General features: G+C 38.0%; 2 protein-coding genes and 1 non-coding gene across 4 annotated transcripts; all 3 read left to right on the top strand.

Moving 5' to 3' along the window:
- Window positions 1-15,315: 15,315 nt before the first annotated feature.
- On the top strand, window positions 15,316-52,302 carry IPO7 (importin 7). The gene is made up of 25 exons (XM_059825854.1): window positions 15,316-15,433; window positions 24,553-24,634; window positions 26,213-26,366; window positions 26,712-26,870; window positions 29,540-29,696; window positions 30,339-30,428; window positions 30,854-30,948; window positions 31,044-31,128; window positions 34,349-34,483; window positions 35,011-35,110; window positions 36,193-36,269; window positions 36,635-36,751; window positions 37,534-37,623; window positions 38,153-38,318; window positions 39,011-39,171; window positions 40,015-40,143; window positions 41,757-41,823; window positions 41,902-42,027; window positions 42,342-42,439; window positions 43,806-43,901; window positions 44,901-45,121; window positions 45,224-45,429; window positions 46,627-46,833; window positions 47,197-47,313; window positions 49,343-52,302. Exons 1-25 carry the CDS (start codon window positions 15,350-15,352, stop codon window positions 49,438-49,440), a joined length of 3,117 nt encoding a protein of 1,038 aa, XP_059681837.1. The 5' UTR covers window positions 15,316-15,349; the 3' UTR covers window positions 49,441-52,302.
- On the top strand, window positions 37,823-38,004 carry LOC132318566 (small nucleolar RNA SNORA23). Its single transcript, XR_009484341.1, has one exon. It is a non-coding gene; the product is annotated as a small nucleolar RNA SNORA23 (small nucleolar RNA).
- Window positions 52,303-60,304: 8,002 nt separating the features above from the next.
- On the top strand, window positions 60,305-96,447 carry ZNF143 (zinc finger protein 143). Of its 2 annotated transcripts, none has more exons than XM_009809820.2 (16): window positions 60,305-60,322; window positions 68,856-68,974; window positions 69,783-69,875; window positions 70,326-70,409; window positions 70,626-70,706; window positions 71,828-72,024; window positions 75,984-76,058; window positions 80,500-80,619; window positions 81,653-81,728; window positions 83,648-83,773; window positions 86,767-86,946; window positions 88,067-88,294; window positions 89,544-89,692; window positions 91,409-91,570; window positions 92,399-92,545; window positions 95,685-96,447. In XM_009809820.2, exons 2-16 carry the CDS (start codon window positions 68,863-68,865, stop codon window positions 95,766-95,768), a joined length of 1,914 nt encoding a protein of 637 aa, XP_009808122.1. In that variant the 5' UTR covers window positions 60,305-60,322; window positions 68,856-68,862; the 3' UTR covers window positions 95,769-96,447. The 2 variants fall into 2 exon arrangements, with proteins under 2 accessions (XP_009808122.1, XP_009808120.1); XM_009809818.2 differs by having other exon boundaries at window positions 68,856-68,986.
- The last annotated feature ends 8,324 nt before the right edge of the window (window positions 96,448-104,771 follow it).

Raw genomic sequence — 104,771 nt, 5'->3', positions numbered from 1 at the left:
CTTGTTCCTAATTAATAGTTCGTAGATCACCTTAAATAGCCAGGTACCTTTTTTTTTGTTCTATTGCATGTGCCAATGGTGTGCATGAAATGGGGAAAGAAACTTTTCTGGTTAGTCTGCTCATATCCTATATTTGAATTCAAGAAGACAGGAATTAAAGGTTATTTTGTCTTGCTGCAAATTAAGAGTGAAACATACCCTGTAATAAGCTCATGCCATCTCTACTAAGGGTCATGAAAGCTCCGTCAGGTTCCTTAAATGTAGTAACAACCTTCAGAGGCCTTACTTCTGATTCTTTTTTTTTTCCCCAGACTTGGAAAGCACTTTCTCTAAAAAGTCAAAGCTCTTACTAAAAATACCAGGAAAAGAGGGAGTTCTCATCACAGCACAGGGAATCTCAAGTGTCTTCCTGACAGAAATAACTAACTTACTGTTTGTAACAGGAAGAGGGCTGAACAACTCCACCTCACTCTTGTCGATTACCTCATCCCAACTCTTACTCTAGCCTACGGCATCTGAATTCTGGGAATGGGCTCAGGCAGAAAATATGTTAAAGAGTTCAGCCAATGTCAGCTCTTTAAGATAGGTAGCAAGGGAAGTAAAAATATTTCCAAAGCAAGAAAATCTTCCTGGCACCTTATTCTTGTTCAGTGCCTCCTTCTTCAAAGCTCTCTCTCTGCAGGCACATGTGAAGCACAGCACAACCCACACATCATGGAGTGTAGTGCTGTAGGGGGAGGCCAATATGAGCAGCAGTCCAAACTGCGGACAGATAAAAGGCAAGCAGCGCAAGAGGAGAGTCCTTGCTTGACTCAAAAGCAGCTGCACAAGACTTCAGCTATGCAGCACTTGTCCGTAGGTGAGGTGTTTATAATCTGGCGTTTCTTACTTGTGATAACTATTGCATTTGTAAATTTATGTGTAGAGACTGTGTATGCCCTTATTCTGGGATACACCCATTGGTCATGATTCATATTTAATACGAGGTTAGGATTAAATGTAATCATCAAATTTATATCCTGTCTGCAGCTGAGTTTATACTAACATAGCTGAAAATTCAAATATTTCTTCTAAGGAGGAATATGTTCCTTCAAGGATTCCTTCTGATTTATAGCAATAAGGTAGCTGGACATACCTGTCTGCAGAGCAACAGTTCCCAAACGTAAGTTATTCCATGCTGATAAAAAGACGGTCTTTAATCTGATCAGAGACCCATTTTAATTTCTCTTTAGATGCCGTTACAGACTTTTCTGACTGTTTTTACAGATTCTGCCTCTACAAATGTAGAACTGGAGTTTCAGCTCAGTTAAACTGAGCCTTAGGATATATACTGGGGTGTTGGCAGAAGTTTCTGTCTTTTGATTCTTGTTCCTGGGCACACAAATTCAAGAGGGAGGGGGTGAATAGTGAACCTGAGCAGGGAACTTTGATCTCACTGGATAATACTCTGCGTTTCTTTTTGCTGGTTTATTCTTTGTTGGACTAGCTCCTGAACTGCCTCACTGTATGGCCACAGAGATGTTCAAAAGTAATACCGGGAATGGTATACTGACAGAACAAAACAGTCAGAAGTGGAGATTTCCAGTGCCCACTTAAACAGCCTGTGTCTGAGGCTTGTTCTATCCAGTCTTAACCCCATCACTTACTGTCCCCTTTTTGTGGGGCAGGTCACTGTTCCTGATGTAACCACACTGCACTGTCCAGCCATATGGGCCTGTAACATGCCTTATCTGGAAAGCCTGGGGTTCATGTGAAGGTAACTCACAAAGATCATTGGTCTGGACCCCCAGCTTCAGGCCACCTCCCAGTATTGAACACATACTGGGGTGTGCAGCTTGGGCAGTGTCTAGTCTGCTGGAGTAATGACAGAAATTAATGCTGCAGAGTGCAATCTGGTGTTTTTACGCTGCTTTTTCCACTATCCTCACAAAGGCCCAAGTGGAACCACCCACTGGAACTCACCAAAACCCAAGTGATCTCCTTTTGCTGCCAGGTTCTTAAAAAGTAGACAAGGAGTCAGATCATTTTAACTGTCTATTGACATTTGCTTTCTGCATTTTGCTTTCTTACTGTAAGCAGGCTAAGTAGGTTACGCTATCATAAAGCAAGTTCCTTTTATTCTAATTTGCCCTGAATTGAGGTACTAGCTCTGTCCCCTAATGCTAAGAAAGAAGCTAGAGGAAAAAATGTGTTTATAAAAAATAATTGAAACTAGTCAGATACAAAGTAGAGTAAACACCATGAAAGATAAAAAATGAGAACTTGCTGAGATCTGAACAGAAACCAGTTCAGCTTCCTCATTTATTCTACAGCTCTCTTGGAATGTGCTCTTTACACAACACGTCACTTGGTTACCTGAACTGGGTTACCAGCAGAAAGGGTATGTCAACAGCCAATTGCCTAATGGTATTGCAGAGTCAAATGGTTAAATTATCAGCGATCATCTTAGATGTCGCGCTCTGAGTGCTGTTTTAATCATCCTTTGGTGTTAAGCAGTAAATGCATTTGGCTTGGAAAAGGAGGAGCAAATCAGCAGTACTGGCACATAGTTCTGAAAAACAGACCAACAAAGCATAAAATTAATGCTTTCTTTAGTGTTAGGAAGGATTTGCATGTCTTGTCATTAATTACCTAAATAACAGAATGACCTTAAGCAATGTGACCCAGATTATGGTGCATGCCTGGCAAAGGAAAAATTATAAAGATGGAGCTTTTCAGAAATGCTGAGTATCTGACTTCTGACCTCAGCTTCTCTGAAATTCAGGCTCAGAATGTCTCAATGTAGCACTGTGTCATATCACACTGTGTTCCTAGGATTTTATGTTCTGGGAATACATTTCTCCTTTACCTACATAACTTGGTAAACAACGTTATGTCACATAGGGGGAACATGGTTCTGGTCTGATGGTGGAAGCAGCTTGTTTTATGTGACACAAGGCCTTACATGCCATACTGGGTAGTGCTATGAGTGACAGGGGCACTAGTTTACTCATCCTTTTTTGCAACCCTCATGAAACTATCACCTGGAAGTTCTGCTGCTTTTAGTGTTGCTTCTGAATCTATTCTCATCACCAATGTACCCACAAATCGTAGCAGGTTGGATGATCAAAACTATTCACAGCTCATGCTCTGAGAGACAGTTGTTTTCATTGCAGAGACATTAACCTGGAAAGTAAGTGTATACACATGTGGGATAAGACAGGAAGAATATGTAGTTCATCACACAGTCATACAAATGCAGAGGCTCTTTCTCCAGCTCACAACGGGCCATTTCTCACAGCATTGATGCACAACACACAGAGTGATCAAAAATGGCTGAAACTAGAGGCAGTGCCCCTGCTCAGGAGAGGAAGCAGGTGATCTCAGAGTCTGTAAGAAAACACCTGCTGTAGAGAAGTACTGCAGGAGAATGGTATGGTCAGGTAGCTGAAGGGTTATTTCTGCAGTTTTTCCCACCTTGCACTGGAAACCTCAATGAAGATTTTCAAAATTAAATCCACCTTACTTTTCAGAATTAATAATTCTCAGATTTAAATAGCCTGACCAGCAGTTATTTACAGTCGTCAATGAACCGCTGGCTGGTGGCCAGCAGGCAAAAGACTGCAGGTCAGTTGATCCTTTGCTTTATTTCCAGGTGTTGCTAAAGGGTCTCAGAAGATCTGAAGAGAGAGGTCAGTTTCTATTTTGATTGAAAATCTCTTCTATCTTAGAGGAGGAAGAGAGGAAAAATCGGGGATCTTTGGAAGTGGAGACCAGACAGACAAAGATTTGGAAAAAAATGACAGTGGTTAGACACATGTTTCAGGAAGAAAATGTGGAACAACAATTCTGATGGGGAAAGGAAGATGGAGAAGTGTGTTCAGGTAATATGGGAGCATAAAACAGATTGTAGAAGAAAGAAGGATAAGAAAAAAAGGAAAAGTAGGAAAACCTGGTATTACTTTTTCTAAAAACAGGAAAACTCGTGATGAAAAAGTTTAGCACTTCTAAGTATTTCCCATATTGTAAGTACTCCCTGCAACCTTCAGATAAATTGCATGAATTGCATTTGAGATTAGGAGGAGAAAAGTTAATAGGAAGATTTTTTTTTTCCTGTTACGATATGTTTCACAATTTAAGAATGCATGGCCTAATCAGAATATGTGCAAATGTCATGCCATGTTTTCTTCTGTTTTGCTTTTTCTGTGAGATACAAAATGTCTGCAGTGAGAGTGCCCAGTATTTCTCCTGATCTGGCCTCTAAGGTCTAAGTTCTTCCAGAAACTAACCATTCATAATGAGTGGGCTGATAACCAATCCACAAGGAACAAACCTTTCACCCTTGCTGCATGCAACCACACACATAGTTAGTTTTTAAGAAATATATCCAGGTCATCATTAAACCAGTCTTCTGCAATGGAAAATAATTAAAATTCAAAGCAACATCAAAGGGGTCAGAATGTGTTTAATTGAAACATTTTAGAAAAGCTGCCAACATTCTGAGAAAGTAATTGCTGTACATGTACTCCTATGGGAAATTATTAAATTAATTGAAAAAGCTATAATATGACTGATAGCACTGACTATCATAATAAATGAGCATCACAAAGTCAGTTGTTAATCAGGATTAGAGATTAAATGGGGACGGTCTGATAAGTATAGACTGTTTCCACCTAAGGCAGTTCTGTGAAGGAAACCTCTTCTTTTCAATCTTGAACATTACGCACCCAGTCCTAGACAAGTTTCCTATCGAATAGCTTGGCTGAATGCAGAAATCCACATCTACGAATATCTGTGATAAGGAAATTCACACACTTTTTCTACTGCACACAATACTAGTTCCTTTTTGCCTGTGCACAGACTATGGGATCAGCTTTTTGGCCCTGCTTCCCGCAACAAAATAGGCTAAAGCCAATGACTGCAGAAAGAAATGTCAGATGCTTGTATAAGACATCATTAATTAATATGATGTAATAATTTCTGAGTAAGCAAGGCTAGTACAGAGAAAATAAAAGGAATCCACGGGAAGAGTGATAAGTGGTTTTACAAGAACCAAAAAAAGCTGGTATGCCATTATTCTGTAGAAATCCTTATTGTAGCAGAACCAGCATGTCTGATTTTTTATGTGGAATTACTTGCTGTACTGGTGACACAATTTCATGCAAATACTTTAATAAACTTTCAGCTTGATTTAGCTGTAGCAATTCATTATTTTATCTTGTCAACCCAGCAGAAACATGAATGAAAATTCATTTCACATTCTGAAGCGAGGAATCCTGCCCAGGAAAGGCCATGAGTGGAACAGCAGAATGCTGGCAAGCAGGAACCAAGGTGTATGAGGAGCGCCCAGGGAGGAAGCTGACACAGCTCTTTGTTATCCTGGGAACACGATGTTGCCCTGCCTGCATCATTCACGTGCCTTCGAAAGGTGAAATGAGGGGCAAATGTTTTCCACTTTGTTACTTCACAAAACACAGGGAAAAGACATGAAGTCTTCTTCAGCCAAAGACATGGGCATTGGCAATATGGTTCTCATGTTTCCACACGCTTTCCCTGCCTTGCTGTTGCAGCTACTGGAATTAGCATGCAGCAATCATGAGGTGTGTTTGTCCCACAGGCCAGGCTAACTGAGCTAATTTTAATCTAGCTGTTGGCTACCAAGAGCCTGGAAGCCACGGGAATGTGAATTTCTGAGCCAGCTCTGTACTAACTCAGCTAGCCTCAGTCGAAGATAATGCTAATACATCTGGGCTGCTGCTCATGCAGAAGCTAAGATAAAGCTATGTGTGCTATGTGTTTGTATGTCGCAGGCAGATACCCAGCTGTAGCACATACACAGCCCAGCTCACCCACCTGTTATTCCACATAAACAGTTAGTGGTGCACCAGCAGGCATCAAGAAACATGTACATGTGCCCACAGGCAGAGTATGAAGTTGAATAATATAAATGTCATGGCTTGTTTGTGTATCTGTATTTCTTTAGCAATTTACATACAGGTCAGAATGGGTCCTATGTTTACCCTTACTCAGCACGATAACTACTTTTGTTAAATAAGAAAATACTAGTATTTAAAACAACATAACCCAATAGAAAAAATATTCATCCCATTTGGACAGCAATACTGAATTGTAAAGACTTGCAAAGAATAAATACTATGAGTCACCTAATAAAAGTGCTAATCAGATAACATCTAAAATGGAAGCAAAAGAAGGAAATTAAAATAATTTGGTCTTATAAGAAAAAAATTATTTTTAATAGACTCAAATTCTGATATTTATCTTTGCTCTGTCTAGGAAATACACATCACACTTTTCGACCCTAATTTCGTTATTTTTGACTCTTTTAATGTAAGCAGCTATCTAAGGCTTATGATCTATAGAGCTTTTTCTAACAGAAAAGTAATTTGGTGAAGGAGTAAGGTACTTTTATGAAATCCTATTTATTTAAAAAATATGTATCAAAAGTTGTTCTTCACTTAGTATAGCAGGAATCAAACAGAAAAAGGTAATAGGTTTTTTTTAGTACTTGTAAGTAAACTTTCCAGCTGATCTGCTGCTCACAAACTCTGTACCTAATCTTAGTTTTTCTCCCAGTCTGCTGTAAGCACTTCCCTGCCTGCCTCTGGGTATTTCTTTGATGACTTTATTATGCTTCCTCTCAAACAGACGGAGAATTCACCAAGCAACAGTCAGTCTCTACTCGTAGTCAGACCCAAAGAAATGCACTTGGCCGTGTAGCTCCGATATGTCACCTGCCCTGCGTGGGGCCTCTGCTTTTAACACAGTTCTGATTATTTCAGGTATATATTCCATAAAGGACCAGAACGAGTTTAACATTTTTCCTCTATAAAAGGCTTCTTTTCTATCTACCTGCTTCCCCTGTATTATGCAGAAATCTGGTAACTGTACTCTCCATTTACTTTACTTTTCTAAAAGAAAAAATGTGAACATATCAAATGGGGGAGTAGAGAATATACCTAATTGCCTGGCCTAAATTTTAATTTTAAAATTTTGACGTAGAATGGATTTTAAGGGTATCTCTTTGGCATTGGACAACTGTCATCTTGAACTTGCTATTTATGAAAATTAAGCAGGAAAGTTTTAAAAGGTTCAGTTTAGTCTTTTATTTAAAGGTAAAATATTATTTATTATATTGACTTAGTAGAATAGATAACTGTCTCCACAAGTTTAGAAAGGACAGAGGGAAAGGTAGATCTGAAAAGCTGGAAAAGTAAGAAAAAGGAATATTGTACCATGCCAGCAAAACCAAAATATGTTTTCTTTTTTACAATAAATATATAATAAATCCCAAATGTGCAATTAAGACTGTGGTCATGACTAGAGGTCAATCATATTTACTGATTTCTCATCCTCGGATGAATGTTACCACAGCCATTTGATGTCATTCATATTGCATAATAGTTATAATAGACTTCTTGATCATCTTCATTCCTTTTACCTCTACCTCTTTTCTTATACCTTCTTTCCCTATATCACTTCCTTCTTTTCCACCTCTGATATTCTTTCCCTCTCTTTTTGCATTTTGCTGCCTCCACATTCTTCTTCTCTCCTCTCTCATATACATCCTCACTGCTAATGATGACATCCATGCTGCTCACCATCTGTGGAAAACTCTGTCGTCTAAATACCTACTGGCAATTCAAGTTGCTTGAAGGAAACTGAGCTTCCCAATGCACCTGCTTGTGGTGTCACCTCACAGTAGCATCAGGAACAGATGGCCAAGGTGTGGACAGCCCTGAGCACACCAGAGGCTCCTCACCATGGCCTTGACCACCCCTGGCTGCCTCAGCCTTCCTGGCTGCCAGGACTCTAGAAATAGGCAATTACGTCTGCCACCAAGGAGCCATGCTGGCACGCTTCCTAAACACCGATGTGTTATGGAGGGAACTGCCTAGAATTGTACAGACTGGAATGAGTTAATAAACTGAATGCTATGTTACTGGATTACTAGATTTCTGAATGCGTGTATGTAGTTCCTTGCAAACGAGAAGTTTTTCCTACGTGCTGAGAATTTATTCTGAGTGCATTTTTAATATAATAAAATACTAGTCCTGTTCTACTGTACTCATTGTTATTTAATCAATTTAAATGGAAACAGGATATGATTGTAAAGACTAAAATTATTCTAAACAGGACTAACTTGAACTCTCTGTCTTACTAAATAGGAAGAAATACTATACTTTGATAAATATACATATAGCTTGCATAAGCCTCATTTGAACACGTATTTAATAATATGGCTAAAGTTATAGCTTAAATGTACTTTTTTACTCTTAGGAAGTTTCAGAAATTTTTGCTTGAACATTTTCACAGCTATTTCTGAATAATTTCAGTTTATTGCTGTGTCTTGGCTATAAAAACTGCATTAGAAAGCTTGTGTTTTAAAAATCAGCATCCGCTTGAACACTGATAAATCATGGATGCACATTCCTTATACTTAGATTTTCTATAAATTTGCTTCCTCAAAATTTCAAGTCTGCATTACATTTGATCCACTGGTGTCCATTTTAGGAACAATCATAAAAAATAAGATGAGCTTGGGGTCCTACTTAAGGAATGGTAAGGAAAGGACATACTTGTTTACTTGCTAAAATAAAACAAAACTATGCCCATAATGCACATAAAAACATTCTTGGAGAACACAGTGATTGCAGTCATTATTCTGAGGACACGTTGTATTCACTTGCAGCAATTCTGTGATCTTCAGCATGAGTTTTCACCTCACAATAATGCAACACATCCCATTCAATGCATTTGTTAACTTCTGTGGTTGTGCAACTGAATTAAAAACATGAAAAGAGCAGAAACTCTTAGTGCCATCTTAGTGCCTCAAGTACCAGTTACTATCTCCTGCTTATCCCTCCAGGGTGTCATGGATCCACCATTCTGCAGCTTTGCAAGTTTGGTATTTTCCCTAAGGGCTGTGAAAGTCAATGTTTGTGCGCACAGAATTCACCATTTTCTAGTGTCTGACATTCACTGTCTGTGTCTGTGTGCCACTGAAGCTTATTTTAAACCGCCTCTTTCTGTTTCATTTTCCCTGCACGACGGGAAGTACATTTTTTGCACAGTTTGCAGGGGTAGAGTTACAGAGCTGGAGAGGGCTCCATATCTTGATAAGGGAAAGCTAAAAGCATAGATGCATATACAAATACAAATATACAGGGTGGAAAAACAGTGCATGAGGTAGGAAGAGAGAAAACTGCTATAGCTACAGACACTCTTGCCCCACTACCTGTCACCCAGAGCCTGAAGCAGCTTCTGGGCTGGGTTAGCTGGACTTCCACATTGTGGAAACTGACCCTTCAGGAACAGATAGTTCTAACTTGAAAGCGAACAGCAAACCCCAAACCATTGTGCAGTTTATGATCACATCATCTAGTCCAACATCCTATATAGTAACAGCAATTCAAGTTTTATGCACATATTTTTTATTAAAGCTCTGATTTTGTTGGTTTGACTGAAGCACAGCTTGTGTTTTTATGAAAACGTATCTTCCAGAACGGCATCCAGCCTCAGTCAGAAGACATTGAGAGACGGAGTCTGATCACTGTCACTGGGAATTTGTTTCAGTGATTCTCTAGTTTTATCTGTTAGATATTTGATCCTGTTACATCACTCTTCACTAAAGAGCTGTTCAGTACCCAGTATTTTCTTCTTGGGGAGATACTGTCGCTCTTTTTTCCTAGCTTGCTGCCCAAAGTTAACTGTTAAAAGTAACAATTGCTGAGGGGGTCCTGTACCTTTGAAGGGATGTTTATTAAAAAAAAAAGTTGGAAGTCCAGTTTTTCTGGGCTGAAGTGTCATACATCAGAGCTTTTTCTTTATTTTCATACTACTCAAGCTTTTTTTTTTTTTTTTTTTTTTAGGGGTCATTGGTCTAAAAGCTCTATAAAAGCTCTATCTCCCTGGTATTTACTCAGGACCTTAATATCACTGGCTCTATTACAGTGACTGTTTCTTTGCTGCTTCATCTCAGCATTTCTACTCCTGCTGTTCCACTTGCATACACTTCCACCAGCTAATGACCGGATCTTGTTTTCAGCCTCTGTCCCCTGGGAAACCTGTTTGAATATGGGGTTTAGCATCTGCTCAAGCCTTGCCATCTGGCTGGAGGGGGTGGGGGTGACTTGTGCTTTTTTTTGGCAGGGTGGAGCAACTGTTGAGCTCATGGCTACGTAAAGGAGCTTAGTGGCTTCTTTACATCCATACTGAACAAAATTTCAGCAGAGTTTACCTTGGGGGTGAAGCCAACTCCCAGTTGACCAGGCGGGATTAAAGGGAGCTGTGCAACCACAGGATGGGCACACTATGGCCTCCTGCTCTCTCAGCTACAGCCGACCTCAGAGTAGGGACTCCGTAATGAACCTCCCTCAGGCTGCCCACTAAATCTCTGCTTTATCTCATCATTATAGTAGTGACATACTGTAATCAAGACTCCTCACAGCTTTTGTCTTAAACCTAACTTGGACATTTCAAATAGGTCTTACACATACAAAGAGAATACACTCTTCATCTCAAATAATTTTTGTGGCTATTTTATACAATCCAGTTTGTAAATACTTGAAAAACGTAAATGCCAGAGCTGTTTTCTGGCAATGTAGCATCTGTCTCTCCAGCACCAGAGGAAGGGACAAATCCCTTCCCTACTCCCCCTTTTCAGACCTCGGATTGTACTAAGTCTTTCGCCACACTGTCCTGCTGTGAGCTCATGTCAACCTACATGCCCACGGTATCCCTGACAATCCTTTCAGTCTACAGAAACCTGCCTGTATTTTCTGTTCTTGAACGTGTAACTTCACATTTGGCTGCATTAAAGTGCATTTCTGTTTGCTGCTCAGGTTACTAGCTTGTCCCATCCCAATCCCATAGGATTGTTTTGCTAATCTTATGTCATCCTCACAATGATCTGCAGCGATTTTTATATTTATTGCAAAACTGCTTAAAGTATCAAATAGCAAAGAGTCAGACAGTGGTATCAGCAGAAATCCAATAGAAACTGGTCCCTTAAATACTCACTCCTTACTTACCACCTTTTTACCAAGAATTGTAATTTAGCCAGTTCTCAATCCCTTCATCGTGTGCTCAAGGTTATAGCCTACTATGATTTTAAAGTGAAGTCTATTTATTCTGCACCATTTTCCCAGCCAAACTAGAGAACTCCTCAAATCATTAATCACCTTTGTTTGACGATTTTACACCAAATCCTGTTGACTATAATCAGTTTCATTTTATAGCTTCATATCTGAATCCCATTTGAGCTTCTTTTAAGACTAATATAAACAGTTGTTTGAAAACTTTGTGTATTGGCACAATATTTCTGTGCATACTTTTTCCTTCCTATTGCCATCTTTGATTTAGCAGAAGTAGCTCCAGGATAGCTTTGGGTGCTGGTGATTCATTCACTCACTCCACATCCAAACTCCCTTTGGATTTGTAGGATTGGTAGGTACCTTCACATGCAAGTATTTTTTTCCAAATTATGAGTTGGTATTTTTAATGCTGTTGATGCAGGAATACACTGTCTTTGCATAGCTGGAGTCAATCTGGCTGCTTTCAAATCTCTTCTGGCACAGAAGAGCTGATAGCAGCATTATCAGTTACTACCTTTTTTTGAACATGTAGATGGCATAAAAATGTCTGCAAAATTTTTTAGAAAGATCTGGTGAAAGGACCCAAACTTGATGAGGCTCAGGAAAGATCTTCAATAGCTGTGCTCCCTTTATACACAATTTCTGGCTTCTGGCTTTTCATCTACCATAAAGAGAATGGTACCCCAGAAAGACATACATGCTAAGCAGTGCTCTGCAGTCAGCTCCGAGGGAGTATACTACTTTATTAAAGCTGACAAATGTTGTCTTTGTTATTGTTCCAACTTTCCAGGGAAAATACATATGGCTGCTAAACCCAAGACAGTCTATCAGAGTATGTTTATCTTCAGGAGTAATTGCAACTGATTTGAATCCAATGTTTGAGGCCTGCACAATACCACATCTGCCTTTTATGAGATAATTTGAGCAGCTCAGTCCTCCCACAGCAGCCTGAGGTTGTCTACAAGTGTTCATACACGACAGAGAACATTATCGGGCAGCTAATCTCTGCAGCATGTATACATTTTTTTCTGTTCTGAGACCAAGAATTTGATGAGGCTTGTCTGGCTAAAGGACACATTTCTCTCCAATGTTAACTCTTGTGACTTGAAATTTGACTTAAAAATTAAATTCTTATATCAACTCATATGTTGCATCTTGCAAGATATTTATTTATGCTTTTGGTAGGATATTTTTCACCTCCTTTGTTTGCTAAATAGTTTTGGCCGAAGTCCTCGCCAATGGTTGTGCTGTGATGGCTAGACTTAGTCTCTTTTGTCCTGCTAACACTGTTCAAAGAAAATATCTGACAAAAGCTGGTATATTTATTTAATCCCAACAAAATTTCAGTGTTCAAGATGCCACAGCTCACCAGTCCTTTGTACTTTCATGTCAGTTGTCATCTGTTAGGTTGCTCCACTGAAACTGCTAGTGTGTCTGTTTTCTTTGATCTTTACTAGTTCATCTCCCTCTTTAACACTAAACTACCCATGACAAATGTAATCCTTCAATAAATTGTTCAGATTTTGATAAATTCTTTTTTGACCTCATGGATGTTTCTTCTTAAAGCTGGTGTCCAGTCTACATGAAATGTCCATCTTGACTGAATCTTGCATTTATTATTTTCTGTGAATCATTTATGCAATTAATCCTGCTGTGAGGTTAGCTATTGTTATTACTTCTGGGCAAGCAAAGATGCAAATGCAAACATCCTTGTGAACGCAAACATTCCTTGACATACAATGTTTTCTTTTTCAGAGTACTCAGACTCTGTACAATTGCTTACACATTCTTCTGCATAACTTTTTTTTGCCCTCCTCGCTTTTGTATACGAACGGTAACAGCTCTGGTGATAAGCTTCTCTAGCCACAGCACCTCTGCTGACAACATTTCACATCCCGTTGTGCTTTTCTTTGCAGCATTTCACAACTGTATATCTGACAAAGAGTATTATGTGTAACCAGCACATCATGAGCCCTTTGTCCTTTGAAGTACTTATTTTTCTTTTTAGAGAAGATATATTCTGTTTCATAAGTTGTTGGATCAGCTTAGCATCTACGTTCTCTCTGGTCAAAGGCATTATTACTTTGCTCCTTTGATACAAAAAGCATTGAGATTTGATCATTATCTGCACTGTGACACAAAAGCGTGGAAAAGACTTTGTTGTAGCATTTTTTAATGGTATTGAATTCACAGTATTTCACCTTTTTTTACATTTTTGGGCGACATCTAGAATTGGAGTGTGACTGCAGATCTGGACACCTTACAGATGAACGTCCTACGACATTATGTCCTGAAATCATGCTACATTGCCACTTGGGTCTTCTGGGTCCATATGTCTGCTGGGCTTACTTAGAAAGCCAGTCATTCATTGCTGCCTCACCATTTAGTTTTATAAATGAGGCACTCATTTTTATACTTGCAATAAAAAAAACCCCCTATGTAGTGTAAATCACAGGTTTTAGCATTATGCCAAAGAAAAAACGCCAACAAACCAGTAGCAAGAGAAACTGAGAAATCCATTTTTTAGTCCAGCAACAATCATGGAAAAGTTACTCATTTGGAAAATTTATATACAAAAGCAAGTCTGCTAAGCTGTGTCATACATGAAAAACCACTCTAGATAAACCTGAATAGTGCGGATTTTGCCAGCTGGGATGGTACTGGTTAGCCTGCCTTAGGCCATTCTCTGGGACGGTGGCCAACTGAAAAGAGGATGGCCTTCAAAACCAAGCTGGCTCCATCCAGGTTACACGTTGGGAATGGCCTGTGGCCCACGCTAACTCCGTGTATGGGAAACGTTTGCAAGACTACTAGCACGGTAGGGTGGTAAAAGGAATCAAGTTTTAATGTGGCATTTCCTGAAGCTGTTTAACTTAACTAGCAAAGAGATAGTGTCCTTTATAAATTTTCTAAATTGTATCACTTTTAATTTATGTTATTTTCTGTACATATTTGCATTTCTGCTTTTCTATTTGATATGCAGTTTGTTAATGTGCCTTCATTTCAGAGTTGTTCCAGGATGGGCTGTTTGTGAAACTTTTTTCTTTACTGTATTATCTGACTGTTCCATAAACTCCTCTCACAAAAACAACTCGCAAAATTTTAAGTACATCACTGCATGTCATCCCCCAAATGAAGACACGACAGTGAATGACTCTGTATACTACCAATTAAAATCACTATGCACCTAACATATAAATAGCGTTGCTTATTTTATTGTGACTTCTCACGTAAGTGCAATTACCTCAGTGCCTAAATGCTTGCAGGATAAAGCCTACAGAAGTGACTTACAGAGCACCAACTGAAGCAGTCCAATTGTGACTGAATCAACACCACCAGAAATGACAGCTGTTCATATTGATTTTCTGACAAATTTCTAACACATCTTCGGGACTTTTTTTTTTTTTTTTGGCTAAAACTAGCAGAAAAAAACGCTGGACTTTCCCAAATGTTTAAGAACTGTTTGCACCGTGCCCATTATAAAGAAAGCGCCTTTTAAGGGAACCCATGCCTCCACGCATCCCTCCTTCCTCGCCAGCCACCCGAGTCGCTCCGAAAAGGGGAAGCGTACGTGGTAAAAGGAGGGACTTTCGGTAAAACAACGTATTCCACTTAAGCTTAACGTGGCCGAAGAGTTTGGGGCACAGCGTGTGCCGGCCCTCCCCGCCCGCAGAGGCGGGCAGCCAGCCCTGCCTGCCGCAGCCAGCGGTGCCGACCGCAAGGCCGCGGTCGCCTTCAGGCCCTCTCCGCAGGCCGGCGCCGCTCCCTGGGCCGCCCCCAACACAACACGCCCCCCGAGGTGCCGGGCCGGGCCCCGGGCCCCGAGCCCTCACGCGGAGGGTGAACCAAGCGGCGGGCCCCGCCGCGGCCCTCCCCTCCCCTCAGCGTGCGGGGGCGGCGGCGCGGCCCCCCTACAAGTGCGCCCGCCGCCCGCCGCCTCGGTTTGGCGGGGCGGGCGGCCGTTGGGCGCGGGGCGGGCGGCCGTTGGGCGCGCGGCGGCGGCCGTTGGGGCGGCCGTTAGACTACAGGTCCCGTGGCGCCCCGCGGCGCGGAGGCGGGGCGCGGGCGGCGGAAGGGGCGCCGCTCCCTGGCGGCGGCGGGGGGCAGCTCTATCCGGGCCTTTGGCGCGTTCCCTTCCTTTCGCGCCGGCGGCCGCTGCGAGGCGGCGGGTCCATGTGCGCACGGCGCGGTGCGGCCCCGGCCCCGGCCCCTGCCCCTGCCCTCCGCCTCCTCCTCTTCCCCCCGCCGCCGCCACCATGGACCCCAACACCATCATCGAGGCCCTGCGGGGTACCATGGATCCGGCGTTGCGGGAAGCCGCCGAGAGGCAGCTTAACGAGGTGAGGGCGCCGACGGGGCCTGGGCCGGGGCCGGGGCCGCGGCCGCCGCGGTACTGGAAGGCGGGGGGGACGGCGGCGCGGGCGGCAGGGTCGGGGCAGGCCTGTGTGAGGGGGAAGCGGGGCAGGCCCGGTGGGGGCGGCGGGAAGGGGCCGAGGGCGCGGGGAGACGGGGCTGAGGGAGCGGGGGGAGAGTGTGTGTGTGTGTGGAGCACCGCCAGCACCACCCCGCTCCCTCAGCACCGTCTCCCCGCGCCCTCGGCCCCTTCCCGCCGCTGGGCCCCGCCTGGTGTCACGGCGGCTGCAGGCCGGGCCCGGCCGCCCGACTCGCATTGTCCCCGGCACATGGCAGTGGGGCCTCCGGCCGGGGCCAGGCCAGGCCATGCCGTACCGGGCGGGGCTGCTCAGGGGGGTAGGGTTTAGCGGCAGAAAGCGGTCGGCGTTGGGGAGGAGACCCCCGTTGCCTTTCCTGTCGGTAACAAATTATTTCCATTGTCTTTCTGCTCAGCCGGCGAAAGGGTGATCTGTAGAGCGGTGTTTAAAATCGCTGGTGGCACAGGGCCCCGGTGGCTCAGAGGCTGGACCCAGTCCTGTCTGCGACTATCTAAGGGCAGTTTTCAGATGTGGAAGGCAGTCATTTGTCAACGGGAAAGGAGGTAGCAAGACCCCCATCGCTTTTTAAGTAGTGCAGCCTATTAGCATAAGGGTGGCCTGGGCTGAGTTCGGAAATGAACCTGATAGCCTAGCGTTACTTGGTGTTCGTACAAATCCTTTGGACTCCGGATTCGGCAGTGCTGTCGAGGTAGGTGTGCTTTCTGGGTGTAGTATCGACACGTGCCCAAGAGATGGGGGAAGACAGGGTTCCCAGCCCAGATATGTCATCTGCTTAGACTACAGTCGTGTGTCATATTGGGATGTAACAAAACTAGCAGGTCCTAGTTCCACAGGTTTCAATTTTGGAAGAAGGTTATATTTTTGTTCCACTTAACTCCACCCGGTAGGTGAAAACGTTTCTTCATTGATAAGACACAGCAACAGGGCTTTTAGACATTTTGAAAAAAAGGTGTTCTCGTGTTTGACTTGGAGAAAAGGTGATAGCTTGATGAAGGAGGGAAGGATAAGCCTGTGTGGCAGCTCTTGTGGTGCCTTTAGTTTGCTTTTTCCACAAACGTTTTTCTTTGTTGCTCTTAAGCAGACTTCAGGCCTGACAAGATACGTTTAATGCAACAGATGTTCAGCAGAGCTTAGTAAAGGTGGGCCAAATGTCCTGCTGGCGGTAGAGAAACTTTCAAAAACTAAAGGTGTAGCTTCTCATTTTATAAAAAAGTGTAATTAAGCTGAATTCCTGCATGTCATTTAAAAGTGAATGGCAAATAAATATTAAGTACATTTGAAATAGCTGTAAAACTACCCAATGTTTAATTGAGGTTTGTATAAAGTATTTGGCTATCTTTTCCATATACTTTGGTAAAGGTATTTTAGTGTTTCTTTTTTAAAACGGAAGTGAAAATAATGTAATTGCCTATAAAGACAGTAATATATATGAAATCTTAAGCTGGCTCCAAAATGCAATTTTTTGTGTTTTATGCATGTCAGTATCTGTATATAGTAACTTGCTTGAAATCTGTTTAGCTATTTTCTGCAGGTATTGAGCTGCTGAACATGCAGGAAATTACGTTCTCTGCCAGTCGGGGTCTTCAGCAAATGGCTAACTCTGTTGCATGAAGGATCATGCTCACCGGCAACTGGCTTTTGTTCACACTTTTGAATCAAAACATTATGGTCTATCATGTACTACACAAGTATTAAATTAGTAAAAAAATCCAAATATCCGTGCCCCTTTGAAAACAACAGACATTACTGAACCAGCGCATAAGAATTCTTTATTACTGGAAATGTAGCCTCACTGATCTTTCGCAAACCTTTTGTGATAAAGATATTTGTTAAAGCCTAAATCTGCAAGCACTTGTACATATATGTAATTTTAGTCACATGCACGGTCTTGGTTTTGCATAGGTTTATTGAAGTCAGTTATGCATTTGCTTGCAGGATACTGGTCTAAATTTGTTAACTGTTAGGGCGATTGTGTTACCAGTTCATGTTTTATTGGAGGTATGGGGGTCTCTTTCTCTGTAAAGGTGAAATCGTATGGCAGCAAACACTATTCTTGCACATGGCCAGGCACACACAAGTGTTGTTATAATTTTTTTAATAGTTGTCCTTGGTTGACCTTTTAGTTTACCTTTCATTTGTCTGATGTGCCTCTGTTGAGCTGATGAGACTGGTTTTCAGCAGTATGGTCATTTTACCTTACCAGAAAAGGACATGCTTCAGTCAGTAATTGATATTCCTAATTAATGGAAGAGTTAAGTATCTTGATCTGTCTTCATCATAATCCACAAAGTTTCCACTGACGGGAGAAGGGAACCGGGGTGTATGATTCTTGGTTTGTCCAGGCTTTGTTATTTTTCCTTTGACTTTGGCCTGGTGATGAATTGTTCTATACTTTATTTCTTCTTTCACTAAGTTTTATCAGGTTATATTGCTTGCAAAGAAAATGCTGCGAGAACTTTTAGAGTTGAGATATGCTAAAAAAAAACAGCAGGTATCTCAGTCTCTCTGGCTTTACTTTCCTCACTGTGAAAGTAATTTACAGGGAATGATACCACTAGTTCTTGTGTCTGACAGCTTTTCATGTAATTTCCAGCTGATGATGTACCCTGAGGTGTTTGCCCATCTCTGTCCCTGTCTTACAGGGGAAAGCTGTGTTTTACAAGGACCAGACTCTTCAAGTAAGCTACTGGAAAGCAGCAAGCAGACGTTGCCTTTTCAAACAGTCTTTGTACTGCGTCTATAAAGAGTTTCCCAGAAATGGTGATGAAAATAGATATTTTTAACTATGCAGCTATGGAATGACACTCTGAAAATAATACAGTGTTGTTTCATCTTTTAATATCAACATATTTATAAAGGCACAGTTGCTAGATAATACTTACCTTGCAGGTTTCTTTGTAGTTCTAGGGAATTTATAACTTAACTGTTATGTATGTCTTGTAAGTATCTGAGATCAACCCCAGTACATATGAGCTATGAAGACATCTTTTTAGACTAACAACCCAATTTTTGTGTCTGAGAATGTTTTTTAAAAAAAAGAGAGCAATCCCCAATAACTTGTAATTTTTTTAGTCAAAGCTTAACAGTTTGTTTAGGAAAATAGTTATCATGTTGCTCTACTGAAAAAGCACCTTTCAGAAGTTATGTTTAAGCTTTTTCATGTTCTAATATAAGGGGGAAGGAAAAATGCTTTAGCTTGTTGACTAGTCGCCATAGCATGCCATCAGTTTAACAGAATACAGTAGGGCCTAGTTCACTGTCTTTCACTGCCTGCTTAATAGATACAAATGTCAGAACAATAGAATGATTAAATGAAATTATTGGACTCTCAACTACTGGGAGCTTTGGAGTGAAAGGTTGTCAAAGGGGAAAAAGCAAGCCGCTTATTATGTGGCGCCTTTCACCCAGGAATTTCCAAATGCTGAATTGCTGTGTTTTCGGTACTTTGGGGTAGGTATTTATAGTGTTACCCCCATCTTTAATTTTTTGTGACCTTTTCTAACGTGGTCTTCATGTATAACACCTACGGCTATATATTGTAGTGTGAGTAAGAACAAGAAGAGAGCATGAGTTTCCTGGCTCTGATTATCAGATCATGGGTTCTTTTTTAAAGTTGTTAGTATGACATTTTACTGAAACTACTTGGATTATTTTCACTTCCCTTATCTTCCATCTATATATTTTGGTGTGTGCTAGATGAGAGATGCTTTGGGAAAGGATGGTTTAAAATTTTATGTATCAAGACTGGTCCAACACCAGAAATCCCCTTGGGGGCAGTAAGGAACTAAGGGAGCTTTGCCTTCATTAGGAAGAAGTTACATTCTTGATGCATGTTAACCAGTACAAGGTAAAATCCTAGAAGAGAGAGCGACTTGCCACTTTCTCATGACTTAGCAAACAGTTAACTGTGTGTGCTTAGCTAGCCTTTTCGAAGAGCACACTTCCTTTTTCCTCTGTGAACCCAGGAGCAAATAGGCTTCAGAACTTGCAGACAGTATTCTGTTGAAATTAGCACTGAGGATGCTTGCAAGATCTGATAAGTGTGTATGTCTTTTTTTGCAGACTTTAAACTGGATTTACATATACATTGTAACTGCGTAAGAGGTGGCAGAACTAACTTGCAAAAACCTGAGGTCAGAATGACTTCCACACCTGCTGAGTTCTTAAAAAAGAATTGAAAGAGTGTTACAGGGCAGTTTGCTGATTCAGCATGGCCTTACAGTTTCTGACCTTACCTTTCTATAAAAAACCCAAACTGTTTCATCTCAGTGTAACAGTTGTGGTCACCTAATCCTGTTGTGGTCTAGATCAAAAATTGCATGTAGATTTTTTTTCAAAATTGGAATGGGGAGATGCATTGAATTTGTATTTTTTCAGCTCCTTTAAAAATAAATTGTAGCCTTTATTTAAATGTGTGCTACTTTGAATAACTATATAAATAACCTGGGGTTCTAGTTCAGCAGTATATAGTAAGTATTACCCTTCTATTTTGCTTTTCTGGTTAACAGTAAAGGAGGTGCCTATAGTAGTGTGTCTGTTATGGTATGTTAAATTCTTAATGTCTAAGAAGAATGCATGAAGGCTTTTTTACCTGAGATGAAGCTTCTTGTTTTTAACATTTAGTGGCATACAGGCTTTGTGTGAGATATGAATAACTCTAATACTAAGGATGAATGTAACTTACTTAAGTGAGTTTCATTAGTGGGGAAAAAGTGCTTTTCTGTGTCATAATTAACTGTTGGTAGTTCATATGCCATGAACTAGTCTCTTTAATGTTAACTTCAAACTTCATTTATATTTCAGGTTATGTACCTGGCATGACACTTTTCTCAAAAGTGTGTTTTAGCACATAGCAAACAAACTAACTCCGCTAGGAAAAACTGCAATGAAATACGCAAAAAGATTGCATGTTCTGGAACAGTGGTTGATATTAACAGACAGTGGTGCGATGTTTGTGGTCTGATAGAACACATTCCTCAGCTAGTGAGGCTGCATAGCAAAGATTGCTCTTGGGAAAAGTCCCTGAATTCTTTGGCTCTTAGACAACAAAGTCATACCAGTGACACAGCATGTTGGGGGATTTGTAAGGAGGAAGGACTTGAGATCAGTTTTGGTTTTGCTTTTTTAAAATGTTGAGTTACACTTTGGGAAACAGACTTTGACTGTGACAGAACCAGTTTTTTTCAGTTATCATTGTAGTTCTCTAAATTTAATGTTTGTTTTAAAAGGGTATTTGTAAACAAGGAGCAAGAGAATAAAAGACAAAGTTTTACGGATGTCAAAACTTTAAAGTCATAGAAATTGTTTCTTTTCTCCATGGAATTTAGAGTATGTAATAGCAACCATTGTGAAATCCTGATTTTAATTCTTGCATATTGGAGCCATGGGGTTTCTGTGTAGAATGACACTACTTGCCAGTGGCTTTCACTGAAGTGGCATCAGTGCACCTGATTCTTCTGGAGACTGAGGCACGCATGGGCCAGCAGAATCCTCTACGTTCAGATAGTTCCCTGATAGACCTTTAATGAATCTTCATTTGCAGCTCACCTTTTGTATAGCAAAGTATTTTGGCTAATCACATGCACTAAAACCAAAAGCTAGTGTTTGTATAGAATATGTACCTAAAATAGGTGTGGGGTTTTTGTTTGGTTGGGTTTTTTAGCAGTGCTGTCAGTGAAGGGGAACATGATGTCCTGAGAGGCAGCCATCTTTGGAGAGTAAAAATACTAAAGATTAAAATAGCTGAAATGGGTGCATGTTCAGTATTTTTTAATGCCATAGATACAAAATCAGCACCTATGTGGTGTCTTATTTTAAGTTCAGTTGTTTTTCTTGGGTGCCAATAAAACATTGGATGTTCTTTTTAATAGTAAAGCAAAAAACAAGGGAGCAAGTGACAGGTTATTGTAGTACCTGGGGTTTTATTTGACCATTCAGTACACACATACCTTCATGTAGCTGTCCTTATTCTTTCCCCCATTTCAGTGTCTCTGGAATCACCTTCCTTTCAGGGGCATGGGAAGGGGGTCATTGTAAAGAATTTGGAAGTACTTTATATTCTGTATAGAATGCATAGAAGTGTTAATGTAGCTCTGTGAATTTAGTTATGAACGGAATGGATTAACAGGAGGCTTTGTTTGCAAAGTGCAAGGTATTTTACTTACGCTACCTTGTATTAAAAGCACAAATTATTTCTAGTCTGAATCTCTGCTTTGAACCACTAGAGGTGATAAAGTAGCTCATCCTCATGGTTGGTTGGTGTCTGAAGCTTGAGATGTTAATAAAGATGATTCTTGTAAGATTTTAGAGAACCAAGATAATGATATAGATGTTTTGGTCCTATGCTTTAAAACTTGTTATAGTTCAAGGAATCCAGTGAAAATATATTAATACCGCATACTAATATAATTGACATTTCTAGGGAGCTTCTGTAGCTTGCTACAGGAATAGGCGCAGTCCTGTTTTTTTAATGAAGAAAAGATTATTCTTTGGTGTTTTATTAAATTTCAGTGTGTGGCAGTTTTGTACACTGTCTATTTTTTGCTGCTTTTTGCTTTTAAGACACAACGTTTTGTATTCAATTTGTTTTGTTATTGCCATTAGTTCCTTGCTGGTTCTTAAGGAATTTCCATATTTTTTTATTGAAATTGATAGTTTTTATTAAAAGGATAGTTGTCATTTATCATGAAAAAAGGGAAAATAATCCTTCATTTTTAAAATTCTAGTATTAAATGCTTTTCAATTTCCAAACATGAAATACATTGCAAATTTTCATTATTGAAGAGGTAGCTGTTAAGTTCATCATAGTCATTGTGGAAAGACATCAGTTTGCATTTTTAAGTCCATTTTATGCAGACTGTAATATGACCTTATTTCTAGGTGAGTTAAAGGTTATTGAAACGGAAAGCTTTCCTCAGCAAGTTCATAATAACATGCTTATGTACAGGAGTACTTCCACTGACATTAATGTTAGGCATATAATTGAATACTGTGCTGAATTAGGGTCTAATGTCACTTGGTATGTGTTGCAGGAGAAGTGTGACTACTAATGTTACTTAAGAAAAGAAGGAACTTAACGGACCTGGAGCTGTAGTAGAAATTAATACCAACAAGTAATTTTTTTTGAAGTGTATTTATTCAACCTTTACTTGACAGTTGAAAACAAATACTTTTTTTCACTTGAAAGTGTATTTGCTTCTTCAGGACTTTGAGGATATCAGAGGGACATGGGTCAGAAAGATGCGTGCTCATATTGCAGTGTCAGTTACTCCCAATTCGTCAAAACATACACTACAAATAAGCATTTCAGTTGGACCAGATGCGAGTGTTGCTTCTGTGGGTTTTCTGTAGCCTGTAGATTTGTAGTGCACAGGATGAAAATGTACAACGTAGTACAAATGCACGAACAAATGTCATGTCCCAGGCTGTCAGTTTTACACTTGTTTATACTAGAACATAGAGGAGATATTTGCTAGGGAAGTTAAAGTTGGAGAGAAGAACCTGGTGCTGTAGGAGTGAGCTGGGCAGTGTTACACAGTTAGGAGGAATGTTGACATAATTTCATACTGTCAAAAGAGATTTGGTCCTACTAAAAGAATAGATAATTTCTGATTGTTTCTCTTTATTATATTAATTTGTTTTGCTGCAGTAACTGAGACAATAATTTGGTTTTGATAAATGGTGTAATTTCAGTGGTTTTCAAAGTATTAATTTATTTGCTTTATGGTAGGGAGTAATAAACTGAGTAACGAGTAGGTAAGAGGTGTTTTCCTAAGAGTTTACCAGGTTAAGTTATGTAGATCTATGCAGTTGTCTTTGATATAAGTGCTGCAAAGAGCATTTGAAACAATATTGACATGACAGTGAAGATAAAGCAGAAATCAATCTTGGCAATTTGAATCATGGAGGAATTAGCTTAGAAGGGATCTGGATGGATCATCTGGCCCAGCCCCCTTAAGCAAAGTTGTTTCAAAGTTAGATGAGGTAGATCAAGACTTATCCAATTGAGTTTGAATATCTCAAAGGATGAGGTACCACAGCCTCTGTGGACAGACTGTTCCAGACCTTGGCCGCCCTTGTGATTTTTTTTTTTCTTTTGTAAAATAGGAATTTCCCTCACTGTAGCTCATGTCCATTGACTCTTGACCTTGAAGAAAATTATGTTGTTTTCCAGTTATAAAAAGTAGAGTTAGTTTTTAAAGACTACAGTTCACTTTTCCCGGGGTAGTTCATTTAATGTCTCAAGTTTTTGATGCTTAGGAAAGGTGGGTAAAGGATGCTATAATAACGTTAAGGTTAGTTTCCTCGTATTGAAAATACAATATAGCATTGAGTGTACCAATGACATTTTTCATTACTGTAAGAAAAAACACGTTTTGTTTTCTTTGTAAGTGAACTCTTGAAAATCCTTGCAAAGCTGTTCCTCTGCAGATGTCACTTTATTTAGATCTCCGTACTGTTGGTTTGCTGTTGCATAGGTATGCTGACAGTTGCTGCAGTAATACCTAAATGGTCACTTGAAGCTGTTTTTTTAGAAAGATGAACTATGAGTTGGACAGGCTTGCTTAAGGCTGGGCTTAGTTTTAAAACATAGTTGCCATCTGTTTCTTAGATTATTATATAATGAATTCACACCTTGTTAAAGGTCACTGTAAAGTTGCTGCGCTTGGGTTTTTCTGGCTATTTAGATATTCTTCTTTCAAGTAAGTGTTTGTTCTGAATGAGGAAGATGTTTGGTGACTGTAAAAGGCTGATTCCTGAAGGCTGTTTAATGATTTCTTCCTCTGTTACCTCAGTAGAGTTTTTCTTCCCCCATGCTGTCTTCGGAATACAGCGAGCATGAAATTCTGGAATGCTTTGGTTGATTAGCTGACTACTGTGAAACTGTCTGAATTGCTGGTATTCTATTGATTGCATTACATCATTATAATGATATTGTAAAACCTAACAGGAGTATTCTAAAACTTAACAATGACTAAATCATATTCTTTTTTTTTTTTCCTCTACAGGCTCATAAGTCAGTGAACTTTGTTTCGACTCTGCTTCAGATCACAATGTCCGAGCAACTGGATTTACCAGTGAGACAGGCAGGCAAGTTTTCAAATCTTTTTTCATTGTATCTACTTTAGTGGTGCATACACACAAGTACATATGCATATACTGTTAAAGGGCAACGCGGGAATTACAGTCATCATGAACTGACACCATACACTGAACACGGAAGATAAAAAGAAAAGGTGGCTGGCTCTTCAGTGGTTGCTCCCATTTATCTCTAGCGAATAATGGGCTTTGGGGAAACAGAATGGTTTATGATGCTAGTACACTTCGTCCAAGGAGGTAATTTAACCTTGTACTAGCAATGCTAATGTTTCTAAACATTTTAAGTGGAAAAAAACAAGTTATATCTTATGGAACCCTGCTGATTTGCACATGACTCATCAGTAAAATTGGATATTGAATATTAGCAACTCTGGACATCACCTAAAGCTGCTATGATTACTTGATAGAGGTTTCTAACATGGTACTTCAGTGGTTTTTCTGACAGTTCAGGAAGTGTGATCTTGATCACTTGTTTGGATCTTCCGTGTAGTAGACTATTCCAAGTTGTAGCATAAACCTAACTTGCATTTTTATCTTGCTGTTTGGAGGTACCATTCAGATGATGGCTCAAAAAAGTTACTGCTTACATGTATAACATGCGAAAAAAGGGGGAGGTTTGAAAACAACCTCTGAAAATTCACCCTTAGTGTAAGCCAGTTAAAAAACAAAGCAGTCTATAGAGAGTGGAGACAACTCATACGATGCATAGCTTACAAACAATGCATGTTTTGCAAAGCAATGGCATGATAAATCCCACTGAGGGCAGATTGAAGTCTGCATCACTTCAGTCTTGTAATAGCAGATATCTGCTGAGTGTTTCTTATCTTTGCAGACCCTTTCAGAAACCCTTTGGTATCTGAATGTTCAGAAGGTACATATGGAATTTGGGAAGAGAAGTTGCTTTATGGATTTGTACATATAATTAGATTAATAGTAACTTTGTTACCGGTTTGTCATTTGAGATTTCCTGTTGCAAGTCCTTTTCTTTCCAAGTGCTGTAATCTACATTCTGCCGCATAAGCAGTTTGGATTTGGTTGTCAAATGGTAAATGTGCCAGCAGCACGATGGCTACAAAGTGCTGTGGCCCATAACCTTGGTATAAAGGAGCTGTGTTTCTCTTTAGCATTCACTCTTGTATCACAAACTTAATTAGGGTTTTTTTTGCTTACAAGGGATGTTTTATATAGTCGTTAGTATTGATTAGCTTTGTTTTAATGAAAATACTGAGAAGATAATTATAAAGGATTTTTCAGAAATGTGTTGCTAAAATGTTCTGCAACTATTTATCTGTAGCACAGATAAAAGCAATATATTTAGTGTTTTCATACAAAACCACATTTTTTACAGAACTAAAATTACAGACATCAGAAAAAGGAGTAAAAGAGTATCAAACTAGTAAATTATTAGGTTAATTTGCATGGTTTATATATTTTGATTTTCTTACTCAGAAATGGTCAGTGAATTAGTCATTTCAATCAGTTTTGTTCTAAAATAGGTTTGTTGGCAAAATGCATGTTTGTTTTGTACTTTAAATGGCTGTCAGCTGATTTGCCACTTTTTTCTCACAGGGGTTATCTACTTGAAAAATATGATAACCCAGTATTGGCCAGATCGTGAAACTGCACCAGGAGAGATTCCACCGTACTCCATCCCAGAAGAAGATAGACACTGTATTCGTGAAAATATTGTAGAAGCCATTATTCACTCTCCTGAGCTGATTAGGTATGCAGTTTTAACCTGTTTATGAATTGGCTGTGGTTTCTGACTGTTGGGTTTCTTTTTTTTTGCACAACTAAGATCACCTGCATCCTAAGCATCATTGTCATACATTGTGTATCCTAAGCGTAGCATTAATGTAGATGGAAAAATATTTTTCAGCTTGTGCAGCATGTAGACATTTAAAGTTCCTCAAATGGAGAATATTAAGCAAAAAGTACAGAACCTAAACCTTCTAAACAAAACTTGAAATAAGTCTAAGTTTGGGCAATGTTAGCTGTTTCAACGCCACAAGAATATTATTAAAATAATAGTAGTAACTTATTTAATCATTGTGCATTTAATTTCTAGAGTACAGCTTACTACTTGCATTCACCATATTATCAAGCATGATTATCCTAGTCGCTGGACTGCAGTTGTGGAGAAAATTGGATTTTATCTTCAGTCTGACAACAGTGCTTGTTGGCTTGGAATTCTTCTTTGTCTTTATCAACTTGTGAAAAACTATGAGTAAGTGTTTTCTACCATATAAAACAGCAGAATTAATATATTTGTGTGTATTTGTTCTGTATGTATATTGTAACCATGTAGAATTGCGTGTGAGATTGTGCAAAGGTGATAGAAATCTAATTTTAGAGAATATTCTTCAATGCTCGCTATGCAGATGTTGGCTCATATATCTTCTCCATTAAGAAATTACAGGAAAACTGCCTTCATTAAAGGTTTGAGATCAGAAAAAAGAGGGTATTTTAAAGCCGTAATTTGGTAGTTGTTTTTTATGGATTGATAGCAGTAAGAAAGTCTGCTCAAAATCATGACTTTTGCAGAAAATGATTATTTATTTAAATCAGGTTTAGACTTTTAAACAATTTGTACTGGGGGTATCAGTGACAGTAAACATACAAAGGTTTCAGAGTGTGAAATCTTGAATGTTAGGAAGTTCAGAATTAGTTTGCTGACTTTGGTATGGTCCTTTTGATAGCCTCATCCAACCCATCATGGGAAATCTTTATCGAAGCCCACTGTTTTTCTATATGCGAGGCATTGGACTAGGATACAGGTGAATGTTCTTTGCTCTCTATCTGGTATTACGCTCAGAGCGTTGATGTTGAGGTTGCACTTTGAGAAGTTATGTGGAGCTTAGCTGCTGCTGCTGGCATGTAGGAAGCTTATTTGAGCTGGGTCAGAGAAAAGTAATCCTGAAGTCAGGGAGTTGTGGTAGTGGAACTGATGGAATCCACAACTTAGTCTTTCAAAGCACTGTCATGCATAATATTTTAGTTTCAGGTACTTGATTTAAAGTGGTGCACTGAAAAATTTCACTGTCTGATTCCATGAATTTTTCGTAAATTAGTGTAAAACAGGTGAATATCAGTTTCTCAAAAATCCTTTTCTACAGGAATGCTATAAAGACCTTTGTAATCCAATGTTGGAGGTTTTTTTGGTGGCTGAAAATTGCAAGTCCTGCTAGGAAAGGAAAATAAACAGTTTTCTCACTTGATTTTCAATTTAAACATCTTTAACCAAATATACAGCAGAGATCTGTGAGATAGAAAACATGAAGTGTTCACTGGTAGTGTATTATGATTATAGCAATCCTTGTTTAGGGAAGAATTTTGATATCACTACAGTTATTGCGTGATTAACTGAGTTAACAGGTGTGTTTGTAATATTAGTTGATCAAACACTCTAGCTGAGGCCAGCAACTGCTTGTACTTGATTAGCTTTCTGGTGAAGTCAACAAGGGTCGGTTTCACAAATCACGTAGGAATATGCATGTTTCATTGTGTAACAATACAGGTGCAAGCAGGTCTCTGTAAAATTTGTTAAATTACTTATGTCTTTTGGGGGGGAAATCTGCATTATATTATGACTTTGATCAAGTTTTTACTGCTTGAGTTGTAGGAATATTTAGCTATTGAATTTTTTTTTCTTAATGTGGAAGGTAAATATCTTAGGGCTTTTCAACATTTTTTTTCTCTCCAAATCCAACCAGCAAGATCAAATGGTTGCTTTTTGCATAGTCATTTTTTCTGGTGTTTTTCAATTGTGTCTTTTGTGGAAATTAGAGACTGAGTTTTCCTGAGCAACATTTAATCCTTATATTTAGGTTTCTACTTCAGAAAATACATGGAAACTACATTATTGAACAGGATTTTGGAGCTCAGTGTTCTATAGTAGCTTTTACGGAACATGCCATCTGGCAGCAGATTGAGTAGACTTTATCATATATTTCTGCAAATTGGCACTGTTTAAAGAGGCTGAGCATTGACTTTTAATATTAGTGAAAAGTCTACCAAAAATGTATTTAAAAAAAAAAACAAAACAAAACAACAAACCAAAAAGCAACCAAAAAACAACCAAAACCCGAACAAAACCAAAACTCTTGAGTCAATAAGGGTTTTCTTCTTTGTAGTTTAAAAGTTGGGGGGAAGATTTCAAAATGCAGCTTCATTTCCTTTCAGGAATTTTGAAACATTTTGAGAAAGGAAATGGAGCCTTGTTTTCAGCATAGGCAAACTGGTGGACTGTCACCAGCATGGGAAAGTCTGAGGCACTATTTCAAGGGGGGTTGCAATCGAAGCCTGCTCAGATTCCGCCACATAGCCTTGAAGCCTACATTCTCTATCAAATTGTTAGATTTGGGCAAATTAAATGGTAAGATGTGAGAGACTTCACAGTTTCCTTGCTTCAGTGTAGGTGAAATAGTCTAGCTTTTGGAAATATTTTGATAAATTGTGAACTCTAATAAATGTCTTTCTGAAATTTTACTGACTAGCCCAGCATCTGCCATTCTTGGCAATAAAAGTGTACCTTTTGTTTGCAGTTTTTATAGTACTCTGATTGCTTTTCACTATATAATGGTGTGGCTGAACACGATGTAGTATTCAAAGTGAGTAAGTTGGGAGGAGTGCATTACCAGCAGAAAACGAATGTGGGTATATAGTGGGGTAGTGGATGCTTAGAGGTTTTCTAACTTTCCTTTTAACTGTAATGTTGTCTGGCTATAGCTTTATTTCAAATTCTGTAACAAGAAATGGCTACATTTTTTGTTTTTAAAATCAATGTTGTTATGAACTGTAATATAACCTACTTGTGTCTACACTGGGGAAAGGTGGACATTTAAAATTCAAAAGCTACCTGAAAGATCTACAAAACTAGTTTCTTCTTATCTAAAGGTACAAGAAACCAGAGGAGCGGAGTCCCTTGATAGCTGCAATGCAACATTTTCTACCAGTTCTGAAAGATAGTTTCATTCAGCTCTTGAGTGATCCATCTGATCAGTCTGTCCTCATCCAGAAACAGATCTTCAAAATATTCTATGCCCTTGTCCAGGTAAAAAATAAACTTTTTATATACTTGATCAGTAATTTAAGTTAAAGCATTATGCTTTTCCTTAAAATAATAAATGACAGAAATATTAACAATATTAGATTACACCTGAATCATTTCCCCTACTACTCAACTGCGGTATAAATCACAGGTTTTTGGTATCCTTGATTGTGCTGTACTTTTACTTTTGTACAGTGCTATTCCTGGTTGGCATTAGATAGAACTTAAGCATGCCATTCTCTAAGGTAGTGTTTGCTAGAAAACTGGTTAGAAAATCAGTTTTCTAATGACAGATTGCAGAGGCCAGCCTACATAGAATTACCAGTGTAAATGCAGCAGTTTGGAATGAAACTGTTGATATGCTGTTAATTGCTTCAGAAATTAGTGTAACATGAATTTAAGTAGTGTCTTAGCATTGCATGAGCAGAATGAATTGGAGTAAAGACCTCTAGCACCTTTGAGGGTATTGAGGATATAGACTAGGTTGTGTTAAGTTCTTTAGCCTGGTTTTGTGAGTCATTTGCTGATCTTTCATGGTAGCTAAGTGTAGACAAAGATTTGAAAGCTAAAATTCAAACTGTGAAAGTAACATTATTTTCAAATTGCTTTATAATAAATTTATTTTGCCCTTTTTGTTTAAATAAGTACACATTACCTTTGGAGTTGATAAATCAGCAAAACCTGACTGAATGGATAGAAATCCTGAAGACTGTTGTCGATAGGGATGTACCAGCTGTAAGTGGCTTTTGGCTATTTATGTCTTTAAGCTTAAATATTTTTCATTCATTAGAATGTTAAAAAGTTTTAACTTTTTATTTCTGCATTTTTTTTCCTCAATAGATGCCAAGAAAATAAATTTTTAAGCTAAATAGGGTGTTTTAAACAGACTAGACAAATCTTGAAAATATATAGCTTGTATGGGAGTTCTGTTGTTTTCAAATTATATCACAACTTATTCTGGCTTCTTTTTCCAAGAATTTATTGACCATTTATGCAGCATACATAATGGGATTTATTTTTAGATATGCTATACTTTATACTTCTATTAAGCTAGAAGTGCAAATGGCAGATTTAAAGCAAAATATGCTATATAGTTGTTCAAAATACATATAATTTGAACTCTTTGTGAATAGTTGGTAAATAATCTTTTTTTTCTAAAGGAAACCCTTCAAGTTGATGAAGATGATAGACCTGAGTTGCCATGGTGGAAATGCAAGAAGTGGGCTTTACATATCTTAGCTAGACTTTTTGAGAGGTATTTTCTCTTCCATTTTTGTTTTCTTAAAAACAAACATTCAAGTCAATAACATTGCTGCACCCTTGATTTTGCATACTTGCTTCTAATTCTAGGTATGGAAGCCCTGGTAATGTTTCCAAGGAGTACAATGAGTTTGCTGAAGTGTTCCTGAAAGCATTCGCCGTTGGTGTTCAGCAAGTAAGAAACACTGAATGTGGGGAGTATTAGGATAAATTTAGAGTTAGTAGTGATTTCTTATTTCATTATTTTCTGAAAAGGCTTCTTGCTCTTCTTCACAACCGGGTTTTTTTTAAGCACATTGGTATGGAAAAGTACTGACGTCTGTGGGTTAAAAGAATGATTAAAAAGGCTATTAATTTACTGTATAGGACAATCCACTGAAAACAGCCTATGCAACATTGATAATCTGTAAATAGAGTAAATGCTGTCATATAACAAGCCCTCAGGTGAGCTTCAGATAAATGCTATCAATTTTTCTCTTTCTGGAAGAGAGAGGTATAATATTTATGTGGTGTAGTTGACCTTCTTACCTACCCTTTTAACTCTGATGATATAGTTCATCTTTGAGTCAAAGTCAGTAAATAATAAGCTTTCTAAGCCTTCTGCAAAAGCCTGATCAAGCAGAGGCTCACTTACAAACAGGTAAGTCTGATGGTCACTTTCCACTTATCTCCCTGTCTGGGGGTTGCCACTTCTACGGGGTCTGTTAAACGCAAAGCATCTTCTGGACTATAGCAGTTTCTAACCTGATGTATTAATATTATGCCAAACTACCCTTGATTTACCTTTATTGGAGTAACTTCATGATTCAGATAGTCCTTCCACATGGCAGCAACCATTTTCCTGAAGGGACAGAATGGATAGACAATAAATATATGGTATGGGATTACAGGTTGTTCAAATATAAACTTGAAACGTACTGTTTTTAGTATTCTCGTAATTACTTCTCATTGATTATTTTTTTAATCTACTCTGTATCTTTTTGTCCTGTGCATGTCACCAATCCCCCCTCCAAAAAAAAAAAAAAAAAATCTGTCATATTCAGCATTAGTTCTAGCTAAACTTTCTTAAGCTTGGCTAAAACAGGCTGAGCTGCCTAGCTGGAATACCTTGATTCCTATCATTTGTGTTAGCAGTTGTTTTGCTCAAGACATTTCTCATTTTGAAAGACCTGATGAGCCAGAACTAAGCACTGGTTGAACACTACTGCCTGGTATTTCCTTGGCACAGTTGCAGAATTTTCTTTATTTGCCCTGGAGCCTCCGTCCCGCATCCTGCTTTTTTTCACTGCAATTCTTAAACCTTTTCTTAATCTTTTTAATTTCTTTACTTATTGCATCTGAATTATGAAACTGCTTAGATTTGTGAAAAGAGAGAACCAAAACACTTGCCCTAAGTAGTGTGGCTGCAAAGACCATTTGTTAGGCCTCAGCTTTGTCCTCATTTCCAAAGACTACTCACCATCCCTTCATTGACTGTTGGCAAATTTAGGCTTCTCTGTGTGGTTTCCTGTTACATTGGAGAGTCTATCTTTCTCAAAAAAAAAAGAAACTTCAGATCCTTCTAAAAATCAAATACACCAGCAAACTGGACCTTCTTGTACAAGCTTTTCCACAGAGAAGATTGTATTACTGTATGTTAAATTCTAGTTTGCTGAAGAACCAGGATTACTACTTTTGCCTAGAACCCCTAATTTCTATTTTTTAAATCTTTCCTGAGCTGCCACCCCAGTGTGACTTAGGACATGGAGCCTGTCTCAGATCCATGAATTATAAAAGTTCAGTATATGATGTTAATACAGTGAAGGTAATTTCTTTGTTGCTTGTGTTGAAATTTATAAAGGAAGCCAATCTCTAGACTGTCATATACTCTGTGTAAAACCGCAAGAAATCCCAGTCTTCATTAGTTTCACAATTACTCTTCTGGAAAGACTGTATTTAAGGCATACCATCAAGGAAGTAAAATATGCTGCAGAGTTGTTTATGTATTTAATCAATTTTGTTACCAGTTTGTTAGACGCTTTAATGATTAACATTCTTCTTAATTGTTCTAACTTCAAGAAGCATGTTAGTCTTACCACGTACTCATTTTTTACTGATTTTAGAAGTTACAAACATCTGTCACTTAAGGTATTGTTTTTGCAGAGAATCATGTTCTCTTGTAGTTAGTTCATAAGAGACTAAAAAGGAATTTTGATATATGTATTCTTTGATAGTCCTTGAAACAGCTGCAAGTCTGAACATTTGCTCTCTTTTCCTTTCCTATCCTAAGTCAGTATCTAATGCCATGAAAGCCTTGTGCTCAGGTGAGGGTAACAACCAGTAATTTCTTTCTTAAGTCCAGGAGGCTTTTAAACATGAGCAGTTAAACTTTGAGGACTGATAATGCATCTAGAGCATAAAGCTTGTAAAGCTATGAATTTCATGGTGATTGAATGCATCCTCTTTAAACTCAAGTGCAAGGCATCTCCTTTGGGAGGAATGCTTCAGTGCTTGTGTAATAAATGTTATCAATGTAATTACTTTTCAAAATAGTGAATCTCATTTTCCCAAAATGTTTTCTTGGTGATATTACAGATTGATAGATATCTTTTCAGTTCCTTCAGTTCTGGATTTTTTTAAACATCATTGTTTTATGTGAAGAATTAAATGAAACCCTGGAAATAGGATTTATCATTTCTCTCCAGTTGGTGCTGCTGCTCTTGAAGGTGCAGTGTTGCCACTGACCTGGATTGGGCTACAAGGAAACCACCTTGCATTACCAATACCAAACTTACCAGTGAGCTGGAGTTTAGTTACTAGTAACAGTCCCATGTCCATTTCATGTCCTTATTCGTGGAGAGCCATGAACTTTTAACAAATATAAATCCATGTGAATAGTTGTAAAATGCCACCTCAGGAGAAGAATTGAGGCCAGAAAGCCAAGGGGAGAGGCTGGTTCATCATTCTTCATACACCTACATTTTTCATACAGTGTCATTGCTGTAAGGCTGCACATAGGCAAGAATCAGTAGACTGTGTGAGTGTGGAGTGTTTTACCAATCCAGTGTTTGGGCATGAATTTCTGCCCCCGAAGTGTTGTGAGATGAAATAATAAACCTCAGAGGGAAAAGTCCCCTGGGCTATGTTGGTGATGAATGAGCATGTATGTTTTGTCTTATTAAAGAATTGTATTTTTAAAAGATGTGCAGCACCTGATATGAGCTGCAAATTTCCTTGTAAAATTAACAGTGACATTGAGTAGAAGGACTAGTACCCATTTTAGTCTAATGAATAAATGGGGTTTTTTTGTCGGATTTAGAGGGGTTCTTATGTAGGATTGTGCAGGATGGTAGAATTCTTCTGGTTAAAATGCTCTGTGCTCAGTATAAGCTATTGATGAGATCTGATTTTTCTAGGTGTTGCTGAAGGTATTGTATCAATACAAGGAAAAGCAGTACATGGCTCCTAGAGTTCTGCAGCAAACACTGAATTACATCAATCAAGGAGTGTCACATGCAGTCACCTGGAAGAATCTGAAACCTCATATTCAAGTAAACCTTTTTCAGGGTTTAATACTTAGATGAATCAGTAGTACCTTTGTCAGTCTGTTGTACAGTGTTGCTAGAATTCAAGCTTTAGGGACCTCTGTTATAACTTGCTGGTGGAAAGAGTTTAAGCCTCTGTGGTGAAGGTTACCTTGATATATGAGAAAAGCTAACCAATTGCTTTTTTTCCTGTCAGTCCTTTGTGCTTTAATATATTAAGGATTGCAGTGTAACACAGCGACACAACAAATTTGGAGATGGTGTTAACTACTGAATTTATGGCATTGAATCATCTCCACATACCATTATCCAAAGCAAATCTAATAGCTCGCACTGTATTGTAACTCTACCTTAAGTTAAAAGATCTCTTTTTCTGTAAGGTAGCACATAAAATCCACGATGTCCAGATACTTTTAGAATGTTACCATTTTATGAGAAGTGACAGGATGGACATAAATCTGTGAAATACAGGACAGAATATAGAGATTGATTTAGTACTGCTAGCCTGTTTTCAACTTTTCTTTTTATTGCAGGGAATTATCCAAGATGTTATTTTTCCATTGATGTGCTATACAGATGCTGATGAAGAGCTTTGGCAAGAAGATCCATATGAATATATTCGCATGAAGTTTGGTGAGAATTTGAAATCTACTCATGTTAAAATACGACTTCACACAAAGACGGGATTTTTATAGTTCTTTGTGAAAATAGAGATGCCTTTAATCTTTAAAAGAAAAAAAAATAGAGAAAAACAGTTTGTATTATCCAAATAATATAACTTCATAGAATTAACTTTTGGATATACTGGTGGAAATGACAGATGACATATGACAGTCAACAATGACACAGGTGTTTCTACACTTGAAAACGTAGCTAATTCTGACAGTTAGAAAGTTTTTGTTATAACAGGTCTTGCTAACAATGATTACAGAAGTTTAATGTTATTAAAAGTTTATGCTTTACAACAGCTAATATTTCAGGCCCCAGGAGTTTTTATGATCTTAAGGAATTTCACATACAGCACAGTTCAGAACACATTTACCGTAATGGTAAATGACACATGATGAAGTAAGCCTAGCATTCCGGACTTGTCTAATTTCACCTCCTGTGGCTTGCTACTTTGTTGTTAGGGTTTACTGTAAGTCTATGCAGTCCTTTCAGGCTGGGGAAGAAAAGATACTTCAGACTTCCTGAAGAAATTCTTCCCTCCAGTAGGACTTTTATGTGGCTAGAACAGGGAATCTTGATAGGTTTGGGAGTTATCCCTCAGGTCCGAGGCAGACCTGTGAACATACAGGTGTATTATACAAGGCTCTGATAATCCTCTTCAGAGAAATAAGAAACTGAGCATTTTTAACGCAATCAGGTATGTGTGCTTGTCTGTACAGCAAATAACATATATGTCAAAAATTGACTGCTGTGTCTGCTTCTACTGTTACAAAAGATTTATCTTAAAAATAAGGAAGACATACAATTTCAAATTAGACATGTAGAGCCAATGATCATGAAAAAGGTGAAACGTGTATCAGGAATCTCCAGCCATGTGTTACTGTTGTTTGGTCTTGGAATATCTGCAGTAAGAAAGCATGATTAACCACCTGAAAAAAAAGGAAAATTGTTGCTCTTTTGTTTCATATTAAATCAGTAGATTACATTAGGATCATGAACTGTAGTAAAGGACTAAAATTTATAGCTATTATATGTTTATTTAATAGACGTATTTGAAGACTTCATTTCTCCAACAACTGCTGCTCAGACATTATTGTTTACATCGTGTAGTAAAAGGAAAGAGGTAAGCTATTCAAGGATTTTGCTTAAATACAGTGTTAGCGAGATTTAGTTTATAGTCTCCATTTACTGAAAGAACTACTAATAAAAGTTTTACTTTTCTACTCCCTGTCATATCATAGTACACTAAAATTTATCATTTCTGTCAAATTTATTTTGCACTGGTCTATTTGTGATTTTTTTTTTTATTTGCCAATTCCCCTAGGACCTATCTATCAAGAATGTTGGGTGTTTGTAACAAAGACCTAAAACATTATCCGAATTCCAGACTTGGAGCAGATTATTAGAAATTTTAGCATTTTGGAGCACTGAGAATGGTACCTGAGATGAGTGATTGAAATACTTTGACTAACCTTACATGTCGTCTAGGTCTTGCAGAAGACAATGGGCTTTTGTTATCAGATCCTTACGGAGCCAAATGCTGACCCTCGTAAGAAAGATGGTGCTTTACATATGATCGGTTCTTTGGCCGAAATTCTCCTAAAAGTAAGCATAACAAATCTGGTGGTTCTTTTGGTTCTTTTTTTTTTTTTCCTCCTTTCCTTTCTCTCACTCATTTTTTTCTCTTAGGAGAAATGAGAATAGCCCTTTGAGTTTACAAGTTTTTGAATCACTGACAGTTTTTTTTGAAAGCTGTTGAACTTAATTGTTTTGGTTTTGTTGTCAGCTTAAATACATAAGTTTTATTAGGTCATGTTCAAGTTCAGATTATGAGTTTAGGTTCCTTTAAGTTCTCTGCTTCTAGTAAGAATTGCTACACCATTTCCTGCACTGCACTTAACTACATTCCCTTTTTTTGTGGAAGGAAGGACAAAAAAAAAATCCATCCAGTGAGAGGCTGTTGATTTAATGAGATCTTTTCTCTGTATAGAAGAGAGGAAATAAAGTGAAATGAGCAACCTTGCTCAATTAGAATGATAGCAAAAAAGATGCAGGGCATGGACTTGTATTTTGACTACAGCTCTGAGAAGTTTCCCTGACCACTTTTGCTTCTGATACCAGACTAATGTACTGCCAAGTAAAAGGTGTCTAGGAGTCAAAAAAAGTGTCACTATTTTGACTGAAAAATATAAAAGTCCATGTAGGATCCAAGTTTAATTACTAATACGGGATTTCACTGTTGCTTAATGGACTTTAATAAAGGGGGAAGTTACAAGTCTGAGGGTTTTGTTATGCTCTTCACATTTTTGTGACATGTTTTTACTGGATTAGAAATGCATTGTTATATAAAGTTTTAAACTGATGTGTTTCTATTCATATTCTGACAGAAGAAGATATATAAAGATCAGATGGAATATATGTTGCAGAATCATGTGTTCCCTCTCTTCAGCAGTGAGCTGGGTTACATGAGAGCACGGGTAAGAAAGTGTAAGATTTACTGTTAAGATACACTAGCTGTTCCAACTGAAGAGTTGAGGAATATTCTTTAAATTTTTCCCTCTAACAAATGCACTCCTTTCTGCACCTTTTCTGTAATAAATTGTGTGCTTATTTCAGAGATTAGTATTTGTCTTTATGTGTGATTATAGATAGCTATTGTGTAGTTTTAAAATGGCTGCAGAATTGTGTGCATAGTTTTCCATCTGTGTCTGGTGGTATGGTCTATTTGTGTTTTGCATTTAGACTGTACTGCTCACACAAAACCTGTGGCCAAAGATGAACTTGAGATCATAGTACTGGTCTAGTGACGTCCAAAAGACAAGCCTCCCACTGGCCAGCCTCCACACTCTCAAACATCTTCATCTGTTAAAAAGTTTTAAAGTGTCTTTATTCAACAGTAGTTGTACTTCATATTTAATAGTTTGTGTAGGTTATGGTTATATGAGTAGTCAATAATCCTGTTCGTAGGTTTTGTAACTCTGAATTTGTTCAATGTCTTTTTTTCAGGCTTGTTGGGTTCTTCATTATTTTTGTGAAGTCAAATTTAAGAGTGACCAGAATCTCCAGACAGCCTTAGAACTCACAAGACGGTGTCTGATAGATGATAGGGAAATGCCTGTGAAAGTAGAAGCTGCAATAGCACTTCAAGTTCTGATCAGTAATCAAGAGAAAGGTAGCCCTCTTTTCTTAAAGCTACAGCAAGCTTTGATGGGATACACATTAATACTGTGATGTGCAGGGAGACTTGTTCTCTTCTTTCCTGATTTTAATTTACTTCTTGCAATTGTAATTTGTAATCACTTATTGTAATTTTCAAGCTGGAAAAATTTATATTTTTATAAATAACATTATTATAATTTCATGGTACAATAAACTCAGTTTTGCAGCACCTAATCATTGAATCAGAAATACAGTGGCAATATAAGCATATCTGTCTCAGCATACATTCATTCATGTTAAAATTTATTTTTTAAAAAAGTTGTCTTTATCCTGGCATTGCTCAGTATTCCTGAAGCTGGCATAAGAGCCACAAAGCAAACATAGATTCTATATCAAATACCTTGGGTAATTTGACAAAAATGCATATGTACCCATTCCTGTTCAATTAAAATTTGCATTGATAAGTAATCTTGCATTCCATAAAGACTGTAGAGCTCTGGTTTTCATACTTGAGTTATGACCCTCTTGGTATACATTCTTATTAAAAAATAGTTCCGAATGTTAGTATTGTTACAATGTTTTATACTACCCATGGTTTTGGCTTATTAATGCTGAAGCACTGAATTAGTAATAAAGTATATATTGACTTTCTTATACTGTAGTTCTGTCAGAATGTAAATTCAAATACTTGCACATGTTTTACAGCTAAAGAATATATTACTCCGTTCATTAGACCTGTAATGCAAGCTTTACTTCATATTATAAGAGAGACTGAAAATGATGATCTTACTAATGTGATTCAGAAGATGATCTGTGAATATAGTGAAGAAGTTACCCCAATTGCAGTAGAAATGACACAGCATTTGGTAAGGCTTTCTGGTGACTTAGGAAGATGTTTAATATGTGAAAGATTAATATTTAAAATTAAGATGGTTGTCCGTCAATCAATAGCTGTTGTTACTCCAATCTGCTTAAGTGCATCGATACACGTAATTTTCTTCCACATTTAGACTGGTTTTTTTCCTCAAAAGTGGCTTCATAACTTGAACTAAATGGAAATTTTAAAGAATGATTGTAGAAATGTTTGCGAAATCTTTGTACATATTTTTTCCTGATAGTGTTAATGAATTTTGATAGCACATTTTAGGTAGTCTCTACAATGTGACTTAGGTTTTCTGTTTTAAAATGGGAAATTAAAGAGCAGATTTTTAATTAAAAAAATGGTTTGAAAATAATGTTATTTTGTATGTAATGTGAAAATAAAATTGAATCTGCAGGAGAAATTCAGAGCTTGAATGGTCATATCTAGCAAGTTGTACTAATGGTTTCAAAAGCAGATGTCAGCTGAGTGCTTCCCTATTAAAGGCCCTGGCCTTGGAGTTAAAACTAAATTGTTTGCATGCCCTCTCTGGGAATGCCTGCAAAGTGGTCCAGTCTAGTTCAGCTACCAATTAAACCTTGTGTCAGAAAAACTTACTCATAGAAAATGTATTCTTTTGCATGGAAAGTAATGTCATTTATATCTTTTTATTCATGAATGGATAAAGGATGACAGCTCAAATAGCTTGACACTCAAATTTTATCAATCATATTTTCTTAGCAGAAATCCTCTTTAAATTGTGTAGAATACTAGACTTGCACAGTTGTTCATCTCCAAGCATGTTCTCATTAAATGACATACTTATGGGTTGTTTTGCTATTACATGCAGGCAATGACATTTAACCAGGTGATCCAGACTGGACCAGATGAAGAGGGCAGTGATGACAAAGCAGTGACAGCAATGGGAATCTTGAATACTATTGATACACTTCTCAGTGTAGTTGAAGATCACAAGGAAGTAAGTAAAAATTATTTTAAAGCCAGTATGTATTGTCTAATACACTGAAAGTCTTTTGTAGTTCCAGTGTTCCTGAGATTGTTATCTGAAAAACTGTCCTTTCAGCCTAAAAGATCTTAAAATAGGAAACAGTGAAGTACTTCTCATGCAACAAAGTTGTAACAGAGTGGGTCACATTTCTAACACAATACATGTAGAAATAGAACAGAAATGTTGCCACAGTATTTCCCGTAAGAATCCAGGTTCTTGTTCAATAGGTGGAAGCAACTTGTCTCTAACAGATGGAACTCTGTCAGCTCATCCGGAAAACCCCATCTGATTTAATGAGGTCTGCCCTTCAAAGAAAATATATAAAACTTCAGTTAGCTTTCAGCATTGCTCTCTGCAACAGAATCAATGTCTGTAAATACAGCTGTTGTGGCTATGCTAAATGATAGGGTTTTTGCCTGCCTAATCTGTACTGTAGAGTTCTACAGTGTGATGAAAACTTTCGTTATTTAGTTTTCTTGTACTGAATGGACTAACTTCTGTCCAGAGTACAGCTTGTTCAAAAGATGCTATTGCTGATTAAAATCCTTCTTGACAAAGTCAGCTACCTTTTTTTGATAAATACATTATAGTTTTTTAGTGACTAAACAGTTCAGTAATAAATAGTACTCTCAGAGCTCTGAAGACTTTACTAAGGAAGCAGCATAATACAAATTCTGAGTGCCCAAGGGCAGAATCCAGTGCTGCCATGCAGTAAGCCAGGGACCAGTTCGGCTCATTTACTTGTTGCTAAAGCTGCTCAGCAAGCTTTCCATGTACTTGTTTTTGTCAGCAAATTCTTGCTATCTAAATGAAAAGTTTGTGTAACAATATGCTAGTCCTGAGGAACTCAATTGTAAAACGTTGATCAGTAAACATGTATATTTAGAGACATCTCACACAGGATGACCAGTGTTGCAAGAAATAAGGTATTTAGCTGGCTAGTTTCAAATCCTGTTCTGCATAGCTAGGACCAGAAACTCAACCCTTATTTGTCCCTGTGCAAGGTAAGTTCCCTAAACAGGTTAATGACTGTTTTGTTAGCTGTTCCATGGACTAACAAATACTAATTGGGAAGATTGTCTGCATCTGTAGACCAGCATTTATACTGATTGTCCACATATGAACATCCTAAGCTAGGTTTGGGAGGTGGTTTGGTATTTGTTTGGTTTTGGTTTTGTTTTTTGAAATTTCACTTCTCTGGAACAGCAAATGCTTCCTGCAACTTCCATTGCTTACCCCTTCGATATATACATTTACTTACTGTGTTTTAATGGGGCTGAATTGTTGCATAGGGTTACTATCAGGCTTTTCTTGTTAAAGGATACCCTGTAATGAGATTCTTCCAATATTCAAAGAATATTCCAAAACCACCTCGTGTTAAAAGCTATCTTACAAATCCTTAGCTAAGAGTGCTGCTCTTATACATTTAGTGCTCTAAAATGGGAGAAATTTTGAATTGTTTTTAGAAGATTATATTGTATAAATAGAAACTGCTTTGAGTAATTTTATTTTAAAATAATGTGTTTAATTTCAGCTCCAAAGTATTGAAAACAGTCAGAAATCTTTTTGGTTTTTTTTTTTAGATTACCCAGCAGCTGGAAGGGATCTGTTTGCAAGTGATTGGAACAGTTTTGCAGCAGCATGTATTAGGTATCTGTACTTCTGTTGGCTTATTTTTTTAAGTGTATGGGATTGGCATTAAATTTACCTAGATTCTGTTTGTTTTAGAGTTCTATGAGGAGATCTTTTCCTTGGCTCATAGTCTGACCTGTCAACAAGTTTCTGCACAAATGTGGCAGCTTCTTCCTCTTGTTTTTGAAGTCTTTCAGCAGGATGGCTTTGATTATTTTACTGGTAAGTAATACAAATAAATCAGAAAGCCAAATGGTTTCATATATGTGATTTCAATCGTAAAGTGAATTGCACCTTGATTGAAAAGTTGGGAGAAAGAACACTGAAGCGATGTTATGCTTGAAGTATTTTATTCTGCTGTTTCTGCAACCAAACTTGTTTTGCTAAGGCATCTATGACTAGATGCACGCTTATCTTGACAAACATTAAGAAACAACTGTAATTAACTTATTAATACATAGATTTCAACCTGATTTTAACAGCTCATCTAATAAAACATGCAAACAATATCTGTGATCATTCTTCTTTTAATACAGACATGATGCCTCTGTTGCATAATTATGTTACTGTTGATACAGATACACTTCTGTCAGACACAAAATATCTTGAAATGATCTACAGTATGTGCAAGAAGGTAAGTAGATTCCTTTGTGATAACAAAACCTGTGATCTCTGAAGTAATACACTGTTAAACTGGGTACTTTTTTCCACAACAGCAGACTGTGAAACTGAAGAGTTTTGACATTTGCTCTTAAAGCATTATGCTATTTAACATCCTCTGTGATTCCACAAATTATTAAGTTATTGCAGAGAAATTTAAAGAGGTTTCATCAAATTTCAGATATATGCTTTTGCTAAAAGGGAAAAATAAATCATACACAACAAAAGCAGATTAAACAACCCAGGTTTTTGTACACACTTTTTGTGTAATAACACTTTGTGCATACGGGCACACAAAACATGCGTATGCATATTGCAAAAGGTAGATGGTTTCTTTTATTTGAGGTTTGTAGCCTCACTATGTCTAGGATACCACATACCATATGTATGCTAAAGGTCTTAAATCTATTAGCTAAAACAAGTGGAGTAGGGATGGAAGGTAAAGGGATAGGAATAGGAAGTTATTTTTCCCAAGTTCGTGCCAAGTCAGTGATGAAACCTGGGAGCAGAATGCAGTTGTTCTGACTCAGTCCAGTCACTTTTCGGCAGTATTTCTGTATTTAACTTAGCTTCTCAGCTCCTGTGTATTATAGGTAGCTGCCAACTGGGCTTTCTTTATCCAATCAATATGTAGAATACAAAGCTTTCCAACATGTTAACCCTATGTGAGGAAATGAATACTTCTTTATAAGATGGTGTTACTATTTTATAATCTCTAATAGTAGTCTGTGGGGATTTCAGTTTTCCATTTTGAAGATGTTTTAAATATTATACTGAATGACTCTTGCCAGCCTTTATTTGAAAACAAGTTGCAACCAGGCTGATTAGGCTGATTGTAAATACTTGAACATTTTGTATATATAAAAAAGAAAATTAGTCTGTTATAACCTCTTAGTGATTAGTGTTTTATTAGCTGAGCACAGTGAATCTTTAACACAGAAGTTTTAGGTATTGCATGGTCTCCCACTGGATATCCCAAATTTGTAAATAGAATTTTTACAAAATTTAGTACATGAATGCATAAGAAAAATGTTTGGTTTGTGTATGGAAATAAACCTTTGCAAAATGGCAGCTGATGCTTATACAGTTACTGTTGTAAGCTGTACCTCCATAGAGTTACTGATCATGTGTACATGTAGATGAGTTTTACCTGCATTCAGCAATGTTTCAGTCTCTAGTTGTGATACTGAGCCATTGCTGTAGATCTGGCTGCTTCGCTGATGGATGTATGGTAGCGTTTGTAATAGAGTGGGTAAATTTATATCAGCTTTTCAAAGCAAGGCAGTATATAGAAAATACTTCTTGAAGGGGTATCATCAACAGTAATTGTTATTTCTCAGGTTCTTACAGGAGTTGCTGGAGAAGATGCAGAATGTCATGCAGCAAAGCTGTTAGAAGTAATTATTCTTCAGTGTAAAGGGCGTGGCATTGATCAGGTTGGTAACAACTTTGGTTGCTATAACTAATATTTTAAAAATATTTTATTCTCAAATATGAATTAATTATGTATTAACATGAGTTCTGTTCCAAGAAGTTTGTGTAGTGCGACTAATAATCCTGTCCTCTACTTCAATGTTACTTAGTTAACAGCACTGCAGAGATAGTTATTGCACTTTGTCTCCAGAATTTAGGACACTGCAAAACTCAAGTTTTTTCATGAATCTGGAAAAGTACTGGTTTAGGAGCATCTTAGTTCTAAAAGTCGATTAATTATATTCTAAGTTAATTCTAGTTCATATTTTATGAAAATTATTCGATCTGTCAAATGAATAGCCTCGAAATAAAATAAGAATGAAAATGAAGTTCCTAGAATCCCAATTAATATCATAGAGGAATCAGGGACTTCCATTATGCACATCTGGAAGTTGGAATTTGAGAGATGAATTTGTGTGCTTCCACTGCACAAGCACTATATAATAGCTGTTTAAACATTTTTTGCATGCTTTTTAATACTTGCAGATATGGTCCCTGGAAACTTTCATTTTCAATTTCTTTGAAAGAAAATCTTCTGTAGTGAATTTTTTTTTTTCAGTGTGGCGTATCTGAAGAGACTACTCCTTTGAATATTCTTGGAATATTAGTAGTATCTCTTGACTTTGTGGATATTAAAAAAGACTAAGCTGATTTTTCTGGACTTCCTAGTGTACACATTTCCTCTATTTTTCATTTTTAAAACACAAGATTCTAGGACCAGGAATTGTATCTGTTGTGCATGATGTCACAAACCCCATGTGCTTGGAGTAGATTAAATCTTTTCACCTTTTCATTTCATCTTTGTATACGACTTCTGTTGGCAATTAAAAATTACTCCCATTTTATGCCCTCTGTATTTATGCGCCAGACTAGTTTTATGCCGTTTCTCAACTTTAGTGTGAAAGACACAACTACAAAATTTATTTTTGATCCCTAAATTTGTAACGGTTCTCACTCTTCAGTGCATACCCTTATTTGTGGAAGCTGCATTAGAGAGATTGACCAGAGAAGTGAAAACAAGTGAACTGCGAACAATGTGCCTCCAGGTTGCCATAGCTGCTTTGTATTACAATCCTCATTTACTATTGAATACATTGGAAAATCTTCGTTTTCCGAATAATGTGGAGCCTGTCACTAATCACTTCATAACACAGTGGCTTAATGACGTGGACTGTTTCTTGGGGTAAGTGTTTCTAATTTTGAAGATTGTCTGTGATACACCTCTACATTACCTGCTTGTAAAGCATAACAAAACTTGCAACTTTTTTACTCTTTTGTTTTGTAGACTTCATGATAGAAAGATGTGTGTGCTTGGCTTGTGTGCTCTTATTGACCTGGAGCAAATACCACAGGTTTTAAATCAAGTTGCTGGCCAGATCCTGCCAGCTTTTATCCTTTTATTTAATGGATTGAAAAGAGCATATGCCTGTCATGCAGAGCATGAAAATGACAGCGATGATGATGATGAAGCTGAAGAAGATGAGGAAACAGGTATGGAAACTGAAACATCACTGTTACTTTGTATTTTTCATTTTTTCTCATGGAGATGCCGAGTTCCCCAATTCCAAAAATCCGAAGCTGCAGTAGAACACTGGACATCTTTTAACCACTTTCAAGTATATCTGACTTAACTTTCCAGTCCCTTTTAAAAACTAACTTCCTAGGCTGAGGCTCTTCAAAGTCACATCAAGCTAGCATTTGTGTGTGGATGCTGTCATTGCTGAAAGGAATTATTACTGGGGCAATTTTCCTGTTTGAGTGAGGGGTCAGAGTCAGTAGAAGGAGTTTCCAGGAATCCTTCTAATCCATTATACAGTTTGGACTATATATTAGAAACTGTCCTGTGAGCTGCTGGTGTTTTAGCTGTGTATTGAAAATGACAGTTCTTGTGACTTTTTTCTTTTTTTTTTTTTTTTTTTTTCTGGACTAATGTAATCTCAACTTGATCAGCCTTTATAGACTTTTTTCTTCATACAGTCATTTCACAAACTTTAACATCTTTTGCTGTTTTCTTAATACGAAGTTCAAAATTACCTACAACTTCCCCGTACTTCTTTCTTCCACCTTCCCTTATACTCTGCTTAAGGTTTTAGTTCCTGTTCTCTATTTTTATCTTTCCATCATCAGCCTGGTGTCTTTGTGAGTGATTGTTTGGAAAGTTCCACACTCAGATGAAAACCAAGAGATATTCCTTTATCTACTTAAAACCCAGTTTCTTTTTGATCTCTGCTATTGAATTCTGGACTCTCCAGACTATTGTCATTATACATCATTCATACTATTACATTTTGTATTTCTCAAGTGTTCTTTTCAACAGCCCTTTTGAATGTGCCTTTAAAAGTGTTTTCATCAGATTATTTCAAAATTTCTTTTGAGCACAAATACTGCTTTGCTTAAAGTTTTATCAAGTGCTTTTCCAAACTCTCTGTATACACATTTTTCTATATACATTTTTGTGACAATAGAATTTTCCTTTCCCACTTACACAGTTGGTGTAAGTGAGGGAATAGTGTCTGGGGGGGGAAGACCATGGCACTAGGAGAGGAGTTAAATGAGCTTCCCCCTTTCTAGGCTGCGCTATACAGTTATCAGTTCCCATTGCCTGTTTTGCATAATCAGCCATCTACCTAAAGAGTTGTTCTTACTGTTCTTGAGATAAACTTTCTGTGTGTGTGATATTTAACTCAGAGGAATTGGGGAGCGATGAAGATGACATTGATGAAGATGGTCAAGAATATCTAGAAATTTTAGCAAAACAGGCAGGTGAAGATGGAGATGATGAAGACTGGGAGGAAGATGATGCTGAAGAGACTGCTTTGGAAGGCTATTCCACAATTATTGATGATGAAGACAACCCTATTGATGAATATCAGATATTTAAAACAATTTTTCAGAGTAAGTAACTTTATTTCTTTTCCTGGCCAACAAGTTGTATTTTAACTTAATTTTAGTGTATAGCATTGTAAACTAGAACCTGTTGAAAGCTTCCAAACAGGCTTTCCAATATGTGCTTTGAACAAGTTCTTTTTTTGGGAAGGGGAAGCCAACATTAAACTTGCAGAGCAGGGGGAGATGCTTGAATGAATGTATGGTGGGAGGGAAGAGGTCAGAGGTTGTATTAGTGTTTTTAACTGTCTTGAATTATGTAACCCTAACAGAGTATTATTCTGATTAAAACGGTAGTGAGTTAGTAAGCTTTGAGTTACAGAATGCTTTAATGAACACTTTCCTTTTGCTTATGTTTTCTTTGTCTTGTAGCAATTCAGAATCGTAACCCTGTGTGGTATCAAGCTTTGACACAGGGTCTTAATGAAGAACAAAGAAAACAATTGCAGGACATAGCAACTCTGGCAGATCAGAGGCGGGCAGCACATGGTATTTTTCCCCCTTTATACCATTAATTGCTACTTTCACTGTTTGAATGCTGTTTATGTGTTCAACAAGCATAATACAGAAAATGTCTATAATTCAAGCCTGATGATGTCTTCATCAAAGCAGGGTTGTTTTACACTCCAGAGATGTTTGAAGTCTCTTTAAGATTGTCAGGTCACAAAGTCTCAATGCACAAATTGTATGGCATTTCACAGGTGTAAGGAATGATAGAAATGTCTTAATGAAGTGGCCAAGTAAATAAAAAGCATATTTGTCATAATTGCTTGGACTTGAAAACAATTGATTTGATTACCTGAAGGTGGATGAACTCTAGGTATGGTAACAAACACATTATTTCCAGATGTGACCTAGTCCAGCTGGGATAGACAAGGATTCTATGGGTGGGAAAATACCAAATTAGGGAAGTAGTATCGATCTATAAAGCTACATTATTAAGCCTATTTAAATATTTCAGATTGTTATTCTTCAATACAGGTAATACAGATTTAAAAATATAGGAAGTGGGCAGATCTTCAGTTTTCTTTTTTCTTTTGCAAGTTTTCCCAGGTGTTTGAGAGTAAGCCAACATATATCACTCTCTAAAGTCAAGGCTGAATTTTGAGTGATCAGTCCAGTCTCATATCCTACATCTTATTGAGCAATTACTACAAGATGTTTCAAAACAGAAGTTCAGAAATCTTTCAATAAAAAGATTGGTAGTAAGAATGCACATTTTATAAGTAGTTTTTGTCAGAAAATAGTCTAAATGACCTCAGAAAGCTTGTAAGTGGGCAGAATGGTCCACTTTTAATGGTTATAAAACACAGTTTCACCGTGACCCCTGTCAAGCACTAGACATGATACTGATTCTTCCGTACTATCAGAGCATACAGATACTCCATTTAGGCTACCTACCACACATGGGGACATCCTGTTAGAAGGATTTGGAATACAATTCTCTCTCATTAATGTAGCTAAGAAGAATTTCCATAAGCTAAGAGATTTGTCTTCTGTGCACTATGGAGCCTGGAGGGAACAAAGTGATGCTCCCCAGGTCATGTTCTCCTTCAGCAGCCATGGCAACATTTTTCTGGCCTGTTTCCAAAGAAACAGAGACAAAATGCAGATCCTCTACATAGTAGAGCTGCCCTGTATTCACAGAAAGAGAGAGATTGCAACTATTTTGAGGTAGGAGAAAGCTCTTAGACTGGAAATAAGACATTAATAAGTGTTGTTATCTTGAGCTGGGAGTAATATAAACCTTCTGCATTATCTAGGATGTAGTAAAGGTAGATAGAAATACAGATTTCTGTCTGCTCTTTACCAACCTAATTTTCAGTTGACAATGTATTAGAGCTTGTAAAAACCAGTCTTACAGTAATCTTCAAAGGACGGAATATGCAGCTAGTAAAATGAGACAACTTGGTAGTTTTCTCTCAGAATTGTATTATATGGTCTAGTAACCTAAACTCCAAATTGCCTGCTTGGGTATGGGGGGAAATGCAAGTATACTAAAAAGTCTGTTTCTGGTGCTTCAGTGGCTGTTTCTGCTTATATTGAATTGAGATAGGAACACTGAAAATTTAGGTAACATCTGTGTACGGCTTTATTTTTACATGTGCTCTGTTACTGATTTGACTGAAAAGTCTACTAATGTTAATCAGAAAGAATTGGGTGCCTGTTTGCAAGTTCAAAAGTCCAGCATTCATTCAGGTCCTATTTCTGAAATGTGAAAATTACATACTCATGTCCAAAAGCAAAAGTGTGGGCTTTTTTAAATATAAATTCATTTAAGCATAGCTATAACAATATTGAGAAATTAAAATAAATAAATAATCAGTCCACCTGTTGTTTGGGGCCTGGCATGTTTCCACTTTGTGGGTGCTGATTACTTTCTTGGGTAACTCCAGGTTAAACCTGTATCTCTGGGAGACTCAAAACGGTCAGTTGTAAAATCTTAATCTGTCTTCCCCCCTACACATGCACTAAAATATCTTCCTTCTGTTTTTTTTTTTGTTTTGTTTTGTTTTAGAATCCAAAATGATTGAAAAGCATGGAGGATACAAATTCAATGCTCCAGTTGTGCCAACTTCATTTAATTTTGGAGGCCCTGCCCCAGGAATGAATTGAATTATCACTTTTCCTGCTACTGTGTGATTGTAGTGAAGAGCTTGTGTTCCTCCCAATAGTGGTTCCAGAACTGGTTCATGTTATCTACAACTCACTCTAAACTAATTGATAAATAGATTGGACAGAAGCCCCAGAAGTGGGACCTGATCATGCAACCTAATACTGGAAAGCAAACCAGAGGTTTTTTTGAAGATAGGAAGAATCTGAATTTAAAGCTTCAAATGACACACTTTGGAAATCGGAAATCAAGAGGGGATGTCATGAAGGCAGCTTTTCTTTTTCTGAGGAAAAAAATAGGCATGGGCTGCAGGACTATTTAAAATGTCTCATTTACAGGACAAGCTAGAAGGCAGACTTAATTTTTACACCTGTGGCGGTATGAGTATTTGCCCACTTTATTTCCCTTTTCTCCCTTGCTATTGGGTGTCTATTCTTTTAATGTAAATAAGATAAGGTAATCAGATAGCCTTACTTAATCTTCATCATTTCCATTTATCAAGATTGTTCATATGTAGAATATTGGACACTTAATGTAGCACTACATAACTGATAAATCTGTAAATGAATTAGCACTTTCATATTGAAACAAGCCTGCTAGCCTATGTACAAAAATAGCAAAATGTTTGCTGTTTATAAAAAAATAAAAATAAAAAATAAGGGATGTATTGGGGAAAATAATTTCAAGTTATTAATTTAAAATGAACTAGGAGTTTTGTACCTGGTGACTTTGTGGTGCAGTCACCTCTGGTTGTGACTTGAATTCGGTTATGTAAAAAGGGGTTAGTGATATTTCATTGCTGCTAAAAAAAAAAAACAAACCACCCTCCGTGTCCTTTGTTTTTCTTAAAGATCTCACTGTACAAGGTGAAATTTGGATACAAATGTGTACTGTAAGCACTGAGGAAAAAGTTATCTTCTCTAAAGCAGGTAAATAAGATGTGAAGTTCTGCTCTTAAGAGTCGATTGAAGTGTGTGGATGAAACATCTATATATGCAATCTATTAAAAACACAACAATTTAATTTGGCTAATCTGAGCTATGATCTATGAATGCAATTTTCCCCCTAATTTTGCAAAATATTCTTTTTCCAGCACATGGTAGTGCAGGTGCACTACTCTTGCTTTTCATTCCCCCTCTTTCTTGCACTCCCAGCATTAGTATGTGCTGTTGTCTGCCTCATCCAGACAGTGTATTTGAAGTTTTGCCAATCTTTCATTTTTGAAGCCACAATTTTCTTCCTTCAAAGTTGCTATAGTAACTAGTATTTTAGCTAGAGAGGCAAAATACAGTTCCCTCTGGGACCACTATCAAAACCACTGTATGAAGAAGCCAGCAGGGAGATGCTGTGAATGGGTTGGCTTAAATGCCCCCTTATTCTTTTCTAAAAGCAAAAATCCCTAGGTTTTTGATCTTGCCTTGAGATCATTGGTGTCAGGTCTTTTAAATCAAATGTTTGGGTTTTTTTTCTTTTGGCTGTTTTTATATAAAATGTCACCTGCTGTTACAATTGATATTAAACAAGCTACTTTAATTTAATGTAAGCCTCCAAAATTTAAATACAGGTTAAAAATAAACTGAGTTTATATCTGTAAAAATGAAATGCACATATATATATATTATGATACTCAAAATGCAGTCTTCAGAAAATTGGTTTGTGTGGTGTGGTTTTTTGCATCAGCAGAGTAGCAGGAATTCGTGGTTTGGGGTTTCCTTGACGAGCTGACCAGCACCATGCTCTGCCTTCCATTTGTTGCACAACTGCTAGCGTTTCTCTGGGCAGGTGTAATGGGTTTTTCCAGACACTCCTCTCTGGTCTGCCTTTCTTCGGCAAATACAATTCCCTGCGCACAGAGTGCTAATGTGAGAGACTGAGCCAGGACTATAATGCCACGTTGCCCTAGCCGAATACCAAAGGGATACTTTAAAAGAAAATTGTGGACTTAAAAGGATGGATATTGCACCTGTTGTGAAAAAGCCTAAAAAATTAAGCCTTGAATTAGAGTATCCATTATAGTAGTGGTATGAGAACCACGGTAGTACTTTTGAATCTTTAGCTGACTGGCCAAGTACATATAACAGAACTGGTTTTTTTGTAAATGTGTAACTCATAAGCACGTACAGGTGTACTCCGGCCTCAAGATAATCTCTAGACAAGGTTTTATTTTTGTAGAAAAAGGTGACAAACATAATTACAGCATGCCTTTTCCTGTGCATTCCTTGACCTTGAAAAATGCCCAGTTTGACATAAATCATTTCTGAACATCTGCTTGTTGGGTATCTGCTTATCTTGTTACGCATCCCAAAAAATGTAAGAGAACCATTTAGGACAGATGAGATGCTTTTGCCTCATGGCAAAGGATATGACAGAGCAGCAGTGAGAAGGGTTTATATACAAAGCAGATAAAAAAGGGAACATCACCAATTTAGTGCCATTGTCATATCTGGAACAGTTGTATTTTTCAAGTCACAAGTCAAGGGAAGAATTTTATCTTGGTGTGAGGAATACAGTCTTACTTCAAGGGTGCTTTTATGTGTTGTTAGACTGGTTAGCAAGGAGCATCTTTTTTAAGAATGGATCTAGAACTTTGCTTTCCTTTGCTCCAAGAAATGTATTTATATAAATTGCAAAACAATTTTGCATTGTTGTTGGTGGTGATAGTGCATTTTGTGATGCAATATATCAATTTCAGTGATACACTTATGTCAAATTTAAAATTGATCTTCCTCGTAGAACTTGCACTTAATCCATTCCATTTTCAAGGATAATGCAACTCTAAAGGAAGAGCTGGGAAATTTAAAGCCTCTGTTTTTTCTATTATGGAAGATCTCCTTGGATTAATAAACATCTAAAGCAAATCCTTATCTTCACTTATTTCAGTGTGGTGTTTTGAATGTAGCTGTATTCTTATGGGAGTCCTGTTCTAGTTACATAGCTCTAAGGTTTGTATTTTCCTCTCCAATTTATATTTCTTCAAGCAGAAATGTTAGGCATTACCACAGTTCTTTTAACTGTGTTAAATACAAAAGGCTTATGTCATACACTATTTTTTAAAATGTTGACATACTGGGTAAATTTAATACCCTTTTTTCCTAAATCACTGTCTTAAAAGAATTATTAATAGGTGTCAGCATAGTACAGCAAAGCTCTGTTCAAATCTCTTGTAGCCCAGAATTACTACTGCAAGATTGAAGAAGTCTGCAGTGGCTTAATTACAGAATACCTGACAATAAACATGCAGATGGTTTTAATTGTGCCTAGTAATTGATACCTGGTAAATTTTATGGGTTAAGTTGTATTTTTCTAAAGGAATTTTCCTCCTCTTGTGACTATCAGTTCTTGAGAAGTAGAAGCATCGTGAAGCTTCTCAGCACATTTTATCTTTGCACGTTTCTGTCAAGTTCCCTTTCAGTCCTTCCTCGGATGTACTTTCTCTTGCTAATCATTTTTACTTCCTGGGCCTGAATTTGTCCCCCAGTACCTTGAGATGCTGCTCAGAAACTTAAGCAGTTCATACTGGAGGCAGTCATACCCCCACTGATGCTGTGTGCGCGCGCGTCTGTGTGTGCGTTTTCAACACCAAAATGCACGGCTGCGTCCTTTGGAGTTTCAGCCACAAGACTGATGCTCGCTGATCACTCCAAGCAGTGCAGCCGAGGGGACAGCTCCTCAGCGGGTGCTGCAGGCTCCCAGGGGGAAGGACGTAGTTGCAAGGTCTCTATTAGTGGTGGATGTCTACATAGAGGTTTTGATTTAACAGATGTGGCCAAGTTCAGGTAATGCTGGTCCAAACTTTGTATGTTGGTTAAGACTTTACCATTTTCCATGACTTCGGCTACTAATTAATTTTTTTATCTCTGATATATAATTAGCAGGACATGAACACTGCTTCTGAAAATCTATGCAGAAGTGGGCATTTGGTTTAATTTAAAAAATGTAGTTGGGAAGACCACTGCAGTTCTGCAATTCTGCTCAATCCACTATTCTAGTTTTAACCTGAATGCAGTAGTAAAAAAAAAAAAAAAAAGGTTTATCAAAATTTGGGAAAAGCTTGGAAGGTCCAAGGCTCTCTGTATTATGCTCTTATGGACTATAAAAGCCAGAGTTGAGTCCCTTGAGCTGGGTTTTTCTCTTCCCTGTGCTCTGTGGGACCTTCGACATACCCAGAACCAGGAATGTGGAAAAGCTTAATCTGTCTGGTGTTATGGCACCAATTATAAATTACTTTGCAATCAGTATGTGCCTTATTTAACTTAAATGGTGTGTGTCACTGGCTTGCCTGATTCTGCCTTTTATAACTAGACATTCTCAGATGTTGATGCTAGGAAGCACTTCAGAATGGAAAATACTGAGTTGTAGGATTTGACCAAGATATTAACTTCAAGTAATCTATTAACATAAAGGAGCTGGTAAACCCAAACCAGAATTTTATCTGGAGTATTTCACTGTTACTGTACCTCAAATCAAACTGATGGCTGTAATTTGTATTTTGGGTGAAAGTTTCCCATTAGGAAACAGGAAGGAAAACCTGAAATCAAGAGAGGAAAATTGTTCTGTATTAGGCCTATTCAGGAATAAGCTATTTTTGGCTGTCTGTATGACTGCAAGAATTTAGAACTATTATTCTGGAATTACAGGCAAAAATTGTAAATGCTTTTATATGTCATGTTCAGAAAGGTCAAATAAGCCCTACAGAGCTGGGCATTTTGTCCTGTTAATGGTGATAGCTCATGTTAATTCCACAGTTGGGTTTTCTTGAAAAATCCTCTATCAAAATAATTGCAATACCCTTTAATTGCCTGTGGAGCTGTTGTTAAAGACCGTTCTATGTTTCCGTACCAAAGAAATCACGAAAGGATAAATATTCTCAAGCATAGCTTTAAGAACAGAGCCCTTATCAACAAGAGCTGAACTGAAACGGCAGCAGCAAATGACAAGGCTGGGGAAGGGCAGGGTGCTCGCTCCCCCCTCCGCCCTGCCCGCATGCCCTGCCCCGAGCAGCCCCTCCGCAAGGGCACCGCGGCCCTGCACCGCTCCAGCGGCCGGCCTCCCTCTCTCCGGCTCCAGCACCGACAAGGGACGGAGCCGCACGCACCGCCTGCCGCGGGCCCTCTCGCCTCCGCGGGTACGGCGGCGCCCCGGGCTCAGCAGGACGCGCCGCGACGGCGGGGCCGGGGGCCGCGGGCGGGCCGCGGCCGAGCCAGCAGTACCTCCCGGCTGGGGCCCGGCGCCCCAGCTCCAAGCGCCCGCCTCCTCGGGCCGCGCCACTCCATCCCCACCGCGGGCGGCCGCACTGCCAGGGGCAGCCGCCTCAGGGCGCGCCCGACCCCCCGCGCTCCTCTCCCTCGCTTCCTCCCTCCCCGCGGCCCCCGCCGAGGGATCCGCAGCCTCCCCGAGCGCCGCTGCCGCCCTCCCCGGGAAGGAAATGGCGCCGGGCTCCCTCGCTCCCCCGCTGACGCACAAGCGTCTCGATCCCCGCGGTACAAAATGGCGGCGGCGGCAGCCCCGAACCCAGCATAACCGAGACGCCATGAAGCTGCGGGGCGGGGCCCCGGGCGCCTAGCCAATGGGCATTGGCGCGGGGCCTGGAGGCGGCCAATGGTGAGCGCAGGCAGTGGCGCACGGCGCGGCGCGCCCAATGGGAGCGGCGGTAGCGCGGGGCGCGAGGCCCGCCCGCGCGGCTTGGGGCGGTGCTGAGACGGGCGGGCGCTGAGGCGGCTGTTTCCTGTCCTGGTGCATGGTGGTCGGACGGAGGAATTGTTGGAAAATTTCTCGGCGAGGTTAGTATATAAATGTGTTTTTACCCAGTGTGCCTTATTCTAACCACCGCCATCTCCGGCTGGGGCCGTCGCGCCGGGCCGCTGGGCCGGGCCTCGCCCTCCGCGCCGCGCGCAGGGAGGCGGCGAGGGGCAGCGAGCGGGGGCAGCCGGGCAGCGCCGGCACCAACCGACACGAATAAAGCCGCGGCTCCGCCGCCCGCCCGCTCCGCGCGGCCCGGCCCCTCCCCCTCCCGCCGGGCCTGCCCGCGCCTGCCCGCCGGCATCCCGCACCGCGGGGCGCGCCGGGCCGGCCACCGGCTGCGGCCGCCGCCGTCCGCTCGCCGTCCCGGGCGGCGCCCCCGCCCTCGGGGGGCCCTGGGCGCCCCGGCCGCCCGCCCCATCGCGGGCCCGGGCCCGGGGGCGCCCGTTAGCCGCTGCGTCACGGGCGGGGGCTGCCGGCGTGGGCGCGCTTTCCGCGCGGGGGGCGGCGGGCAGGGAGGGGGGCGCGGGGGCGGCGGCGGGCAGAGCTGCGGGCGGCCGGGGGGGCGGTTCTGGCGCGCTCCGTGCCCTGCTCCCGCCCCGGGGCGCTCGGCGCTCGCTGCTGGCGCTCGCCGTGCATAAATTTGGGGGTTAATTTATTTTTACGTTTTCTTTCTTTTCCTCCCCGCCCCCCCCACCGTGATACTTCCATTTTGACGGAGGGCAAACTTGCGAAACGGGATTAGAACGATTGCCTTCAGAGCTCTCGGCCTAACGTGCGGCTTGATATGCACACGTTTGGGAAGGAGTAATCCGCTGTTCTTGCACGAAGTTGCTTTTTTAAGGTTGCTGTATTGTAGTGCCGTGAGCGCGGCTGTTGCCGTGCTAACACAGGAGAAGGTCCTTGCACGGAGCTTGTGAAATCATCTATTTATTTTATCTCTTTCAACTCACCAAAATACCATGCAAAATAATTTTAAGCGGTTTACAGCCTGTTCTCTCTCGTTGTTTCTTTCAGCCTTTCTTGTCTAGAACTTTTAATAGAACAGGATAACGAGAAGCTACTCCTCTAGAAAAACTACCTGCAATAACGCAAAGATCATTTTCTGATAAGGTCTTACTTGTGGTGCTTGTTCGTTAAGAAAAAGTGACTTCCATGCAAGTTAAATTTTCTGTTAAAACAAGCCTATGGTTGAGCAGCTCAAGTTATGTATAAAATCTCTTAAGGGTTTGTTTTGAATTACCAAAGAATTACGTTTGACCTCATATGCAGAGTGGTAACAGTACTTTTAAGGAGCATTATTCCTGTTTCCAGTGATACAGAAACTTCAACCTTACAGTCCTTCAAAGAAAATGTTTTCTCTTGTCATACAGTTTTCTCAAGATTCTGCTTCAGGTGTTGTAAATCTGTTATGCTGTAGAAGACCATATACCAGATATTTCTGTTGTAGCTTCAAGGTGGTCGTACCTAAGACATTAAATTTGTTTGTCCTTAACTAGTAGCTTTTTCAGAGAAGTAGTATGTGTGTAGTGTATTTCAGCTTCTTTGCGTAAGTGTACTTGCCATACAGCTTTAGAATGGCAGAGCACAACATAACCGTGTTTTCATGGCTTGTTTGTATTTTCATGCATTAAAGTCTTGAGCTTTCAAGCTGTATATATGTGAGAAGCTATTCATCTGAATCATTCCAGAAAATGAAACTTGGCAATACGTAGTCATACATGGTGGTTTTGGCAATAGATTACAGCTTAAATGAGATGTAAAAATAAACATTGTAAACAGTTTTGAGAAATGTCTTTCAAATGGATTGCATAATTTACATAAACTATTCTCATTATTGTAATGAAATAATGTTTTCTTTCTGGTATCCTATCTGAGGAAGAGTTATTTTGCCTTGTATTAAAGGCTCAAATAAAGCCAATGCTTAAGTGTAAAAGTTTCTTTAGCTAGAAAGTCACACGGGCTTCACTCTGTCTTCATGCCTGTGTAGCATTTGGTGCTTAAAACATCAAAATATTTGTGTCATGAGCTGGCAGTCCCTTTTCTGGGAGGAGATGGGTGCAGTGATAATAAAGCAATGAATATTCCCTGGTAAGGGTTGACACAATTGGGCTGTAAATTTGGGTTTGTTTCTAGAGTATCTCAAATGATGTACTGCTCCAGCTCAGCATGCTGCTGCTGGCCCACGCTTTGCTGTCCTGTGCTGTCCAGGAGAAGGGAATTGGTAGGAGTTTGAGCAGTGGACGGGTTTAAGCAGCAGGCTGCTGCTGCTGGGCCCGCTCACGGCTGTGCTTCTGGTGGGCAGGCTGCCTGCGGGCTGCTGCCTTGCCTACAATTCTGTTGGATGTGCGGAGAGATTAGGCTGAGGTTTTCTCAGCTTAAGTTTGGTGGTGGTCATGGTCTCTCCCTGGACTCCATCTTTTCTGGGCATTCCTTAAAACATCATGCGTGTATGTGTGTATTCTTATGTAGACTTATGTATTGGCCTTAATAAAATGTATGGTTTTTTTTTTAAATAAAGCTAAAAAGACTACAGTTTTGAACTGGGTCGATTCTTTTACAGTGTAGTTTGGCTTCATTTAGAGTGCAGGATGTTGATCATTCCTTGCTGATGCATGCAAGTCTTGGCCTTAAGAGTTTTGGGTTAAAACATGTTCAGCATAGGTGGAGTCTTTGAGAAACACTGTTATTAAACTCAGGAGTCTTCAATTGGCACATGTGAAACTAGTTGTTTTCTGAAGTGTAGGGCTCAGCTGAATTTGGATGAGTTTCCACACACAAAGCAAACAGCACATTCCTGATAATCAGGGCAATCCCTCCACTTTTAAGCATTGCAATGGACAGAATGCAAATACTCATGAGGAAGATCTAACTTGTCTCAATGCTCTTGTAGTCAGATTCCTTCATTACTCTTTTCCTGTCTGCATTTTGACTTTCACCCTCTTCCTTGGTCATCCACGTGATTTCTGTTTCCCATGCTATCTTTTGTAACTCCTGCTGCCTCTGATGCGTATGTACATACCATAGCATCCCAGGCCAACTTTTGTTTGCCTTTCTTTGCCACTGGCTTTTTTCCTGTATTGTCACATCTCTTGCACGTTTTTACAGCTCATCAGCATGCTTTCGGCTCTTTCTGCATTAATAGGTGGGCAGTTTGTTTTTTTCATCTCTTCTATGCTGCGAGGAAATTGGTGCACCTGGTAAAGAGAGCATGAATTGGGTAGCCTACTCCTGTGCCTTGTGCCACAAGATCCCAAAAGATTGAAGGAAGGTTTCTGCTTAGCTTATGGATCCCGAAGATGGATCGTGATCCTAAGAGATGGATCCTCTTCTGGAATCTGAGAATTCAGCTCTGAAATGCAAGTTCCTGTAAATAAAGGTGTGCATAGGTATTGTTCTGAGGATGGAGTTGAGGAATCTGAGGGAGGTGCCTGTCCATGGACACCACATTTCTGGGCAAGGAGGGGAAGGAAGCCCTATGGGTTTGGTCCTCTGGCTCTGTGCGCTGCGCATTAGCAATTGTTGATCAGTTACTCAAAAATTGAATTGGACTAAATTAGTGAATGCTTCCAGAGACTTAGTCTGCTAAAATTTTCTGGGTTACGCTGCTTTTTTAATTGTATAGTGGGATTGTACTTTGCTCCACCAAGATAACACTTGTTAAATAAATGAAGTTCTCAGTTTTGAAGGGAATTTACGGTTCCAGCAAGTTCTGCGATACTCAAAGTTGACATCACGAGTTACACTTAAAACTACTTAGTGCTTCCCTCAGTCTGTATTTTATTGTCTGCTGAATGTTTTCGTCTGTATATGCTTCTTGAGGGGAAAATTGTGTTACCTGCTTAACGCTCTTGGGCTTCATTTCTGATGACAGACTTCTCTAGAATTGGAAGATGGGTCTGTATTTGCAAGTTAGTTGGTGTTGCCTGTATCTTAAGTATATTCATACTGAGCTAACATGGTATTACGCAGAGCTTCTTAGAATATACTTAGATGTACTGTTTTTCAATTTACATTTGTAATCTGTTTTTTTTGTAATTCAGGGTAAAGGTTGGCAATTCAGTAGGCTGTCCATTTAGTTCCTGAAATACAAGCATAGACTAAAATACTGCTGTTAAGTGTCATGGCTAATACTGATACATCTGTAGTGTAGTTATCAGATTACTAATTAACTCATAACCACACAAAACAACCCACTCAAAATTCCCTGTTTTGTTGGCAGTCTCAGCGGATTTGCAGGATTTGAAGGGGCACAGCCAAGATTAATTGTTTTGGTGATGCAAATTGACACTTTTGTGATTTCTTGACAATTAAGAGAGAAGTCTGTTTGACACAGAAGTAAAACATGGAGAGAAATAGTTGGTCTCAATTTCTTTCAGATTTTCAGGCCTTAAGTATTCACCTATTCACCAAATGTTCCTTGTTTTATTTAAAACACTCACCAATATAAACGGGGGTTTTATGATACAAGGATTAAGTAGTCTCCTGAAGTGCTTCAGAAGTCAACTGTATCTTTTTTTTTTCCTTTTTACTGCAGATAGGCATTACTGCTCATTTCTAGGAGTAATTTGAATACAATTGTGACGTGCATCATCTGGATGCCTTCTTTATATAGCAAATATTTTGTGTATATGTACTTGATGGTAAAAAACAAACCCCAAAAGCCAGTAATTTTGAAAACACATAGGTTCATTGGTTAAGTGCTTTAAGTCTGTTTCTCACTTTGTGACTTCCAGGGGGAAAATCCACTTGGAATCAAATCTAGTGCTTTATCTCACTAATGTGTGCTGAAAAATTATTTAAAGGTTGGGTTTTTTCAGCTTGGTTCATCGTGTTCTAAGTTTTTCAAGTATAAAACAGAAAATCAGATCACCTGCCATAGGTTCAGCTTTTTTCTGATCTCAGCCCCAACATTCAGTTTGTGAGCGTGTGCATTATAATTATTCATCCTTACTTTTTTAAATATTAAGCCAAAAATAATGTATTACTAGTCAGTCTGCACTAAAGAAATGGGTTTTTTTTTTTAGAAAAGAAGGTATGCCTCAGCATTGATAATACAAGTTTGGCTGGGAGAGAAGAAATGTGTCTTAACTTTGAGCAAGGAATACCATGAGTTGAGAGAAACTTGCTGGCTCGTTTTGGCAGGTGAGTTACATTGTTCCTGTCGCAGTACGCCTGCAAGCCATTCTATGCACACACACTAGTATTCCGAATGATGCATAGGTGTTTTCAGTCATATTTGAATTTGATGTTTTGGTACAGATTATATGGCCCTTTCTCATGCTAAACCTATGCAGCAGTGTACTAAGAATAACTGTCTCATTAGTGCATTGATCACTGACCAGGTGCATTGGTATACTTTTTTGTCCTTTAAGAAGGCTTTCCAAATCCTGGTCTCTGTACCTCTGCCAACAGTGCTGTATGGATCTCAATTTCTTGTTACCTCCTGTGCAGGATTTTTGGAATCGGATCTCTTGGAAGACTCCCAGATCTGTTTCAGATCTCTGGCTCAGGAAGCCGTGCTGGTCATGGGGGTAGTTACTTGGAAGCAGTGCTGTTGTAATAGTGCCACCCAAGGCAAACGTGGTCATTGAACTAAGCATTTGCTGGTGAGGTGCTTGTCCCAGAGCTGCAGCGTGAGTTTAATTAACTTTCTGTCAGCACTGCTGACAGTTAATAAACTGATGGAATGACTCTGACCTCCATTGATTAACCAGTAATTTCTTCTCTAATATGTTCAAGAAACATGTGAAGTTAGTAGTCATATTTGGGATCAACCTGAGTCTTCCGCACACATGTAGGACTTCTTGGTGGGTGGCTTTCTGATCTGCCTGCGTTTTTTTAAGTGCCATACATTTGAAAATCATAGCATCCTTAGTATTCCCACCGTGTGAAATTGTACACATATGCATAATCTCGTAGTCGTAGTTAGAGTAAGGATTTGTAAACATTCTTTATTTGCATTGGTTAATCCAGTTTTTTTTTTTATAAAATGCAAGCATTGATTTGGGCAATATTTTTAACATTCATGATTTGTAGATGGAATTCATGATGTAAACTGAATGTATGGTGATGACTTTGGGGAGAAACAGGGCTGGAACATAAAGTAAATATGTGATCTCACTGCTCACGCTGAAGTCAAAAGAATTGTGCTTGGTTATGGCAGTGATAAATTTGGTCTTGTGTTTATATGTTATTTCTGAAGAGATGCCAAAGTCTATGGCAGTGAATTAGTCTTGAACTGCATTATAATCAGGATGTATCTCTGGTGGGACAGAAAGGTTGAAATACTGCAAAAAGAGTAAAAAGAAGCTTTGAGTTTGACTGCAAACCTTTGCTTTGGGCAACATGAGTCTCTGCAAGTTAGCTGTGCTGCCACTTGGAGTGTATACATCATGCTTATGCAGTTGACAGTGCTGTCAGTCTTGATTAGGTTCTTCTCCAGGGCCAGGGTTAGAGCCCGTGGTTCATAGTTCGCAAAACTTCTTTGCTATCTAGAAAATAATTGTGTAATTTGCTATTAAATTGCTTATCTTACCCCTCTATCTGAATCCAGCTATTGTTACAAGATTCTTTAGTAGAGGTTTTTGTTCTGGATTTCAGCCTTGTTTCCATTTTATACAATGGATGGTTAACGTGTTTGAAATTGCTGTTTAATCATGTTTTGCTTGCCTTTACAAAAGCCCGGAAAAATACAGTAAGAAAAGTTAAGATTATAGGAGAGAGCACATAGAAATTTGGAAATGCCTAACATTAAGTAGTTAAGTTTATTCACTAAAAGTCAGTCTGACTGATTTTAGCATGAAATCAATGTTTCAGTGCAATAGTAAAATATTGAAAAAGGTAAGGGCTGTTGATGAAGAAAGAAAGCCATTTCTCATCTGTTGAAGCATTTGATTAAAGCATCCACAGGATCTAGATTTAATTTCTGATCCTGCTACAAATTTCTAGTGTAATACTGGAAAAGATTATTACACAGGTACATATAGGAACAGAAATAAGATTTTTAGAGAGCCTTAGTTCTGCTATGTTTTTATTTCTGAGCTTACAGCTGACAAATGACTTTATGTAATTAGTAAGGTATATGCTTGCATCCTCTAAAAAAAACTTTGTCTGGACTAGTCAGTTTTTCAGTCTGTGTCTTATCATTTTTTGCACTGAGACCCAGAAGGCTGTAATGCATATTAATTATCAGTTGAAGTGTATTTAACCAGAATGTTAATTGTAGGAACTAATTTTGATTTTTCACAAATGTTTGTTAATCAGACTAGTTTGGGGAAATTAATGATACTTGCAATCATATCAGTTATTAAGGACCCTAATGCAGCCAGTATTTAATTCAGAAAAACCTTAATTATATTACTGTGCTGACATACTTGAACTGATTTTGGGATCCAGCTTTGTCAAACATGGGAATGTAGTTCCCTAAAATTCCTTAATGAAAGTTTCAGTATTGTGGGCTTATGTGTCATTTGCCATTTTACTTCTCTGGATTGTTTTTTATTTGTTGGTTTTATAAGTTTTATAAAATTACAAGTTTTGTACATTATTTAGAAGTGTATTAAAAATAAAAGTGATGTTTCTTTTCAAATGAAATAAATGGATATTATTTCAAACTTCTCAGTGCTGTCTGCGCAAGGAGGGTGAACAATCACAAGGTTGCTGAATGTCTGGAGTAGCTTTTTTCCTATTTTTCCAGTTCTTTCTTCCTGCACATTCTAGATTGCATTTCATAACTGTAAGTTTTCTTCCATTACTGCTATTACAAACTTTATTCTATTTCCTGTTAATCATCCGCTAAGTGTCATCTTTTTTTTCTCTAAGGAGTTTTTGCTACTATCACTGCAGGTTGTTTTTTCCTTTGTCCAGCAATACAGTGGCAAATGGCAAATTCCTGCTATTTTCCAGCTGTTATTTGCCACATTCTCCACTACATGGGGTCTCCTCATGCTGTCCTCTTAGCTGCCAGAGTTCCCAAGTGCCCCAAACCCACTTTCTGCTCCATGGCAGCATGCCCTCTAACAGCTCTTGCTTTGCTTTTCAGCTGCCTAAATCCCACCTGCTGTTTCTTAGTTGTCCGATTCCTAGTTTTCAGCGGAGACTCCTGTTTCCTGTTGCTAGGTTGAGTTTACATAAAAACTTCTTTTTTAACGTTGCATTTTTTTCTCCGAAACAAGTGACAACACCCAAAAGATTGTATTTGAGTATTAGTAGAGGGAAAAATACAGGAGGTGCTCTCTAGATAAGCAACTTGATGAAGCCTTAATGAAAAATAATTTGTTTTTAACCAACCTCTCTCCGCTCCCTCCACAGCCCTCTGGTTTCTGAGTGTTGAGAATTTAAAGCATACCTGAGTTCAGTTTTTTCTGTTCAAAGAATTTGGCGGGGTGGTTTGGTTTGGTTTTTTTTAATAAAAAATTGCACCTATGTACCCTGCTGGATGTCATATTTTATCTATCAATGTTATACTAGGGTTTTACATTGCTGGTGCAGCTTTTGTCAAAAAGCGTAATAAAGTCAGCAATGTGCATCACTAACTCACTGATTTTGCTTTGTCACTAACAGTGGGAGACTTCTTTCAGCATCACTTCTTGCAACTGGCTTTTGCTTCCTTCTATCAGACGCTGTTTTCACTTCAGAGATTTTCTGTCTCGGGCTCATTTTTTTGTGGGGAGTATTTTAACCATCTTAAAGAATGGTAAGATTTTCTCTGCATGAATACCATGGGAGTATTTCAGTGACTAATCATTTCAGGAATGCAATATGCATTACTGTCCTTGTGAAAGTCTTCCCAAACACCATCGTTAACGTGCCTTTGAAAATTGCAACTTGCGTGTGATCTGTGAAGATTTGCAAGAGTTCACAAAGTCAAGTCTCAAGTTTTCACTTCAGTGAGTACCTCATGACTAAGCCTGTACTTACGTCTTTTCTGTAGGACAGCTCTTGAGATTAAGCAGAATACACGTGCATCAATCTTGCTGAGCAGCTATGCAGGCCCCACCCCAGGGTTCATGTATTTTCCTAAAAATGGATGCTTTCAGCTGCTTTTTAACTAATGAGGTACAATATTTGAAGTGGGTAAAGGAAATCTTTCCCAGGTTCTTGCTGACAAAATTCTTGGCAGACAGGAGGGGTAAAGAAAAAGCTTAGTGATGCAAATACACAGAAATAGAAGCAATGAGGTGAATTAGGGAAAGAAGCTGGTGAGATTCAGATTGGAAGAAGGATGAAGACAAATTTGCTGGAAGCTGAGGAGAAAGTGGCATATAAGCCAGTTAGCAGAAAAGGAGGGGAAGAGAGTGACTAAAGCTGAAGAGACTTGAGTTTGATGAAAACAGACTGGTTTCAAAAAAACAAGGCAAATTAATAAAAATATGATACGACACTAGATTTGCAGGGTGGATGCTGTACCAACAGCATGGTGATACTGTTACAAATGTGTGCAATATCAAAATGATGAGATACCATAGAACAGTTTAAGTTGGAAGAGATCTCAAGAGGTTATCTAGTCCAGCCCTGATCAAGGCCGGTCTGATTAGACCAGGTTGCCTAGGGCTGTGTCAAGTTGAGTTTTGAATGCCTACAAGGATGGAGAGTCCATAACCTTTCTCAGCAATCTGTTCCTGTATTTGACCACTGTTGTAGGAAAAAAAAAAAAGAGGTAACATTGTAGCAGCAATATCTTTGTGACAGCCTGACCCATTTCTCTACAACACAGGCCAACTTTGTCATCTTTAGTTCTTTCCCCATCCTCTTCCTCAGAGGTTGTAGCCCTGTCTGGTTAGTCTGTCTTCTCCACTGGGGAGGAAGAAGAGAGGCTGAAAGTGAGCAGCATATCCACTTTTGGCTGGGGGTACTCCTCCCTGCACAGCAGAGTAACAGAGCAAAACTGCTGCATCACCAAAGAGCGAGTGAAAGCTGGGGTTTTGCTGTTTGGGAGTGCTACAGTGCTACAATCTCCATTTCAGGTGATGCACTTCTAAGATGGGTCTGACCGTGAACTGTCTTGAGACAAAGAGGCAGGAGGGTGACAGACAATGGCGTGATGGATGCGTAGAGCAGAGCAGACCAGCAGTAAGAGAAGACTTGGGGACTAGTTGCAGAAGGAGTTGGTGTGGACATGGGAGTATTTTAGATTATTTTAACAAAAAGGATGGGATTATATTTGGGAAGAGGGTCGTGCTGGAAATTTGGTACCACAATAGGACTAGCTGAAGAAGGAAACTGGTACTTCAAGGAGAAGGGATGGAGCTGGGGATAAGAAGCTAGTGGAATGATAAAAGGATTGGGAAGAGGATATATTGGAAGGGATAGTTTTAAAGGAGTTGGAATTGGGAGAAAACAGCAACATGGTCTGTGTAAGCTACAGCACACAATTGTCCAGATCATCTGGAATAGAGGAATGTAGGGAACGTTGTTCTGCTGCGTGCAGCAGTTCACTCTGATTTTTTTTCCTTGTGTGATAACTATTAATCAGCCACACTACAATAACAAACACTGGAAAATAATTTAAACAAATAGTTTTGCTCATTTGGCCCTTGAATTTATCTTGCATTAGATTTCTTTTTCTTCCAAAATAGCCATTGACCCTTTAAGCAATTGGTTCTGCTTTGACTCTTTCAGGACTTTGCTGTTGTATGTGTTGACTAGCTTCCTCTCTACTTCCCCAAAGTTGAGATAAGAGGCATAAGCTCTGGAGGAAGGACATTATTCTACGCTAAAGGCAGACAGTGTATTAAAGATGCTGGGGGCTTCTTAAAAGCTACTTTGTTTAAGAGAGGGAATGCTCTAAAGTAGAGATGAGCTGAAAGGCCTTTGAGATGCAGTTCCTGCTGGAATTGTTTCAGAATATAGTTATAGTCAAAACAAGTGGTTGTGTAGCCTTTCTTCCAATGTGTGAAATGGTCTAGCTGCTTTGCAGCCTACTTCCATGAGTTGTCCTGAAAATTGAGTGAATGGAAAACACTGACAATACAGAACACTGTTAGCAGTTAAGAAGACTGACCACCTCTGTGCTACAATAGCATCTAATACCATAATTGCTTAATTTAACTTGCTACAAGCTGGCAGCACCTCCAGAGAAGCAGTCCTTGCAAACTGGTCTGGAATAAAACATTTTTTGGTGCTAGTTTATTTTTTTTAACTGCATCAGTTTTCTGATCTTATTTGCTGCACCGTACATGAACACTGAGGGTAGGGCCACTTCAGTGCTTGTTTAAGATGATCCTGTAGCTACAGCACGTTATCCCATTTTTGGTTTACGAGCAAAGTGCTTTTAAGTAAGTGTTTTGTCCCTGTTTTGAGATGGGGGGGCTAAATGAGTAATAGGGAAAGGAGTTACTAGTCCAAAGTCACTAACTTGGAGATGGCAGAGGACAGAGTTGAACTCAGGATCTCTTATGTCCTCGTACAATTCCTTGTCCCTTAGATTATAGCATCCAAAAAAACTTAGCTATTTCATTTTCTTCAGAAACATCTAATATAAATACAATTAAGTCTGGATGGTTTCTCTGCACTGTCTCTTTTTCTGTTGTATTACATCTCTTCTAGAGACCTCATTTTCTATAAAAGCTTCTTTTCTTGGAAAGGATGCTGGGAATGAGAATTTCCCATCTTCCCTTGGATGTTAAAAAATCTCTCTACACCTCTTTTGAATTATATTCTGGTTTCTATCTTAACTGTATCTTCTTTTTGATGCTCAGAGTTGTTCAAGGTTCAAATTCTCTCTTACAAGCCTATATTTTAATCTCCTTAATGTTCCACGTAGATATTATGTAGGATTTTAATCTTGGAAGGCATATTTCTTACTGATCATTAGTAGTGGTTTCTTCTTACATGATTTTCAAGTCAGCGCATGAAAAAACTTGCTTTTTATGCAGGAGGCTTAAAACCTTCCTAAAGCTACCCCTTCCATTTTCTTTATTAAACTGTATCTATTCCGTTAACGGGGCTCTTAACAGTTAACCAAACTGTCAATAATATTCTCATACACGCCAAGGTGATTTAGATTTCAGGTCCAATTTCAGGAGGTAATGTGGGTACTTGGTACAACATCATATTAAAAGTTAGCGGGATTTGGACTGTAGTGACACGTTTGCTTTGTGCACAGTGCTCGGGTTAATGCACATCAGACGGCAAAAGCAGCAGAGCTGCAGCAGCTGGGTGTGGGTTGGCTTTTTCTTTGCTGAGACTAAGAAATTTATGTAGCTGCCTGTCTCTCTAGGAAATAGAGTCTGGTTCAAAGTCTTGGATGTATTTGGAAAATATTACTTAGGTATAATTTTCAACTACTAAATTAATGTACCAAACCTTTCAAATACTGCAGGCATGCTGGAGTACCTAAACGGTCTAATTTTGCTTTCATTATTCTTTAGTTTTCATGTAAGCACAAGTTTCTCAGTGGTCTTTGAGACCGTTGATGAGTTGCTCATTCAAGAGCAGCTTTCTGGATTGTAGAAGTAAAAATAGTTTAGTTATTTAGAAATGTAATCATAAGTAAATTTAAAAACTTACATTATTCTTCTCAGCCTTGAATTATAAAGCAGCAGGTCATAGAACCATACTAAGATTAAAAGCTTTGACTGTTAATCTGTCGCCTTTTTGTGATATTATCTAACTGCTTCTTATTGTAAGAAAAACTCTTGACTATCAAGAGATTGGGGTGGGGGGAAAGTTACTTTAATGCTGTGTGGCCTAGATTGCAATTCTGAGTGATTTCCCCCCCCCTTTCATCAACATCGACGTGTATGTTACATTAACTAAAGGGCTTGCAGAAGTCAGTGACTCTTTTTTTTGTTTTTTTGGGGGGGGGTTTGTTTTTCCTGTGGTGAAAGCCAACATCTGAGTTGGTAGAATGCAATGTTATATATTTCCTTTATAGCTTCTTAACCTAGTAATACTGAAAATTAGTAATAGCCTTTCAGATTCAGTAGATTTCTTAAATCTCCCATATTGAAACATGCCTGGGTAAAAAATTGTATCCAAAGGGATATCTGGTTCTATGAGATAGATGCAGAGTTGTGATTGTCGCTTACTAGTCACTATCCTGTTGTCTTTATTAATACATTTTATCAAGAGATACTTTATTATTTTCAAGGAGGGTTTTTTTAAAATAAAATTTTTTACATAGAAACCTTCTTGGAAAGTTTAGGGAAATAGTTGGATCATTCAGTCAGACTTACTAATGAAGTGTGTATTTCCCAGTGTGTGATAGATTCTAAGCCTCTTACTGGCACTGGAGAGATGTTTAATTTATATAGTTAAAAGTCCTGCTGTTGTCATGGGTGACCATGAGTCAATTGTCAGCTTTATTTTAATTCTGGGGACAAAAAGATATCATTACTTATACTGTCATTACCACCATTATTCTTTATACATTGGTTGAATAATTCATATTTAACTGAAATTTAAATATGGTTGATGCACTTCAATTTAGTAACTGCTACCTGAAGTTCTTAACAGTTTAGTTAATTGAGGTAATAATATTTACCTATTTCAAATAACATTTTTTCTTCTGAAGTACTTTCCAGGTAAGTCAGTCATTCATTGCATCTTCTTTATGCGAGAGGAATATTTGTAGCAGCGGTATAAAAATCTAATTAAACTTGGATTGTCTTAAACTAGTTCTGGTTCTGTATTTAAATTTTCTGTCTATGTTTTGTGAATACTTTCTTTCCAGGTAGACAATGTTACTAGCTCAGATAAATCGAGACTCTCAGGGAATGACTGAATTTTCTGGAGGAGGAATGGAGGCCCAGCATGTGACTCTCTGTCTGACAGAAGCTGTAGCTGTGCAAGGTGAACCTTCAGGTTAAAATTTCTCTACATTATTGTGTCTTTTCTGTTTGAAATTCAGATAAAACTCTAAAACTCACACAGTGTCTTGTAAATGAAAAATCTAACAGAAATTATTCTTGGTTAACTGCGATTGATTAAGTTCACTAATTTAATTCTGAAAGGAAATGATCTCTTAATTAAGTTAATAGAAGTGTAAATGTGCCAAAATAGGAAATATAAAATCTGACTTTATTCTCACTATAGTTTTACTGTTTTATACTTTGTGATTTCAGTTTATATCTAAGTATGTATTAAACAAGTTGAGTTTTAAAATAGATTGGTGATCTAGGATTGGTTTAAACTTGATGTTTTCTGACAGCTTCATTATGATTTTACATGATTAAAAACTTTTTCATAAATCTGTGTTTTTCTCTAAATAGATTTGTGTATATTCATGACAGGTAGTAGTGTACAAAACAAAATTATCAATACAAGTATATATATTGTTATTTCACTGTTGACACTCAGGACCTAATTAATATTTCTCCTAAAACCTCAGCTTTGTAGTTATTTATTCAGTGACATTGTAACTTTTTTAGTTAAGGAAAGTAACATTCTAGCTGTCATGTTTACAGAGCAAAATCTTGACGATATGACACTAGTATACATTCAAGGTTCAAAAACCAGAAAGCAAGTAAGAACTATTTCCTATTATTATTCCTGAAATCCTTATGCTTTAAGAGGATGTAATCATTTATGGAGGTGGTTAAGTTGTGATTTCTAGGGTTTGGTACTGGTAATAGTGAATATGAACTTTTTTCCTTGCTAGATGGTGACAACTTAGAAAACATGGAAGGTGTAAGTTTGCAAGCAGTTACCCTTGCTGATGGCTCCACTGCTTACATACAGCACAATTCTAAAGGTACGTAAATGACTAGATGTTGATTGGTATTGAAATCGTATTCCCCTGTATTTGGATTGTGAAGTCAGGCAAAATCTGTACAATGTTTATGAAGTTCCAATTCCAGCTGGGAATTACAGGTATTACAGTGATACTATAAAATAAATATTTATTTCTTCTACTAAAAAGATGCAGGTATCAATTGCAGAACGTAAGTCAAACAAAAGTGAGATGACCTTTACACTTCAAACCCAAATATCAACATTCTGCCTACTGGATAGGACATGAGGCCTTTTACATTTTTTTTAACCCAGAATTTTAAAACCTCTGTATAGTCATACTGTGCTTACTCTTTACCAAACATTATTTCTTGGTGATATTTTATTGTTATTCTAATCCAGAAAGTATCAACTGTGTGTTTAAGCTGTGTCATACAGAGTATTTTTTAAGAACTTTAATTGTGTATTTCAGATGGTAAATTAATGGATGGCCAAGTGATTCAATTAGAAGATGGTTCTGCTGCTTATGTTCAACATGTACCTATGCCTAAAAGCAGTAAGTGTAGTAATACAAGTAATATAATGTATTACTGATTAATATTGATATTAAATAATTAATGGTCATTATAATAGCTTGATTTCTTATTTTAATGGAAACAATTGCGAAGAGATCCTAGGTATTTTGTAATCCTAGGTTTTTAGTATTTAATCTTTCCAACTAATGGATTTTTCAAACTGTTGTTGAAGCATTGTAATTTTTTCTTCCGAACAGGGGACAGCTTGCGTCTGGAAGATGGACAAGCAGTTCAGCTGGAAGATGGAACTACGGCGTTTATTCATCACACCTCGAAAGGTAATTTTTTTAAAAGTGTGATTTATTACATTAGAGTTCAACAGAACTTCAGCAGTATAAAATATGGTACTCTTTTTAGACTATGACGTCATTTAGTGTGATTCCCAGTGTAGATTACTTGTTGCTTTTACTTTGTGACATCTGGAAATTGTTGAAATGAGACTGGTTCAGTTCCTTATTTGGGCCTCATATAACAGTAATAAACAGAATCAAAACCAGCGTATTTCACTTATTTTTAGCCCAGGATCACATTAAAGTAAGTATATGTCATGTCAGTAGAGAATGTCAGGCCTTATACAGACTTCAGCAATAACTGCATGTGAAAATGAGAAGAGAAAGCAGGTAAGAATCAATCAGTCAATCCCTCTTGCTAAAGAATGTAGAGATTGACTTAAATTTTAAAGATCATGCTATTGATGATTTTGCCATTAGGTAGTAGGGCAGAAAATGTGACAGCTGACAGTCAAGAATGCAAATGTATGTATTTTAAATGATAACTTAGATTTCTGCAGAAGAGGATTACACTAGTCTTGGAAATAATACTACTTCTCTAGAAAAATGCATGAGTACATATTTTAAATCTGTTTAAACTAGTGTGACAAGAATTACATTCTACAATGAGCAATACTAAGAGGAGAGAATGTAACAAAGAATTTCTTCCTTAAAAGTCATCCTATATTTTATGTGTTTCTTTTGCATATTTGCATGATTCTGTTCTTAAAATGATCAGATTTATGAATTCTAAAATCTGAAGTATTGACATCAGTACATGTGTTACATTATTTTCATTTTATTGAGTGGATATGAAATGGAAAGCATATTTGTGTTCCTTGTTTCCTTTGTAAATAAAGCTAGATCAATATAAAATTTGGTTTGCATTTTTTAAGTGTGCAGAAATAAAGCTATGTGAGGTGTTGTCTTGAAAAAAATTTCATCAGTGCTATTCATAGTAAAAATTTTAAGTGTTTATATTTCGCATATACTAGTGGTTATATTTCTCATATATTTCATACATATCTATGACTTCAGGAGACATTTCCTAAACAGCAGTAGTTTCTTGTGTAACATGCAGACGTTGCTATTCCTTTTCTTTCTTAACACTTTGTAATATTACTTCTCAGACAGTTACGACCAGAGTGCATTACAAGCAGTCCAGCTGGAGGATGGAACTACTGCCTACATTCACCACACGGTGCAAATGCCACAGTCAGATACCATTTTAGCCATTCAGGCTGATGGCACAGTGGCAGGTCTTCATACAGGAGATGCTGCCATTGACCCAGATACCATCAGTGCTTTGGAGCAATATGCAGCCAAGGTATACTGAAAGACATTTTGTCCATCCATAATGTTTTAATATATCATCACAAGATATTTGGCAGCAAAAGCCAATTGTGATCTAAGAATTAAAATAATAATTAAGAGAGTTTTCAGGCTCTTAGAAGAGAGAACCCCAAATTGTCACAACAGTGCTTCACTATCACGAGCAGTTCCAGTGTGTAGCGTTGCATAAAAAGAACAAAAGATTGAACACTGAAATGATGTGGAGTCAGACTGATTTGGAAAGTGATTTAGGCAACTAAATAATAATTTTCTATAAAATACAGCATTGGAAAGGAGCCTCTTGAGAAGACACTGTTTGGAAAGAAGGACAAAGTTAAATTATTCTTGTTCAGGCACTATTGCTGAATTATTTTTTTTTCCTTGCATTGGGAAGAGTAGGGCCTGGTGTACTGGGCAAGGACAATGCATGGTATGAATTGTAAAATAGACAACTAGACAGTTACTGAGTTTGGAAAAACCTTCTTTGATCCATACTTTCAATAGTAAAATGTAGTATGATGCTGAAAATTCACATTGTCCTCTTCGCTGGACTTCTGTAAAGCATGATGTAAGTATAACAGTGCGCGGTGCAACTTCCATGACTTGATAGTTTAGCAATGTCCCAGTTGCTGGATGATTGCCATCAGTGCTTGTATTGCTCTGGAAAAAGAGTAGAATAAATTTTAAAATCTGTCCTTTAGTGTCACTGAGAGTTGTCAGATTTTGGGAGGAGGCCAGTTAGGATAATTAAATGGCTTATACACTATTCTGTCCATTACGCTTCTGTCTGTTATAATTGAAAGATCCTAAGAGAGCCAGTCAGATTGTGTTGTGTTTGGCTATGCCTTAACATTTCGTAAAATAAAAGGTAATTCAAGGTTAGTTGAGCTGTAGTGACAAGCTTTTACACATCCCCTAGCTACTATTTAATTTAGGTTTAAATCAATCATAACTTTGTTCTTCTGAACAAGAAGCTATATTAATCATAATTTGTAACAAGTTTCTGTTTTGAGAAGGTGAAGAAGAAACAGAAGAAATGCAAATAAATTTGCATTTTTGTCCTATTTATCTCAACATGTGTTTTTTAATTCTGTAATGTGAATTTGTTTTCTGTAGTGTACTTTTGTGTGTCTAGGAAAAATTATTTTCTTTAAGCGTTCATCTCAGAACCTTATTCTGAAAGGTACTGCTAGAACCTCTCGGGGAAAGTCAGTAGAAGTGAGTTTCCAAGTATTGCACCTGTTTTACGTACAAAAGCAGGTAATAGCTCAATCATCACAACCCTGTCTTTCTCTTAAAAGGAGAAATGTGGTTTTGTGATTCTACTCCATGTTCACATACGCTTCTTAGTGAGATAGTGTATACTTTTCATAGCAGCTGGTGTAGGAACATTGAAAAAGGTACAGGAAGGGGCAACAATAGTGACCAAACATATGAAATACAAGAGGTAAGTGTATAATAGAATTTTACAAAATTTTAAGTGGCACAGAGAAGAGTAGTGACTTGTCATTATCTTTACCAATGTGAGAACTGGGAAACATCAGATGAAACACTCGGGTGACAGGTTGAAGAAAAACAAGGGAAGAATACTTTCTCAAGCAGCACAAAGTTAAGCCATGGCACTGCTTGTAGGATAATTGAGGATGCTAATATGTCCCTGGATTCAAAGAGTAATTAGCTAAATTCATAGAAGAAAAATGTATCCAGGACTATTAGGTAGAAACATGTGACTTCTAGTTCAGGAAGTTCCTAAGCCACAAATTGCTTGGAGGTTGGGAGAATATTTCTGGGAACGTATCACTATATGCTTGGCCTGTTCCTTTAGTCTTCTCTAGCATCCGCTACTGGCTGCTGTTGGAAACAAAGTGGTGCTCTAGATTGACCTTTAGTTTGACTCAGTACAGGTGTTCTTGTGTTCTTAACTGAAGGCAAACTAAATCTTTAGAATCTAAGACGGTCTTTTTGGACGAACTCAAAGATCTTCCTTGGAATCCTTCCAGAATTCTCCCACTACTGCAAAAAAGAGGTTTAAAATTGTGTGTCTTGCTTTTTTTTGTTAAATTTGAAGGTTTTCTCTTCAAAACCTAAAAGGGCAAAGAAAATTTTAAAGGCGGATTTGGAGAATGGTGGTTCTCCTCTGTTCCCCTGTACTACATAACAGGCAGAAATAGCAAAGATCAGTAGGCTACCCAAGATCAGTGTAGAAACTCTAAGAGACTTCATACAAAGAGATCCAAGAAGACTACAGAAGAAGCTCACTGGAAGTGGTGGAACACGTACATCTTTTGTTGTTCCTTGCTTCTCCTTTAGGTGTAGTACTAGTTTCCCACATCTTGCAGAGCACATGCAAAGACTTATCTAGAGTCTTCTTAATTCTGGGCTAAGTCAATGCCACCTTCCTCCCAAACCAACCAAGGGAAAAAGAGATCATGGCTCTCAGTGAACATAAAGTCCGAAGATATGGAATTGTGAAGAGGTTACCACACATACTTTTCTTCCATAAGCTGTTTTGCTGCGACATCCCAGCTGCTGGAAAAGTACAGTTCCTGGGATTTGTTTATGTCTACACACATGAACGCACATTCCGTTTGGATTATTTGCTTCCAGTGGCGTTGATGAACTTTTAATCTGTCAGCAGTTCCTTTCTTAACCAAAAACAGGAAGTTCAGCATGAAGTGAGTCAAGTCTACTTTATGTGCAGGTTCTCTCCCCTCCCTTCAAAAAATTCTGCAGGAGAAGGTCCCAAAATGGCTGTTGTTTTCTTTGGAAAAACAAAACAAAACAAAACCACCCGAGAATTACCTGCTTGCAGTCTCTCTGTAATGTAAACTTGCCCTCTGCTTGGGCACTTCTCTCTTCACTGTTTTAGCTCAAAGTTTCCAAAAGTATGTTGCTCACAATTGCCTAATTTAGAAAGACAGTACAGTCTGAAAACCTCTTATGGGACAGGTGCCATCCTCCAAGCAAAATATTGGTAGCTGATGCTTTGAGCAAGATACTTTATGCAACCGTTAATGTTCTCAGGAGCATGCTATGACCTCCTTAGTGAAAGGGCATAAGCATACCAGCTGAGGTAGGGTTCCTGCCAAACTGTTTTAGAGAAGAATAGAATTACTTAGACTAAATTTAGGTGCATCAATCTCAGTCTTCAGTGTAATGGATGCAGAGAGTATTGTGAATGCCTGGGCTCAATACGAAGGCAATTAAGGAATGTGAGACTATATAAAGTATACTTTAAATTAGTTTTTTCTACAGTGACTAATAAGATGCTGTTCTTTGAGTTGATGTATGTGAGAGAGTTTGTTTGGTTTTTTTTAAACTGGGCAATTATATTTTTATTTAAATAAAAATTTCAAATTAACATCTAATACTCTTTAAAATATTTTTATATAATCTCCTTGGAAAAAAGCAATACCTTTCTCTTCCTCTAGACTGTTTTTAAAAATAAACCTATGGAGCAATACACAAGCCTTTGCTTAGCTGTTGTAATTTGACTATTTTGAATTGAGATGTAACACATTGTCTTAGGTATTTTGATTCCAAAGGAGTTGTGCTGTTTGAAATAAGTAAATTCTGCTTAACAGGGAGTGAGAGCTATATCCCTATTATAAAAGAAGTAAATGTTTTCTTTTTCTGTCAGAACTCAGTATTGCTAAATTTATTAATTTATTTTAATACTTTTGTCAGTCTATTAATTTAACATACTTGGTTCTTGCAGTCTTTCCTACCTTGTTTTAAGACAACTTTGAGATGCTCGCTTTACCTATTCTATAATGCAGGTGTTACAAGGGGTGATTTTCATGTAAGCTAATGTACTGTAGGATACCCATGTTTCAAGAGGGAGCTAGAGAGCTATGAAATAAAAAGCCCTCAGGAACTGTCTGTAACCCTCTGTTTTTCAGATGAATAAAAAAAACCTGTAAATGTTTTTCCCATTTCAATTTTGTTTTTCAGGTGTCTATTGATGGAAATGACACTGTTAGTGGCACAGGAATGATAGGTGAAAATGAACAAGATAAAAAAATGCAGGTATGTAGCCCAATACAAAATAATTAAATATATCTATTTCTGCTGTCTTCTCTGCCCAGCAACGTGCATGATAGATAGCCCTGTGTAGCCATGAACTAGGGTCTGCTGCTACCTTTTAGGAATTTTAGATCTCAAACCTATACAGATAGGTCATATTTCTCACTTTGTACAAGATCCTTTCACAGGATTTTAAAAAGATCTTCTAATACTTACTGTTTTCTGGGGTTCTTCTGTTAAAAGGTAATTAAAAATTTTGTTGGATTTCTAAGATTTTTCAAGCTGACCTGAGTATTTCATCAGTAAGGGTGTAAGTTTTTCAGAAGTTCTTTTCCAGAGAATGAACCGACTTTTTATAGTTCTTAAAGCAGAAGGAATGCTGGCTCAATTAATGAATTATTTTCTTTTCGAGAGAGAAAATTCCAGGCATATGTCTGGAACTGTTCTCTCGTCGGTGACTTACTTCGATTCCGCTTGCCCTGTTAGAGGCCCCGACTTTTATTGCGGGTTTTGTAAGTAATCAGTAGATAAGAGTGTTGCTCCTCGTGAACTCTTAAAAAACCAGAAAAATACTTCAATTTTTTTTTCCGTGTTCATGTTGTTAGTATGTAGAAATATAAAAACTTTTTCAATGTGAAAATATTAACTTAAAAGTTCAAATGGCAATGGAAAATACAGCTGCAACTTATTAAGTCTCAAGCTTTTTTTACCTGGGATCCATAAAATTATGTAAGGAGAATGGTATTTGTCATCATAACATACTTTATTAAAGGAAAAGACAAAGCAAAATGTATTCTTGGCTTCAAAGAATTTTGACCAACAACAAAAATAATAATAAAACCCCTATACCCTCACATGTTCAAATGACAAAATCAAAAACAGAAAAGTCATTGCATTGAGAGAGGTTTGGTCACAGAAGCCCTGTTTTTCCTTTTTGTTTAATTTAAGAGATAATGAACTAGACAAGGAGGACAAATATCTTCCAAGGTAAAATACAGTATCTGTGAAAGGAAGAATTACAGGCTCACCTCTGACAAATTCTCTATTAATTTTTTTAAAAGCTAGGTCCCACAATATTTAAAGCTGCAGACACTCTACTGTTGCCTGTGCGGCATGACTGTGAAAGGAGAGAATAGCTAATACATGCATTATTTATGGTATTGGAATATATTTCGTGAAATGAAATCAAGAAATTTAGAGGTTTTGCACACTTGTAGGTTGGAATAGGGATACAACTCCAACAAAACGCAAAATTTAAGGAAGAGTAAGGTAAGATCTTGGTTGGTTTTACCTGGAAGTAGGAGCCTATAAAGCAAAATGACCTGTAACCAGTATCCAGTTACATCTTGATTTCAGCCTCAGCCCGAAAACAAAGTGAATCTGGACGTTGTTTTATCTTATGTATCTATGGCAACATATATGCCACATGGAAATATGCCAGTCTTATGGAGCATTACATGTTCCAAACAAAAAAGATCTGATATTTCAAAAGGTGTTGAGGCTTAGTCTCAAATTCTGGCCCCTATAAGGTGACTTCAGTTGGCCAACTGACGAGTCCCAAAGCCATCAATTATCTGTGAAAATCTTAATCATGTTTATATCTTGATTTAAGTAGATAGCTACTTGTAACTCACTCTGAAATAATTTATTACTTGGGATAAAATAGTCTCATATTTAGATATAATATTAAATAAGTGTATATTTATAAACTTTTTAAGTCCACAGGTAACACCAGAACAGAACAGATGTCATGCTGCTAAGTAGTCATTCAAAATTTCATGTGGTTAGGTTTTTCACTGAAGAAAAAAGCATAAAACCTCTTTGTGATTTCTATATGTGAAAACAAAAGACTACATGTGCCCAAATGGATATCACACACTATTTCCTTTCAAACCTGTTATACCCATCTGTTCATAATAAAAGCAGAATCATATGACTGAAGTTTGTATGTATACAATATAAAAATCTTATCTAAGGTCTTTGTTACCTTTGTTGTTGTCCTGTGTTACCTGTCTGAACTCAGGATGCATTTGTTATTTCTTTTAAAATTAGGGGTGTGTTTAATTTTTCTATTTAGAAGTATTTTGAAGTACACAATTCCTCTCAACAAGTTTCACGCTATTATAAAGGTGCTTTATTTGTTACATTCTTCTGATTTTGTGCCTCCTAACATCTGAATTTTTTCGTTTCTTTAGAGTGTATTATCTTCTAAGAATAGTAATTTTAATACTGTATCTGTTCTTGTTGAATAATACTAACCGAATTCATAATAATCCTCAAGTCATACCAACTAATGTATTGTGAAGAAGCACATACTTCTGCAGTTGTTTGAACAAACAAATGCTCATGATGTTCAACTGATTTTTTTCCTAAGTGTTCTACTTGTTTTGTGTGTCGTGTCCCGTCTTCCCGTCTCCCCCCTGCCCGCTCCCCCCCCGCCCCGTATCAGTCTTAATATTAGTAAAATTATGTCTGGTTATTTCCTTACAGATACTAGCACATTGATTATAGAACTGTTGTAATTGTCTTTTAAACTTTGGCATACTTCAGCTTTATAGCGGATCTTAGCAACTATATACTTATATTTATATGCTGAAACAACAAAGAAATACTAGCAGATTTACTGATGGAAAAAACCAAATCAATGCTTAAGTGCAGGTGCTCAACCAAGCATCATCTTCATCATTCTTAATGTATTAAAATGACTTCTGTGACTTATGATATTATAGGTTAAACAGTGGTGTTAGTAATGGGTTTCTTGATTCATGAGGTTATGTTTTTCTCCATGGTTACAGAGCTTTTCTGAAGTGGTGGAGTTGTACATTTCAGTTGATTAAAAATTTCATATTCAACTTTGCATGTTTAGTCTTAAGAACAGTCTGAAGGTAACAGGGGGCATCCTTCCTGAAGAATCCATAGGGAAGTTGTTCTCAGTCAAATTTCTGATCTATCTGAATGAGGAATTAGAGGTCTATGCACAGTTGCAGGGCTAAAGTCTCATTGGGATGAGGAAGATGTGGGATAGTTCAGATGACTGGAGTGCTGTGATGGATGGATACAGGCTCTTTAATAAGTCCAGGTGGGGAAGGAGAGGAGGTGGAGCTGCCCCTCATGTGAGAACAGCAGGACTGCACAGGGCTCTGCTTTGGGCTGAGTGATGAACCAGTCAAGAGCCGATGGGTGAGAATTAGCTGGCAGACCAGTGTGGGTGGCGTTATGGTGGCTGTCTGCTATGGAGTGCCTGATCGGGAAGAAGATGAGGCCTTCTTCAGACAACTGGAAGAAGCCTAATGTTCACAGGCCCAGATCCTCACGGGGAATTTTAATCACCTTGGTATTTGCTGGAAGAGCGTCACAACAGGTCACATGAAATCCAGGAGGTTTCTGGAGTTCAGGGATGGCAACTGGCAACCTAAAGCAGGTTACTGAGCAGCTGGCGAGGTGAGACACTGCTGAACCTCATACTTGCCAAGAAGATTTAGTTGGGAATGTGAAGGCTGAGGGTAGCCTTCAGGAGTCTCCACCCTTAGAGATACTCAGAACCCATCTGGATACTGCTGTGAGCAACCTGCTGCAGCTGACCCTGCTTTGAGCAGGGGGTGTTGGACTTAGAAGATCTTCAGAGGTGCCTGCCCGCCTCAACCATTCTGTGAAATGTTCTTTTGACAATTTAGAATAGATCCATAAGAAAAGGGGGGGTGGTTTAAAAGAAGGATAGACCTTTTAAAACAGTCTCAATTACTTTGCATACAGTTGTATCAAAATGTTTACATTTGGGCTTCTGCCTCTTTCTTCAGTCTGTATGAATGTTTCTTGCAAATTAGTGTATGAAGAAGCCCTTAAAAAGGGGGTTAAGGTGCATCACAAAGCTATTCTCTGTATTTTCTTGTTGTGTCATGCCAGAAAGTAGAGTAGATCTTAGCTCAAATTGCTCCAATTAGTTTGATCAAAATACATGCATCACTGACAAAGTACAAAACGCTTTCCTTTATTTTCAGAAAGTGCTCATTATAAGTGCATTTAATGATTGTTTGGCCTTTGCATGAACTTATCTTTGAAGGTGGTCTGATTTATGGCTAATCTCCCTTAGGAATGGATCCAGCGCCTTATATGTAATCTAAGCCTCTTCTGTCTACTAATTTGGTCATCTTACCACTGGGCTTATATTTCAAATTATTTTGTCTTTGTTATTATTTGGCTAATTAATGCATGCATTTAAATTCACTAGCTGCAAGTAAATATGTTTTACATTTTCTCTTTTTCCTTTTATCAAAACTTATGCTTTTTAGTTATTTTTAGTTTATTTATTGAGGACTAAGAAGTACATGGCATAGCAAAGAGAGACAAAAATAACATGTCTTAATCAGCTCTGGCTTGATAGCAAAATAAAGTGTATGACTTCTGATCCATTGTGTTTTTTCTTTTTTTTTTTTTTTAACTTAAGATTGTCTTGCAAGGACATGGAACAAGAGTGACTGCAAAATCTCAGCAGAGTGGAGAGAAAGCCTTTCGCTGTGATTACGATGGCTGTGGAAAACTGTACACAACAGCTCACCATCTTAAGGTGATGAGATGTAAAATGAGCATTGCAACTTTGCAGGCATGATGTTTTTGTGACAGATTATGTGGTTAAAAGTAACAGAAATTAACAGAGAGCCAGTCACAATGGTGCTGTTTTGACAAATGTTTATTGGATTGATTTTGCAGTAATTGGTTGTCCGGGGTGGTCAACTGATTTTGCTTAGTGTTCTGGATAGATGCAGGTGTGGGATCATGTTAGGCTCCTATATTGCCAGCATGTAAGAAATCTCTTGTTGAGATAGTTTCTACCAGCAGTGTCACAGAAATTCTGAAATCCATTGTTCACTTTTTCTACTGTACGTGTATGTATGATCATGCAAAAATTCAAAGTTTTGAAAGATTTTTACCATCATAATATAAAGTCTAACTCTTCAGAAAAAAAAATCCAGCATTCAAAGTGAAAAGCTGGAACATCTTTTCTTTACAGGTGGCAACTCCTTAATTCTCTTCCTTTTTTAAATTAAGTAAAGGAATTACTGAAACAGGGTGTAGAGCTGTTCACATTCCAGCTTAGGCTGAGATAATCACTTGCCGATGAGGTAAACTTCTTGCAGTGTGGCTCTGTCTCTGACAAAACCCTCTGTAGTCAGTGAGTAATTGACTCTATGGATCATGTGTTAAAACGGTGTCCTTGCTGTAGAAGTTTCATGCAATATAAGAGGATCATTAGAAGCACTGAGTGGAATCAAAAATCAGATAGAGAGTGAGCTCTGAGGCATCTTTGCATACTGTCTTTAATGTAGCTGCATGATGGCAACTGTGTATTTACAGAAGTGTTTTTTTGCAAAACTGACTGAAAGCATCGGGTTAGACCTTGGAAAGAGACATCTTTAGTTTTAGGGAAGATGTTGTTACCATATTTCATTATCTTTTTATCACTGATTTAAAAAGAAGACACTTGAATGTGAATCTTAGGAAGAGAAATAAAATATGTTGTCTTTGAGAATGAACTGTTTCTGTGTTGAAGTAATCAGGTACAACATTTCATTAAGTCAGTGTATTGGATGTGTTGACAGGTGCATGAACGGTCACACACAGGAGACAGACCCTATCAGTGTGAACATCCTGGATGTGGCAAAGCCTTTGCAACAGGTAATCTTTTGTAGACTAGCTCCTCCTGCTTGTTAGTGTTTGCCTCTGTGTAAAGTCAGTTTTTAATATTGCCTTTTTTAAACTGCTAAGAACAGAACTTGATTAGGAGAACTGGAAAAAAAAACCCCTCATCATTTCAGCTAGTGTAGCATATAGAAAGGACAGATGATTTAGCTTTTAGTTACTGAAGGAGGAATGAGGTGAAACACTTGACACTTTCCCTTGCTCTTCACCTGTCATGCTACAGTCAGATTTTATGTTGAAAAAATAGGCCTTTCTTAACATTAAACTAATAGTATAAGTTAAATGAGGTGATAATAAGAAGCTGAACCTGTGGGCTAGAGGTAAATACCTGATCTTCTGTTCCAAATTTGAAAGGAACTTCGGTGGAAGATGTCGTTTTAAGTGTTCTTTATTGAATTTGTATCAAAGAGTGATGTTTCTCATGAAGTGAACTCTACATTTTGTACAGATTACTCTGTTCATAAATGATGCTCTTCGAGATTGAATTTGATCATGCAAAATGCAATTATGAAGAATAAAACATGGAAGAGAGTGAAAGAGCAAAACTTGTTTAAAATTTTATTCTTTTACTTTGAATATAAATTACTATGATGCTTAGAAAAGTTAGGCTCTATTTAAAAAAAAAAACCTAAAGTTTTTAAAATAATGTCATCTCATACATTTAATACTGTTTCTTTGAATAGAAACAAGCAAAAGAAATGCTGATGAGAAAGGTCAAAAAGGAAACAACACTTGTAGGTGTAGGTTGTACCTAAGTTTAATTGTATAGTGTCATACAGGGATTTCAAAACTATCTAATGAAATATTCTCTTCCCTTGCAACAGACTGATGTATGGCTATAAAAAGCTGTTTGTTTATTAATACCGTATTTGTGGTCAGAGCCATTGTACCACTGTAGTTCAACAATCCTTGCCTTTGGTAAAGTTAATTTTAAGTACTGAATGCTCTCGGTTTAAATATTAAGAACTCTCCTGGGTTGGATCATGAAATTGAGTTTATTTTAGATGTAAGAGTGAATTAATGCTCAGCTTGGTAGACATGCTTTGTGTTTTTAAAAACATCAAGAATAGGAATTTTAGCTGTTTTAGGGAGAACACGCTGTGAAACTAAAGCAGGTGCTATCTTCTTACAGACGGTTACTTTATTTTGTAATAGTATATACATCACTTGTGGACACAAGTAAAATTCAAGTTCATCTTCTAAAATGGCTGTTTCAGGGTTCTTTAGTCATGATCTTTTCAGGGAAGTGCAGAAAGGAAAATCTTGGTAAAATGCTCTTTGCAAAATAATTTACAGAGGGCCTGATCCAAAGCTTGCTTTAGACTGGTAGAGTTTTTGATGATTATGAGTTCCTAAAAGTAATCTTAAAAGGAATGAGTGTCCATGACTGCTATCATTTGGCACCTATATATGTGATGATGTTAATAATATGGTTTAAAATAATTAGAGTTTAGAGCCTGGATAGCAGTAAAGCTTTTAATGTTGACTTCATTAATTGTACTGATTTTTGTATGAGCAAATAATTAAATGTCATTTTGATGACAGTAGTGGTAAGAGCTAAAAAGTAGATGGAATACAGAGCATACAGCTTCCTCAGAAGACAGAATAAATATTTGTCCACATTATAATCATTACAGTTTATCCTTTTGAAGGGAAGGAGAAGCATTATGGAAGTGTACTTTCTTCATAAATGAAGGATGAAAGAATTTCTAAAGCGTATCTGGAGTTCTGCTGCTCTGTATGGTAGAATGAAGAGCTTGTGAAGAGTGAAAGAGCAAATTTTACTTGTCAGGGAGCTTCCTGATTGGAATGGCATGCACATCTTTTGATGATGATGGTTTATGAGCATCCTGATTTTGTGTTTATACTATTGTAACATCCTTTCTGATCTTCAGGGTATGGGTTAAAAAGTCATGTCCGAACACACACTGGCGAAAAGCCTTATCGGTGCACAGAAGAAAATTGCACCAAATCATTCAAGACTTCAGGAGACCTGCAGAAACATATCCGAACCCACACAGGTACTATTATCACCCATTATTTTTTTGTTAATTCACTTAGGTGGATTTTTTTTTTCTCTTTGATTATTCTGTGACTTTATACTTATGAAATCAGCCTGTGTATATTCTCTTTCTGAAGCCCAGTGAGCTCAACAGCATTTCAGCATGGTAAGCATTTACTGCAAATCCAGCATGCTTTTCTTGGAAAAAGTGCTTAAGCATTCACACTGCTATTGCAACTGCACTAACTTTTAGCAATGCATCACTTACATTGTCACTGAGTCACTTGGTGCCTTTACAGTTTCATTTGCAGCTGTAACAGAACAAGGAACTTTTCCTCAATAATATGGCTTGCCTTTTAGAAATGGCATCAGTGTTCTTAAGTTTTAGTGCTTTAAGATAACTTGCATGCCAGCTTCATGAAGGCTGATAGTTCTGAGCTTGTTGTTATCCTGATTTCCCTTCTCTTCTTGCAGCAGAAATATGAACAAAAATATAGAAACTCAACTGTTATTTCAACTTCCAAATGCATAAAAAATAAAATCTTATGTTTTGTCTAAAAAAAAAAAGAGTAATTTGAAGGCCAAAACGCAAACGAATTCTAGACAGCATACACTACACTCTGCAAACCTCTATGGGTGTGCACATGGTAAACAAGTTTGCACAATGTCTCCTTTGCTCCTGAGATCTCCAAAAAAAAAAAAAAAGAAAAAAACCCCCTTAAATGTAGGAAGAATAATCTATCATTTACTAACCTATTCCATTAAGTATATTTACTTGCCTGCTAAGAACACTGACAAGTTCTTCCACTGAACTTTTTGAATCTTACAGAGTAAAAAAGAACAAAAGAAATAGTTTTTTTCCCTCAGATTAAAAAGAACAATGTGGGGGGGGAATAAAAGCAGGTGATAAAAATGATAAAAACTCAAGATTACATTGAGATAATTCTGCTTTCCTGGACTTCTGTATTCAAAGCCAGTCTGTTGGGATTAGTGCTATCTTGATGTTAAATTGGTCATCAGGATGAAGACATAAGTGTCATCTGTTTTCAGTTCTAGAAGAGAACTGTTTGATGTTATGTAGTACATCAAGTACCGACTATGAACTGAAAGATGTCTGTAGTATGGACAACAACTGGATTAGCTGTAGGCTGTTTATTTATTTATGGCCATAGAATTTGTATGGTAATTTAATTGCTTTAATCTAATTCAGCAGTTGAGACAAAAGACTTGAGCCAGCCCTATGTAACCACTTACCCATTTGAACGATATTAATAATACAATCACAGACTCCTAGCAGTCCAGGGACCAGAGTTCAGGGGTGTCTTTTTTAGATTTATGAGTAGTTGCAGGAAGCCAAAGAAGAAAATTGTACCAAGTCCTTTGTGCAGATGGATGGAGTATTGTACGCTCATACCCTATGCAAGTTGCAACAGTGCACCCGATGGAGGCAAGCAAGTCTGGGCTCTGCCCGCTCTCTCCCATGGCTCTGAAACCTTTTTGTTCCTTTATGATGTAAAGAAGTGTTAGCCCTTTCTTCATTTTCTGACCGTTTTAGCCCAAAGTGATTTTTCCCTCTATTTCAGTGGCAGTCCAGTCTCACTTCCTGTTGCCATCAAATGCTTGCCTCGGGTCCCTCCGTCACTTCCCTAGACGGACCATTCTGGTATCAGAAAAGCTGGTGTGGATGGTTCTTCATAGCTGCTGCAGCGTAGAGTTGAAGGCTTGTGACTTGCTTTGCATTTCTGGTGCTAGAAATTTCGCTCACCTGGAAACAGGTCGCTTTTCTAACAAGTACATTAGAAACTTAAAGGCTGGCTTCACCAACTGGTCGGATGACATTCTTGAGGGCATTCTTTAAAAGCTATCTGTTTTGGTTGCTAATGCAGGGTCTGTTGTTGGGCGGGGTTGACTCTGCAACCCTGCTGCTTTCAGGCATGAGTTGAGGTCCTGTGCTGAAGCAAGGATTAGGGGAGCCATGGTAACACAACACCGAGGTGTGTGTGCTCAGTAACACCACTGCCTTGGCAGGAAGCTGAAACAGCTGCCCTAAGGAGTGAATTATAGTTTCCTCTGCCAAGGAGCTAACTACTTCGGAGTTTTGTGGTATTAATGTCTCTATCAGGACTTTGTTTTTTATTTTTGTCTCTAAGTACTTCATGTTTTATCTGCAGTGGTAATCTGCCCTCTCTTGCTCTCAGATCCTTCTCTTTGGTAAGCAGTACAGTAGGTGGAATGTATTTAGCTCTGGGAAGTGTGAAATTACAGCAGGACAGCATGTCAGGTGGCTCGCACTTCTCCAGAGTTAGCCCCTTTCACTCTTCCCCAGGAACTCTCTGTGCTTTGATAGATCCGAAGGGTCAGGGATGTTGGGGTATTAGACAGGGGTTGGCCTTATCTAGTGTTTGTGGTGAAATGCTTTGGTGCGATGATGTAAGTTACTGTGCTTAAATTTATATTACATGAATAGACTTATTTAAAAAAGAACCTGTATTTGTGATTGCTTTCGTTTTGGGATTTGAAACTCGATTTTCAGGGCGCTCTCTCCTTAAAAAGTTGGGTTTTCTTGTGTAAGGTTGAGTGCTTTCTATAATGAATTTTACTAATCCATTTGTATCTTGGTTATACGTTAAATCACGAAGGTATTTTTTTCATTTTATGAATTACAATTGACAAATGTACAAATGGTATGATACACTTGTTTTGGATAATGTGTGTATTAATCGGGGGGGTGGGTGTTAAATACATGTTAGAATATGGATGATGTGGAAGCTAATCCAAGCAACTGAGTCTTCATAATTTAGCTTACAGATTGTATGATTTTCCTGAATTTTGCCAGATTTGGCTAAACAGTAGAACACTCCACTGTGGCATGTTCATGGTATTTTTGACTGAGGGTCTGAAAGAGAGAATTAGGTAGCATTAGATTCCTACATTCAGTCTAAGTGTAACTTAGGATTTTTGTTCTTTTATAACTTTTGCATGTGTACCTTTTCTTTTCTTTTTTTTTTCCAGGTGAAAGGCCCTTTAAGTGTCCATTTGAAGGATGTGGCAGGTCATTCACAACATCCAATATTAGAAAGGTTCACATCAGGACGCATACAGGCGAAAGGCCTTATTACTGTACAGAGCCAGGATGTGGGAGAGCTTTTGCCAGTGCAACTAATTATAAGAATCATGTGAGAATACACACAGGTAAATGAGTGATGTTTTGCATTTTGAAGTGGAATCTACTTGGGAGATGCTGTGTCATTCTCCTTGTGAACACTGTTTTGGTGTGTTGTAATTGGGTATAGTCATGTTTATATGACCTGGCTTGGTACTTCTGTTTGGGCCTTGTCTCCCCTCAGCTGAGGATAGTTAAGCAGTTAGGTTTCCCACCTTGCTGTCAAGGCAGAATAATTTTGGTTTGGATACAAAGTTCTTTAAAACAAATGCAAAACCTTGTCTTCAGTGGACATTGGACTAAATCCTTAACATGGTTCTGGGGATCACATCCGTTGTGAGCTGTTTCTTAAATGGTAAAGCACAAGTCTGAGCTTGACTTTGGCTCACTGTTGTGAGTCACTCTTTCATCCCAGCTCTATTTTCCTTGCTGCTGGAGCGGTGGTCAAGATCTTTCTATAGACTGGTGGTGAAAATACTTCTCCAACTTGATTGTCAGGGTTAGTCAGCAGAAATAATCGGCACAAATTTGAAGGTTCTAAAATGTAAAAGCCAGTGATAGCCATTATCATCTTCGTAGCCTTATATATTTTATAGAAGCACAGACAAGTTTTGTAGCGGTATGTTTTGTATCTCTAATTATATTTTTAGTTTATAATGTAATTTGGACATTTGTTTCACTGATTTTTAAATGAAAGGTGTCTTTATATGAAACCATAATTGTTTAAACATATGCTTCCTATAGATCTCTTCAGAGCTTAAAGACTCAAAAGTAAGTGAAATTGTACTAGTGTATCAACATACCTGATCATTGAGGAAAAGTATGGGGCTTCCAGTAATAAAAGAACAAAATTCTCAATACGATTCCAAACTGATGTCGCAGCTTTCAGCCTGTATCATTCTGTCTTCATCAGAATTTTTTAGACAGAATGATAGGGAGAAAAAAGGGCCCAACTTTTACTGGCAGTAGTTTTTTTAAAAAGACAGTGAGGGGCTGCAGTGGTAAACTTTGTGAGCTTGAGCTTCACTGTTGCCTTTGAAATTGAAGTATGGTTGGTAATGAAGGTGTGTCACTAAGTATCATTTGTTGACAATTTTTTCTGTGCATCCCAGATAAAGTTCTCTTTATCCCTTTTGTTTTTCCATACAGGGGAGAAGCCCTATGTTTGTACAGTTCCTGGTTGTGATAAACGTTTTACAGAGTATTCCAGTTTATACAAACATCATGTTGTACATACTCATTCCAAACCATATAACTGTAATCACTGTGGGAAAACATACAAGCAGATTTCTACACTTGCTATGCACAAGCGGACAGCACACAATGACACAGAGCCCATTGAAGAAGAACAAGAGGCTTTTTTTGAGCCACCTCCAGGTTAGAGTTTCAGTCTTTGAATCTCTTGTTGTAAAAAAATGGGCTGGATAATATTTTGCTGGTTTTTTTATAACCAAGAAAATGAAAGCATAGATAAAAATCTGAAGTATTTAATAAAGTTATTTAACTTCTTTGTAGGACTTTTTAATGTGGTAGGCAACATGTAGACAGAAACTGAGAGAGTAATTGACCAGATCATAAACTCATTTATAGTAGTCCTGGGGATAAGAGAGAAGTTTTAGTCCCAGCAAACCTGCTATAAACATGAACGTGGGAAGGGACCTGAGAGAATTTAAATGTTTATGTTTGCAATCTGCTGGATTTTTCTTAGGGATTTTTCTAAGAGTATGTATAACACCATGGTTGGTGACAGTCTTTTGTGCAGGAGTAAATGCACTACCTTGAGAAGAGGAACATCTGTCTTTGCAGCACCCTGATACTGTGCTGGTTTTGCTGTGGTTAATAGCAGTTTCTGTAAACTGTCCTAGAGGCAAAGATGAGAATAAGCTCATGTGCTGCAGTACTCCTTAGAATATTTTTTTCATGGTATTATGAGTATTGAATCCTGTGACTATAAAAGATCAGACTGAAGGAGATACTGTGATAGGACAAATATCACTTGTCAAATTGTGATTTTTAGATGTGACTGAAGATAGGAAATACATGCACAAACTGGTCAGAAAAGTTGTTTTACTACATGTATGTAGGAAACTGCACTGAATGCCTCAAGCAGAGTTGCTATAGTCTAATTCCTTCTTTTAAGAGAATGATAAGATTGATTTGCTGAGGTTAAACATTTCTTAAGATAATGAAATCACTTAAATCTTCACACAAAGGCATCACTGTGTTCTTCTGTATGTTTGTTAATTAATAACTTTTTAAAAGCTGCCAGTTGTGTTTGCATGGAGCCTCTTGTATGGAGAGGTTAACATTTAATGAAACAATTAGAAATGTTTGTCACCATTTTAATATTTGCTTTTAAACTAAATGTATATTTTCTTTATGTGTAGCATTTATGTGTGTTAAAACTCATTGATGAAAGACTACACCCCGTGTTCTCAAAACAACAAACTTTCTGACTTGTTTTTGGTATCTTTCTTTCTTTTATTTTTCTCATCTTTCCACTAAAATTTTTCCATTGGAGTGTTTAAAACCTTCAAACCAGGCTGGCACTTAATCCTTGTCATTTGCTTTCCTGGCAACATTTACAGTATGTAAATGATCCTCTTGCCTTCTTTGTATCAAATAGGTCAAGGTGAAGATGTTCTCAAAGGTTCCCAGATAACCTATGTGACAGGTGTAGAGGGAGAAGATGTAATTTCTGCACAGGTTGCTACAGTTACTCAGTCAGGATTAGGTCAACAAGTAGCACTAATATCCCAGGATGGAACCCAACATGTAAGTAATCACAGTGTTAAAGAGCTGACAAAAATACATTGAGAATTGAGGCAGCTGTTTGCAGATACTCCATGTGCTTTCTAAAATCAGTTAGGATTCTTAATAAATACGTATGTGGGTTTCTTATGGAAAGAAGCTTCTTTGGAGCTGGGTCAAGATATGTTCAGGGTTGGGCCATGTATTCTGACATCTGAAACTGTGTTAATACAAAGCTAGATTTTTTTTGGCTATCCTTGTTATCTTTGTCACTTTTAAAGTAGACGTGGGCTATATTAACAATTGTTATATATACAGCCTAGTTTCTGAGGTTTCTTAGAATTCCTTGATTATTGTATTAATATCTGATGGTCATCTTCACTGTTGTCTTCACACACTTTGGAGGGGTGGGGGTGTGTGAAATCTTTCTAGTCCAGGTGCCTGCTTTACAAGCTGCTTGGTCGTGTGCAGTTCTTACCATTTCTAACATACACAAGAGGATAAGGAATGCTTTGATACTACCTCCACTTGAAAATTCCTATGGATCTATTTTTTTAAGGATTCCTATGGATATATTTTTTAAGGATTCCCATGGATATGTTTTTAAGGATTTGAGATGAAATTTCATTGGGAGGGGATTTCAGCACAACTCTTTTGTTTAGCTATGGCAATATATCAAACACATATGGGGGAAAGTTTGTATCTCAGCTGGGAAGGTAGCTGAAATGCCAGTAGCATATGAAAGATATCTTCTAAATTCAAATTGGAAATTAAATATTAAAGGGGGCTGTTTTATTGCCAGCCCTGAACATTGCAGCAATACTAAGTAACTGGCATTTTTACCCTCTAAAATAAAGGCCTGCAGAAGCCTTGACATGGAGTTCTCACATTTATTTAAATTATCCTTCAGCTTGACTTTAGTTCTGGGATATTTTATTACCTTGTAAATCAGACATCAAATCACGTATCTGATGCCCTAATGCATTTATACTGGAGACATCAGTAATTTATATCATTAATGTTTTATGAATTGTTTATTCATGGTTTAAATTCTAAGCCCTCATAGGCCTCTTTAGTATTTCCATTAAGATAAAAGTATGTCAGGTGGTACTACCTTGAGTCACATTGTCCATTGTGTGAGACACATGCATAGATAATCTGTCATGGAGTTATTTGGGACATGATCTGATTAACATGGAGTTGTAGACTCCGGGGGCAAGTATGCATCCTTTTCCTTATACTGAGAGCCGTTTATTTCTGTAAACAGATAACTGTGTCTGAAAGGTCATGGAACATTAGATCCCAATCAGTAAGATGAACGCGATGAGGGCTCTTTGTCCAAGTTGGGGACTTGGCCAAAGAGTGATGGTGATCCTCAAGGAATGCACGAGCATGCCGGTCAGGAATTGGAATAACGGCTACTAGATCTTTTTGGCCAGTATGTTACTTGTGTCCATGGCTTAAAATATTTTTTCCCCGCTATTATGAACAAGTTGCCTTTTTGTTCTGGATTGCAACTCGTTTCAAATGAAGAAGCTGAACTAGCGGGAGTGTTCCTGCTGAACCAACTAGCAGGAATTTGTTTGATAAATGCTGTTACACTTCAAATGCATATCAAGGGGTTTTTTTTCAAACCTTACTTAAAAACATACGTTATGTTGCCAAAAGCTAAGACTCTGGTATGACTTGAGCAGCAATCAAACCTTCTTTTTTTACTTCAAGAATGATTTTGTGTTTCAGGTCAATATATCCCAGGCAGATATGCAGGCCATTGGCAATACTATCACTATGGTAACACAAGATGGCACCACCATCACAGTCCCTGCCCACGACGCTGTCATCTCTTCTGCAGGAACACATTCTGTAGCAATGGTTACTGCAGAAGGCACCGAAGGACAGCAGGTAAGATATTATCCTGCATACATGTGTAATGTTCCTTTGTAAGATGATATAAAATAGGCACCTAAGCCATCACAGTCCTGTCATTCGCATAGATTGATCTAAGTAAAGCAGTTTTCAACACCTGGCCATAGCATTCCCCTCCTAAGAGTATGATGTGTTCTACTCCAGTGCAATACATCAACATATGGCAGGCAGAATGTTTTAAAAGCAATTGGGTGCCAAGAAAAAATTCTGAGGTACCAGTCCAGTAATTCATTTAGGTGCATGTAAAATAAGACCTAGAAATGCTAAGTGTTTTCCCCAAAGTCACATAGTAAATGAGTGGCACAGCTAAGAATAGAATCCACTATGAACTGTAACTTTATCACTTAATATTATGGGACTGTAATTTATTTGGCAGATAGGAAACATTTGTGTAAGTATGTATTTGCGGTTTTGTTTTTAATATACAAATACAATAGCTAACTTAGTAGAAATATAGTGATATAATTTTTAATCTTTAAGTTAAAATGCATTCCAGTGTTCTAAAAATGCACCACATGAAGATACTTATTAATTGCCGTGCTCTGTATGTATAAATAATCACAGGCTTATAGGCACGTTTATTGAACTTCTGTGCAGTTCTGAGAATATTTATATTTTGAGAGCTCATGGATAACTTTGAGAACACAGGGATGGCAACCTTTCTTAAAAAATATCTTTTGCACAGTAAAATTATGCTCATGAATAATCACAGCTTTGAATTTAACTTTGAAGATAACTGTTGGATGAGGTCAGTAACAGTAACCGATCTGTCATCCAGTTGATTCTCTTCCTTTGGTCTTGAAGGTTGCTATTGTGGCTCAAGACTTAGCGGCATTTCATAGTGCTTCATCAGAAATGGGACATCAGCAACATGGGCACCATTTAGTGACTACAGAAACTAGACCTGTTACATTGTTGGCTACATCCAATGGAACACAAATTGCAGTACAGGTAAGATGGTGATAAATGTTTTTTGGAGTGTTTCTTACTTCTAGAGCTACAAGCTCCTAGTCATGTAACAAAATGATTTGAGTAAGCTTGGCTCCCTTGAAAAAGTAGTCCATAACCATATGATCTGATATTTTAAATAATATATAGGGTTAGGAAGAGGAATAATAAGCACCTGATTTTCCAAATCTACTTGTAGAACTTACAAAAAAGGGGGAGGTTAGGGGAGGGCCAAACTTGAGGTCAACTGAATTGTTCATGGATTCACAGGTTTTCAGCGGGAAAAGCGCTTTCATTCATCCTTCAGCATTCCATCTAGAGCTGATACATGTAAAGCCAAACTCTCAAGGGTAAATTGTTATGAACTTATACAGATAAAATTCCTGAATTTATGTTATTTGAACCCTGAAATGCTAATAGCAAAAAAGTGTGAACAGTTATATAGAAAGATTAATAATCAGAAATTTCTGGAAATAGTAACCTTGTGTTTGTGTCAAACCAGCACAGTACAAGAAGCAGTCTCTGTAAATAGTTCCTCACATTGTCCAAACACTGTAATGAAAGAGTAATTCCTAGGTATGAAAGAGTTTAATTTAAATTGGGCTAATGTAGAAGAAGGTAGAAACCGAGCACAAATTAAGCTTTTATCTAGAAAGTAACCAAAAACAAAACTTAGACAAGAATTTTTGTGAATAGTTTATTCCGAGGGAAGCTTGGCTTGACTGAAAGGTTGAATGGAACTTCTAGCACAGACGATGGCCAGTATGCTACCTTATTCAAACACTGAATTAATTATGCGTGTATTGCATTTTTGTCACATATGATGTGATGGTAGGTTAATAGAAGCTTTTGGAAATTGAAATCTGGAAGATTTAGTATTTTAAAAATTCATCTCTTTAAATGACATTGCAGTCAAAAGTCAAATAAATGACTGAAGGATCTTAGGGAAATTGCCACTCCAGTGACAGAAGCCAATTTTAAACTCAAAAGGAGTTGAATTAGTTTAAATTTTGGGTTGCATAGTAGTATCAGTCCTGCAAAGTGCCTAATACTTTTGGTCCATCTCACAGCCCTCTTGATTCTGTGCTTAACTATGTGTACAAATAAGAAGTCCAGTGGGAATGTAATGAAGGTACTTTTGTATTCAAATTTACTGTGGAATTGGGAGTCAACACTTTGTGGGTTGGATCCTATTGTTGTCTGGGTATCACCACAGACACATTTTGTTCTGGAGAACATTGAAAATCACAGGAACTATACATCCTGAAACAGTATACGATTAGGAGGAGGATAATTTTCATGGATGTGATACACTCTATGAATTTCAAAGGGAGTTGAGTATATGCAACTGTCTTGAGTATGATTTGCATGATGAGCCTTAGCTCTGACAAACACCAATATAAAAGAACATCAGTGTGGCTATGCAGAGAGGAGATGCTCAAAAGAGTTTCTAAACAAATCAGTATTAAGCAGTGTAAGTTAATATGTGTTCTTGGAAGGTTCTTGGAAATAGCCTCAAATAGAAAAAGAAATGCAGAAAATGCACTCACAAATTTCATTTCCAGGGGTAAAATACACTTTGCATGTGGAAGTAACAGCAACTTAAGTCTGGTTCCTTCAAACTGTTCGTATTTGTTGAAACTAATATGAGACCAAAACCTTTGAGCATTTGAGTCTCTTAAGAGAGCTCAGATTGAAAGGAATTGTGTTAATATCTTCAAGCAGAGAGATTGGTTTTTTTCCCCCTTTGTTAAATGGAAAATAGCAAGTCAGATGCTGATTGAAAAGCAATGAAAGTTGAGAAGCTCTTAATTCTGAACTCCTGTCTTTTGACCTAAGTTGGCAGCAATCAAAACTGCATGTAAGAAAAAGTATATCAGAAGGCAATTGTTTGCATGAGAGGAAGGGAAATAAAAAAGTGACTTACGCCCTCAGCAGTGTGTCCTTTGAATGAAAAGAAAACATAGGCACTCTCTGCACATGCCCCTCTTTTGTTACCAGCAGTGAAGCTTTTGGTCAAGTATCTTTATGTTAATTAAACTTAAAATATACAACACAAATAGAAGAGAGAGAATTAAAAATTAAAATATTATTGATTATTCTGAAGTTCTTGATTGTTTCTCTTTTGTGCTTTGATACTAATAAATTAACCATTTTGGTTTCTAAATACTGATAAAGCCAGTAGCCTGATAGCCAGATTGAAGTCCTAAGGAGGTGGTAACAGAGCTCTTCTTGATTTGAGTGGCTCCAGAATGTGATATCCAGTGACTGTAAAACCAAGTTACAAGCCATATTTAGAACTGTCCCATTAGGTCTATCCATCTGTCAAATAATCTGGTTTTACTTTTCACATTCTCATACATCTTTCTCCCGAGCCAATAGGTAATGGGTGGCTTTACATTTTCGTTAGGCTGAGGTTGTTTTCAGTGTTCCCATCACTGGATGTATGTGCATGGTGTACATATTATAAAACTCCATGGATTCTTTCCCAAAATTGTGTCCAGTTGTCTTTATTCAGGGTTGGTTGATGTTGCTTCTGACAGTGCCGGATACATTGATGGCCCTGTAGTTGCAACTACAAGATTAATTTCCTCTCTAAACTACTGTAGAATCAAACAGTGTCATCATGACTGCTTTTTTATATAGTCAGGATTCTGCAATAAGTATACACTTTTTATATGTGTTAATGTCATATGGTGTTCCAAAGAGCTGACTTTCTGCAAGAGAGTTAAGAAGAATGAAGTTGTTTGTTTGCTTTACCAGTGTTAAAATGTAATTCAACAGCCACCATGACTTCTGAAAGCCTTATCTTAGCTTTGTTATATCTGCCAAGTTGAAATACCTTCTACTTTGTGTGTCATGAAATATGTTTACCATGCAGCAGTTCTTTGAAGAAAATTTATTCGGTAGATACACAGAAACTCAGTTTAATCTCCTATCAGAAGCTATCTTAATTATCATGCTGATTAGATAGCTGCTAGTATATATTACCCAGAAGAGGTGTGACAATACTGATCACACTTATTTGTGCTAAAGTATTGCTCCAAATCTAGATCTTTGGTTTCTTTTTTTTTTTTTCTTACACATTTATATCCATATGTAACATTTTTGATTTACTTACGTTTAAATGCATTTGTTTCAGCTTGGAGAACAACAGTCTCTGGAAGAAGCCATTAGAATAGCCTCCAGAATACAACAGGGTGAAACGCCAGGGATTGATGATTAACTTCTAAAACTGGTACCAGAACAATAGAGTGAAAGGTATTTTATTTTCAATCAACAAAGGTCCATGCCAGCAGCAACCCATAAAAACTTTGAAGTTCCCCGCTCATTGATACTGTGTACACATTTTATGCAAGAGCGAAGAATATTTTGTAAGTTTTGTGTACATAACCCTCGGAATGGACTGACATCATCTACTACCAACCCTTGTATATTCAGGAATATGGAATTAGGATTATATAGTACATTTCCTTGTTATCTTTTCATCAGATTTCACATTGGTCTACAAGCAAGTGAAAAATTAAATAGACGTATTGGAATTAATTTTTAATGTCCTGTACAAATAATGAAGGCATTACTGAAGATTTCAAATGTTTAAAATACTATTAAAAATCATCATTTCAGGAACCCTTACAAGTAATAAAGACAACAAAGCCTTTTAAATTGCATTCCATAAATGGAAAAGTCTTGGATTTTGAGCCTACTGTAAATCTTCGTATTTTGATTTGTTTCACACGTATTCGAATACTCTTTAGATTATCCACCCATCTTGTTCATTGTAAATATGGACTGTTAATGCTGGAAGTGCTAATTATATTATCTTTAAATTGGATTATGTACAAAGGAGAAACTTTGGTTGTTCAATATTAAAGGAAGTAAATCTAATGATTTTTGTTTCTTTACATATTTTACTTAAGATGTTACTCACAAATTATTATGCAATAAAATATAGCAAGATTGTATTGTCTAGATAGGATGATATTGTCGTGTGACGTACAGTTTTACTTTTTGATGAGACTGAAGTTCAAATTATTTATTTACGGCCTTGTATAATTTTTTCCAAAGTTTATTTATCATAAACTTAAATTTTTGACATATTAATTTTTATCATAATCCACAATAGTGTTTTAAGTAATTAGTGTTAATAGTTATTTTAAACATTCTAGAACACTACAAGAATTATTAAAATAGTAATTAGTCAACAGATTTTGACTAAAAAATAAACTACCTGTTTTCAGGAGGAATATTTTCAAATGGTGCATTTGCAGCATAAGTACAAGTACTAATAGCCTATTTTCAACAGTTCTGAGTGCCTGCTGCTACCATTGAGTACCTAGGATATGCTGATAATCAGTGCTTTTCAAAATCAGGACACAAGTTACTAGAAAAAAGGGATTAATTAATGATGATGTAAGTACAATGCTCCTCTCCACCTATCATTCTGTAAAGGAAAAAAATTCACTGTAGATATGTCTAGCGCATACAGTAAAACATAACTTTAAACTTTTTTTATATGAAAAAGTGTCTTTACTCTTGTCTTGTTAGTAAGCTTGTTAAGCAAGTTAAAATTTTTTGGCTTCATGTAAGATTCAGTGGTTATTTTAGATGGCTGTCAAGAGCACTTCTGAAACTGAAGCCTTACCTTTTACCTTCTCAAGGGAAGGATTAAACATCTTCTGGATGAAGTGTTAGTCAAGTAATGATTTTATAAGTATTGTGAGGTACACGTTTTACATTTAAAAAAAAAAAAGTCCATAACTACGTACTTTGAGGTATTTGACCTCAAAAGGCCAAGTTTGAACAGAATGATGCTAATTTATTGTGAATTACTATATCAGTGTGGGTTGCAGCCTTTTATGTTTTTCATACAGATGACCAACTGAAAAGTGCAGTGAAAGAATACAGTACTGTCTGTGGGATAGATGTGGGCAAAGCAAAGACTATTCTCTGGATCCATTACAAAGTAAAACTTGGAGATGTTGAGGTTGTCTCTAACTTTTGCATAGGATTGAGGCTGCTTGCTCACTTAGGTGCCAATTTTCCTGAAGTGTTGTAAGTAATTCTTTATATCCCATGGAGATATATGTACTATGCAAGGAGGATTAATTGCCTGTCAACTAGATCAGTTTCTTAGTACTTATTACCTTTTAGAAATTAAAGATGTATCATGTGACATGAATGTTCAAGGTTTTTTTTTTCTTAAATTTCATTGCTAATAGTTTCTGGAAACGGTGGCTGGAATGGTGGTTTTAACTTAGCAAAGAAATAACTTCAGTTCTTACTTCTCGTTTCCTGGGACATTTTCTGACCACTGTACAAATGTGAGTATTTTCTCCTCTTTCACACTAGTTGGTTTGCTGCAAGGCATTCAGAACTAGTGAAGTCAAGAAAAGTTGCAGTATTTTTTAAATTATTTCTCTTACTGGTATCTTACCAGTTATTCTTGCAACACTCCCATGTCAAAGGTTATGCTTCCATGTTGTACTAGCTATCCCTATAAAGCAAAACATACTTACTGAATAAATAGGCCAGACTAACTTAGACTGCTTAGTGTTTAAAGAGAAACTGAGGTGATTATACGCATCTTAGCTGTGAGGCCTGTTTTTATAATAGACTTGTTTTCAGAGTGGAGAGACGTGTGTGATTTTTCCGCCCTGCTTCCACTCAGACCGGAAGGGAAGGAGCTGTTTTGGTGAGCTGATGCTGCCTGTTGGTATCGGAAGAACCTGTAGTGGAGATTAGACAGGATGAAATCGGGTTAGATAGTAATATTGGTGAAAAGGATTTCCGGAGGAGAAAACAAAGAATATGACAAAAAGGGCTGGGCATTTGGCAATAGAAATCTCTATCCTTTCCCCATAGATTTTACTCCTCTTTTTGAAAGTTCTGTCTCAAAGGGAATGCTTTGGCACACTAGAAGGAAATAATTTGTAAAAGAGGAATCCCGTAAAGTAAAGCAACTCAGTATATTACATCTTACAAATTGGCTCCCACATTTCCAGCATTCCCAGTCACAATTCTTCCTTCAGATTTGAATTCCAGGCCTATGCCAACTCCTCCCTTAAAGGAATAAAAACAAAACCTCGCTAGACTTTGCAGTCAACTTTTTCCTTTTTAAATGTTTCTACAGTTTTTCACCACTGTGGGCTTTGCTTTTCTTTACTGTAGTTCAGTGCTTCTCCTGATAGTAAAAAGAGAGGCAATTATTTTCGGCGCTCCAGGCTGATGACCTGTTGTGCCAGACACACTACGCATAACAATAGGACAGTTTTTACCCTAAAGAGCTAATGCCAAAGCACACATGAATAGGCTGACGCTGGAAGAGTGTGTTTTTGTAAGAGTAAATCCTGAAGCCTGACAACAAAGTTGTAAACAGCCATAATCCCTGATGGTATAATTAATCTCAGCAACCGATCAGCTGACCGATAGCAGAGATATTCAGGCACAGTGTGGGAGAAAAGGCATGTGGTGTCTGCTTAGCACACAAGAGAAGGACAGAGCTGATAGTCCAGATAAACAAAATGCCTGAGCTTGGAAGACAGTTTTTCCTAAACTTTACTCTAGTTCCTAACCCTCATAACCCCTCAAATACTGCCGGGAGTAATTTGTTTGACTGGATGCTCTGGTTTCTGTGATCATGCTGTACTAGAATACGGAAAAATCACTCTGCATCCTGCGTACTTCTCAGAGTGCAGAGTCAGGGAGCCTTCCCCAGGGACAGGAAGCTATTTAATTGGTATTTAGCCAAGAGGAAAAGATGGCATGGAGAAAGGATGTGGTCAAGAGCGTTTCTGAATCTGGCAGCTTCAGCACTACAGCTGTTGAGGTTAATCAGATTGCACACCTTAGGTTGACCATAGCTTCTACTTACCAAGACGCAGAATTGCCCTATAAGCAAACCCATTCCAGTCTCTCTTAATTTGTCATTGAATGAAAACAATTAAATGTTCTGTAAAATTTTCTGTGTAATTTTCAAATATAGCACAGATGAAATTTCATTAATAGTTGGGTGGGAAGCAAACTGATTTTCTTAAGCAGTAAGGCATTAAGAGACTGGAAATGAAGGGTAACTTGAGTCCTGTTCAGCTATTACTTTACTGTTGTTTGGAACTTTAAAAATATATTTATTCAGCCTGCATAATTTTTGTCTTGAAAAAGATAGAAATTAACACATGCCTTGTCTTTGCAGATGCAGAAATTCAAACTCCAGCTGGTTGTTGATAGTAAGGTAATCCTATTTTTTTTGCAAAGCAGTACATATTTGAACACCAGATGCCCCGAAAGTATTTTTTGCTCCCTTGATAAAAATCTTCCAAATCTTGGACCCCTATGACAAGAGACCAAAAAATCAAGAGCTACTTTCATTTTTTGTGTCATAAATAGTAAACTACACTCTAAATAAGGCATGGAAACAAGCATTATTTTCCTTGTTGTGTTATATATATTTTAAAACATAGCCTAAGTGTTGCCAGCAGTTTGACATTCCGTTGATGCTATTTTTCATCCTGCTAGTAAAGTTCACTTGGCCAAAGGAAAATGTAACAATCTAATTAGACCATCACCATTAGCAGTAAGTGGTTGACACCTAACCCTATCAGGAATGTGATACCAGACTTTTTCAACTGAAGGTTATATTCAAAGCAGACTTCAATTATCTCAATAAACATACAAGCTTGTATCAACAAGCAAGCATTTTTTACTACACAATCTTTTTAATGGAAATGTGACCCCCTTAAATCCCATCCATCTCAGGTTCTGAAGCAATAAGAGATTTTATTTGGATTATTTTTGTTCTGTTTAGATTACCTGAAGCATTTTACTCAAAAAACATCTACACTTTCAGGGCACAAATGATTCTGCAGAATTTCTTCTATAACAAAAAAGTGTCTTAACGTACTGTCAAAACCCCAGCATTTTACCCTTTCCTTTGTTTAAATCCTTCACCAGCCTTTAGGTTGACTGGCTGCTGTATTTTGCTTATTTTTCTGGGGAGTTTTAGACTCTCCATCATGTTACTGCTTGATTCTGTAGTATTTGGCTGAGAGGCTTCTGAGCAGGTATCTTAATGAGGCAAGACAAGGAAAAGAGGCTGACTTCCTAACATCTGGCAGGTCTGCTGGCATAACAGAAAGTACCACATGGCTGTAAAACACTCCTGGAGAAATGACAGTGTTCCCAAGCTACATCTCCAGTGGGCTTTTTGCTTTGGGGTAGAGCCAATTCAGATTTGAATATAGGTTGTAATGGCTGAAAAATCGGAAAGTACAAGAATGGTTTGTGGGACAGACAGGATTAGCTGCTTTTTGTTTTTAAACAGATATATTCAAGACAACGAGAGACAGATTTTTAAATGTAAGTAGGTTCCTGAGTATGGTGTTAGTGGCAAGAAGGTGGCTGAGCTTCTTGAAACTCTTAGTAGGCTTCTATCTTTTTATCTACATCTCTAAAAATGTTTGCAAAATTTCTTACCGTAAATGATATGCATAAGAGATTATTAAAATTAATAGTAGTTAATTTGAAAAAAAAGCTGAGTACCTCTTTTATGGTTTTACATGTTCCCTGAAAGAGAAAAAGGAAGAAGGTTAGTGATACTGGTAAATTAGTAGTGACTATTTAGTTTCTGTGCAGTAGACATTTTGAGGTTTTTAATTGCAGATATAAAATCTTGACTTCTGTTCTCTTCTGATCATCTTCACTTCAGCATAGGAATGGGGCATTCTAATAGTACCTGTTTTCAGTCATGGCAATCATTCTGTCTCTTCAACTTTTAGAATGTTGTGGAAGAAATTTCTGATCTGAATACAGCTCTTGGGAACAGAGTCTTCTGCCATTTTCTTTGTCAGCAGAGATTTCAAGTGTTAAGAGGCAGACATACAGGCAAAAAGGGATTTACTAAAAACTGTTAAGATGTGTGCTCTCATAGTCACAGAGAAATACTGAATTGTGTGTGACTGCTTGGCAAAACCTGTGTTTTTTTAATGTACATTTTAACTTCTTTCTGAGTATCTTCAGATCTTCCCTTGAATTCCCAGATTTTGGGCCCAGAAGCTGCTCTTTACTTTAGGAGGCATCCTACATGCTGTCAAATTCCCCGTTCTGTTCTCCACGTTGTTCTCTTGCTCTTATTGTTTACACTTCATGGGTGAACACATCCTTGAGAAATGCTCTATTTGCATGCAGGCTGTAGGCTAAAAAAAGTAAAAGGACTGGCAGCATCAACTACAGCATGTCTTTGGACACAAAGTCCACCTTTGATGGAGAACCCATTCAGCTCTGGACCTTGTGATGAAGAAAAAGAGGTTGCCAGCTAACAGCAGCTGTTAGCAGCACAACCCCAGATAAAATAGTCTTTAAACTGATCACCTTTAAGCTGTCAGTGGCCCGGAGACACCATCTCCCAGTTGGCACACTACCACTGAGACCAGTTAGCCCTGTATATGCCAAGTCTTGCGTGAACACTGGAATGCCATCACTGGCACCGGTGGCAAGCACACTGGTCCCTAGGTACCTGCTGGAACCCAAGAGAAAAGCTGGGAATAGCATAGATCTGTCCCTGCTCTCGGTTCTCCAGCAACAGCCTTGGCATAGGTGGTTGTAGCGTTTCTGTTTTTCATATAAGCAACTTGACCTTCCTCCTCTTTTGCTTTTTCACTCCATTTACCCTTCTCATACTAAAACGAACTCATCATAGTTTCATGACCACCCTGGCTGATGTAGAAGGGGTTTCATCTAGTTTTTGGCAGAACTGTTCCAATTTGATCAAAGTGGTTTTGGGGGACTGTAGATGAACTTGTAAGTGCAGGAAATCCTGACAAGATGGCAGTGTACCCACTTCTGTGGCAGTTTCCTCTGACAGCTAGACTAATTTACCGTTGTTCCATTTCTTTCCCATTCATCATTATTTGGGTTCCCCTGCTACCCACAAAAGAGGGAACAACGGTTTCCCTTGAGCTTGAAAACTCCTAGTTAAAAGCAGCTGTTTGTCATGAGTGTGTGCTGCCCCAGATAAGTATTTCTGGTAGCAAAATCTTCAGTGCACCAGACTGATACACTTATTTTTTAATTTAAAAGCAAGTATTAAAGAAAAACAGAAGCCAATTTTGCAAATACATCCTAAAAACCCTTAAACCATGCAAATTTGTAGGAATATCAGTCAGGCCCTGCTTGGGCATCAGGTTACTTGCTATTACATCTGTTTGGAGTATCAGGGCTTTAGTTTGCAAGATCTACAGAGGCTCAAAGGTGCAATTTAATCAGCTTCAGAGAATTTGGGATGAATTTGGCTCGTAAAGTATGGCACAGTGGAAGCCTGCAGAGCTCTTTCCCACTCACCTCTTCCTCCTGTGATGATGTCCATTGCTAATGTGCTCTCTGACTACGGGAATTGGCTATGCGGTGCTTTTTAGTTAGGCTGCTTATAGGCCTCCTAATGCTAGTTATAGTGGTTGTCATGGTGGACAGGATGATAGAGTTGTCACGCTCAGTCTGGGCGAAAATCCTCTTCTCTTCAACACAACCGTTTATGGTCCAATCAAACTACAGCAAAAGAATAGCTGATGCAAATTCAGAACAGCACATATGTAAAGCCTATGAATGCAGTCCTTATATAGCAACTGCGGATTTTGTTATAGTTATGTATTCAGTACTTCCCTTTCTTATTTGTTCTCAGTTTGGAAATAAACTTCCCTTTAAAACAATTGTTACTGCTGTTTATTTCCTTCTCTATTCCTTTTTTCCCTTCCTCTCATATCTTTGTCTTGTCTTCAGAAGTACTTCTTTCTCTGTACAAACTCTGAATTGTTCCATTTGATTTTGTCCCACTTAAACTGTTCCAGTGATTAGCAATTCATTAGTTAAAGTCTATACAATAGGGCTTCTGAATTTCAGTGTGCCACTTCCCCTCACTAAATATGTGTGTCTGTAGACTCCAGAAAGCAATGCAGCACTAGTTATATTTAGGTTGAGTTTGGGAAGAAAACTGCAGCTTTGGGGGGACATTTCAGGGGGAGGGATTTATTGAAAGCTTAAATTCTTTAATCTTTTTTTAAAGAAAAGGAAACTTAATATATGACTGAAATAAGCCACAGCTAGTGGCTGGGTTGTTTTGAGTCACTTACTAGGAATTGCTTTGCATCTCCCTCTATGGGCTATTAATTGAGAAAGAGATGGAGGTTTTATTTTTTTAATAGCCTTCTCTTATATCATCTGTTCTAAAACTTGAATGCTTGTTAGTATTTGCTATACAGTGCATTTCAGTTTTAAAATTGAGTATTTTTAATGGGACATCATTGTGATTCTAAATTATTGGGGTTCTAAATTACTGCACACCAAACGTGTTCACAGCACTTGGCTTGATGTAGCTGTATCTCTGTAAATGCTGCCCAATCCCATTTTCACAGGTTATGTTGGCTGCCTTCAGTTTTCTGAAAATGCTTTTCAGAAGGTTTCCATAATCTCAAAAATTGTGTTCTTGTGCCTCGGCACTGCTTGTCCTGAAAACAAAAACTGTCTTAAGCTTTCAGGCTATTGAAAGTGTTTGAAATAGGTAGGGATGGGATACTTAAGTGGAAATGTTCTATGTAGGCCTTACAAAAGAAAAGGGTAGTAACCCATGCGTCTTGTGGTGATGGAACTCCGAGCAAAACCATTTCACTGTGCAGGCACGGGGAGTGTGTGTAAGTACAGTTATATTAGCCAAATTAATGTAAAATGCTCTTACGTTTGTGCAGTGCTGGTGGCATGTGCAGTTGCCCCACGCACACTGCTGGTTCAATCCTTGCCAGGTACCAGCAAGAGCCGGTGGGAGCAGTTGTGCCACCCTGCACAGCAGCTCTCCACAAAGAAACGGGTATTTTCAGGTGGAAGAGGTTAAAAAAGGAGGAATCTCTAGCAGAAGTGGAGTATGGGACACTAGCATCCCTGTGGTGTTTCTTACGCCCCAAAAGCACACGGATTTGGAGAGCAGCAGTTGTGTCAACAGCAGCAGTGTGAAAAGGGGAGAAAAAAATATCCCGGTATTTTTGGTTTGGGCCTCAGTAGGAAATCTGTCTGAAAGTAATTACCCATTGGAGAATCAGGTTAAGTACAAACATATTTTCTGTTGTCTGGGTCTGGGGTGTTTTAGTGCGTTATCTTTGAAGCTTTCAGACTCGCAGTCAGACCGTGCTGCGCTCTGTAGAGGTGTCCCATTTGCAGCAGATGAGGCTTTTGTTCTCCAGGCGAGGAG

The sequence above is a fragment of the Gavia stellata genome, chromosome 17 (genome assembly GCF_030936135.1).
Source record: "Gavia stellata isolate bGavSte3 chromosome 17, bGavSte3.hap2, whole genome shotgun sequence".
Lineage (NCBI taxonomy): Eukaryota > Metazoa > Chordata > Aves > Gaviiformes > Gaviidae > Gavia > Gavia stellata.
Note: the sequence above shows the minus strand (reverse complement) of the source record. Positions and strands in the feature narration are given on the sequence as shown.

Excerpts from the sequence above, each read along its gene's own strand:
- IPO7 (XM_059825854.1), top strand. The coding sequence starts at position 15,350 with ATGGACCCCAACACCATCATCGAGGCCCTGCGGGGTACCATGGATCCG. Across the intron at positions 30,429-30,853 it reads TCGATAGGGATGTACCAGCT|GAAACCCTTCAAGTTGATGA; the intron begins GTAAGTGGCTTT and ends TTTTTTCTAAAG. Across the intron at positions 30,949-31,043 it reads TTAGCTAGACTTTTTGAGAG|GTATGGAAGCCCTGGTAATG; the intron begins GTATTTTCTCTT and ends TTCTAATTCTAG.
- ZNF143 (XM_009809818.2), top strand. The coding sequence starts at position 68,863 with ATGTTACTAGCTCAGATAAATCGAGACTCTCAGGGAATGACTGAATTT. Across the intron at positions 70,707-71,827 it reads TATTCATCACACCTCGAAAG|ACAGTTACGACCAGAGTGCA; the intron begins GTAATTTTTTTA and ends ATTACTTCTCAG. Across the intron at positions 83,774-86,766 it reads ACATATCCGAACCCACACAG|GTGAAAGGCCCTTTAAGTGT; the intron begins GTACTATTATCA and ends TTTTTTTTCCAG.